The 133,418-nt window shown below is 29.9% G+C and overlaps 5 protein-coding genes and 1 long non-coding RNA gene across 6 annotated transcripts; 4 read left to right on the top strand and 2 right to left on the bottom strand.

Annotated features, from left to right (window-relative positions):
- Positions 1–24,803: 24,803 nt before the first annotated feature.
- LOC149057309 (uncharacterized) lies at positions 24,804–29,702 on the top strand. The gene is made up of 7 exons (XM_089224547.1): positions 24,804–25,111; positions 25,225–25,281; positions 25,358–27,958; positions 28,024–28,346; positions 28,417–28,549; positions 28,641–28,922; positions 28,996–29,702. The coding sequence occupies exons 1-7, from the start codon at positions 24,955–24,957 to the stop codon at positions 29,646–29,648; spliced, it is 4,206 nt and encodes a 1,401-aa protein (XP_089080673.1). The 5' UTR covers positions 24,804–24,954; the 3' UTR covers positions 29,649–29,702.
- A 510-nt stretch (positions 29,703–30,212) lies between these two features.
- On the top strand, positions 30,213–30,768 carry LOC149057308 (uncharacterized). The gene is made up of 3 exons (XM_089223374.1): positions 30,213–30,278; positions 30,341–30,542; positions 30,626–30,768. Exons 1-3 carry the CDS (start codon positions 30,213–30,215, stop codon positions 30,766–30,768), a joined length of 411 nt encoding a protein of 136 aa, XP_089079500.1.
- A 685-nt stretch (positions 30,769–31,453) lies between these two features.
- LOC149057307 (uncharacterized) lies at positions 31,454–33,565 on the bottom strand. Its single transcript, XR_016190989.1, has 4 exons — positions 32,317–33,565; positions 32,090–32,188; positions 31,923–32,001; positions 31,454–31,796 (listed from the first exon to the last, which is right to left on the bottom strand). It is a non-coding gene; the product is annotated as an uncharacterized LOC149057307 (long non-coding RNA).
- Positions 33,566–35,397: 1,832 nt separating this feature from the next.
- On the bottom strand, positions 35,398–36,429 carry LOC149057306 (uncharacterized). The gene is made up of 3 exons (XM_089224341.1): positions 36,377–36,429; positions 36,065–36,308; positions 35,398–35,991 (listed from the first exon to the last, which is right to left on the bottom strand). Exons 1-3 carry the CDS (start codon positions 36,415–36,417, stop codon positions 35,770–35,772), a joined length of 507 nt encoding a protein of 168 aa, XP_089080467.1. The 5' UTR covers positions 36,418–36,429; the 3' UTR covers positions 35,398–35,769.
- A 4,030-nt stretch (positions 36,430–40,459) lies between these two features.
- Positions 40,460–41,164, top strand: LOC149057305 (uncharacterized). Its single transcript, XM_089223373.1, has one exon. The coding sequence runs from the start codon at positions 40,460–40,462 to the stop codon at positions 41,162–41,164; it is 705 nt and encodes a 234-aa protein (XP_089079499.1).
- Positions 41,165–41,183: 19 nt separating this feature from the next.
- On the top strand, positions 41,184–78,876 carry LOC107164934 (uncharacterized). Its single transcript, XM_015512949.2, has 6 exons — positions 41,184–41,286; positions 63,272–63,426; positions 64,158–64,280; positions 64,453–64,577; positions 65,699–65,986; positions 78,690–78,876. The coding sequence occupies exons 1-6, from the start codon at positions 41,184–41,186 to the stop codon at positions 78,874–78,876; spliced, it is 981 nt and encodes a 326-aa protein (XP_015368435.2).
- The last annotated feature ends 54,542 nt before the right edge of the window (positions 78,877–133,418 follow it).

Below are 133,418 nucleotides of genomic sequence, written 5' to 3'. Positions count from 1 at the left end.
AACCAATTTTAGTATTTAATTTTTTTGGAGCTTTTTTATCGAGTAACACAAATTATATATATCATTGTTCAATGTTAATATCATTATATAACTCGATAAAGTTTTATAATAGTAAACTACGGTGAATGGAATGTGCAAATAAAGTTGGTTAAGTATCACGCATTTACTTATCGTATTTTGATTACCTATATTTAAAAATATTTCATTTGTATAGTAGTTTGCATCACTTGATGGCCATAAGGTACGATATAGTAGACAGCTAGTAACAAACGATACGGACGTTGGGTCCGGAAGGTAATGCATAAAAATAACAAGAAATGACGGCGGCCATAGTAGCGGCAATGAGGGAAAGAAAAAGGATCGCCGGTATCCAAATAAGAGTTGTTAAAGGAAATTGTTTACGCCGGAGAAAAATAGAACTTGGGCCGGATCTTCCGCTTGACCCACAACCACCCGACCACCCGAAGAAGTGATGGAGAGCTGAGGGATTGCAGAGAGAGTGAGTTAACTAATGTCCGGAATATACCTACACCTACACACACATAATCTTTCTTTCTCTTTCCGTCCGTTATCATTGGAGGCACTCGCGAGGGCCTTCATTAGCTTTATGGACATTCTGCTCATGCACATCCAGTCCCTCGACTATTTGTTCCGTTCACCTTCAAAACACTAGCGCCGCCACTGACGACCCTTATCAATCATGAAGGTTTTATCGTTCCGTGTATATACTAGTGGTAGTATTTCTGCGCTACGTTTTTTTTCCCTTGACGAGTATCTCTTATTTTTATTTATCTTCGGTTCTCTGAGATTTATTTCTGAAAAAAAAAAAACTCGAAAGCTAAATTAGTCTGATGCCTTTCACCTCATGTAGGTACCATTGACTAGTGAAACGAAAAATTATAAAACAAATCACCTAACCGCAAAGCTTTAATTAAATTCAATGTGCGGAACGCCGAAATTCGGGGTGGCATATTTTCAACACAACATCCAATCCTTTTAATTGAATTAATGTTTATTTTTTTACTTTTAATCTCGTTCATCAGCGCTTTAATAATTTTATCAAAAACCAAAATAGTACCAATATTTTTTAATAATTTCTTATAAGGGAAACCACATAATTTTATGAGTTAAGTGTTAATTGTATACAGTTGTTTAATCATCATGAGTTTATAAATCAATAACTCTAGGTTTTTTTTTGTATTAACCAATCAATAACAATAAGAAAACCTAACCTAACTTTATTAATTTTTTCATATGGTCTCAATGTTGAATATTCGAAATAATAATATAACAATTAATAAAGTTTCTGATAAAAGCCATTCGTTTTGGTATGAACATTATATTATGTATTTTATGTCATAAATAATTTAGTATCATAATCATTAGAAATGTATATAATACTGATAATACTCATAATAGCGCAGGATTCAGTCAAATCAGTCAATGATAAAGAAAAAGCATCGTGTAATGTGCAATGCAGCTGGACGATTTTTTTGACTTGTAAAAGTGATGGATTTTAGTTCTCAGACTATGTGTGTACTGTGTAGGTACCTATGTCCTATACATATTCAATGTACGGCAGTAAAATGTTCATAGATAGAACAATGGGTTTTTAGTCGTAAAGTTTTATCTCCGGCACTATAGGTTGAAAGAATTAAAATACTGTGAGATAAAAGTTTTATAACTTAAATAATAAATATGTATAAAACCATATATTATACATTTGTATAATATATTATAATTATATTTATTTAAAATATGTAGCTCCTAACAAGTGATTACAAATTTACAAATAATAAATAATATATGTTATATATATGATAGATATAAATATGTAGGGCTACCTGCAGTTAGAGAACATTTGCTAATTGTTTAAAAATGCCACCCAGACGATGCCAGTATATATTTGCCAAAGACTAGCTTATACTTTTTATTTTAATATTTTATCCGTTATCCTCTTTATTTGTTCAAATAGTTTATTTTCTTTAAAAAGAACTGTGATGCCCCTTTTTGGATTATTTCTGAACATATAACTGCTTTACAAACACGTTGCGCTTGTGTTTGGTGGTTGTATTAGTTGACATATTGTCTCACTTGTAATTGTGTTTCGAGTGAACTAAAAGTATTTGAAATATCGAGAAATTTCAATCATATATTTATATATTTGTAATCCATATGAGTTTGAGCTAGTTTTAAAAAATATGTTTTACTTTCTTAGAAAATTGTCTATTTTAATACTGTTATTCTTTATTGTGTTTAAATGTATTATCTATCTCTAGGCACTATGTTATTTTTATTTTTATTGACGATAGTTATAGGTATAAGCCTTTAAGATTGGTTAGAAAAGTCGTCCTAAAATCTAGATGTGGAGTCATTTTCAACCGATCCACCAATTCACTATAAATAATTCCTACCGCCTCTATATATATATACCCACTTACACATAGTAGATGTCGATCAAATACAATATTTTTCGATCGCGCTTCGTATTATATTAACTTCTATTATATTTTATAATATTATATACGCAATACACCTAAATATTCTACTACCAGTATCTCATATACTGTACAGTAGATAAGAATAAAAATATCGAGCGTCTTTTTCCCAAGGGGATATGGGTTACTTTCATATACCACTGACTACCATGGTCTTGGCTTTCGAAGAAATCATCAGGGTGAAAAGCAATGGCGGTGGTGTTTTTATGCTTTGAGATGAGCGTATGTCTCTTCGTTTGACTTTACGGCGGCAATCCCTTGGGAATATTTTCACGATAGACTTACCGGGCTGACGGGGACAGTGGATCGTTCAAAATGTTTTTATTATGTGTTTCTTGCCGGAGAGACAGTTTTTTTACTCTCAGAAACGAGTACTTCGAAGATTGTGTGTGAGAGAGAGGAGTTCGTATGAATAGGTTAAAACAACTTTGTCGAAAACAGCTATTATTTTATTGGATTTCGCGTATGCACACACACATCAAGTTTTCGATCAGTTTCTCACTATAAAACGCTTCGGAGACAATAAGGGGACGTATTGATGACTACGCTAAGCCTGGCGATGCTGAAAATTATATAATAGGAAACGAAAAAGAAATTCAAAAATTTTACACGATGGTGTTTTAGTGTAGGTTCTTATATTTTTGATAAAACACAAATTGGAGATACATTTGTTATTTAATGATGTTAATAATAATATTTGGTTATTCATTTTATTGTTTTCCTATTACTTTATTTTACCTGTTGTATGTTTCAGTCTTATTCTATAGTATGTATATTGTTTCGTCGTTAAAAATATTGTATACTTTGCGAAATTATTAACATTTTATATTATGAGGCCCACTTAATTTCTGTTTGGAAATGTTTTAATCATTAAATTCCTGTATGCCTATTGTAATTGTTGAATTAGATTTTTTAATAAGACCTAAAAAAAATGTCTGTATGCATTATAACATTATATATATGCATTATATATATTTCATGTTGTCTTGCTTAATCCTCTTTACAGGTAGATTGATATACATTCGTCAATTTAATACAACTATATTTAAGTATTTAGAGGTAGGGAGGTATATACAAATTATTTTTAATTAAATTTAATAACGTTAAAATATAAACGATGGACAAATCACATTACAGAACTTTATGCTATAAACATTATACATAATATATTATAGCTTAAAAATATGTTTATTTCGTGAACAGTTTCGATTAACAGCCAAAGAAGAAAGTGCCTTAAGAAGTATTTGTATTTTTATTGTACGATAATACATGATAGTATGGTTTAATTCATCATCTTCAATCAAAGGTCCTTTACAAGACTTGGCTTTTATAAAAAATCTTTTACACTATGCCTCTATAGATAAAGATCTATCTCAGAATGCAACTAAAAAGTTTAGTGGTCACTTATGGTATTTGTCTGCGCAATTATGCGCATTGACTTTTTTCGATAAGGCTGTTCCACTGGAGACTAAAAGAAAAATGATTCATGCTCTAAACAACGACGAATGTTTATCAGAATTAAATTCAAATGCACAATGTTTAATTGAATCGGTAAAAAATGCAAACGAGTTATTAGAAAAGGAAATTGACGATTTTATATGAGGTGTCAATACTAAAAAACTATTTAAACGATTTGCCATCAATACCACTTTTTTGAATGAAGACCCTTTATTAGTGTGGGCAAATAATGAAAATTATAATAAAGCTCTGTTAATTAAAAAAAATATTCCAGTTATAAATGATGTTGTAGAAAGAGGAGTAAAACTTATCGAAGATTATAACAACAAAATAACCAAAGATGAATCTCAAAATCAATATCTACCTATTACAAGTTGTTAGTGATTATTGCAAAAAATATCCTGACCACAAAAAAGAAACACTTACACAAGTTACACAGTCATAAATTTAGTTGTATCAATTATATTTAAAATATTTTAAAGATATAAATATTAATTAATTATGTTTTTATGCCTTACACATTGTTTTCACGATTATTTGTATGTTATGCTGATGGAAATATCTCAATTTTCAAGATTTTGTTTTTGAACTTTTTGATTAAAATATTTGAAAAAGTAAATATTTAGAAACTAATCTATATGAAGCAAATTTTAGTAAATTTAGTTTTCTATCATTGTATCTTAACAATTTTTTTTTAATATTTTTATTTCCAGAGTTGTGTTTAAAAATATCAAAAAAAATTAAAAATGTTCTATTTTTGTAATTTTGAAGCTTTTGCGGCACGGGCTCAAATTAATGAATTTGCATGAAACTTTTTTATATGGGTTTTTCAGGTAATTGAACCTTTTTTAGGGGGAGAGGGGTTATCTTCAAAAAATAAAAAATAAAAAATAAAAAATAAGGACCACCATAGTACATATTATAAACTGTAAAGCTATGATAATAAGTTTAAATTTTGAACAGTGTACACATAAAAAATATAAGTTAATATTGTAAATTGATCAACTGTACTTACATTTAATTGTGGCAGTTTAATAGTATTATATCTTGGTACCTATTTCTAATTTATTGATTGAAGCTTATTTAAAAAAACAAATTGTTCAAAGTTTTATCCAGATGCATATCTACATTGATCTTTCATATTATGATTTTTTTTTTTTTGCTTGAATTTTGATCCTATTGCTCTCAATAATAATATAGGTGGCACCTACACCACACTGAATTATGGTGAAACGTTACCATAGGTACGTTATGGTATGGTTTCCAAAGAAAAAATAATATTACCCATTTTTAATATATCTGCTAATAGTCAGACGCATAGAGTTGATTTTAATTGTCACCGTTCGTTTATAGATTGCGCCTGCTTTATACATGCATTCGCCAAACTGACTATTATTATTGACGCCTAACTGTACAAAATTAACTTATTTGTGATCTTTTGAAAATATTTTAATAAAAAGTCTGTTTCATGAAACTGAATAAATAAAGAGAAATAAAACGTCTTTGCGGGAACGACAGCGCGCAGCGGGATAAGGTATGACGAGAGAGAGAAAAAAAAGAAGTTGGATGTTAATGTTATTCAGTTTTATATAAATGGCACTAGCGCTTCGCCACTGCCGCCGCCGGGCGACCGTGTAGTTTCAAATTGAACACGGTGGAAATGAACCGAGAAATCGGCAAATGAGTTTTGTCGCACAAACAGATTTGACGTTATAGCTATATATATTATATTATATAGCTGCAGCATTAGCTGTCCTGCTCTTTTTTCTACACCGCCTTCTGTTTGTCGTCTCCATAGGGTTTTCTCGGAAAAATACATCCGGAAGCGCTGGCGATGGAGGAAAATGTTTTATATTGCATCATTACGGCCGCTCCGAAACTGCAGTAGGCTAGTTGGCTAGTCGGCTGCGAACGAGAGAGAAAAATGTGAAAAATACAATTTTATATAATATTCATGATTATTGAATAGGTAAACATAGATGTTTTATATTATTTTCATCGAAACAATACATTGAAAGAAATATTGTAAACCATCATTGGTGAATGTTTGTGGATACGGATCAACTAATTTAAGGTACCTATTATAAGATTGAAATACATATTATATTTACAGATTTACATAATGGCGGATAAAAAATTATTTTACTAAAATTTTCCATCTAAATAGAAGTTAATCACCTGAATCAGTCTGATTTAGAAATATTGGGATCGAATGAAGAGTAGAGATATTTCAATAATGTATTTTCATATAACAGTTTTGTGGTCAGTTATATTAATATGCGACTGATCAGGATAAAATTGTTAAAAACAATTAAAAACAGCCGAAAATGGTAATATTTGATATGTAACACCAGTTTTCGGCTAAATCAATATTGTTTTTTGGTTGTTATATTTAAAAAAGAATAATCATAGAGACTTTATGTATTCACCACAGACTAATCTTCTGCTATTTATTATACATATTGACTTATAAAAAAATATATAAACACATTATTATAATAATTATCACATAACATATAGGTATTATGTGATTTATTTGATAAGAATTAGTTGATTCTATACATTCGTATCGCACTATTAATAGAAGGCAAATAAATTATAAAATACCCTTAGAAATATAGACCGATATACTATATTATAATATACACAATAATAAAGCATAGCTACTTCTTCTGTTTTTATTTTTTATTTTTTTATTATATAACATAATAAAGTTTTACAAGACTTTCCAACATGTGGTATAAATAAAATGTATCATTGAAACATATTTAAATTAAAATAAAATTGAAACATAGAACATAGAACATTTCAATAATAGTAGTTCATATAATAAATTATAGGCATCATAGTTCAATATTTTTTTCTAAGGTCTAATTAATTGCTTTATTGGTGGCAATATTGTGGTGTGGCATTTATGATGTCGTTCCAATTTTCATCAAACTTCTTCTTGGGTAGGTATCCCATACGTCCAGTATTTTACGGGATTGTCCCGTATTTGAAGGAAGTGTCCCGGTGTCCCGATAAAAGTTCAGAAATAACACTTTTGTCCCGTATTTTGGATAATCCGTCTCGTATGTACCTTATTTTAAAAATGAAATTTTTTTATATCATTTAGCTTTTTAAATTTTAAATTATTGATAAACTATACTATCTAATTCAAATAATAATAAATGAATATGGATTATGAAAAAATTTAAATTCTCTTATGATTTTTTTGTTGGTATTGGTATATTTTTTTATTTTAATTTTATCAGAGGAAAGTCACCTAATATATTATGTTATAAATTAATAATGTATACAGATAAGTAAAACTAAATGTTTCTACATTATTAAAATTTTTATTTAATTTTTTATTATAAATTTATCATAAGAAAGTTACCTTGATATATTTTGTTATAAATTAATAATTAATAATAATAATTTTTGTTTAAGGTTAATTTTTTGTTAAAATTTTACTATAGGAAAGTCACCATAATATATATTTTTAATTTTAATTTTAATTTATATTTGTTTCTACTGTTTAATATTGTGTTTAACTTTATTTTATAGTATATTACTGAGTAAAATTAAATGCTACTTCTAGGCCAAATGGCTCAAATTGAATATGTAAAATATGTTAATTGGTAACATAAGTCCCCTCTCCCCAAATTAACAAGTGCAGCAAATGAAAATTACAAGTATTGAAGTATATAGATATCATCTTAAAAAAATGTCCCGTATTTAAAAAAAATAAATCTGGGATTCCTATTCTTAGGACATACATTGATGATGTGTGACATTGACTAAATTGGATCATCACAGTCACGTGGACTCCCCGTCCACCGTTCTTCATTTATGTAGCATTCTCTTACATCTTGCATGCCCTGTTCTATTCATAATTACTATTTAGTCAGGACCAAAACACTAAACATTTCTAGGGAGTTTTAGACCATATATAGTTACTATTGATTAAATTTGTTATGTATTTATTTATTATTCTTTTTTTGAAGTTTTATATATTTAAAATATTATACATAGTTATAATATTTGGGGTTTTCAGAATTACAGATACAAGATATTTTTAATAATTTATTATTTTTCTTATCTATTTTAATTTAAACTAATATACATCGTAAGAATTATGATAATAAAGGACTCTTTAGTAAAATTTTTAAATCTTTTCACGGTGGAAGTCACCTGCGTCCTCTCATGTCTAATGGGAAATGCATATTACATAATAACATTTGTATAGTTTTACTCTCGAGTTTTTTATTGTACAAAAAATGTTCTATGACAATTGACATTTATAATAAAGACCATGGAAACTTTATTGTCATCACAAACTCAGCAAAGCCCATACATCGAGAATAAAATAAAATAAAAAAAAAATGAAAATGAAAATATACGTCGAAAACGACAGTAAATATTTGTATTAATAAAACGTCAGATGCAGATGGTATTTTATCGTTAAAATGCATAAACTTAAGGTAATGCACGTACGTTTGCGCATATATCTGGTTTATGATTTTGTTGCGTTTATTCTTATACTGCGTCAAGACATAATAAAAGTTGTTGGTTTTAAAACGATTGCATCTGTTGTCCGACAACGACGGAGACGACGGAAATTCGATAAAATTCCCGGTCGTCCCGTTTTCCACTTTATTCTTATGGTGGCGGAAAACCACCTCCACCACCACTACTACCACTACTACCATCATGACCACCATGGCTATCTCTGTTGAAAACAAAATGGCCTTTTGTGAAAAGAGATAGGAAAAAAATATAAACACATTGGTCGAGCGAATAAAACGAATCATCAGTGGATAGCGGTCGGTATGCGCTAGAGAAAATGCATCCTTGGGGACGATTTTCTCGTATGGCCGGCCGGTCACTTTGTCAGCTGTAGTCATAATAATATAGCAAGCATGACATAACGGCTATAGCTTGGCTATTGTAGTAGTTATTGTGTTTTTAAGCATTCAAATTAAATAAACAAATTAAATACAAATAACAGTTGGTGATCAATTCCACTCGTATTTTTCATCGACGTGGATCGCAAAACATGTCAAAAACCACTACTTTACAGTACTTTGATGGGTTGCAATGTACATGCGGTAAGTTGGTATAAAGGATGGTTGCAGATAATATGGCTAAAAATAGTGATAATGACCAAGCGTGGAAATGAAATGTTATATTGTTTCGCAAAGTTCCATAATACTTAAATACATGCGTTGTTCACAGTAATATTGTAAAATATTATCAGCTCAGTACTTTAAAAATTACCACTGCTGTCTAACCATATTTTTTTATATTCAACTTGTTCACAAACCGTTGACGTAAAAAATTAAATTTTACTTTAATTGCATTTTCAATATACATATATAGCGACCAAAATGTGATCATTTAAATACACTATACAAATTAAAATTAATGATTGAGTTGTTATCAATATACGTACGTTACCAGTTAAACGAGGAATTATCGATTGGTCTGAAACTTTTAAAAGGTATGTATAATGCATAATAATTTCTATTGGCTACTGAATCTGCCTGCTTCTGTTTATACTATTTAATGTCTTCTTATCGATCACACCGAGTCTTATATGTATAAAAATGATAGAAATCATCTGTAAATCTTAGAATTTGATAAATACTTACCTACTTATTTTTTAAATTAAAATTATTAATTTATAACACAACTCATAATATATTTCATGTATGTATCTATAATATTATGTGTTACTTTAATGATTTATTATATGATATACGAAAGTATGTTATACAAAAAATTAAGAATATAAATCAATATTATGTTTTAAAAGATTATTATGATATAAGTTGGTATATTATAGAATTAAACAAAAGTATAGGTACCTATTAGACTTTTAAAGTTTTCAATTTTAAATATTGAATTCAAGGCGTGGCTAAATCAATATCGTTTGGAGTCAATACATAAACGAAGTAATCGTTATACGCCCAATCTGCAGAGAACACTGAGAGTAGGTATCTGTAATATTGTGTGTTCCACATAATTTCATTAATTTTTAACTGACTATTTTCATGTATAAATATCGTACATACGTATATCTATACGTCAGGTATGTGATTCGGTTTCAGTAATATAGCCAAATTGTTGGTAATTACTTCTTGAGATACTTTATTTCTCGCTTTCATATAGGTACATAGGTAGTTGATTTAATGATTGGTATTTGATGATTTGATTCACTTTCAGTATTCTCACTTACTTATAGTGCAACTGTCGAATGCATGTACGACCTGGGAATTTCGGTGTAGTGTAACAGTAGATTTTGACTACACTAAACACGCAGCTAGCGATAAAGAATCTTCGCAAAACAAATTGCGTGTGCGTTAAATATAGAATTACTAAAATACTTTCGGACTTTGCAGATCAATCGCCTTTCGTTTATCGAAACACCACTAAATTGGTTTTGAAAATACACAATTACACTTTTTTTGAACCTTGTGACTTGCTTTATGAATGCCCATGTCACATCTATTCAAGGAATGTTTTCGATTTTGAAACAAACAGCAGACATCGACGACGGTGCCAATCGTGTGCCAACTGCCAATCATTAGTGTAGACTTATTATTATAATACCAAAAGAATATTAAAAAAGACGATACCTAATTGTTTCTAATAATAACCATTATAATGTATTTTATTTTATGCTCTCGTATTGCCGTAATGAGATATTTGAAATGTTATTCTTAAAAGTGCGTGTCAACTGCAACGGTCGATATACCGTTACATTGTGACATTTAAAACAGCGGGTATCATTAAAATATTCTTACTTTATTTTGTGAAAAACATTTTAATTTAAATATTAACGTTTCACAATAATTGTTAAAACATATTTATATATCGGTGCATTGTGTAAAAATGTTTCCCTCAAATACTTAGCATAACAATTATAGAATAAAATATAATAGTATGTACTATGTAGGTGTAAAATGTGTACAGAGCCAGCCCAAAACTAAAATAAAAATGTGATTGTTATAATAATCATAATGTTTCATGTAAAAAATCGGTAAGCTGCACGTTACCATGGTCATAAATATAACCATATTAGATACTTGTCATAGGAAGAATAAAAAAAAGTTCAAATCTCCAACCTGGCATAATTTGTTACCTACTAGGAGTTGCCAATGGTACAGGTATTAAAACGGTATACCATGAATATTCGAGTACCTATCTCAAGCATGGGAATAAGTCGAATGTGTATCACATGTTCATGTCACATGGTTGCCGTCCTCTGATTTGACATTTTTCATATAATATCTAAGTCTCGACGTTACAGTGTGTGGGGCAAATTATATGTCGTTTTTCAATCTTTTATGTGTGTTTATATGAGTGTGTGTTCATACTTGGAGGGAGTGGTAAACAATTTTGGTTAAATCGTGTGACATGCAAAAATGGCACAAACCCGTTTTTTCAATAAATATTTTGTTGTGATATCGTGTTGCTATTGTAGTAAGGCATGTCAGACAAATCACCGACGTTTAGTTTTTTCAAACTTCACTGAGTACAAAATAAAATAACAAATTTTGTTCATGTAAAATATCATATCCATTCTAAATCATATTTTACGAACTATTTATTTTTTCATTTTCCCAAACGTAGCATAGTCGTGCAATTTATTAACAACAATGTACAATTTTGACCAATTCATATTCAAGTAGTTTAAAAAAATCTTACATTTGTCTGGCATATTATGTTTTACTTATGTATATATTGTAGAGTTAGAACGAATAACAATCGTTCATTTTATTATATACATAATAATAATAAAGTAGTTCGAAATTTGTTATTATATATTTAAAATTTTGTACAAACCACAAAAATGATTACTTTTTTACCACTCCTGATTTGTCAAAAAGGTAATCTGGTTTTGATTTTGAAAATGCTACGTAAACATAATATATTTTACAGACATTATTGTTCATTGGAATTGGATTGACGTGAACATTTGTAACACTGACTTAAATAAAACTGAAAGATAATATTTCCGTCAAAACCATAATTTTGACCTTTGAAATCACTAACAGTGTAATAAATAATTTAAGTATAAATAACTGAAGGACATGGATTTATGGTGCTAGTTATTTCTGACGTTGCGCTGTTGAAATTATATTGGTCCATATATCTGCAATCTGCATAATAACTGAAATAGGCATTATCAAATAATGTTGATAACATTTTATTGTTTTTGTTTGTTTATGCATATTAAACCTCTCGTACGTATGAAATTAATAATAAAAATATTATTTACATTATACATCATATATAATCGAAAATAAATCGAATTCAATTTTATCGAGATGTTTTGATTCTTGAACTTATTGCTACTTGCTAGTATAGTTTACAATTAAATTTTCGTTACACGTATAATATTATGATGTGGAAATTATTAGTTTATAAAATTCTATCAGAGCAAAAAGGTTACGACTCGATATCTTTTAAACAATTATATTAAACGCGTCTGGACAATGTATTATTGCGTCATATTATTTTGTCTGAAACACGCCATTTGGAAAATACGAAATGGTTATAAGTACTGGCATCGGGCACGGTTCGTATAACAATAATATGACGCGTGGGCGCTAAGGAATGATAATAAAAAAAACCAACGTGGTTTAAATCTAATTTCGACTTTACGTAGAAGCCTTTTATTTTTTTCCCGTTGTGTGTTTTTTCGTTTACCTCACATCTTTATTCCACCACACGCCAAAATTGTTTACTTTTTCTAATAACATTATAACGGCGTTGATGGAGGATCATCGGGTTGTCAGAGAGTTGCAAAAAAAATCAACGGATATCGCCGTGGACAGGTGTAGATTAGAAATACGTGTTCGGGTGGTTTCCTAGCCGAGGCGCGCTCAGCCGGGCCTGTTCCGAATTGACGTTTTGATGGATTAGAGTATGGCGGTCCCGAGACCTCTCCTGAAAGTGAACCAACGGAGGGGGGGGGGGTTAAGTACGAGAGAGGAGGAGTCAGACCGGTCAGCCGGATTTAAACACACACACGAAATATATACAGGGTACAACAATCAATACGCTTGGGCTGATGTATATGTATATAAAATAATATGATGTATTCGTATATATATATATTTATACCAGAGGAGTTAAACCAAACGATCGTTATACGCCATCGCCTCTTGCCTTACCCAGCAACCCTTGTCTCACTACCAACCTATACCCAACACACTACTGCACTATCATTTCTCTCTCTTAAATCGACGTTACAGCGAGCGAGCGGATATAGAGCAGCCCCACGTAGTCAATTTTTCTCCGTTTGATACGGTTGAATTATGTTTCGTACGTGGTGTTCTGCGAACAGGCCGAGACCGGAGCTATAACCACTATAGAACGGCAAAGGCACGGTTCGCATACAATACGCAAGTGTGAGTAGTTCAAAAATATAGTTGTGCGGTTACGATGATCTCTCTCTCTCTCTCTCTCTCTCTCATTCTACACACCCACTTCCACGTACACAATACGTATATATACGTTATATGTATGAGATATAATAACGATTATAATCATATATAGATTTGACCGAACTATCACGTTTTGCTTTCAATTCGTCTGTGCCGCGGTGGATTTTTGGTATCGTTTGACGCGTACAATATGCTGGAAATCTAACGTCAGTTACCGGCAGCGGGCAACCCTATCACACCAGGCCTATTATAAATATTATAATGTATAATATTTAGTCAGCCAGAATTTGACGTCCCTCGAACGAACTTCAGAATAAAAAGGACGAATCCCGTCAAACATGTAAACTTAATGAGTACAAATTGTTTAATTTTCAAAGAGAATTAACCATATTAAATAGACATAAATCATGTATATGATTTATATGCAGATGTGCAGGTCAATACACTTTTTGTTTACATCTATTTAAATTATTTTCATAATTTTTACGCATCTTCCGGTTTTAATCGGTTTGTAATGGTTCGTTATCATATTTTTTTTTATTTGTGAAGAATTCATTTTTGTGTTATATGTTTCTATATGGTTTATAATATATTAATATGATGGTTTGAGCAGTGCTAATAAAAACTAATGATTATTGTTTTTTAATTATTTTTTAGGAAAAAGGATGTAGCTCATTGGTACAGATTACATTTACGGTATTGAAAAAAAATGTGTTATTGTCTTTTCGTAAAATTAATGTACGAATTTAATGAAACATCTTTGAATTAATTCCAGAAAATCGACATTCTACTTTATATTCATTGTTTTTGTTTTTAGTATATTGATGTTGCTTTGAAATGTTAGTTTGATGAAATATTAATAATATACAATAGTTATATGTTAATGGTATGTGAGCTAAGAAAAATGATAAATAAACTATATTATTTTCATTTTTGGTAATTTTTGGTCATTATTTATTAATTTTTAATCTTTGAAATAATGAAATGAACATAAATTGAAAAAAAATTATAAAATGTTACGCAAAGAAGTTATTGTAAATCATATATGGGTAACTGCATAATCGGAGATATTCTATATTTATATAGATTTCTTTAAATTTAGACCATGGTTCGTGATTATACGATAATGTAGTCTGTAATAGTGTAATGCGTATGGTGTTATATAACTATATCAGAATCAGTCGATGATTTTCTGACGTTTTGTTCATAATTTATTTGTAGGTATTTACGTTTAAATTATTTAAATCTATATTTTATTTTTATATTTCCATTTAAAGCTTATTGAGGAATACAATATAATATTAGGTAAAAAGCAATAAGCTAGGTCCATGTAACAAAAATACTAATTAAACAGATAAAGTTATATAGTATAGTGATCATAATTGCATACATACACAAAACTTCAGATGCAATTTTAAAATGTGTACGTATTTGTGCAAGTTTCAAAAAAACAAGTTTTATATATTGACTTTAAACTTCAAAGCTCAAAATTCAAACTATCAGTTTTAATTTTTACCTAGTAGAATAATAATTTAATGTATAATAATAATGTAATTATAGTATATAGCTAAATAGATTTTGTTATATATTTGTTAAATATTTTTTTCATCGTAATTATTATTATAAAATAAGAGCGGTATCATGTTGTGTTTATAGATAGCAAATGTTTGATGTAAATAATAACCCAAAATTGTAACCCAATGGTCTATGTCTCCAAGGGTAAATTTTTGTTAATAATGAAAAAAAAATATCAAATGTATTTATTATTTATAAACAAATTTTTTTTTTTTTTTTTTTGATTTCTTACCAACTAAGTTGGGTAAATAATGATATGGGTTTCTTAATTTTATATATATTTTTAATTTATAGGTACCTAAATGATACATTTTGTCGAAGTTTTTGGGAAAATCACAAAAAAATAATGATTAGAGAAAATATTGTAGAAAAGAAAAATATAAAATGAAATATTTATGAGTAATTAAGATTGAAAAACCAAATTTCCTCGGAATCGTAATTTTTGAATAAAATTATTTATTTTTTTCACGTGCATAAAATATTACTTTCATAATTTTATTATTGCAATAAAATATTTAATATTGGTAAAAACGCTGAAGTTTATCAGTAACAAATGTCTTTATTTTATACAAATATTTTACGTATATATATAAATAACTTTAATAATAAATACAGTTAAATATTAACTATTTTATTTGACATAAAGAATACTTTTCATATTGGATACATATTTTACCTTTAGGTAGGTAATATATTATTATATTTCTGTGTATGATAGATTTTTTTATGATTGTTATATAGTATTATTTTATAGTATTAACTATAAATACATTATTACTCAATAGTTTTTAAAGTCTTGTATTTTTAAAATTAAAATTCAAACAAAACCTAATAATAATTACATGTTTTACAAAAAATTAATTGTCGCTTTACACGTACTTACTGGCTACTATCTACTTAGTAGATTCTACTACATTATAATTATCATATTATTATTTTAAATAAAAGATACTCATATTATACTTTGCACGTATCACGTATGATCATATGATAATATATACACATTGCCTTAGTTAATTAAGGTCTGTAGTTGTCATTATTAGAAGGAAATGATGGATCATATAATAATACAAATTTAAATAGGAATAATATACAAATAAATTAATCAAACAAGTAAACTAGTGTTATTATAATATTACTGTGCATTTTTTTTAAAAAAACACTAATATAGTATTAGTTTTATGATTGTTTGTCCATAATTATGTATATCGGGCATTATTGTTTTAAGTATAAAATAAATAAAAATGTAAATATTCAAAAATATTTCATGTATATTATATTACAATGGTGGAATTGTTGTGACTGACTGATTATAATTTAAATCTAATTTTCAATCTGTAGTAATGCTACGTGTAATAATTTATATCAATAATATTTTATAATGCAGTAAAAAATAACAGTAGATTTTAAATATATTTAATGTATGTATGCATATTTTATCATTATAATATAGTGAAATCAAAACACCTGAAACATTTTTTTCGTTCACTTCAGGATCTAAAAATTTAATATGTGTATGATGTCCATAAATTTTATTGTAATATGATCGCTGGTTGGGGGGGGGGGGGTGGTTAAGAGGGGGTAATTAATTTGGTCACACGTGGTTATTGGTTTCGCTCATATTTCGCTCACTATTCATTATTATGACAATTTTTTTTCTACACACAATACAAATATTGTATATTTATACACATTTGTGTGTAAGATAGTTAAAATAAAAACTGTGCGACTAGCTCTGCTAAAGTTAGTACAACCAGGTTTTGAGTATATCACTACAACGAATATTTTAAATTTTACTTCAATGGTAAATTATTTTTAATATTAAAGTTGAGCGAAGGAGGTGAGTGAATCATTGCCTGCTTATAAGCTTGATTTCTTTAAATTAATTACCATTTTTTTTAAACTATTATACATATTGTTTATATTATTATTATTTTATTGGCTATATAGTAGGTAGGCTAAATTAGTCTGAATACTTTTAAAAAGTTTTTTGTGTAAAGAAAATGTTGTGAAAAGTATTATTCAACTTTCTACGTTTAATATTATTTGAAATGCAAAAAGTAACAAAAACCATTCGATGAAAAGTCGTTATTTTAAGTTTGAATACACGATTGTTTGGAAGGTTATGATTTCAATAATGTTAAATTGCTATTCATACAACTTGTGAAAAACCTTGCATTTCATGTTCTAGCTATTTGACTAGAAAATAAATATTTTATCGACATAAATTGGAAAAAAGTTTGAAATTTATAATGTCTATAAATATTTTAAGAGTTATCTAGAAGATGTTATTATAAATATTTTATGAACATTTTAAGTCAATGTAGTTATTTTTTACTGAATTACAATTCATAAACATTACCATAGCGATAGATATGAATGTTTAGCATTTGACAAATCAAAACTAAAAGTGTAATTGTTATTGTTAAAAAAGTGAGTATTATAATTAATAATATTATGTAGGTACCTACTATAAAACTTATAAACATATTTTATCGCTGCCTTGTGTTAGTTTTTTCAACTATTATAATAAAACTATAATTCCTCCCATTTTGAATCTCAAATGTAGGTATTAACTAATCGTAGATCAAAATTAGAAACAATTCTAAATATTGAATATAGAATCAATTTTCATGCTCTAAAAAGTGTTGTTAGATACATAATACATTTTATTCTAAAACCAATCCATTCTTATTTTTTTAGAAACTAAAAATTATTATTAAGAGTATGTTATTTTTCAATTCTAAGGAAATAACATACAGTAAATAATATAATATACGTTTTAAATCACTTTGTTAAAAGAGCGTTGGTAGACAATAGGTGGCGGCTAAGTGGAATGATATTATTTTTCGCTCTACTATTCAACATAAAACAATAATACGTATTACTATAGAGTATAGATACAAGTGTTTTGCTACCAAACAAATCAAATCGAAAAGTGTGGTTGTTATTGTTAAAAAGTGAATATTAATATGTTACGTATTATACACATTCTATTTAAAAATATGCATTATGTGTCTACATGTGCAAATTATCATGCATATAAAATATTGTTTAGTGGGTAATGGCGTCGCTAAAAGGACGGAAAAATAAAATAAAAGCTGTCGTACAGGATTCGCATGTTTAATGTATCTTAGGGTCATTAGAGACTACGCGTGCCAAACACCAAACATTCCACAACGCACTAAATAAGTGCATATAGTTATACCCATTAAATAGTGAGAGAGTTAATTTCCCTCAGTTTTGATGTGGTTAACTTAACAATTTTTTTTTACAGTGTTCCTTGTATAATAGTAATAATAAAAATTATAAATATAATAATAATAATTATTATTATAAGATGAAAAAGAATAATGTTTATCATAACAATATTTTATAGTACCAATGAAATAATGACATTAACGACCCATAACGAATTATGCAGTACATACTATCTACATACACAAACTGAGTTCAAATTATGAATTCACTTAAAAACTGATCTATATTTCATTATCATTTGAACTTTTTTTCAAAAATAACTTTTTATTTTTAATTATGATTTTAAAAAAGTTCCCATTTATACTCAATAACACCAGACGTGGATCCAGTAGGGGGTGGTCGCCCCTACCACCCCCCCCCCCTCCCGCTAATAGTATCTCAAAATGTATTATTTAACCTTAATATTTTGTGTTATAATATTATGTAAATGTATTGTTATATTATTCAGAAACAAATTGTTATATTTTATTTTAATAACTCACATTTATAAATTGTTGATAACAATATTATGACCGATTGATCTATATTAATTATTGGTTATCTGTCCATTGCTACCCGCATAATAAAAAAAATGTTGTGGTGATTGACGACTGATAGAATAAAAAAGAAACAAGATAATTCTATTAACAGTTCGACACTCGACCACCGTCGATACACACGCTTTCACACGCATTACGCATATACCATTCGCAGTTAAATGTTATGTGATATATTATTTTGTAACATGTTTGATTTACAACTACCAACTACTACATGTTTTGACTTTTAAATATGCATTTCTACAATATTTTATTGTGAAATTTTTAAAAGGTATATGATAATATAAAAGGGTAATTTTAAATTGTAAATAATTCAATGAAGACATTCAATTCAGTTTAAGAAAAAAAGTATAACTCATTATAATCAATAAGCAATCATTTCATATTTATAATATATATACAATGTATACTCGTATTTACCAGTAAGTAAATAATAAATATTTTTAGATATTTATGATCCACACTTACCGTTAATATAGGCTGGACATGAGCCTAAATAATAAGTAGGTAGGTATCTTCAATACTGTTTTTATAGGAGTTAAAATCATTAACAAGATAATATTAAGGACATTGGACGTTATAAAAATAACAATGTTTCGCTCCAGTGTGTTTTAATACCTAGTTATAACAATTATTATTATTGACTATTGTTTATTTTGTTCTCAACCACAGTAATATAGCAATATAGCCTATACTTTACGCCGTTCAACACAATTATGTTCTAAAAAAGGCAGGGCACAATACGATGAGCGGGTATTGGGAATTCGTTTTGCTTCATTCATCTGGCGTAGGATAATGGTGAATTATTAATATAAATTTGAAAGTAATGATAAATCATTGTATTTTAAAACGATTTTGAGCTGAGCACGGTTTACTATAATGTTTTTAGTACGTGATTAAATTGTTAAGTTGTTCATAAAAAGAAAATGAATAAAATGTTTTAATAATTATTTCACGTCTTGTATAATATGTTGGTTCTGATTTTTTGAAGAGGGGTAGGATTTCATTAAAGGTAATGAATATAGGAAATCAAAAATATTGTATTATCAATTATCATAACTGTAAAGAAAATTGCGTAATGCTGTAATGGTAAATCCTAATCTAATATTAATTCGTCTCAAGGGCGAAGATAAAACAATAAGAACCATAACATTCTACGTTTCTTACTGGATGATCTATCTGTGTAACGATAATACCTGTTTATATTTCAGATAAACATGTAATACAGTTATGAATAGTATGATATTATGCAAACGAACAAATATTTAAAATGGTAAAAATAAAAAATCACGAAAATTTTTGGTACTCAACTAGTATAGACATTTTAATTTTGAGGCCAATCTCGGATGCAGCTTATCAAATATCTATACTAGTGCTCGGGATGCGTGGCGACTTAACCTGCTTCATTTAAATAATTAATGTTAACTAATCGATTTAATCGTTATATTAGTGTTGTACATCTGAATATATATCCAGGAACTCGGAAATAACCTGAAATCATGTACATTTCGTTGATATCATTGCAGAATAATAGTGATTCTAAACAGCACATTGTGTATAATGTCGACTAGAAATTTTGTTCACCCTAGATCTGTTGTACGGGTCGTTTCAGTCCATTTATTCCAGCGTATTATTAATATATTTTAACATATACAATGCTTACATAAAGCTGAGAGAAATAGCACGCGTCTTAAAATATTAAACACTTGAATTGTCGCGTATAAAACCGATGCAAATTATATGTATATACGTATATATTATCCTAAGCCATTGAGCTTTCAACGCATTTAATTTCACCGTCAGCATGTGGCAGTGTCCAAAGGCTTTCCGAATGCTGAGCACGTTGGCCGACGAAGCATACACAAAAGCAGTTCTTCATCCATTCCGTCCCGTCCAGCAGACGTTTTCAAAGGATCCTTGGTGCAAATACAGTAATACACAACACTCTCTAACTCACCACCCACATATACCTCGTAATGGCCAAATATATGTGTATAGCATACGCCATAATGTCGAGAAAAGCCGACGACAACGCTTGAGTATTATTATTATTATAATTATTATTTTATAACTAGGAACGCGTTAAAGTCGGTAGCTTACATTTTTTCTGTCTTTTCTGACTCGCATTCCTTTTTATATTTTATCTGTTGTATAAGTATATAATATTTATTATTTGTGTTTCGGTTATTCACTCTCAAACAAAATTCATCTACAGAATAATCTGCGATCAATCTTTCTTTTAGAAAGTAAGGACTACAAACACAATACCCCTTTATTGTTTCGTATAAAAAATTGTAATTAAGTAAAAAAAATAAATATTTTTACTTTCTTTGCAAATTTCGTTGATATTTATAAGTAGATGAACTAGGTACTTAGCGTGATTCGACTAATTCAATAAAAAATTTATTTTTAATTTCCGCAAATTTAATCGTCTGTAAACAATATCAATAAATATTAAGTAATAGCCACCACGTGTTGCTTCTTGAAATTTCATGTTAAGTGTTAAAAACATCGAATTACTTCATCAAGTGTATATTATTAATATTATTATGTATATGTATATTTTAATTCAACAACATTTTGATATTGCAACGTGTTTTGTGGTTATTTATATTGTAGGTATTAGGTATATAATTAGTATATTATAATACAGACTGAATATATTTTTAAAATAAATAATGATATATTATAATACTATATAATAAATTGTTCTGTATTAGAACTGCCTGCCAATATAATACTACCTAGGTACTACGATCCTGATGTCGTAAAAATAAAGAATAACTCTTCAATGATCTAATATTCTAATATAGAGAATAAATTAATAATACACTAATAATAATATAATTGCACTTGAAAAATTATGTTTTCGATGAGTTTGTTATAACATCATCATGCTAGTGCACCACTCGTCGTGCAGACACAACCTAACCGTCTTTTGCGCCTGGATGTTAAAACGTAATTACATTAAAGACGCTATAAACTTTTCTTATTTCCGAGGACATCAGGCGACATTAACTTCTTAGAAAAATTTATTGCGAGTATACGAATGAAAAACAGTTTATTGCGTTTTTTTTTTTTTTTTTTTTTTTTTTAGACAGCTATAAATGGTTTTTATATTCTCTAATTTGGTATTTAATTAAAACGTGATCACTGATCGGTGTAAGTGCATAAGAGTGTAAAAACATCTAGGTTAGGTTATAATGTTATCTACCTTTACGGCTATACGGCGCGAGTGAAAAAATAATTTAATTAGCTTATTTATATAATTTATTGTATATTATGTATGTATACCTTACCTATGTATGTAAATCGCTAACTACAGAAAGTGAATAAGTCTACTTTTTATAATTTTTTAGGAGAAACAAAAAACATAACAATATGACATGACATTTTTCTTTTTTTCAGAAATTATTATTTCTGAGCGCTATTTTCAGATGTTTGGACAGTCAAATTTTTGACTGCAGGTCAAAAATGATTTAAATGATATGAAATACCATTTAAATAAAAATAAAGTCACATAATTTTGATTGTATTCAAAGTAAGCTTGAGATTCAGAACGCTTCAGAAAAAGAGTTTGTGCATTCTGGTGACCCTCGATGTCAAAATGCCTTTTACTCATTGAGGTGGCTAGTGATCGACGCCACTCTTAGGGGCATTCAAACGCCTGAATACTTGGTGGAGATGTTCAGGTCATGGCTCTCTGACAGGGCGCTACTAACCGGAGCGGAGAGGACCTTCAGGTCAGTCACGTGCGGGGTCCCACAGGGATCCGTCATCGGGCCGGCTCTGTGGAATGTCACATATGACGCTCTACTGAAAATGGACGTTCCTCCCAGGGTACACCTCATAGAGTTTGCCGACGATCTGGCCGTCGTAGGAACGGCATATACGGGTCAGTTGCTGGAGGATCTTGTCAACACCACCCTGCAGAGAATTGACGATTGGATGACGAACCGTGGCCTGGAGTTAGCCCACCAAAAAACGGAAGCTGTTATCCTGTCCAGGAGACGCGCATACGTCGCCCCGAGACTATCAAACGGAGGATACCCAATAGTCCTGTTCAAGAGGATCCGATACCTCGGGGTGGATAAGAGGCTCACCTTTGCGGCTCACGTGGACGTCAGTAGGGTAGAAAGGCCGCTCCGAGTGACCCCCCGCTTCACCCCCCCGCCCTCCCGCCCGAGCCACCCTGAGCCACCCTGAGCCACCCTAACCCACCCGAACCATTACCCCTCCCACCTGCCTACCGCCTATGCCGAGGCCTACTACGTCATAACCGAGCCCCTCTCACCCTCCACAGCTATACCGAGCCACCCCCTCCCCCACACCTACCGCCCGTACCACCTACGTCATAGACGCCTGGCCACCGAGCTACCCCCTCCCCCACACCACCGCCTACGCCACCTACGTCATAGACGCCTATACCGACCCACCCTGAGCCACCCGAACCACTACCCCCTCCCCCACACCACCGCCTACGCCACCTACGTCATAGACGCCTATACCGACCCACCCTGAGCCACCCTGAGCCACCCGAACCACCACCCCCTCCCCCACACCTACCGCCCGTACCACCTACGTCATAGACGCCTGGCCACCGAGCTACCCCCTCCCCCACACCACCGCCTACGCCACCTACGTCATAGACGCCTATACCGACCCACCCTGAGCCACCCTGAGCCACCCGAACCACTACCCCCTCCCCCACACCACCCGCCTACGCCACCTACGTCATAGACGCCTATACCGACCCACCCTGAGCCACCCTGAGCCACCCGAACCACTACCCCCTCCCCCACACCACCGCCTACGCCACCTACGTCATAGACGCCTATACCGACCCACCCTGAGCCACCCTGAGCCACCCGAACCACTACCCCCTCCCCCACACCACCGCCTACGCCACCTACGTCATAGACGCCTATACCGACCCACCCTGAGCCACCCTAACCCACCCGAACCACTACCCCCTCCACCTGCTCCCCCGCCTATAACGAGCCCTACTACGTCATAACCGAGCCCCTCTCACCCTCCACGGCTATACCGCGCCACCCCCTCCCCCACACTTCCCGCCTGCTGCACCCACGTCATGGACACCCGGACACCGGGCCACCCCCTCCACCACCTTTCGCCTGTACCACCCACGTCGTGGACACCGGGACACCGGGCCACCCCTCCTTCCGCCTTCCATGTGCACCGCGCGACACCGTGGGCCCGCACCGTGCCGACCCCCGCTTAACCCCCCATCAGAGCCTCGACGCCGCGCTCTGTCGGTGGCGCGGCCTCGCTTATCGGACGCCGCCGTGACATTTCACCACCGCCGGTGGCGCCATCTATCCGCCGATTCTGTAAAGCGGTTTTTCGACGCATACATACACAAAAACATATACATATATTATGCATTAAAACACATACTAACGCAAAAAGCTATACATACATGTGTAAAAACATATACATTATGTACATAATGTACGAAAACATATACATATATGGTCAAAAACCTATACATACATGGGTAAAAACATATACATTATGTAAATAATGTGCGTAAACATATACATACATACTCAAAAACCTATACATACATGTGTAAAAACATATACATAATGTACATAATGTACGAAAACATATACATACATACTCAAAAACCTATACATACATGGGTAAAAACATATACATTATGTATATAATGTACGAAAACATATACATATATGGTCAAAAACCTATACATACATGTGTAAAAACATATACATTATGTACATAATGTACGAAAACATATACATATATGGTCAAAAACCTATACATACATGGATAAAAACATATACATTATGTATATAATGTGCGTAAACATATACATACATACTCAAAAACCTATACATACATGTGTAAAAACATATACATATATGGTCAAAAACCTATACATACATGGGTAAAAACATATACATTATGTACGCATATTTCGTGTATAAATTATATATATATAAACACATACCCCCATATAATGCCGAAGAGCGCTGGTCAATCTTAGTGGCCGATTATTTCTTAAATCGAAATAACAGCGGCCCTGACAGATCAGTCTGTCCGCAGAGTTTAAACACGTTCCACGTCCTTGCGTATATTCATCTTCTCGCCTACATTTTATTATTATTTTAAAACGTTGTTTGTATATCATTCTCGAAAATGTTTAATTGTACAATGTGTGGAAAAGTGTACGCTCATAAGTGCGGTCTGAACAGACACGCTAAAACTCACGATGGATCGATGATTTCGTGTGGGATATGCTTCAAGACGTTCACTCGCCGAGACAAACTCAACATCCACGTTCAAAAACGTCATAGTAAGTACATTCAATATTATCCGATATCGTTCCGTAAAATACACATATGATGTTTTACCAGGCGACAACGTTTTGCTAATTAGGGGTTATTAATTAAATTATTTTTAAAATAGTGATAGCTAAAAACACTCCCGAATTCCACAACGCTGTACGAGTAGGCGGTGCAATGGGTAAATAATTTTTTTTATCTTATTTATAATAATAATAATAACGATGAATATTAATAATATTAATAATATATGTTAGGTCGCGCATCGGTAATACACTGGGCACCCCCCTCTACTACCCCGCACGCTCAGCCAGATGTCCCGACTCCGACGGTCATCTCGACTCGGCACACGAACACACCCACCCCTCCACAGACCGCAACGCCCACCCGCATACCGGACATCTCTACCGAACCCCCCGCACAGGCTATCGCTACCCAACCCGTTGCAAGATCCCCCGCGAACGCCGCACTATCGCTTTCGCTTTCACCACCGCCATCCGGGGAATTTGTGGCTCATACGGAAAATACTCGAAAAAATATCAAAAGGAAGATGGCGCGAATGAATAAAGCTAATAATCGGTCAGGCTTCATCGAGATTGAGTCTTCGCTCAATCGTACGATCGTGTGGTATTTTAGGAAAAACGTCGATAATGTAGTCAGTTACCGTGCGTTCCTAAATTCGATAGAGGCCGAACTAATCACAAAATTACGAGAACACACATGTATTAACACTATAAAATACAACTTGAAACTAGAGGCTACATACGCCATACCCAACTTGCATAATTCAGCTCAAAATCGTGCGTTTAAAACTTCAGCCCGAGAACTCTATGCACACAGCAACGTCGAGGGTTTGGTCGATCGCGATTTCTCTACACTCTTGGCCGAAGAGGATTGTTACGCCGGGAAGTACAGCGGGTTCGCCTTATCGTGTATCGACGGTCTGCTCTTGGGTGTGTACGAGTATACGCCTATGGGGGGTTCGTCGTACTTGTCGTTGCCGGAAAGTATTCTGAATCGGGAGGCCGTTGTCAACCCTCAAAATATCGACCGACAATGTTTCAAGTGGGCGATCCTAGCCAAACACGTACTTCGCGATCGCACGCGAGTAGGCGCGAATTATTCGAGGGAAGAACACCGATACGACTTTTCTGCACTATCAACCCCCACTCCGGTGTCAGAGATAAAGGTATTTGAAAAGTCGAATCCCGGGACGAGCGTCAATGTATACGGTATAAGGAATTGTGAGAAAAATAAAAACAATAAAAAGTCGTCCACACAATCTGTCGCATACCCGCTGCGCATCGCGGACGAAGAAAAAGCGGATCATTTTGATCTGCTACTGATTACCGGAAAGGATGAAGATAATCATTACGCTTTTATTTCTAATTTTTCGCGACTTGCCAGCCCGCAAAAAAATAATCACCAGCATCGCTTATTTTTCTGCAAGCGATGTTTCACCAGTTTCGAGGACCGCCCATTAAAATATAAACTACACGGTGAGCGGGCGTTGGAGAATCACCGATTGTTGTGCGGTACGCACAAACCCATTGTGCCTCTTATGCCGAAAGAAGGGGACACGCTTAAATTCGAGGCGTGGTGTAAGACTGAGCGAGTTCCATTCGTAGTGTATGCCGACTTCGAAGCCTTATTACTGAAAACGGGACGAAAACAAGGCACGAATACCGCGGCGATTCACGAACACCATCCAATGAGCTACGGCTACCATGTTGTCGCGGCGGAGGGTGTCCCGACAGAGTTGTTTGACCAGTTCGACATACCGCGAGCTCCGGTCATTTTTCGAGGTTCGGCGACCGAGGACGATGTCGCCAAACGCTTTGTCCGCGATGTGCTCGGTGTGGCCGATAAAATATCCGGATTATATAAGGAAGTAAATGTACCGATTATTATGAGTGTTGAGGATTGCCGCGTGCATGAAGCCCAGACAATGTGTGACTTGTGCAGCTGTGCGTTTAGCGAACACAACTGTAAAACTGCACACCACGACCACTTGTCGGGCCGGTTTCTTAAAACATTATGTAACACGTGCAACCTTAAGTTGAAAACACCAAAATTCGTACCTTGCTTCCTACATAATCTGTCCAACTACGACGCACATTTTATCGTGACAAATTTAGCGAACGACGACGACAACAATAACCGAATATCGGTAATAGCGAACACCGAGGAAAAGTATATTTCATTTTCGAAATATATAAACAACTCGTTCTCCGTCAGGTTTGTAGACACGTGTCGGTTCATGGCGTCGAGCTTGGCACACTTGGCAGAGAATCTCTCCTCCGCGAACTTTGATAAGTTTCGCGAAGTCGCGAAAGTGTTCGCCCCGTCGGAGATGTCGTTGGTCACGCGGAAAGGCGTTTATCCGTACGAATATACGGATTCGTGGGATAAATTGCAAGTACCATCGTTACCGGATAAGTTTCTATTCTACAGCGCGTTGACGGAGATGCACGTTAGCGACGAAGACTACGATCACGCAATACGAGTTTGGAATCATTTCGGTTGCACGACGCTCGGCGCTTATAGCGATTTATATCTTAGAGTCGACGTGTTGTTAAGCGCTGACGTGTTCGAAAATTTCAGAGATATATGCATGACCACATATCACCTGGACCCCGCGCACTACTACACGTCACCCGGATTCAGTTTTGACTGTATGTTGAAACTTACGAAAGTCGAACTTGAACTTTTGACCGATTTCGAGAAAATCCTATTTTTAGAGTCAGGCACGCGTGGCGGGCTCGTGCAGGCAAGCAAGCGTCACGCGCGTGCCAACAATCCCGAGACGCCCGGATACAATGCCGAAGAACCCAACACGTCGCTCATATACTTAGATGGTGATTATAAAATATGAATTTACATGTACGCGTATATTAATCCATGTTTTACCGTATTTATTTAGCAAACAATTTATACGGGTACGCGATGTGTCAGTATATGCCGATTGGGGATTTCGTATGGTACGCGGGAAATCCAGAGGTCGCGCTGGCTCAGTTAGAGTGGATGCGTGCGACGGACGATGTGGGTAGATTTTACGAGGTGGATATAATATACCCGCAGGATCTGCACGACGCCCACAACGATATGCCGTTCTTGCCTCACGCCAGCATCCCGCACGGGTCGACTGTCCGAAAGTTGATGGTCACATTTCTGCGGAAAGAACGCTACGTGGTTCATTATATGAATTTAAAACAGGCCATGGCTCATGGAGTCGTAGTCGAAAAAGTGATTATTATAATATTATTATTATTACTATGTGTATACGGATCTTATAACTTATTATCATACTTTTCAGACGTACAGAGTGTTGGAGTTCCGACAATCTCCGTGGTTGGCCCCGTACATTAATCTCAACACCGAATTACGCAAACAGGCGAAAAACAAATTCGAAGAAAAGTTTTTCAAGGATTTAAATAATTCAGTGTACGGTATGTTATTGTTATAAATTGTACGAGTTTTTTTTCGAGCTTTAACCCGTTCAAACTTACTTCATGATAACTATATTATGTATGTATGCAGGGAAAACTTTCGAAAATATGCGGTTACGATTTAATTTGGAGCTTGTATCGTGTCCAGTCAGAATGCGGAAGCTGATAAATCGTCCGACGTTCAAGTACTGCACGACATACAATGAAAATCTCTCGGTTGTCACGCAACATACTAAGGAAGTGGATTTCTGTAAGCCCATATACATAGGATTCACCGTACTGGAACTGAGTAAAGTTGTAATGTACGGGTTTCATTACGATGTCATGAAGCGACATTACGGCGATAAGATCGAGCTGCTATACACAGATACCGGTACGTCTATCGTAAATCTCACGTGTAGACTCGTGCGGTTCTTATATATTATTATTATTATAACTTGTTTCAGATTCACTATTCTACCGCGTGACGACGAACGATTTCTTCGTGGACCTGATAAAAAATCCTAATTTGATGCGGTTTATGGACACCTCGAATTTCCCACACGACCACATGTGTTATACGGCTGCTCGGAAGCGTATTCCCGGATGTTTTAAATTCGAGTGTGGTTCCAGGACCGTTTACGAATTCGTTGCTTTGCGCGCCAAGTCTTATGCGTACGACGTGGAAGAGGAGATTACCATTCGCGCGAAGGGTGTTATGGGGCACGTGATCAGAAATCACCTCACTTTCGCCGAACATAAACGGTGCTTATTCGCCGACGCGGACGACGATGCAGAATCCGACGAGTGTGACAATGAGTTCGACGCCAGTATGGGGAAAATGATCGCAGGCGATTCCGCACTGAAAGCTGTCGCGCAAATTCATCGGAACGCCTCAACGTCTGCAACAAATTCACCGTCGACCACACACCCGTCACACTGTTATAGCTATATGCCTTTTACACCGTATAGAGAAAATGTCTCTATACGGTCGTTTAAACACGAATTGCGTACGATTAGGACTATGAAATTAGTTTTAAACAGGGCTGACGATAAGCGTCATGTATTACCCGATAACATTTCCACGTACGCACACGGTCATCACCGCATAAATTACTAAACTATTATTATTATTATTGTTATTATTTTTATTATTATTGTTAAATTATCACATGTATGATTATATTATATAACTCTATAAAATAACTGTATATATATATATTGTATAATCGAGAAATACGCTCGATGTTTATAAAATTATGTGTATGAACGATTGTAAAAAATTATATTAACTACGTTTCGTATATAATACCATGTTTTAAATTGTTATTATTTTAGTATCACTTTTAGAAAGATCACGCCCTGTGTTTCAACGTACACTGCAAAGGGTACAAAATATATATAACCTATGCATTACCCCTCAAAGAAATATTGTATACCGCGCCTATTCTTTTTCAAAAAAAAAAAAAAAAAGACGTTCTTATCTACACAGACTTAACTTACCCGCCATATATCACGGTCTTGGTTATATTATTTAAAAACCCCCGCTCATTCGCTCTGTGATAAGGCGCGGATTGAAGATTTAAATGCCCGCACACGGGTCTCTGCTATGACGGTTGTGTAGTCAGTCAGTGTTTGAAGTTAAACATTTACGAACGTTCAATAACGATATATTAATAATAATATGTTACCTAATAAGTCTGAGGAGTGTTCATTTTTCGACTATGTTCCCTGCAAGGATCGATGCGTGGTAAGTTTTTCAACTATCATTTAGTACCACTCTACTTAAATTAAAATTTATTTTATTTTTAGTCACCTGATTTATTCGCGAGATCATACGATCTCCACGATTACACGTTACAAGTAGCCGCAGTCGAAAAACCCGACGTCAATAATTATCCGCTCGGGTTACATGCAGGACAAAGATTTCCGTGGAAATCACCAGACTCGGGCTCGCCGCCACCTATGCAACACCTGCTATCCGGTCAATTCTCCAACAGCGTAGAAATATTAAGTGAGTCTTAATATATATAAATAAAATTACTACTTATAGTTTTTTAAAAAAAATAAAAACTAAATCGTGTGTCATATTTTCAGACGATGCGCAGTCTTTTCATTCGAGTCACTTACATTGGTGGGATAACAGTCCCCCTAAAGAAACTCTTCATTGGAAAAAAAAATTGTTGTTGAAATTTAACTTGGATATTTATATTTATAATTCTATAATGTTATTTAGATAAAATATTATTATATACTGAAATTTTGTTTCTGGAATTTTTTTTTCCCGTAATCCATATAATTTTTTATTAAACGCTTACTGATATCATTATTAAATAATATAAACCTTATATCATATGAAAAAAAAAAAAAAACCATCTCTGTGAGAATAATTCTATTATACGTCTTCTAAATGCGTATATTGATATTATTATTAAATAATATAAACCTTATATAATATTTAAAAAAAAAAACCATCTCTGTGAGAATAATTATACAACACGCTAAATGTATATAATTATATATGTATATGTATTATATGTATTATATGTATTATATGTATATAATTGTACGTCTCCTGAATGAGTATAAAAATATCGACTATTAAATATCGAAACCTTATATCGAGACCTTTTATAATATTAGAATAATTTAAAAAAAAAATCACATATTATTTCGATGAAAATGATTATATTATTCTACTCGTTAATAATGTATATAAGGATTAACCTTATAATAATTATTAAATAATATATTTTTTTAAAACCGACTCATCTCGGACAGAATAATTATATAACTTGTGAAATGTATATAATTATATTATACGAGGCTTAAAATTATAGGATATAGATGAAATGAGAATAACAACATATTTGTAATTATTTTTATTACAAATAATAATAATAATAATAATGATGAGCATAATAATATATATATATATTGAAGAGCTCTATTAAATAATTCATTCAAAATCTATAATGAAGCTCCTCTTATTTAATCCTCGATATATGAGGCTTACCCCGGGGACACTACCAAGATTATATTCAGAAATTTCCTCGTCTGTCGTTTTGATGGCTTTAGGCAGGAAAATATTTATTGTCTGAGTGTTTGCAACATCTATTAAAACGCATGACACAGAGGTCCCAAACTTAGTGTCCACATTTTTCATCGTGCGGACCGGGTACGAGACGTCCTTGGCGAGTTCACTGATTGAAAGGTTTACACTGTTTACCTGAGTCTTCAGGGACTGGAGGAATGCCATTATAGTACGCTGAGGACAGTAAAAAAAAAAAAAAAAAATTAAAATTAAATTAACTAAACGCAGTGTACACGTGTATACCGCTATGCGTGAATAGATATTTTTATTATTATTTTATTAGAGTAAAAATCGACTCACTTTAAGTTGTCGAGATAAATTCTGCGAAGATTTTTAAGGTGACACGTGGTCTGCGGGTGAACTACGGAGACGAGTTGAACTAAAACAAAAATATTGTCTATTAATATTGAATAAAAATTGAGTTTGACACAATTGTATAATTTTTTAAATTAATTAAATTAACTCACTTTTATTTTTAGTAGATCCTGTAGTTGGGGATGGTTTGACGTAATTGAATATTGTGTTGAATGATGTGAATGAGTTGAATGTGATGAATGAATTCAGAACTGAAAAATATAATTCCTGTTAATTTTGTATAATACATAAACGAATGATATTTTAAAAACTATAGGCATTAGGCTCGAAGTAATAAGACTGCATATAATAATAATTATTATTATTAAATAAAACTCACTTTATTAGAACAGATATGTTGTAAGATTTAGAACTTGTTGATAGACGATATTAGGCGAAGAGGTCTGGTTTGCGATGGTGAAAATATACGTCTGATTTGATATTCAGTGGCCAGCGGTCAAGTGTCCAAAATTATCGTCATCGACGGCCACCCCCACCTATACCGTTCGGCGTGCGCAATATTGAGCGGGTACAACGATTGACCGATTGATATACACACATGTGTAAATTAGAGTGAAAAAGGTCGATAGGTCTATCTTCGAGCGGCTCCTGCGCGATGTATACCGGAATGTGACGTCTCAACCACGTGCATCCGTCGGATTGTCCGACGGTCACTGTCTTGGCCATGTGCGTCCGCCCGACCGTCGAATCGTCTAACCGTAGCTGTCTAGGCCATGAGAACACAGATGACCATGTGAAAAAGGGTGATTCTCGAGCGGCTCCTGCGCGTGGTATACCGGAATGCGTCGTCTTGACCATGTGTGTCCGTCGGGTCACCGACGTAGGCTGGCCTACCCCGTCTATGCCCGTCGCCAGATGTGGCTATTTGTGCGGACTAAACTCGATATTCGTACCCATAATATAAGGGTGAAATATAATAATTCCGTGTATATTATATTATTCTACAAATTATTTTTAAAAGAATTTGTAAGGAATGTGGAGTTGGCCGTGAGACCGTGCGAACGTAGAACCCAGATGTAAATTATATAGGTATACATATACATAAATACACACATACACGCACACACACAAATATTTATATGTTGCAAGATTTAGAACTTGTTGATAGGCGGTTTTATACAGCAGAGAGGACTGTTTTGTGATAGCGAAAAAATACGGCTGATTTAATATTCGATGGCGGATGGTCAGCTGACCAAAATTATTATCAACGTCCGCATCCGTCAACATCGTTCGATGTGTACAATATTTGACGGGTACACCGATTGATGTGAGACACATGTGTAGATTACAGACGAAATAAGGGTTGACGGCTCTTGCGCGTTATATCGAGTTATTTTGACCTAAACACGCGTGTCGGAGGTCCTTACGCACAGGAACCGAATGACTACGTCTTAAACGGTCGGTGGACTATTTTGTGTGTAATACACCGATTGATATGCATATGGACCCTTGATCGACTCCTGTACGTCTTACAGCTAATCGCTATGCATTGTCTTGACAATGTCCGAGCGTCGGACCATCACGACGCATGGTACCAACGTGACTCACATCACTTCTATGTGCAGCCAAATGCGTCTTATTTGTGTGAAAAAACTCTATATTCACACCCATAATATGAATACAGATATTTAGAGAATATAATATTGTATATAACGAGTCGAAATTATATTTACTCTAAAATTATATTTAAAAGGAGGATTATGGCATACACGACCGCCGGCGAGGTCTAGTAGAACCCTTGCAGACAATTAAAATACACAGCCACGAATATTTGTATAATAAAATTCGTTTCAAGATAAAATAATATAATATACACTTATTATAACAACAATTGACCTTTCTAAATAATAATAATAATAATAATAATAATAACATAAGTATTACAATATTGTCAAATGTTATACTTATGTTGTATATTCCATATGGGAGACTTGACATACAGTTTGTACAACTCTGATATATACAAGGTAAAATGAATAGCATATAGTGTGTGTCACGCTAACAGATAGTACATATTAAATACATATTATATTGTAATGCATTACATTTACCATCTATATATCTAGATATCAATATCGATATTCACATATAATATATTATATTATATACATATAACATGTATGTTGTGTATATATTCGGGTCGAAGCGGGTCAACCTTGTTGTATGGCTAGTAGGGGTTTATCACCTCTTGGACATGTTCGACAGGAGGGGGAACAATATTATTTGTAAACCATCTGAGTAATGTAAAAATTCGATTATATGTACATAGTAAGCGATTTAAATAAACGCTCATCCTAAACTCTATCATTCATGTTCATAGTATTAACATTTTTATTCACGGAGAAAAATATTTTTGTTTTCGACAACATAAAATGATTTCGATAATATCATTTATATCTTTATTAATGTTTGTATTACCTACATCGAAGAGCACACGTCGAGTATCCGAACCGTTGCTAAATTTTTAAGTCTGATATTATGACAAGGTTTTATATTTATACTTTGATTAAACTGGGACAAGAAAAAATACATTGGGTTGAGGGTACTGGTTGTATGGAGAATTATACTACCTGGAATGATAGAATTATAAGAAAAATTAAATATAATCCTATTTTAATAGATTTAAGGATATCTAATACAGTTTGCGAATTTGATGTAATAAGAGCCAATTATTTTTGTTATACACATGTCGAGATGGTATACATATTACACTTCAGGTATAATAATATGGCAGACATATTGAATAAAGAGAAAGACTACATTTTCACCAGCTATTTAAATGTAGAATACCTCGTGGCAGGAACCTCGATTAATGACAGTCCTATAGATATATACTTCTGTATTAGTAGTAATTCTCGTTGTAGAACAATTTTCAACCGTGAAAATATAAATAAAATGCAGTTGAGTTCTCGTAATAAAAAGAATAATGTGTTAGTAAAAGATAAAAGAACGTTGTTAGATTTATTAAAAGATTTTAAAACGTGTGAAGTTTGTGGACGTCGTTTACAAATATATGGATAGGAGAACAAGAGCTAGGCAAAATCTATGAGACTATAGGGTCAGATCTCAGTTTATTGGAAGTAAACGATCAAATATTTGATACTATAAATGTTTTCTAGATAAATTGTAAAATATATTGTGAATAAACTGTGTCTCTCAGTTTATTAGAAATAAACGATCAACTATTTGATACTATAAATGTTTTTTGTATGTATGTTCTTCTGAAGTAATATTATTTAACCGTGTTAGAGATAAAAAATGAAGTAAAAATAATAATTATTATAACTTTATTTTTGCTTTTTAAATAAAAATAGAATTATATTATATTTGTCGATAATATTATTCATGAACAATGTACTACGTCATTACAATAATAATGCAAGTATTACGTTATGTCCCAGTATTATACATATTATATTGTATATTGTATATTATATATATTAAGGTTAAAGCGTGTCGGTCTTGTACATCGTATGACTAGTCAAGATGTATTGTATTGACCACGCTCGACCGTGGATCTGAGCGCAACCAAGCGATACCGCAAAATAACTCGCTTATGTACGACCAGATACATCTTATTTTAGTGAAAAACACAATAATCTTACACCATTATAATATTATGACTTAGAGTTTATACTGTAATGTCATGTATACAGAAACGTAAATTATATTATTCTGCGAATTATTTTTTAAAAGGACGGTCACGAATGTAAGGTTCTAGTGATGTGAACGAGTAATAAAACCCGTGACATAATAAAAAAATATATAGGTGTTAAGGGTTAAATAATTTACTAATAACATCATACGATACATTGATGGGCATTCCCCACGCCAAGGTTATCATTTCAATTTTTTTATGAAATTCCGCTATTTCAGTTCCATCTCGTGACAATAAGTCGTATTCGAATTTAAGCTGAAGTAAGACTTCAGCCTGCGAATACGTCGTCACCACGTCTTCGACCTCCCTCAACGTCGATGATGCACCCAAGTACGCCTAAGCATTTATTTATTTATTTATTTATTTATTTTTTAAATAATATAAGAGAAATATCGATTTTAGTACTTACAACATTTTCCGCTTTTAAAATCTGTCCTGTATCACCTTCAATATCACAATCCACGTACTCGATATAATTGGAACCGCGGAACAGTAGCAGTGCTACTGTCTGTTCCAAATTCCAATATTCGAAATGCTTCATTATTTCAACCCATAATTCGGTCACCATAGTATGACGATTTCCCCAATTTATCTGCGAGTAGTAGGCCAAGTCGGCCTCCATCAAATTTAACGTGTCCCATAGTCTGTCTTCACTATTAAAAATAAATAAATAAATAAACATATTTATGAAAACTTATTCTAATATGATAAATATAATTACTCAATTTCTTCTTCTCCGTCGGAATCGTTTCCAATTTCCATACGTTCATTGGGGAAGGGATGGTAGTTGTCTTCATCCTCATCTTCGTGATGAGAATTGCTAGATAATATAATTATAATTAATATAATATAATTTTTTTATGATAATATAATACTAAACATTGTACCTTATTTCCACACGAATGTTCAGTATGCACGTTAAAAATGTGAAAAACATTAATACAAAATCCATTTTATTAAACACTTCGAAATAATCTGTGTAAGACGGAAAGGAGATATATATTGTGTAGTAGATGTCGCGGAACAGACTGAATTAGTTTTAAGGTCCAGTGTGTATGTTGATTGTATACAGCATCCATTCTAGGGGTGTACGAGGGGTTTATACATATATATATATATATTATATATGTATATATTTAGGTCTAGATGGATAGTAGTTTCACAGAATAACGCTGTAAACCGTTAGTATACATTATATTATAATGTGTAGAACGTGCTTCCTCTTAATAGGGCAGCGTGACTTGTCCTGTTCTCATACACCTTTTTCCTACGGTCAGTGAAAAGAATGTCGAGGTTGAACATCTGAACACTGTTATCAGTATTTCTAATACAGCTACATTGAGGGTACATTGAGGGTGTTTAGCTACATCCTCTATTATGCTCGACGATCAATATATGTGGAGTACATTATTTTATATTATATTATAATATTATAATATGGTGTAGTAATATATTTCTTCTCTCTCTCTCTCTCTCTCACTCAACGAACGGAGAATATACAGGGTTGCGTGGTGTAGGTATCACAGGTCTAATAATATCGAGGCATCAACGAGAGGTGAGGTGGTGGGGCGGGGAATTGTGGACGTTCACATACATGTCAATCGAGCTGCATACGGTATGGGGTGGTAGGGCATCGCGGTGTGAGTCCAATGTATCGCGGTACTGGTTAGAGGTCCGGAGGTTCTGGCGGCCGATAACCGTCTTGAAATATATGCAGACAATAATTCCCTCACTAACGGGGCTACCTAATGTCTGGTTATTCACAATCGTGTAAACCAATACATCCCGTTTACCGACGAAGTTAGAAAAGTATAATATTATAACACAGTGGTGGGCAACTGGCGGCCCGCGGACCACATCCAGCCCGCGAGCCTTTTTTATCTGGCCCGCGCTACATTTTAGCACTACATTATGTGCTATACATTGTATACATTGTATACATTTTTTTTTTTGCTTTCTATGCTCTGGCCCACTATATTTTAAATTTCTAAAAATTGGCCCCATAGCAACTTTGAGTTGGCCATCCCTGTTATAACATATAATATTTGCTTAAACTTCATCCGACCCTTGTACGGTATATCTGTCTAGGCATTTTACCATAGGATGTATGCGAAGCTTAATAAGCTATTTTATATATTATATAAAAATAATACATATTATAATATAGAATATTTGTAAGTAGTTATCCTTATTCAAATATTTTATATTATTTTTGTGACTATTATTTCGCGCGCGAACGAATACCATATACGAGTATCAGTCGTCGTCTGCAGTTACTGTGAGACCGTTACACCGCCCGCAAGTGCCTTATACGTGATCAGACAGCTAAAACGAATTATCATCGGTTTATTATTTTTCTACAAAGTATTAAAATGAATTTATTAAAACGTTCGGCCGATTACCGATCACTAGTGCGTTTGGTGCACGAGAACTCGAATCCCGAGTATCCCGAGTATACAACGTTTTTATCGAGACTGAAAACATACGATTCACATCCAACGCGGTCGCGCCAAGATAAATATTCGCTGGCCGAATGCGGCTTCACTTATACCGGTACCGGCGACTTGGTACAATGTCATTACTGCGGGTTATTGTTGGGAAAATGGGAGGAAAATGACGAAGTGTGGCAGCAACACGGCGTGCATAATCCCGAATGCGTATTTGTACTGTTATATAAAGGCGCACAATTTATCGAGAACGTTAAAAATGAATTTAACAATATCAATCGTGACGATCGTTATGATAATAGTCAAGTCCGTATATGTAAATCGGAATCGTATGACGTCGTCATATTCGTCATGTTCATTATTACACTGTATATATCTGTATAATATCTGTATATACATTTTCATTGAATAAAACTATATTTAACAATTTAATCGCGTTAATATCTGACTTGACATCCCGCTAACTATATATGTATATGTTTTTACACATGTGTGTACATAATGTATATGTTTTTGAGTATGTATGTATATGTTTACGCACATTATATACATAATGTATATGTTTTTATCCATGTATGTATAGGTTTTTGACCATATATGTATATGTATTCGTACATTATGTACATAATGTATATGTTTTTACACATGTATGTATAGGTTTCTGACTATGTATGTATATGTTTACGCACATTATATACATAATGTATATGTTTTTACCCATGTATGTATAGGTTTTTGAGTATGTATGTATATGTTTTCGTACATTATGTACATTATGTATATGTTTTTACACATGTATGTATAGGTTTTTGAGTATGTATGTATATGTTTACGCACATTATTTACATAATGTATATGTTTTTACCCATGTATGTATAGGTTTTTGACCATATATGTATATGTTTTCGTACATTATGTACATAATGTATATGTTTTTACACATGTATGTATAGCTTTTTGCGTTAGTATGTGTTTTAATGCATAATATATGTATATGTTTTTGTGTATGTATGCGTCGAAAAACCGCTTTACAGAATCGGCGGATAGATGGCGCCACCGGCGGTGGTGAAATGTCACGGCGGCGTCCGATAAGCGAGGCCGCGCCACCGACAGAGCGCGGCGTCGAGGCTCTGATGGGGGGTTAAGCGGGGGTCGGCACGGTGCGGGCCCACGGTGTCGCGCGGTGCACATGGAAGGCGGAAGGAGGGGTGGCCCGGTGTCCCGGTGTCCACGACGTGGGTGGTACAGGCGAAAGGTGGTGGAGGGGGTGGCCCGGTGTCCGGGTGTCCATGACGTGGGTGCAGCAGGCGGGAAGTGTGGGGGAGGGGGTGGCGCGGTATAGCCGTGGAGGGTGAGAGGGGCTCGGTTATGACGTAGTAGGGCTCGTTATAGGCGGGGGAGCAGGTGGAGGGGGTAGTGGTTCGGGTGGGTTAGGGTGGCTCAGGGTGGGTCGGTATAGGCGTCTATGACGTAGGTGGCGTAGGCGGTGGTGTGGGGGAGGGGGTAGTGGTTCGGGTGGCTCAGGGTGGCTCAGGGTGGGTCGGTATAGGCGTCTATGACGTAGGTGGCGTAGGCGGTGGTGTGGGGGAGGGGGTAGTGGTTCGGGTGGCTCAGGGTGGCTCAGGGTGGGTCGGTATAGGCGTCTATGACGTAGGTGGCGTAGGCGGGTGGTGTGGGGGAGGGGGTAGCTCGGTGGCCAGGCGTCTATGACGTAGGTGGTACGGGCGGTAGGTGTGGGGGAGGGGGTGGTGGTTCGGGTGGCTCAGGGTGGCTCAGGGTGGGTCGGTATAGGCGTCTATGACGTAGGCGGCGTAGGCGGGTGGCGTGGGGGAGGGGGTAGTGGTTCGGGTGGCTCAGGGTGGTTCAGGGTGGGTCGGTATAGGCGTCTATGACGTAGGTGGCGTAGGCGGTGGTGTGGGGGAGGGGGTAGCTCGGTGGCCAGGCGTCTATGACGTAGGTGGTACGGGCGGTAGGTGTGGGGGAGGGGGTGGTGGTTCGGGTGGCTCAGGGTGGCTCAGGGTGGGTCGGTATAGGCGTCTATGACGTAGGTGGCGTAGGCGGTGGTGTGGGGGAGGGGGTAGCTCGGTGGCCAGGCGTCTATGACGTAGGTGGTACGGGCGGTAGGTGTGGGGGAGGGGGTGGCTCGGTATAGCTGTGGAGGGTGAGAGGGGCTCGGTTATGACGTAGTAGGCCTCGGCATAGGCGGTAGGCAGGTGGGAGGGGTAATGGTTCGGGTGGGTTAGGGTGGCTCAGGGTGGCTCAGGGTGGCTCGGGCGGGAGGGCGGGGGGGTGAAGCGGGGGGTCACTCGGAGCGGCCTTTCTACCCTACTGACGTCGTGGCCAAAAAAGCCGCACGCATGGCGGCTGCGCTGGAAAGGCACATGACCAACATAGGTGGTCCCTGGAAAAGAAAGCTGCTCAGCTCCGTGGTCGACAGACAGTTTCTCTATGCCGCCCCTGTCTGGATCAGCAAGGTGGCCTTGGTAGCCAGAACCAAAGCGAACCTGATTCGTCCACAGAGATCGTCGGCGCTGAGAACTATCCGCGCATACAGCACAGTCTCCAACGAGGCCTCCACGGTTCCTGCCGACCTACTCGGCCTGAAACGGGCAAGGATCCGGTCCCGACTCCTTGCTGACATCACACCTGGCGAGAAGTGGCCATCCAAGCAGATCGTGAAAAGAGAGAAAAGATCCCACACCGTCGAGGAGTGGCAACAGAGATGGAAAGCAACCAGGAAAGCGTCCTGGACTCAATCCTGCATCCTATCCATCGCACGTTGGCTGAGAAGAACGGTCCCGCTAATGCCCTTGACGTTCCACATGTCACAGGCGCTAACGGAACATGGCTGTCCGATGTGTCTGCAGTGCAGGTGTGGCGAGGACACGGTGGAGCATACTCTGTTTGAGTGGTACTACTGGAACGCGCTTCGTGACCCTCTGTCCACCCAGCTGGGGCGCAGACCGTGTACAGCCGACATCCAGGATATAATTTGCGGGCCATCATTTTACCAGCTTTCAGGAGACCTGGATGAAAAATCAGATATATTAAAGTACGCGTAGGAGTCATTTTAGCTATTCTATGGAATGGTCGAACGCATCTTCTCACTCAAAGAAGAAGAGGAGCGATTCCACCAGGCTGCGGAGGTGCGGCGGTGAGATCCTGACGCTGAATCCGGACATCAGTATAGTTGATAGGCAATTTACTGTAGCTGAAGTCACCTAGGGAGGCAGAGTTTCCTAGAATTGTACCCACAACTTTAAAAATGTTGTTATAATATTAGTGAATGGGGGATTGTCCCACCGTTAATAATTGTCGATGTTATAATATTGTAATCAATAAACGATGGGATCAGAGGAGAAGTAATGGTAACGCGGTTCCTTCTCTGGCTCTCGATACAAAAGAAAAAAAATAGTATATTATAGTGGATTATCGTAGTTATAGCATTGTTCTTATATTTTATATGAAAAAAACTGAATGACAAACTGAGCGCAAAGGCTGTATAAAGATATAAAATTATCAAAAAAAAAAAAAACATTATCCCTTTTAAAAACTTAAACCTAATCTAAACTATTGTGTGATCATTGTATGAATATATTATAATAACGGGTGAACGGTGCAAGATAATGAAAAATAAGGCATCCTAACTAAACATTTTCATCCCATGAATAAATCCGTAGTAAACTAAATGTCCTCGGTACTCAATTTTATTTTTTTTATATTAATATTCCGTCTATTTTAATTTGTTTTAATTGTTTTAAAAGGTACATATTTAAATTATCTTAATTCTTAACAATATGATATAATTATATAATATTGTGTATAATGTGTTCAACAAATATAATGATTTACGACAAACTAATAGTTTATGAAGTTTATTTATGTGTATCCATAATGATGATCGAAGAGTCTCGTAATATTATACATTAATTTTAAATTATTACCATCGTTAAATTATAGATAAATATATTACCTAGTATATAATATATATACTAGGTTGATACAGTTGGTTCAAACATGTTTAAGTGAGGTAAGTATTTGCCACTAAGATCCCGGGTGGTAACTCATCCGGGAACTAATGCAGGCAGTCAAAATACGTGTGCGATCCAAGGCAGACGTTGAGCAACGCCAAACTACACTAAATATAATAATGTACTAATAATTTAATAATTTAATAATTTTAAATTATTACCATCATTAAATTATAGATAAATATATTACCTAGTATATAATAGTATATATTAGTACATTATTATATTTAGTGTAGTTTGGCGTTGCTCAACGTCTGCCTTGGATCACACACGTATTTTGACTGCCTGCATTAGTTCCCGGATGAGTTACCACCCGGGATCTTAGTGGCAAATACTTACCTCACTTAAACATGGTTGAACCAACTGTATCAACCTCACTAACTGTTCCATGGTACAATATATTATAATATTGCCATTCTGGCTCTAAATTAATAAATATATTTATATGTCATTAGACCATGCAGGTTTTTTTGTCTCCTTAATTTATTGTGTTAAGTTATTTTTTTCCTTGTTGCTAACAATTTCAATGAATATAACATTGAAGAACAAACTTTACTAAACTCTAGCTAGATGTTTATAGTAGCTTTATAATATTATACTTCTTGTATATTATAATAGTATTTAATACAATAGTCAATTATAAATGAATGGTTTATCTACACTGAATAATTTTTACACATTAGGTTAATATTTTCCTTGGTAATAATTTAAATTTAATATAATTATTAACTACAATAATTTAAAAAGAAACAGCGTCCATTAGATAGTAATTATGATGTTATATTATTATAAAAGTTCATATATACGATATACCTAAATTATAAGTACACTATAAATATACATTTTATATTAAGGATAGACAAATAAATAAGAAGCTGGTTCAAGGCTTATTTTAATTAGATTTAACATTAGGTATTTAATATTAAAATAATTACCGGAGCACGCTAACGTGAGGTGAAAATCTATCACATAAGGTGGCTAAATAATGCAGTTTATATTAGTGGTTCTCAAAAAGTTTTAACTGTGGCACCTTTTAGATGTTATTATTAATAATAATAAAAATCACAAAAATATTGTATCTTAAAATTATTATAATCATAGCCTTATTGTTCCCCAAAGGCTACTAGATCGAGAAAAACAAAAACAACATGTAATGCATAAAACTGCAAATCTGAATATTTTTCCAGCGTTAACTTAGTTTGTGTTTTTATATTAAATTGTATGCCTATATAGTTATTTATAATATGTTTAATGAATTTTAGTTTTCTTGAAGTACGTACCTAGTTGTTTATAAATAATTAAACTTCTGCGTTTGGTGAGTACTTATACACCAGACACGAATGAAAAATAGATTGTAGATTGACTTTTTGACAAATCTTTAAATTGATTATAGGTATTATTTTTGAATAATTATTTGAAATTCTTGTAGCTATAGTATAATAAATAATAATGAATGTTTTGATGGCTTCAATATTTAAAATAAATTATTTTCTCGTACACAAATTTGGATGAAAAATGTTTGATCACTTTTTTTACGCCGTAATTGCATATACTTACGCATAAAACATGTGAATAAACCGGTAATCAAACTCTCTATGATCATCTATCACGCTCTTTCTCAAAGGTTAACTAGAATATTATTATAGGTACACGCATCACGCATCACAACATGATACGTATATCTCGTAGATTATAGGATGACAATGATCATGATATGATTAGGTTAGTTGTGCCTTGTGTAATACTATATGTACACAATTATGCATATAATCATGACGTCCAAAATGAAAATACAATGTAATGTTGTATCAGACGAATATATACTCGTAATGTAGAGCGTACAAGGGTAATTTATTGTTATGTATAATAATATAGCATTATGTGTGGCGCATATTTTTTATTATTGTATTATGTGAATACCAAATTACTTTGATTACTTTGTATACGCAATTTGTTGAGCTTACAAGACGATATGAATATACGATATGTATTTGTATAAAAATATAACGAACTGAAGTCTACATATTTCACAAAAAGACTTCAAAGTAAAATCAAAAAAAAAAATAAAATTATAGTCTAGTCGTTATATTTATTATGGTATCTGCAGTCTAAGTTAGTTGAATATTCATTAGAAAATATTGTTTTTTTCGTGTTTTATTGTAACTAAACATTATACCATTATAGGCACGTCATAAATTATTTATTAACTTATAATATCACATCATTATTATGATATAAAAGTAGGCAACATAAATAATTAATAACTAGCTTTTGTGATATTTTAATAAAGTGTATTATGATTTTTAGAGTTAAAAATACATTAAAATATTTAATTATATGATTGTAAGTGGGTATATCAAGGAAAAAATAGCAAACGTCACATTGTGAAATGAAATAATCTCACTATTTGTTTACAATTAATCTCAAAATCAATTTTATGAATAATGAAAGTCATTGTGTGAATTATTGTAAAATATAATTGTCTAAAATAATGACAAATAATAATAATAATTTTACTGTTGAAATCACAATTTAATGTTTAGTATACGATTACCAAATGAACAGCCATGGTTCTATTCTACTCCTCTAGTTATATGTATTCAAGGAAAATAATATAGAAAACCAGGGTTTTAATTAAAGTGAAATAATAACGCCGTTCCAGCATTATTACGCCTTTTCGATGTACGAGTATGAATAATACCAAAACTGGTGCGAAAAATAACTAGCAGACGTATTCGAGAAAGTTCGGGTGGAAAATGAGAGGGTTTGATTTTCTAATGAAGAATATTATAATATTAGGTCATGCGTTAGGAACACGGATTAGCCAAGCCGATGGTGTACCTATAAATAGTTTCTGTGTAGATATATTACAGGAAAAGGAAATATTACCATACAATGATCTGTAAATGTAGTGTTGGTTTGCAAGTTTTTTATATTCTGATAGTTTAATATTTTTTTAAGCGTATTATCGTCATAATAAAAATATTCCGAGTAGGTAGGTTTAAAGTTGTATTATTTTTGTTTGGTTATGAGTACCTATTCAACGGTCTTTGTTTGGACGTGTAATTGTTATTTATTCTTTCTCATATTTGCATAACTGCTCGGCTGTGTTTATATTATTCCTAAGTTTAGTTTCTAACATATTAATATTATTTGTTTAATAAAGAAATTGTACTGTTGACGTTTTCCAAAACGTATAATTGTTATTATTATTTCAAATCGTTATTTATGGATAAAAGCCAAACATTAAAGGTGGAATAAAATCTAAATTAATTAAAGCGCACGAAAATGGGCTAATAAATAAAAATAAGTATAACGCTTGTAAATTAAATTTACGATTTTTCCACTATCGAAATATTGGTCATTGATATACGACTATCCATAACACCATTATACGAGTGCGTAACACACACACCACCCACATACATGCACTCACACTGGTAACACAAACACATATATTATGTAGGTACTTAGTAGTCTATATACCATACATAGATATAATATGTTCAAATTCAAATTCAATTAAATTTCTCCCAAACGTATGCATTATACGCGTTCATCGTTACGTATAATAATACATTATAATATGACTGGCTCTTGTCTGTTGCGTGTCTGCGAGTAGTATTATTATAATATAATATTAAATGGTGCACACATATCAATAATTATACGCACAGTAATTTCGACTGAAAAAAAGCAAAATACATTCCAACGAGACCATAATGATGATGATGATAATAATAATAATAATAATAATAATAATAATAAATAATAATGTGTGTCGCTAGAAGAGCCAAACGAAAAATAACGAATAAATATATTACGTGCACGGAAAAAGCAGCGTCGTTATTATTTGAGACTATCACGATGGGTTCGTGGTTGGGTCAGAAGGGTGAGTTTAGTAGCGCCTCGTGATCTCCAACGTTGGCCACGGAGGACTGCACGACGGTTCTCAGAGATTTAAAATTTAAAATGCAAAGACCGCTTCTGCTCCCGGTTTTTTATTTTTTTAAGGAGCTAGTCGAATATATTATTATATAGAATACAAAAGGTCGTGGGTGAAAAAAAAAACAAAATAAAAGGAGGTATAATAATAAAATACGTTTTTCACCGTCGAGTTACACGCGGCGGGTTCTCCTTCGCCCCGTTGACCCCTTCATTGTCTCACCTATAACATTATACTTTTAGCCCGGCCGCAGCTGTTCCCCCCACTCACCCGTGGACCTAACCACCGGCAACTCTATACTTTTTTTTCAACATGCACTTTGTATAGTTATATATCATATATATATATATATATATACGCGCGAAGGTATATAATATATAGTATACACATTATAATAATATAATAATATACGCACTCGCGTTTTACGCCGATTTATATACATATATATATATAAGTTACCCGCAAGCGCGAAAATCTCTAATTTATTCAAAGCCACCGTCACACCGGATGCGGATCTCCGCGTGGTGGTGAGTACCAGAGTTCGCACGCTACTCGCTGTTGGTGTGATATTATATATATAGGTTTATGGTTTATGACGTGTACAATAGTGGCTAAACGACGCCCTTGTAAACCACGATTAGAATTTCACAAAAATATAAAAGCAGCTCCGTCGTACCACACTGCAAGCACCTGATCGAGAATCCCACAAGCACCACAAAAGTCCCAGAACTCGCGATTTAAAATATAATATTAGAATAATCGCACACGCCGTACATCCCGTGCAATGGACGAGTCGAGAGGATAAAGTTTTTTCGTTAAGATACCATCATAATATTTAAATATGATGTTAACTCCGAACGACACTATCTTCTACAGCTCTGTTATCGTCTCTGTCTCGTTTTATAATGACATACTTTTACCTCGGGTGTGTTAATTTGTCACGATCTAGGTATAATAAATGATAAAGGCATTAGATTTTTTTCGGATTTTTACACAAATACATAGGTAATTAAACTATTTTACATTAAAATAATTAATTAATTTAATCCATTAAATAATCGAAATAAGGTTGTATACCTATCTGAATATATTTTATGATTCTTGATTTTGGACCAATTACTAATAATATCTTGTTTCATGCATAGCATAATCCTTTAATAATAATAATAATAATAAAACATTTTTTTTGAATTGTTCGGGTTACTCCAACTGAACAGAAATTCAAGTTAAAATAGTTGATAGGGGAATATTTTAATTTTAATTTGTCAGTGTTCAAAAAGTTTTTACCATTTAACACGAGTAATACAAACTTGAAAAATTCATTTTTGGTACCTACTTAAAAACACAGTGGTTTTTGGATTAATTCCAGAGGGCATATTTCCAACGTTCTAACCTGTTGAAAAATTAATTTTTCTGTAAACCCGTAACAATCTTTAAAAATACAAACACCTAAAAGATTTTGTTTTTTCAACTCTTCCTACAGAATTCTGAAACATTTTATCATTTTTAATATCAGCAACGATATTCTATTACCTAAATATTTTCTTGTAAGTAAATGTCTAATACCTATTAGCTAGTTTCATTAGTTAATGATTTATTAATTCAATATGACATAACTGTGGTAAATAATATATTATTAAATATTATAGATTTTTTAATAAATTTTTACAAACAAAACTTCGTAGCCTATACTTTACAGTCAATTATAATATGCAAATTTTCTGAAATCACCGACCCTTGTTGTTTTGTTATAATATGTAGGTAAGCTATACTGACATACCTAGTAAAGCCTTAACCATGTATGTATTGATCATGATAAATCTATATAAAATAAATATAATATAATATATTGTATACCAATAGAATAAATATACCTAATTCCTGTAAAATAATAATAATAATGATGATGATGATGATGGTGATGATAATTAATGTAAAATATATAATTTTGATGATGGAAACCTACGGATAAACATCAAAATAGAGTTTAGTTTTAAGTGAAATAATATTCGTTCAACTGTTGTATCTCGGAAGCTCAAAAAATAACACAAGCCACAACCGTAAGTTTGAAAAATAAATATAGATGTTGACGATGTTGTAATATTATATAATATTCACTAGTGTTTCCAGCGCGCTGCACAGAAAATGGACGCGATCGATTGTAAGCGGGCGCGCTAGAAAAAATAAAAAGTATTTTACGCTCTAAAGCTTGAAAACCTTTCGTTCGGTGGTGACGTAACAGATAGCAAAAAATTCCCCACATACACATTATGTTGCGTACGCCGTTTGTTGTTTTTTTATGTACACGAGGATATACTCGCGTTTCGGATGAAAAAATAAAAAGAGAAAAAAACGCTTCCGGAACATCCTGTCCGGAAAACCGTCTACGGCTGCAGTTCTACACACGACTCGTCGTCCCCTTTTCTGTGGGCCCAATCACGACGCGTTTATTGCCCGAAGCGAGTGGTTATATTATTATTGTTATTACTTATTACCGTAAATGTGGTATAGATGTATCATCCGTTCTTGAATCCTATATGATAAGCGGAATAAATTGCTCTGGTAATATGTACTTAGATTATAATTCAGTCTAAGGACCTACCTATTCCCAATAAAATATTCTTAAAAACTTAAATAATATGCAATGGAAAAACCAAACATTTAAGCTATAAAATTTCTGTATATAAAATAAAATCATAAATATAATAGAAAATATATAAAAAAATAATTAAATTTATTTATTTATGAGACGTAAAAATTAATTTTCCTACAACATTTTACGAAAAGATTCACCAACACCGACTGACTTAACTATTCTGTAGGTACATGACAAATAAATAAATAAAGTCTATATGTACAAAATGTGTGTACAATATGGCATTGATGTATATATTATATATATTATATATTTCAAATAAAACGGTATATAATTGATATTAGTTATTGGTGTTGTGGTCTATGGTCTCGTACAATTATACGTATTGGTTGATACATAATATTGCATGGTTATAATAATCGTAACAATTAATTGTTGAATGCTATTTAAAATATTTTTTAATACATATAGGTATATTTTTTATTTATTTTATAAAATCATTCAATGAAAAATGATATCTAAATAAAAAAATGTAAGTAAAATATGCTTTGATATAAAATTAAAACATAAAAAGTATGCAACTAAACGTAAAAAAGTGTTCAAAATGTAAAATATACAAAAACATATTATATTTATACGAACTCCTAGTAGTACAAAAAAAAATCTATTAGCTATAATATAATAAAAAGTTACACTCACGTGTTCCCTCCACCACCGTTCAAAAACCTTCAGTACCAGCCCCACCCCAATGGCCTATGTTGCCACAGGTTAACAAATAAAAAAAAAAAAGATAAAAAATAAAAAAGCTACTAGCAAGGAAGGCTAGTAATATAATAAAAAGCTTTAATATGTCTTAAATAGGTAGTTATTAGAAAACATATATTCCTTTGAGGGTACCTATTAATATCTTTACGTGAATTTGAAAGTCTTCAATGAAATTGTATCAAACCATCATCGAGCGTACGATATAGATAAAAAAACAATATTTGTATTATTAATTATTATTATAAATGGTTATAATAAAATTGTGTTTGGATTTCTAAGAAATATTAAACTTATAATTGAACCAATTTTAAGACAAAATATATTCACGTAAGTAGTTTTGATTATGAATACTGAAGGGTGTTCGATAGAAGAACAATGTTAATATATTTAATATATTATAATATATGAACCAATAAAATATGTTACATTAGTAGATGTATTTACTAATATTATATCGTTTAAGTACAACGTGAAATACATTCTGAGCGTTATATAATATTGTCTGTATTGAATCTAAAAAAATTAAATCTTAGTATGGAGAAAACAGCGAACAGCGAACATCATCAATCCAACATTACAGATATTTAATTAAGGCTGAAAGAATCCAAAATACATTGTCTAATTTTTTTTTTTTGTTTGAGTGAGGTTTAAATTTGTCTATGTTCAAAGAGTACTGATGTAAAGTATGTTATTACTATTTACAGCATTTTGTTTTTGTAAAAAATGTATTAATAAAATAAAATTATTATCCAATATCCATTTTTTATAAGTACCTACATATAATTTATTATAAGGATGTGGATTAGAGTAGAATGGTGATAATTGATTGATCGAAGAAACTGCTTCAACGTAAACTTTTGTTTCAGAAAATTTTAGTTTCTAATAGTTGAATAAAATCGAAAATGATAAGTTATATATTACACATATTGCTAACTGGGGCTCTCAGTATTCTACAATCGTTGAAAATAAATATATTTAATAATCATGATTAGTGGGTTATTTTCATTTTCAAATTTATGATTTTTTATAGGTATTTTTAAAACATTTTCACCTGGAAATTATTTAGACAATGCAGGTGTTACTAGTACCTATTATTGGATAAAGGTTCCGGCATTCAACTGTAATATTTATGAACACTCGATTTTGAATTAAAGCTATATGAATATTCAACTAGTATAACAGACGCAATCGACTTATTATTTATGACTACACACCATTAGGGTGATAGTTATATGAATTATATATAAGAAAATGAATTTTTAATCAACGATCAATAAAATAATTTGGTATTCATCTTTAGTAATTGTTCACGTGTCATATAATAGATATCTTCATTATTACTTATTCGTTTAGTATAAAAAATAATAATAACTCTTACACTGTCGTAGAGACTCACTAACTTCTGTTGGTCCTTGGGTAGTCATTTTTCTTTTTTTTTTAACTTTGAACTTTAAATAATAACTTTAAATTTGTATACATTATAATTAACAAGGTCATCCGGTTTCAGGCACATTCAAAATTGCTTTAGATAAATGCAAGCACACCCCTTGGAATGTTATCTTTCCAAACACAACGCCAGTATACTGAGAGATTTAATCAAAAACTCCCACCCCATCCAACGCTGTACTGCGTTTGACGATTTTGATAACTATCTATATTTATTCATAAAAACTCATTAATAATGTTTTTTACGAGTAATCAACACGGCCTGTGCCGGCGATACATGCCCATTACTATGTATACGTATATGAATATGATGATGTGTGTATATTTTATAAATATATTTATTTTTTCGTTGTATGCATTTACACCAAAAGACAACATTCGCTCGCACTCGATTGGGTTAATTGAATTTGGACCAATCCCGTTTTGCCCACCCGTCACACCGCACAGCATCCAACGCATAGCCACACCTCAACGTCCGTTCTCGTACACAATATATATAGTACACAGACACACTCCATCTAGGACGACACGCGTGGCAATCCATATTCATATACATATACTTACTCCAGTGTGTGTGTGAGTGTTTGTTTATCGCGTGCGCTTTTAATCAATATACGCACCTCTCCGCCACCTTCGTCATCGCCATATAGCCGGCGTTCTATTTTTTTTCATGCTCGTCTTCTGTCTAGTGGTCCGGACATCCGCCCTCTCTCCGACACGTACCCGATAGATCGAACAGTATTCACATCGCGACAGCATACTTAATATAACATCCAAATATAATTATGTCGCATTAAATATTATTGTAATTATTGTACATATTAATATATCATATGGGTTAGGCAGTATTTATTGATGCAATCGTCCGATGAGACCGTGTTTGTGCAAAATGTATCATTATTACGTATACAGGCAATATTGCTATTTATAGGACATAGCGATCGGTATCATCGGCCGAAGGCACGTCGTAACTCTATAGAGAGTTGCTAATCGCATATAATTCAATTAAACTATAATATTCCAAAAGAAATTATTTTGATTTATTGTGAAAATTAGAGTTAATATGAATATTATTATACAATAAAACGTAATAGAACAGGTAAAAGAAAATATAATATTGAATCATATTATTATATTAAGGTAAATAATTAGAATTTATAAATTGTTAGTTTAAACATACGTGCGTATATAGAAGTATATTATATCAATAATAAGTGACTTAAAAGTTACAAATACTATGCAGATAAAAATTAAAATTAAAATTAAATAAGTATGTTTATCATAGTATATTATACCTATTTATGTAAACAACTATTTATACCTAACACTTTTGTAAGTTATCTATCCATAACGTTCATAATAGCTAAAATTATAGATCTACTTACCTGATTATAGTTTATTGCTGAATATTTTTTAAAATTTTAAAATTCCTCAGACTTCAAATGTCCCTTACATTTTTATAGGTACTTTTGTAAATTAAAATCAGTCTTAAAACAGCAACACTGCAGTTCTATAGGTTTTTGAATTTCTGTGTTTCGTTCCTACTGGGAAACATGCAAAAATAGTTTGTTATCATAAATACAGTAATATATATATATAATAGAATAATATTGATTTAAATATTTATCAATAGAATATTAAACTGTTGCAGTATTATAAATTCAAAAATTAAGTAATACATAAGTTAAATAATAGTAAGATAATGTATGATTATTTTTACTTACCTAATCTAGAATTGAATGAACTTTTTCAAGCAGTTAATATCCTATGTTGGTATAATAGTGTAAAGCATTGATAAAATAATAACTCTATTATTTGTAACGAAAAAAAAAAGGATAATCGAAAACATATTATCATGCACTTCGTTAGTCAGTACTATAATAATATGGTATTATATTATGTAGTTGTATACAAATATATGTTTCGAGATAAATTGAATCTTGTCGAAGAAAGCTATATATTGCAATATCGATATAGACTCAGATGATTCTGAGTGAAAATATATACACAAATATATGTTATATAATAGATATACGTATACAATAAGGCAGTAACGGTGATGACTACTGTATTTTTGCACACAAACTCCCTTTTGCTGTTGCACATATTATGTACGAGTATCGTCTTATCGGGTCGTTACAGAATCTCACAAACAACGCACGTCGAGTGAAGGGCAAAAAAAGAGAGAAATTCTACACTTCAAAACTCTCATCATTTTCTACAAATATTTTCTTTTAAAAATAAAGTTACTCGGATAACTTGTAATAATAATAATAATAATATAAAGTGACGCGCCACATAAAGGTTTCTGCATTTGATATATTTGACTCGTTTTGTTTTCAATTGAAGTCGTAGCCACTCCCACACTTCCTATCAAAAAATAATTTTTGATCTTGTCAAATTACTCCTAATTTATTTTATTTTTTATAAATATTATATTATTCTGCTTTTGTCGCCTATATATTGTATTAATTAACCATACTTTATTTTTAGTCAATTTTTATATTATGATTTTTTTGTTATAGTAAGATCATTATTGAACCAAAATGGAGCTATCAGTTAGTTAAGAGCTAGATGTTTATCTTTATCTTATATTATAAGGTCCCATTTGAGTGGATTTTTAACATTTCACATATAACATTAGGGAATTACTTTCAATAAATTGTTACATGTATGTAAAATAATTACTTAAATATATATATGTTTATATAATGACGTGTTAGTGATATAAATTAATGGTTGGTAGTTTAATTACAGAACTATCATAACCATTAAGTATTATGGTATCATCCAAAATAAATAATTTATACTTAAATCTTAAATTTTCTCAAGTTTAAAGTTCAACAATAACACATAAAATAGGAACTTTACATGATTGTTTCTTAAGGTATATTAAAAATGAGTAAATCTTAGTAAAGTAAAAATATAAGATTACATTTTGTTGACTAATATATTATTTTTCGGTATATTACCTATTGCAGTTATTTACGTGGTTAAACATGAGTTTAGAGTAGGTAATTCATTCCTTGAACAACAAAGTAAAGTATATTTTATAAAATCACTGCATTAATTTAAAAAGGTTAATAAAACGTTGCATGTTATGTTTATTAGCTAAAACTACAATTTCTAAACCTTTTTTTTTTTTTTTTTTTTTATTAACATAAAGGCTTCAATTACTAGGATTATTAGCCTATAATTACAAAATGATAGTTATACAATATAAAAGTTGACATTGTCTTTATAGATTATCTTATTATTATTATTATACAATGTAAAATATTCTAATATTTACAGTTTTTTGTCTATATCTATTTGTTTGAAAAATTTAAGAATGTTATCGGAGTTATGTTGATTGAGAGCTTCTTCGATTGACCTTGGATTGTTGAGAATAAAACGTGCGGTTGAAAATGTGGGGCAATCCATAACGATGTGTTCAATTGTAAGGTGGGTGTTGCATGAGTCACACATTGGTTTAGGTTCCTTGGTGATTAAGTAGGAGTGGGTGATATTGGAGTGGCCTATTCTAGCTCTTTTGATAATTATTTGTTCTCTCCTAGATGCATTTTCAGGGTATGGCCATTTTGTAATTGTTTTTTTGATGTTCCTTAGTTTGTTACTGGTTGGGGTGTCGTCCCAGTGGGTTTGCCATGATGCGAGTATACGTTTTTGAGCTTCGTTTATTAGGTCATTGGAGGTGCTTTTGGAAATGGAGGTGGTAGATGCTGAGGTGACCGCTTCATCGGCCATTGTGTCCGCTTTCTCGTTCCCAGGGATACCTACGTGTGATGGGACCCACATGAAATTTCTAAACCTTTTTATTTATTTAACTTTTGCAATTTGTGACTAGATGTAAATTACTTGCATAAATATAAGTACCACCTAGACGTTATATTATACTTTTAAATCAAGCATTAAACTCTTTGCACGTATCTTTTTTAATAATTATATTACATTTTTTCATAGTCATAACTAAATACGAATATATAATTATTCTAAAATTAGCTTTCATGCTTAAATTTTCAAGTTTTTTTTTGTGACCATTCTCAAGTTCTTCTAATTTGAATTTTTGATACTTAAATATGTTCATGCATACCTAAAAAATAATTTATAACAAAACAAAAGCTTTTATAGGATATTGGGAATAGTCTCCAAATGTATGATTTATGTAAGAAGAGATAAAAAAAAAACTGACGATACAATATTAGAAAGTTTGTTTCAAATGTTCCGTTGTAAATCTTTGTCTGTTTGGTGCTAATACGTTTTTGAATCTATTAAATGAAAAATGTCTATTGTAAAAAATTGTATTTAGTTAAATTATTATAAATAAATAATAATAATAGTCACATGTAAAAACTCCATTGTTCCATATGGATATTATATGGATATAATTAAAAACATTTTATTCATAATTGGACCAACAGATTCATTGTGAATTCTGTCAAAGCATTGATAAGTTCTGGGCCATTTTGTTAAAACTACTTTTAAAGGTTCAGGTTAATGCATAATTCAAAGGTCACAACTTTTTGCTATAAATTCAATATCCTTATCAATACTGGGCCAAGTGGGTCAACAGAAATGTGATAGAGCTAGACTTTTCATTTTTACAATATCAAGATGTAGGTATACTAAGTAATTCAGATGATAGGAGTTTAGTACATTTTGTCATTTTGTGGGAATTACTAATCTATATCCCCAAAATAAATACTTTGTCTTCGACATGTAATTTTAACTTACGGTTATGAAATGGTTTTATATCATCAGTTATAACATGAGGCCAATTACCTAAAACATACTTAACAATTTTTTTTAAAACAAATTATTTAGCAGTTTCAGTTCTAATTTAGAGAAAATCAATTAGAAAATGTTTTATTATCCAATTCACTACATCTGAATTTTTATTGTTATGTAAAATATTTTTAGTTTCTGATATTAATCGAGATAAATTTCTGAAACCTGATTATCTATACTTGTCTTTTAATAAATTCAGTAGTATAGGTAGTTGAAACCTGACAAAAAAAAAAAAAATGCTCATCTATGAATGTGACCAACTGTCATCTTTGCAATAGTTTTGTCTTGCCCTAAAGTGCTAACAAAGGTTTGTGGTCTGATTTGATTATAAACTGTTTCCCTAGCAGATGTTGGTAAAATTTAGTAACAGCCCATAATATAGCAAGTACTTCCCTGTGTATAGATGAATAATTTTTTCTGCTGTTGTAAGGGAACGTGACGCATACGAAATAATTTTTCAACATTATTTACAAATCTGTGAGCTAATACTGTACTTATACCAATATTTGATGCGTCAGTAGATAAAACAATTGGAAGCTTTGGGTTAAAGTGAGTTAATACTTGATTTGAACTTGGAATATTTATATTTTATTAAATGCCCCCATGCCTCAATTGTTCTATTTAAAACCAACATCTTTCTTTAAAAGGTTATGCAATGAACCTACTACTATAGTTGATAAATTCTGTATGAAATTACCATAATAGTTACCTAAAGAACGATAGAAAGATTTTAATTCTGTAACATTAGTTGAAATTTTAGTATTTTGAATACATTTTACTTTGTTTTGGTCAGTTTTTAACCCCTATTTACTAATTATGTGTCCTAGATATTTAATTTGTAAAACGAACATTTATTGCGATTTAATCTAAATCTTGCTTTTTTGAAACGTTTTAGTACATTTTTTAAATTATGATAATGTTCACTGAGAATTTTCCCTGTAACAATGATATCATCTAAGAAGTTTGCAGTGTAGCACAATCTTTAAATATTTTTTCAACTTCTCTTTGAAAAATTATAGTTGTTGGTTTTATGCCATACGGCATAAATAACACTTCATAATTCCCTTTGTGTGAGCTCCATGTTAAAAGTTTCTAGTGTTATCATCTAATTTCAATTGATTGTAAGCATTACTAAAATCTAACTTTGAAAATGTCTCACCATACTTTGTATTATAGGAAACAGTTCCTCAATTCTCAGAAAAGGGTAGTGAATATTTTTAATGTATTTATTGATTGTTATTTTGTAATCAGCACACAGCCTAATGCAAAAACTATCTAGTTTTAAAACTGGGACTAAAGGTGTGCTTCAATGTCATTCATCTTAATAACACCTGTGTCCTCAAGTTAATTTTATTAATTCTTTCTCTACTGCCATTTTATATAAAAACTTGATAGTGCGATGCTAACAAAATATAGGTTTAACTTCTTCACTCAGTTCCAAATCCACATTATAACCCTTATATTCTAAGGCTACCATCGAAAAACTCACTGTATTCATTTGATTAATTTGATATATCATAATCACCTTTAACAAAATTTGTTTGTGACCATGTAATGTTGAATGCTTTCATTAAATCTCTTCCAAACAATGGCATAACATTTCTGACACTTTATATAACTAAAAATTCTGTTTCAACATCCTTATAATTGTACTAAACTAATGCTTTAAATTTACCTGTTGGTTCGGATGTCGAACCGTCAAAAAAAATTAAATTAACATTAGACGACTCTAAAGAAAGATACCTTAATTTTTAATAAAAAATTCTTCAGTGAAAAAACAACTAGTTACCTCTGAGTCTAATTTCATTTCAATGTCTAACCATTAATTTTAACTTTTATAATTTCTGGAGGTACAAAACTAATACTACTATAGTACTATTAACATTAAATAAATCAAATTCTTTAAATACATCATCTGACTTAATGTCAATATTCTTAGCCTCAACACTACTTTTACATAATATACATGCTAAATTACCAACCTTGGAACATTTTTTGTATTTGTAGTTTTTATATCTATACTTAGCAAAATCATGATTTTTTTTCTCACAATAGAAACAAGTTAAACTTGAATATTTCTTACCTTGATTTGACATTTTTGATGTACCTGCTTGGCTGTTTAGTGTTTTGCATTATGCCATCACATTTTCCACCTCTAACTTTTGATTTAAAGTTGCTGGTTTTCTTAAATTTTTTCTATCTTATGTTTGTCAGCGGTAATATGTACTGTCTTAACTTTTGATTCTTTTTAACGCAAGTTCAACAATTTCATTTAATTCTTTATCTAAATCTTCTTCACAAAGTCGGTATTTTATAATACCATCATTTAGACCAGTGATATACTTGTCTTTTAGTCCAAAACTTAAATTTGACCAGGATTTGCACTGCGCTGCTTTATTTTTAATTTTAATGTAATAATCATTTACTGAATCATGTGAATCCTTACGTAAAGAATAAAATTCTTTGCATTCACGAAAAAATTAAATTTTGGGTGCAAATTGTATGGTTAATAATGAATGATGAACATAATTGAGCGTATGTAAACTGCACTGGTGGTAGAGGTTCACATAAATCTTTTAAGATAATATATGCCGCCTTTTCTCTCGTGCAAGTAATCAAAAGTGGTACCTTACGTTCTTAGGGAATCATATTTGCTAGAAAATACTGTTCCACGCGTTCTTGATATCATATAGTTCAATCACCGTCTGGTACTCTGGTTTAAATTCTGAAAAACACTAAAAGTACCTACCATACATGTGTACTTCGCTAACGTTACCAATTTCTGATGAACCACCTTGGTTTTTCGCTACGTTTGCATGTGACTTCTTCCCCAGTACTTACTAAACATTGACACCATGTCACTGATTTTAATCCGTTTTGATCCTGGACGTTATTGAATTCGTTAATTTCACTACGCGTGCGTGTGTAATACCAATTCATCTTCGTCGCCACTGTTGTGTATGCGTACAATAAAAGAACAGGTAAAATACTCATAATGAAAAAAAAAACATTAAATTCTTTATTGAATAATTAAACACAAAGAAACTTTTTTTCGACATAATATTACACAACACGCGCTTCTGGCACAATCCACCAGAGCACGTCTTTTACATATACAACACCAGTGATTAAAGAAAATGCCAGGAATTATTTACTTATTTGGGTGGTCCAAAGTATAATGTATCAACAAGATTAATTCTCCCATCAGAAAATATTATAATGAAATAAAATATCAAAGCATTTTAATCACTCCAAATGACAAAAAGTAGTAACAGACACTAAAATATGATTTATAATCAATATTAGGTAATTTGTTCTTTAACTCGTTGTGAACGTAAAATATTTAATAACCAACAAAAAAAACGTTTGCTTGATTTTAGTTATAACTAAATATTTCATTATAATTTGGAATAAACAAAAGCTTCTCGTAAACTTCTAAGCCTGTGAATTTTAAGATACATAAATGTTAAGAGACACTTAAGTAAGATCCTCATAAAGTTTGAATTTATGTATAAGAACTTAAATTGTAACAAAGTTTAACTAAATAGGAACCGATTAATCAAAATTATCTTTTCTATATATGATAAAATTTGTTGAACTGTGCATTTATAACATTATTAATACATTTCATAAACCAATTATGTATCTCTATACTATTATATTTTCACTACATTGAACAATATTTAAAAAGGTTACAATTTCTATTAAAGTATTTAATTTAATTATACACTCATTATATAGGTTGAATAGTATATAATATTATGTGTAGGCATAGGTACGTATTATAATTTATTATTATTTAACTAATTTGTAATATTGATAATATTGAATAACAATGAAAACATGAAACTATGATTGAAAGAAAAATCAGTGTCTTTTAATCTGTATTTATTTGCTTTTTCTCTATAGATTTCTAATACCGTTTAGAAAAAACTTCAGTTCCTTTTTGTGTTTATCTTTATTAATTATATATTATAGCATTAGATATTGATTTTTTTCTCGTTTATTTGAATATAATGTGTATATTTTATCCTAAAACAAAAAAATAAAGGTTTCAGTTCTGAAAACTATAAATACATTCATAGCTAATGTAGGTAGTTCAATTTGGATAAAAACATGCATATCATAACATTCTATTAATTAAAATAAATATTTATACTTGCTTTTTAATAGATATGAAAAAGTGAATAACAATTAAAAGTGAAATTATTATACATTAATTATAAATTAATATTCTTATACAATACAATATTTGAAATTATATATTATGATTAGATTTTAAAAGAAATAAAAATAATATTTATTTTATTAAATTATGAAATGGTATAGAATGAAGAATATTAGAATAATATCTGCCGAATTTTTCCAAGTTACACATTGGTAATTATTAAACTTCAATAAATGTGGACTAATTTATATTTTAGTTAATTTAATAGGAGTTGATATTTGAGACAAATTAGTAAAAAAAAAATGATTGCTTATATTACACTAGGTAGCTAAATTTAAACAGAATTGAATAAATATTTCAAAAGAAAATCATTATTTAAATTAATTAAACATTCAAGTTTAATTTATACACTAAATAGTATAAAGAATACGTTATTTAATAAACTAGAAATAATAGAAATAAGAAGCAGCTTAAAGAGAGACATAAAAAAACAACATATATTAATTGTCCATTAAATGTACACAATTACAATCGATTACAAAAAAAACACATAATCTGCTATTAATATTAATTTAAATGCGTTTTCCTGAATAATTTCTCGAACATTATTATATGAGAAAAATATAGCTTAGTTTTTATTTATAGAACTATAATACGTTTTTTTAACATTTACATATTTGATTGTGAAACATAAACATTTAGTTATAGTATTAATATTCAACAATAATACCTATAATACCTTATTCATGATATTTAGCGTTTCTTGGTTAATATGGTCAAGTTATACAGTCACAAAACTACGTTGAACTGTCGATTATTATAATTATATAGACCATAAAATACGTTATCGAAGTAGGTACCTTACAGATTTTTAAATTTTAATTGTTAGATGGCAATTTATTATTTTTATACTTGTATCAGATTGCTTGATTTATTTTCACGATCCATTTTCAACTACTGGTATGTGTCGGTGAAGTAAAATACCACAATATATATATTTATTTATATTATACTATGTTGGCTGACGTATAAAAACATTAAATTAAAAATCCACCATCGGCACTATCGTTGAATTTAATAAAATATAATGATTCGGATTCCCCAGTATCAAAAAACTTTTTGGGGAGTTTAAAATACTTGAGAGATTATTATACACCATACATGCACACATCCGGATTATTATTATAATAAATATTTTAATATACATGCATTTCATTTGATAGTAAGTTATCAATTCTCCTCGTCTGAAAGAGGGTTATTGCACGTAATCCCTCTGATTCTCATCGTTTCCACGTACATATTTTACAATAAAGATTTATTGAATGCCATTTAATTAATATCGCACATCATTGCGTAACTGTGGCTTAAGATGAAGAATTCGTTTGCGGTAAATGAAAAAAAAAAATGAGTAATATTATGTTAAAGAGAGTTAAAAAAAGAATATAAAAATAAAAATGAAATACCTTGGTGTGGTCGGGATTGGAATTCAGCGCTTATATTAGAGATAGAGAGAGAAAGAAACACCAGCGGTTGCATCGAGTTCATTTTCCTCCTTTAAAAGAAAATGTTTGATGTGCTAGTTCTTTAGAAATCTCGTGTTGATAAGATATTACACTTTACGTACGTACTCGTGTGTGTTTGTGTGTGAGTGTATGATGCGTGTGTTATATGTATAATAACAAGGAATGCTAAAAATCAAGGTTTTAAAAGAAGGAAAAAAGTACCTCACTTTTTTGTTTTAGTTATATACCTGAATATTGCTCATTGTTTGAAGTCAATTATTGCGTGAACGTTAATATACTATCATAATAAAGACTCATTAAATGGGCATACGACACTATATTGTGTGTTATTTTAAGTATATTCACACTTACCATTTACCAATGCTGCAAGTGTTATGTTCTTTAGTAGTTATAAATTTATATTTAAAAAAAAAAATTAAGTCATGACAAAACAAACATTTTGAAGAATAATTATATTAAATTGCAAAAAATAAAAAAATAAATTGTTTTTCAAAAACGTTAATACTTTTACCTTACTTTTACCTCCAACAAAACTTATATATTATATAATAAAAATAACTATATTATAATATTATTATATACAATATATTATATTGGCCTGAATTACCTATGTTTTGTATCTCATGTTAAGGAAGGAGCATTTTTAGGATTTTATCAGGGCCCATGGGTGATATTAAATAATGCGTAAGAGCTTGAAATGTGCAAGAATAAAAAGTTGAGAAAAGTCAATTTTTATTTTATATAATTTTGTAGTTTCTTGTTTATTTCCAACTTCATCAATTTCTTTTCTTTTATGTTGATATTTTTAATGCGCTGTGAATGAACAACATATTGACAGTAAATTTAATCTACATCTTCAATCTACACACAAATGTTCAACAGTATTGAAATGAAGATTACATTTTTATTTATGTTGTTAAAATTATTTATAACTATACTTAGTTGTTCATATCAAGTGGTTCGATGGTGTCCAGACGAGATACTAAGTAATGCAACTACTTTATATATATATATAATATACACATGCATATAGGTAAATTAAGACCTTCTTATGGGAAAATTCTCCCTTTTAGGGGATATGAGACAGAAATCTCCTTACAACGGAAAATAACAATAGTCCCGTTAACTTATATTCCGTGTATTTTAGTCTCCGTATAATTGAAAATTCAGTTTGCCTTGAGTGATTTTTGTTATAGGTGTATTTTAAACCAGGTATAAAAACCAGCCTTCAAAAGTCAGGTGTCATTTTATGAACTACTCAATATTTTTTATAATTTAATTAAAACATTTTTTTTTTTGCATACAAAAAATAGGTTGATTGTAATGCATTTTTAACTGCATGTGATCTCAAAGTTTTTCAAATTCCTGTAAAATTCTTGTAAAATTCCATTAATGTGGTATATTATTTGTGATAACTTGTATTCTGGTATTACAATTTTAATAGGTGTATCTGGTGAGAAATTAAATTAAAAATTATTTAAATATCGACTATGATCTCCAACTACCTATACAAATTTAACATTATCTAATAAAATTTATAGTTTATAAACTAATAGGTATTTCATGTATTCATAAGTAATTATGTTTGAAAAATTAGAATTTTTTTTCATTTGTTTAATAAACCTATATCAAAAATTATATACCCTATATCTGGCCTATTATTAATTAAATACCTACAATATAAACATCAATAACGATATTATTATGATTGGTATGCAAAACAAACAAGAATTAAAACCAAATTTCAGAAACTGAAACTCATATTAAGTATATTATCAGTTGTATATAATACGCCTTGACACTTGATTTTATATATTTGAATTAATTAATACATCATAGAAATAAGTTTAATCAAATCGAAAAAATATTGTATTTATACTTTTTTTCTCCGTGTATTTAACTATAGTTTGTTCATTACTATATTTTTATATATATATATATATATCCATCAAGCATTTTTTTGAGTCATTTCTATCAGATAAAACCAAACTGATCTGCATGATTGAAGCTATTATATTCAATTTACAGGAAAACATGAAGAAATTTGAAGAAATATTGAAGGTACTACACACATACATTTATACATAGTGTAGGTATTTATGATAATTAGTAGCGATGGGTCAAAACTGATTTTTCGGTGTTGAACTGAACTTTATTTAATTAATCAAACCAAACCAAACCAAAGTATTAAAACTTTATCAAATTAAAATTTGAACACAGCATTTATTTTTATTTTATCATATCCAATCGTAATAATATTAAAATAATACTATTATCATGAATTTTTTTTTTATTATAAAATAAATTCGCAATCTGTATACATAATAACATAATACGTAAATGTGATAACATTAGTACTAGATGTAATAGCGTGAGGAAAGAGAGCGTCCTCCAATGACACTACTTCCAATTTATGAACTTAGCGGGAGATAAATTATTATAAATATATTAAGTAGGTACTAAGTATCATTTCATACATTTTAGATATTGTTTGGTTAAGAATATTTTCAAGTTCGATTTTTGAACAGTAAAAGTTACTTGACAGTTTGAATCGTAATTTTTGTATACAAAGTTCAAGCTTCAAACTAAACCAAACATCAACAGTTTTTTTTCGAACTAAGGAGATTTAAATAGTTTAACCCACCACTAATATAATATTAGACTTACATATTAAAAAATCTGTAGTATGTAAATCAATGTGGCGACTTTCATGTAATGATAAATTGTATTTATGTGAGTTACGCACGGTGCGTATTATATTGATATTAGTGGTTTTATTCATGTTTCCTTAGGATACAACGCAGAACGACAATTTTCTATTGGAAAAACAAATAAATACATGTTTTGAGCTGCAGTGCAAAATTGAAGATTATTCAGACAATGTCAAGGAACTAGAATTACCCGACGATTACTTGGTATTGCTATATCATATTATTGTCTATCTATAATTGTATTAGTTGTAGTGTTGAATACAATTTGTATGTGAGAAATACGAAACTTTTGTATTTTGTTTTGAACAATTGGACGTTCATGTAGATATTATGTACCTATGCCTCATATTTTTATGTTTTTTTGTTGCATATAAAGGAGTCGCCAAATACTTTAATTGATTTTATATCAAACATTCCTTACGTCATGAATGACTTGGGACCTGAATCATTGGTTGTGGTTACGTCTGAAAAAGTCGGTATGCAATACATACAATTATTACAGTAAGTACTCATTTATCGATACGAAAAATACTTTGTTCGTATAGTGTATATCTTTAAAGTCTTAAAATGTATTTCAAAATATTTTAGGTCCAATCAAGAACTTGAATTAAAAATTTATTTTTTTGTTAAATTAATTTTGGTATAAGTAGATAAATTTAGTCAAATTTAAATCAAAAATTATTTTAAAAACAATTAAATATCTAGGTAATCAATGGTAATCATCTAAAAAAAACAATGGACGTTAAACTCAAGACCTTTTCAGTTTGTGATTTTTACTTATTATGTTTTGTCCGAGATAAGGATGAATGTATTGAATAACAGTTTATTTCTAATTTAATCCTAGTTTTTGATTTGTGTATTTCTTTACCAAATTTGAATAATAAAAAAAAGAAAAATGGGTGATAAGCTAATAAAAGTACATATTTTGAGCTTCATCGGTGCTAATATTTACTCAGTTAAATAAATTAAGCCAACGAATCTTTTACTGCTTGAAAAAAAGGTAGCACCATTGTGAAACTAAATGGATCTGCATTTAAATTTTTAATTAGTCAGGGAATATCAAAGTGATAGTAAATTAATGTATTATTATTATTGAATAATGGTGTTAATCACTTTAAATCCTTCATCCGTTCTCACCACCACCACCATATAAACGTAACTTGTGAAGGAGTTGGCTAAAGGGCTTGCACAGTGTATGGTATAGTCTACCTATCTAAACTATAAAGTATGCCTCGAGTTTTCAATTCTTATATAGATATGCTCATCTTTTTTTTAACACACTTATTTTAAAAATAGTTATTAATGAATATCATCCAAAGCATCTGCTGAAACAGGTAATTTTAAACGATTTATATATTTTAGTTTTATATTTAAGTCGCAGTATAACATGATCATACTAACATCATACTATTATAATATAGTGGTATTATACTTTTCAATATTCACTATACATGCGAACCTTAGCAGTTTAGCCTACAGATGCAGTAAAGTTTAGTCATATACATTTGCTTCACGATTTTTCATCATACATTTTTTGCCAATATCAACCCGTAAATTAGAGGTTGTCCTTCTCCATCCATCTAAATATTTATACACACTTCACTCTGGATTTCCGCTTTCAGTGGTTTTGCAGTGAATAATGTTATCATCACCACAATTAAGGCGTTAACGGCGGGTGAAGTGGATATGACACTGGGAAACGTGAAGACCGCGCTTCTGGACGGATCTGAATCAGAATACCGGAAGTTCATAGGCAGTGAAACCGTTCGGTTGGTCATAGCAGACCACGTGCCGGCCGACCGGCTGTTCCGCGTGTGGGGCGATGTTCATCGTGACCAGTGTTTCGCTACGATTCGAATGAATCCTATTGAGGGCGATGATGATGTTGGCGAAAATAATAATATAATATCGTAATAGCAAACACCAAAACCATGACGTGTCAGTTGTGGTTGTTGTTTTGTCTACATGAATATTTGTCTACCTATGTCTATAATAATATAATATTGTTATAGAAATTATATTATAGAATAATATTATATCTACTTAAAACTACCAAAAAAAAAAAAAACAAATATTTTTCCGATTAGGATCTATTAGGACTATTATTGTTTAATAATAATCGTACTATGATGTCCATGTAGAGGATAAACATTGTTAATTACAATAAATTGTGGTAGTGTGAAAAGTCTGATGTAAACCTCATGGTATAATAACGTTAAAAACTCATTGAATCGAATTTTGATGTGTATAAAAAACTTATATTCTACTCAAAAATTTAAAAATATGACCTACTAAATTTCAAAAATTGACTGTCCTAATATATTTTTGAGATCCATGTTTACATTTTATATTCCCACCTAAATGCATAACTATTGTTTGTTGGTATTAATAGACATATCAATAATTAATTGAAAAAAAATATGAACGGTACGGAATTTTATTCACACGCTGGACCGTTGACCGCATAACAATAAGCCACTGCGATCTTATCAATTAAAATTCAATATTCTCTCACTTAAGCTGAAATGGCAGCGTGTTCGGTTGATGAAAGTGTAGACGGGTTGTAATCGAACTTGTACTTAAGTACTTGCTTGATGCGAACTGCATAAAATCTGTAGCTCTAAATGTTGTCATAAAACTTTTTGTTTTCTGTTTCTTTCTTTTGTTTTTCCTTATAATCTATTTTATAATATGTCAAAATCATTTTTCAAAAAATAGTATCTACAATATTAATAATATCAATATAATTTTAACGATGAGAATGTCCTGTTTCAACACAAAATGTTTCTATTTATTGTGCTTGACAGTTGAAAATACGTACCTAATTATTTGAAATGTGACTTTCCAATTATATTAATTGTAAAACATCTCAAGTATATCTCTCACGCTATATAAGATTTAATTATTCTTTGACTATAAATTTCCTTTGAATTTTGTTTTATAAAATTAGTAATATGATTGAATATAGGTTTAGCCGGTAGTGCGTAATAGTGGTACAAACTATTAATATTTAATATTGATCAATAATTTTAATTAGTTTTCAAGTTTTATTTTTCTCTATAGAACCTAAATACGGGAGAGTTTTACATGTACGTTACTTGAAGGGCTTTGGAAATTGTCAATTATACACGTATTATACTTAATCACTACATTATCAGCTCAATAGACTTTCAACATTAATTATTATAAATAAAAATCAGTTGTTTTAATATACTACAACTCAGCATTTATTTCATTTATAGGTATAATGTAAATACGTGATATAAAGAGGCTAGTTGCTGCATATAGACGTATAGAATTTTATGGGAAACCTACACTCAACCATAGAAAATCCCATGACATTTAAATCCAGTTTTATAACTTGTACGAAACTATCTTCATCCATAGACTATAGTGCAGCGTCCCCGGTATATTTCTCCCTCCTCGCAATTAACTATACGTCTATCAATTCTATACCTACCATAATCGGCATAATCAAACTGTAGGTGTATGATATCTATACAATACCTACTCACATAAATTTGGGTTGAGTGTATGACGTTTATATAAGTATAAACATACATATTGAATACGCGTGTGTTTATTATACTGTCCTATTGAAATTGATCACACACAACAATTTTACCTTAAACACATACGTTTATGTGTTTTTTTGTATCAATAGATTTTCCTAACCTCGGGATACTCACCTTCTTGCCTCGTCGATTTAAGTACAATTTGGAAAAAAATATACGTAACGGGACTGTCAAATTTTAATGGCAAAAATAACCTGACGTCAGTTTCCGGGGTTTGGCAAAGTATGCAGTTTTTCATACTGCTTTGTATCTCTCGCGAGAAAACGAGGATCAACCCTATAACAATGTAATATATTAGATACTCTTTTATAGAAACGCACATCCCACCAGCATAACAAATTAAAGTTCAAACGTCATTAATCTTAGCATAATACCGCGGCAGTAGTAGCTAGGTTAGGGTGTATTGTCTCAGCTTGGCCACACGTTTATTTATAATCAGAAAATATTATGATATATACCTATTCACGCACATGATGATAATAATAATCAGTGCTTGAATTGGAAAAAAGATAAGAAGGGGTTAAAAAAGTACGTTCCAAAATGTCTTATTGATTAAAATAAAATTATTAGATGGGAAAAGTTAAAACGTTTTTAAAAATGAAGAGGTACTTCCTTTGAGTTCCTCATAACTCAAGCATTGCAAAATTAACTATAGTATAATATAACATGTATTCGTTATTTTTTAAAACGCGATTTTACAGGCATATACGTAAGTGAACTATTTAAACATATTTTATTTATAAGGTGTGACAAAATATTTATTAGTAGGGTTTTTTATTTATTCATATTTAGTTTCATTTGGCAATAGCGTATATATAAATAATGAATAATGATAAATTGATAATAATAATGATCTTATGCATATATTATTAAATAAATCACATTATGAATGGTCTCAGCTGATTTTAATTTTGGTCATTCATCAAATGCGGTGGTAATGAATTGTCAATTATTTGTTTTGAATAGTTAGTAGGTATCATATTATTTATAACTTACAGGTTATAGATTAAATTTTGTTTATGAATATTTTCAATAATAATAATTTTTGCAAACATCTTTTAAAATTAAATTATTATAATGTCTCTTCCATTACAATAATCGCCTTTAAAAATATGAATTTTGAAATATTTTGAAATCAAGATTATGACGTATTTTAAGCCATGTATTTATTATGATGGTTTTAATTACATGTTACTATAGTTGATAAGGAATTTACATCAGAACCATTGGAGAGAGAAGCCTAACATTTAATTTGATTCAGCTTGATGAAAGAGCAGTACAATTAATAAGCAAATGAGAGAAGTCACCAGCTTCTTATTTATAGTTTGGTAGAAAACATGAAAGTCTTTGGTTTAACCCTAAATTTAAGGGGTGTTTGGTTTGTCACTTGTGTATTTTGCAGTGAACGAGATTTTCTGAACAATACTTACTTTGGAATCCGTAATTGTTACCTAACTGTTAAAACACCAACTGTTTTAAGATGAATATTACGAAACCACAATTAAAATAACAATAGAACGTAATATTAATTGTTTTTTCTTTTGCAAAAGAAACGTTGTAATATTATATTATGTGCTTCAAATATAGTTTATAAAATCTTTGTCACAATATACAGGAATATTACCTATACCTATGTATTTTCTTTACGAAGTTCTAACTTTGAACTGTTAAATACTCTACCTATTTCAAGATATAATAATATATATTAACATGTGAAATAATTTAAATATTAAATGAATCGTAGAAATAGATATTTATTTAATAATGTAAAATATTTCTATTTAAAGAATGATTGAACATGAAAGTGATATGTACAATCTATATATTATTTAATTTAAAAATAAAATTTATCTTTGAAATAAAATCAACCATATGGTATATTCCTTATAATGTTGAGATATGATTAAACAGTTAAAAATATAATTTTTATAAATACAAATAATTTGAAACAAACGAATTAGGTACGTATAATCATTACACTTTTTAAAAGTAAAATTATGAATTTTTACAACTCCTATTGCTAATTATCAGCAACGGTTGATGAATCTATTTGGTACTTACCTATTTTAATTTTAAGAAATATTTCCTAATATTTTTAATAAATTTATTTGTGAATGTCAGCTATCGCTGAACCATTCAGATGCGGCTGATTCATATATTATTGTGGATGAAAATAATATTTGAAAAAAATTAAAATAGGCAATTACATTGAACATTAGCCAATTGCCAGATGTTCAATGAATTTATACATGTGGCATGTAAACATAATATAGGTTACAAAAATAAAATGTATATAGGCTAAAATATTTTCATGGTTTATTCAATATTTTCATAAGTTAAAATATAAAGCTTGGACTTTATTTATTAATTAACAAGACTACCGACGTTGTATTCGTCTACCAAACATAATATAATAAATCAAATTTGTGATCAGCAGAACTAATTTTTGAGTTGTCAGCTTTAATATAAGAGTGTACGTATTATCCTTTTTGATAAATAAACCTTAAAGGTACGAACTAAGAACATTATCGGCGTGTATTTGTTAGTTTTTACAAAATTTTAGTTTTTAGGCGATACCTATACCTAGATATTGAAATATCGAAATTAAGAAAAATGTTCAAAACTTATACAAATGGTTATAATATCTTAAAAACTAAAAGCTAGATATAATTTTCCTAATTTTATGATTGATCATAGTATTAGTCTGAAATTTAGAATAATGAATTACACTACATAAAACAAAACATTGGTTCTGATAAACAAAAATAAATACAACACCTTATAGGTATGCGTATTATACACATACAATATAAAGCTATATTTTGGAAAAAGTATTTTTTCACTATACATGTTGAACGTGGGTTAAAACTTACTTGTTAGATTATGGAAATCTTCAGAAGGAATCGTAAATGTACAATAAACTAAATTATGAGTAGTTTTAGGAACATAATATTACATAATATAACATAAAACAATTCATAACTAGACTGGAAAATAATTGTAAACAAAATATTATATTATAATTATATATATTATATATGCTGTGTTCTCGCGTTATTTTACTTAAAATTTATTATAAATTATAACACTTATTCGCTTAATATTTCTCATGACAGAAATAAGGTTTCTTTCAAATAATATATAACAAAACTTATCATAACTATAAAAGTAGTTTAATATATTATATTAGCATGCAATATTTATTAATGTAACATATATTTCATTCACAGCTATTTGTATATACGTTATGAACTTGTGCGGAATATTTCCAGTATCCAATAAATTCTAACGTGAACACAAATAAAGGAAAAAAACACTAATCAATGTCATTGAATATAAACTTCATAAGTTATAACTTTATTTTAATGATGTTATTTTTTTATGATGAACAGGATTCACCTTTTAATTAATAAAAAGGAAAGGAATATATTTATGCATAAACTTCTTACAACATTATTATAACGTTTTTCTTTTTGAAACTCTTACCTCATAGGTTATGTATTCTATTACTTTGTAATTTTTCTCAATCAAAATAATTTAGATTTTATATCCTTTGTTATTTGCTACGTACTAAGATTATGGAATTTCAAATTTACCTAAATAATTTACAGTTTAAAACAAATAACATCTAGTTTATACAAATAATTGAACCAATAACTTAACATATCACGTAGTTATCATTGTGGATCAAAATTTCTAAACTATAATAAAATTGGAATAACTGTCTTGTAAAATACTTTTTGATAATAAATATGGTTTTACGGCGTTTTAGATAGGCAATTGTACTACAAATCAATTATTTTTTACAGTATTATTGGAACATGATAATTGGTTAGTAAACCGTTATACATTCTTCCATTTTTAATTTCAATCAGTTTGCTATCTTTAAAAAAAAAAAAAAAATTATAAAGCTAAAACCACATAAACGGATAATTTATCAAAATTTCAATGACATAATAGTGTAATAGATATTATTATTTTCTTTATTGGTTACAAGTTATTGGTCATTATTCAAAGTAGATAAAAAAGTGTGTGATGTGATTTTTGTAATTAAGAAGAAGATTACAAATGATTTCCACAATAATATATAATATAGCCAATTTTATTTGGTTGGGGGGGGGGGGGTGAGATGATTATATGTTTTTAACCTACCCTAACCTACCTAACCTACCAAATATAAAATGTTATCAGTAAAATAAAAGTTTTGGGGGATCTATCCCCTTCATCCATCCCTTCATCCCTTCATTCCTAAATAACTCCTCTATTCTGTATTATATACAATATACAATACAGAAATATTATGTAAAATATTACCTTAGTATGATGCGATATCGTCCATTGGCTCTAATTCAAATATACAAACTCACGTTTTTTCATTGATTAAAAAAAAAAATCAGTTTCATTTATCATACTATTATTAATAGGGATGGTATTTTGATGCGAAGGAAAATTTTTTCCGGTGTTTCGAAACGTTGATACGAAAATATAAAATTGTTTTAGATTATACTGACCTTAGTGTTGCCAGTGGGTGGCTTCTTACTCAATTTTTCATGTCATGTATTCTCTTAACACATAAGCTTATTGTACATTTCTTGTATAGATTGTTTATTTTTCTAATAAATATTAAAAAAAAAAGATTATACTGAATATTTAGATTATTTTAAAGTATTAAATTAAAGCATTTTTTTTTTTTTTTATGTAAACAATTTATTAGTATTTAGTTAACTTTTTTTCCCAACTATTCAGCGGTTCCCAACTTGTGTATCGCGTCACAACAAGCTCATTTAAGGGGCACTAAGTCTCATCTGAAAATGAAATAAATTATTAAATTATATAGGTATTAAAAATTAAAAAATTTTAGTAGTTCAAAAGGCAAAAAAAAATGTTACGTACAAAATTACTTAGCATACTATCTGTGTATCCAATATTAAAAAATATAGTATTTCTAATATGTGTCCAATAATTCAATAATAGATAAAAACAGATAAAATTATTGCCAAACTTTCCTAAAATAAGCAGCCTCAAATATCTCATTAATTACTAGTTTTTCACTATTAAAGCAGAATTTTTCTTTTTACTTTCAACTATAAAATTATAATTTGCTAATAATATGTATAATAAAATTATTTAAATCAGTTATGAATGAAAACTATAGTGTTTATTTTTACCACGCTCCTCGTGATGTTCACAGAAGAGCACCTAACAAAATTTTTACAAACAAAAGGGCACCGCCGTCCAAAAAGATTGGGAACCGCTGGACTTTAATTATATACAATAGAAGCGATGTGGGTGTGTGTGTGTATGTACATTGAGGTAGGTATATATTTGTTTTAACGTCAATGGTCTCAAATCAGTGAGCCATTAAGGGTTTTACCTGGGCGTTAAATACGCTTGATAGCTAGTAAAACGTTAGAGGGTGTATCGAAAAAAAATTGTTTTTATTCACGCCCCATAGATGACGCGACGGGGTATCATCAAAACGATGTACGCGCCTCAAACATACCTTTATGTATCATTATATGTTATCCAGTGTCGCGTGTATGTATAAACGTAATTGCGTGCACGTGGACTGGCCTTAATAATAACTGTGTGAGCGAGTGGACTTTTATGCCGAGGCAGTTTAGACGTTGTTTTACAGCCGTTCTGTTCCTTGCACCCCTCCGACTCAGTGACAAGTCTCCGTCGAGTTACGTCATTCTCGGGGTGAAATGATTTTATTCTTTGTACATATATTATATATATATATCATTTCCATAGCTATGCCGACACACGTACCCTGCACATTGTCAGAATAAAAGGGGTGGCGACGCGTGAAGAACCGAGGGTTTCATTAGACGACAACAACAGGATTTGACGGCCAACAATAACGTCGTAAAAATGTTGTTTGGCAGAGCTTAATGAAATTTCGCTGCCGCCGCCGTCAACGAAAATGTTTCATTTTTACGCAGATCCACCCTTCTCCGTTGTGCTTGTGCATACATGTTTATATAGCGGGCCAACGGAGTATATATAGGTACACCTAATAATATGGCATAGCTGCAGCGAAACACACATTGACGTTAATTTCATACTATATACACGGTGCATTTGAGAAGGAGGGGTAAGAATACAGGAAAGAAAAACGAAACATGTCACCAAAGAATTACTTTTGAATTATCATGTAAATCTGTCGCGTCGTACTGGTGTAATATAAAATCATCAAGTAACGTGACCATGTCACTATTATATATATTATGATATATACATAATTAAGCATATTAATTATAGTTCTAGCCCATAAATAAGATATATTGGTATAGAAATGAGTAACTTATCAAGAGCCACAAACGTATGTACAAGAAACAAGTTAAGGAAGGAGGGTCGTGATGGGCACGAGCTTACAGCGCCATTTGTATAAAATAGTATGAACTAAGATACTAAATTTGACGCAAAATAATGTCATTGGTAGTGATGAAAACATTCAATAACCAGTGCGAGAAATATTTTGGTGTCCGTTTTCTGACCCCATCGACCTTGTCGTTTTCAGTAAATTATATACTTAGTCCGCAGTTTTAGCTAATATTTTTATTGGCTTAGTAGAATCTAGAAAAAAATTAAAACTAAAGCATTTAAGACTTATTGAATAGTGAAATGTATATAAATTAGGATTACATTATTATATATTTTTCTAATTATATCTGATTTCTTAATTATATTATTTATTGAGCTAACCAAATATCAGTGTCACAAATTCATCCAGCATAACATTATGTACAATACAAAAATATAATATTACAATATTGTAAAAACTGACTCAGTCCCTTTATCACCAAAACCGTCTTATTATTCAAGTAATATTTATTTTATTAATAAGCAACCACGCCAAGAGAAATTTCAATTAGGTAAACACTGACTATAGGTATGGTTAAATAATATTATACCACCATTTCTTCCATTTAGTATCGTGACCACCAAACTACAATATTTTATTTACTCTATATAATATTCAAATTTATAAAATTTGTCATATAATAATTAAACTCGCATGAAAATTATTTTCTTAATGACTTAATAATAATTTATAGAAACATTCAAAATGGGTAAAATACATAATATAATATAAATATAAAACAATAGATAATGTAACTCGACATTCGATGTATATCTTATTGATATTATTTATCAATAATATTTATTACATATTTATTGATAATATTATAGTTATATATTTCTTATGACTCTACTATATTATATACACGTTTTTGTCATAACTCTTTTGGTGGGAGTCACTTTGCGTGATGCGATTATTGTTTGAAACAGGGAATACTGTCAGATTTTTTTGTCTGTAAACGTCGTAGGATATTTTGTCCAGAAAACATAATTTTTTATACAAACTAAAATCTCATTGAAACTTATTTATATCGTACACGATCGTTTGATAAGACCTTACACAGTAATTTACGACTTTTTAACTTACCGATCCTATCTGCGTTATTGATGCATATGATGTTGTTATATTACAAGTCAAGGGTAAAGTGTAAACAAAAATCGAGAACATTACGTAATTGAACACGTGTCGATCGAAAAATAAAAAATATAAGAAACGATTTGCTTGTGAAAAATGTTACAAATAATAATGTTCATCATAATAAACGATTGAGTGCATATTTATCATCGTGCATACCATACGGATCACCGAATGGTGTGTGAGCTTATAATTTATTATTTAATAACGTGCATGTATTATAATAAAAATATAAATAAATTATAGTAATAGTATTTCAAAATAACATAATATCAAACTCAAACAAATTATTCTATATAATTCACCTATCGTTGTCGAATGATGACCAGGCGTGACACTGTAGTTCACTTATGTATAACAATACATAATATTATAATTTATAGATAATGACTACGTAAAATAATAATAATTTTAAAACGAGTATAATAGAAATAACCGTATTGTAGATACCTAATATGTTTGTAACCCTAACCTAATAACTCAATATTGTATTTTCCCATCAGCTGCACTTTTGCCTAGCCGATTAATATTTGTCCGAAAAACGTGCGACGGTATTATTATAATATTACCGTAAAATAATCCGTTGCCGTCCGTCCGACAGCCCGTCGTTAATCGTAATAGTAGTTGTGGTCCGTGCTATAGATATAGCGACGTGTATCGAAAGCGGGTATGAGTGGGTGCGGGTGATGGGTGTTTGGCCGGCCGTTGCTAAGGGAGTTGTGGTGTAAAAAATAAACCAGGCTCTGTATGATTGACGGCTTCATAAAATATTCATCGTCGCAATTTGGGAAATAATGATAAATAAAAAAAATAAACCCAACCGGGTGAATTGAATTCGAACGTATAATGAAAATCGATGCCCGTAACAAGCGGTTTCCAAAGCAAACTATAATATATACATTTAAAATACACTGTCGACCGTCTATATAATACTGATTCGATTTTTGTTTGTTTTCGTTATTTATGGGAACAATAATAGACTCGAGTATAAACATACACAAAAAATATAATAATAATAAACGCCACCTCTGCCGAGTGCTGTTACGCGAAATGTTTTGTTTGAATAATATTCGACTAAATAAGGATTGTTCGTTATTTGAATGTTTTAATGTTATTTATGTTATAGGTAATTCGTTTAAGACGGCTAGTGCTTATTCTTTAATATTAGAAGAGCGATCAAGATAGTCGGACGAAGCGAAGTTCACATCGAATTAAGAATTTAATAAAAAAAATAAAAAATACCTAAAATTAAATTTAATTAATAGATTTCCATAATTATAATATAAATAATAAATATATTATAATAAGTGTGCAGTACATTTTCAAAAATTATAAGGAATGGTTTTTTTCCTTTTTGTACATTACTCGTTTTTTTTTCGCGTTCATATAATTATTTTGTAAACAAAACACTGTAAGAGAAATAATTCTAAAAATGCAAGAGTGAGTGACGCTATTGTTATTAATTATTACTGAACAATGAACCATATTTAACATGGAAGACAGTTTAAATTTGTTTACTTAATATTATATTTCAATAAACCATTATATTATGGTTAAATGGGCATTAATTCATTATGCTGTTCCAAGTGCTCCAATAAACTATGATATTATGACCAAGTTTTCTGTTTTCCTGTAGGATATATACTAACAATAATATTACAGACAAGCTCCAAGTACGACTTTGTATAACCTCTTAACAAGTTTAAAAGTAATGTCCAAAATGTATTTTTACCATTACTTCAAATTTAATTATAGCTTGTTTTGAAATGCTCTATCTTACTGATTAAATTTTTGTAAGTTTTACGAGTTGTTTTTTATAATACCAAAATTACTTAGAACGGTTTATTTCATTATAATTATAATTCTGTTTTTCTTTTATTTAATAAAATAATATTAAATATTAAAAAAATAATTTTGTGTATCATCTAACTATTTCAGCATCTTAATTTACATATTTATGTTTTATAATTCGATTTTGAACAAAACTGTGGTACTTTTAGAGAGGTACCTAGTTCTTAAATAATTTTAGTTAAAATTCGTATATAATAAAATATTATCATAAAAGTAAGAGAAATAAACTTTTAACAGATGGCATTGATTATAATATAATATTATGTTTTAGTATATATATACATACATAATATTTATAATATAAATGAATATATTATATTTCAAACTATATTATTAATAATAACCAATGGGATGTACAATTATTTAGGAACACAATATATAATAAATATACGAGTGTATAAATTATACGCAACTAATATATGTCCTATATATAATTGGTATTGAGATACTTTTTAGCCAACTAACCACACCATCTATACAATGTAGTTTATATAATAAATAATAGTATCTATGTAAATAGTTAAATATTTTAATAAAATATAAATCATCATTAGTTTTGAAATATGAATAGATTTTATTTTTTGATTCTCATAATTTAATTTAATTTAATATGATCCTTGCGGTATGAACAATGAACATACTTGGATTTAGTTTGCTCATTTCGGTGTTCTTTTATGAGAACGTTACATTTTGATTATATCTGAAATTATGTAGGTAATTGAAATATTTCAATAGAGATTTCATATGAATTTTCAGTATAATGATATGTAATAGGTAATAAAATAACGTACTCTAATACACCTACAGGCTGCAATTAGGAAAATAATTTAGCATGTTTTGTATAACCTAATATTTTTATGCATATTATATTTTGATGACTTCATATAACGAAACAAAAATATGAAAACAATAAAATAAAAAATACTTGTTGACTTTATATTTTTATGTTGTCATTTTTCAATTGTATGTTCAAAAAGTAGTTGAAAAAATTATAAATTAATTTTATATTTTGAATTAAAATTAAAATAATTAAATGAAATCAATAATTTTTACTTATTGTTTTAAATAATAAATTATACATAGTACATTTTGACTTAGTGTTAAATTGATAAGCTATTATATCCTAAGAAAATAACTTCCATGTATTAAATCATTACATTTCACTTTGTAATTACCTTAAATGGTTAGAACAGTGTTTGTTAAAAAAAAATACTCAACTTAAAAACACAAATAATATTTTTTTATAAAAACTATACATGTAAAAAAATTTTAAAAATATGAACATTGGTCTTTTGATGCATGGAATTAATAGATTTATGCATAGTTTATCGTTCGAACATCAAACGGTTCTCAAATGAATCTAACGATTAATTAACTCCTCCTAAGCAGCTGGACCAACTTGAATGAATTGTTTTGTATGCGTTTGGGTAACATCCCGGATGGTTTAGATTCGCAAATCAATTCATCTCCCTAACCCCGTGAGATGCTTAAACAGACATTTTGAGATTTACGAAGGAAATTTTTGTTTATAGGTTGTTTCTGTTAGTGATACTTACCATTAGTGTGAAAGAAATTATTTTCCTTAAATGTTTTATTATTTTTTCCATGGCACGAGCGTCTATGGTATTACAAGATATTTTGTATTTTTGTTGTTATAACAACGCCATTTCTATGCAATTGCAGTTATGCCTCCCGAAAAAAAGATCTATTAGTAGTTCTACGCCTCAAGCACGAAATAAAATGGCAATATGAGCTTCAGGCACAATCTAGCAAAGACATGCAAGATTGGGAACCTCCAGGGACCGTCAAGCATAATTCCATTTATCTGAAACAACTGAGCAACGAGATGCAAGATTGGAAACCGATATGAAATATACGAGTGTACATCTACAAAATGATGCATCAGCTGATTTCGAAAAACAATTGCTGTAAATGGGGAATGGTAAGCTAGCTATCGATGAATCAACACAATGCATCACATTTCCAATTAATTTCTGTAAAAAAACAGCAATAACCAATCAGTTAATTGACAAAGTTTTCCCAAATCTAACACAAAATTATGGAAATCGTCAGTGATTCATTGCACGAGCTATATAGGTGTAAATACCTACAATCGATAACACCATGCCAAACGAAATTAAAGGCGAAACGATAACGTACCAGTCCATAGATACCGTAATAAATCAAGACGAAGTTGTCGATTAACCAACTAAATTATTATCTTCACTTGATTCGTCAGACACTTTCTAACATTGAAAATTTTCGAGCCCATCATTCTTCTATGAAACATCAATTTAGCAAGATTATGCCACAGTATGAGGCTTTCAGTGAAAAAGTAGATGAACAACATTATCGAAGCTACAATTTTAAACAGAAGTTTAAAGACGAAGATATACTGTTGTCACGCATCCCAATGATTTCAACAAATATGCTTTTTGAATTCAAACGTTTGCAGTTTCCGGTGCGACTCACCTTTGCAATGATCATTAAAAAATCACAATGATAATCGTTACAAGTGTTATGGACTAAATTTGGAAAATGCAAATGTTTCTCACGCGTCCAAAAATCTTCTGATTTATTTGTGTATGCACCAGAAGGAAGAACAAAAAATATTGTGTGTCCAAATACATTTCAATAAATATCATTCAACTGGATACTTGAATTTCAGACTTTTCTCGATAAAACGAATAAAATTACATAACAATAAACTAGATTGATTATCAGTTTAAGATAATTACTTGGTATATTTTAACCATTATGTATAAAAAAAATACTACAAGCATAATCACAAGTAATGAATTCAACACACAGCTTGAGACATTTAAAAGGTAGGCTTTTAACGGGCTACAAAGTGTACGGGTTCAGCTAGTTTATTTATAAAATAAAAAATAAATTGATAAATTGATTTTAAGAACGTAGCCTTTACAACTAACTTTTTAAGTCGAACAAATATAAACAATATAGGTTTTGGTACATTTTTTTGTAATTCATTATTTGGTAGCTTATAAATAAAAATATATTTATCAAATGTTCATAATATATCTGTTATATATATATAATATATTATGCTTAAATTTTAAATAAATATTAATGAAATATGAGTACATTTTGAAGTACCTACCAATTAAATAGATTACTATAAAACGAATAATAACTGTGCAAATAATGTATAATAGATAAAACATGAACATGCAATATATACATTTTTCTATAATGAATATGGTATTTATATAAGATATACGAGTATTAGATTTTATCTAATTACAACAATTCTAGAATGTTAGAAAATCGTTTGATTCAATTGTACAATTATTAAGTATACCTATTAATAAATAAAAGTAAAACTTGTTAGACTGACTCATAGATATTTTGAATCAAATCGCTGGACTCTGTTAGAAACCAATCAACAATTTATTTTAAAAGCTTTGAAGGAAAACAATCATGACCACTTAATAATGCTTGAATCAGGCCTAATATGATATCAGTGATATCTCATTAAAATACTATTCTTTGTATTTGCAACACTCAAAGAACTTTTTTCAATTACTCAACAAAGTTACTTACGTCTTATAACTGTAAAAAATAACTCATTTAAAATCGTTTCTCCCCAACTGAATTTGTCGATAAACTCGGGAATATGAGTATCTTGAAAGGCACATTAACTCATACAACACAATATACTATAATATATAATATACAATATATATACGAGAACCTTGGTACAAGACACGATATAGGTACCTACTCACTCTAAAAAGGTTGTATTTTGTAACTTTTTAAATTAATCTTGTCGAGCGGAAAACTTTTTTCTGTCATATATAGCAGTACTATGGTGTTGTAGTTATTGTATCATCTTCTATATAGCTGTACTCGTATATGCTATTATACATAAAATGGTACGCGTATATCTTTGTCCATACGTTGTCTCAAATGAATGAAGAAAGGTATTTTTCCAGTAACTTGTATAACTTCCACCTACTGTCATGCAATATTCATTTATATAAACATACTGATATAGTTTATTATAGTATTATGTGTGCTTCTTTCACATTGTGTGCTGATGGTACTGTCGTATATTTATCGTTATTATATTTTTCTCTATTATTATACCTACTAAAATATTTAAAAAAAATTCCTAAATTTCAACCATCATACATTAGAGTTTTTTAGATTCTGAACGAAGTGATGAATGTATTGATTTTACAATGATGTGTGTTTTTTTTTTTTTTTTTTTTTTGTGTCTTTGTACAGCATAACTAGTCGAAATAATGCTTCGATTTCAAACTTTGGGGGTGGTTTCCGATGTAAAATTGAAGATCCTTGGTTCATTATAGAGGTCAAAAGTAAACATTTTCCAACAGTTTTCAAAAAAATCGAGAAAAACAAAAAAAAAAAATGACAGAAAAACGGGAATTTTTACGCAAAATCAGTTTTCGACCAAATCGATTTTTTTATATGGTTGTAATTCAAAAAATAATCACTTTAAATACTTGAAATTTTCACCAAATGTTTATGTTAGTGTTCTCCATATACAGTTTAATTTTCAAAAATTTTTGACTTTTTTTGAGTTATTTATAGACCACTGAAATTTACACTTTTTTTGAGAATTTTTTTTTGAAGTGTCGGTAAAAAAATGATGGACGACCAAAAAAACTTGAACATTTAATACAAGGTTCCTTATGAGTTTTTCTTATTGTAGCTAAAAAAAATTAAAAATCGTAAGTCACAATTTTTTTTAATAAGCTTTTATAGTTCAAAATTTTACGAAATCTGTCGAAAACGCGAAAATTTGCAAGTAATTTTGAAGTTGAAAAATCATAAAATTTTTTGCGTTTATAACTAAGGATTAAAAATACAACACTAAGTTCTCCATAAGTTTTCCTTCAAGCAGCTATAGAGGAAACTCGAAGTATCATTATAGAAAAAATTTTAAGTGCGTTTGAATTTTAAATTTTTACGAAATAGCGTAACGATAACGATTTATCCTGAAACGATTTTAAATATTTGTTATTATTCAAAAAGTATAAGTCCTAGATACTTGAAAATTTTACCAGTTATTAGGATTGGTATTTTCTTTACATGATTAAATTTTCAAAATATTTTGACTTTTTTTGAGATATTTATAGACGACTGAAATTTTCAATTTGTCTGAAAATTATTTTTTGAAGTGTCGATAAAATTTGTTTGGCCCTATCAAAATACTTGAAAATTTAATACAAAGTTCCCCATAAGTTATTCTTAAAGTGATTAAAAAATTATAAGAATACATAGGCACAATTTTTTTTTATAAGCGTTTATAGTTCAAATTTTTACGAAATCTGTCGAAAATGTGAAAATTTGCAAGTAATTTTGAAGCTGAAAAATCATAAAATTTTTTGTGTTTATAACTAAAGATTAAGAATACATCACTAAGTTTTCCATAAGTTTTACTTCAAGTAGCTATAGAGAAAACTCGAAGCGTCATTATAGGAAAAATTTTAATTGCGTTTGAATTTTAAATTTTTACGAAATAGCATAACGATAACGATTTATCCTGAAACGATTTTAAATATTTGTTATTATTCAAAAAGTATGAGTCCTAGATACTTGAAAATTTTACCAGTTATTAAGATTGGCATTTTCTTTACATGATTCTTACCGGTTCTTTTGGTTATAACAGTAATAAATAAAAATAAGTATTAACTTATAGGACTATATATGCGTATATGCCACCAGTCCCTAAAGTATTCAAATTTTCGTACTACACACATAGTTCCAAATCAGTCAAATCTAAATGTATATAGTACGTATCAAAATAATAATATGTATTAACAAAAAATTTTTTTAATATAAAACTCATTTTAAGGCTTCTAACACATTTTTACAATAGCAGGTGAAAAATAAAATTAAAATATAGTCACAATTTTTATTTACGAGCTTTCAAATTTTGAATTTTGACAACATATGTAAAAATCATGAAAATTCGTAAATTATTTTATGCTAGAAATTCATGAAAAAATTTCCTTTTATATCTAAGATTTGAAAATTTAATATAAGGCTCCTAACATATTTTTACAATAGCAGGTGAAAAATAAAAGAAATATATTGGCACAATTTTTTTTTACAAGCGTTCAAAGTTTGAATTTTGACAACATAAGTAAAAATCACGAAAATTCACAAATTATTTTAAACTAGATATTCATAAAAATTTTTCTTTTTATATCTAAGATTTGAAAATTTTTAATAATCTATAATATATCCTAGACAGATAAACTGTCATCGTTCAGAATCGTTTTTCGTATACAATGATATAATAATATCATTGGATTCAAATTTAATTCCATCCATTACAGTAACCCACTTGTAACCTAGCTACTATACAGCAGAGCGACATCCACGACTTACCCGCTTTTTTTTTATATAATCATAATAATAATTAAAATAATTACTTAAATATATATTGTACAAGAACATGTTTGAAGTTGTACGTCCAATAGATAAGCCCCTTTCATTAAACTAAGTCGTATGGCTTTAGACATTTGAGGCGTCTAATGTCTTACGAGTTTTCTAGAAGTTATTTAGAAGTTGCATTGGGATGCAGCTCAAGTTGTTTGTTGTCAAACTTTTTGATTTTGTCCTGGATGGATAATACCTATACCTGTTCAAATCTTAATAATATATTATTTCATTCCTGTCGAACCGATATGCTACAACATCTGGTATGAAGTGTCTTTCATACATTATAGTGTACAAATATTGTTATCGACTAAAATTATTAGTGGTGAGTCTAAGGTGCAAAATTATACAATGTTAAAACCTATATCTCTTACATAAATAAATTAAAACGAATTTTCTTGTATGAAAATCATCAGTTGATATAGGCAATAAATATAGAATAATTTGGTGCAAAGAGAAGAAAAATATTTTATTTTTTTTTAATTGAGTCTATAAAGAGCTTTCAAGACTGTAAACAAACTATGGAAGTCACAAGGTTCACGACCTCAAGACAGTATATAAGAGACTAATTGAACCTTAAGCTTAAAGAGAGTTCTGATAGAAAATTATGGCCAATTTGCAGCCTTGAGAACAATATAACTTGTATATCTAAATCTTAAACATTGTTAAATATGTTATATCTTTAATAGTCTACGGACTATTATCATTATCATAACCGTAGGTATTATTAATAATAATAATAATTAGTCAAAATCCATGGTTGAAATTATAATAAGAGGTATAGTCCCAGCAATTTTTATTTAAAGATAATTTCTAATGGAAGACAATGTTATGCTATGAGCTTTTAAATTAAATTAAGGATAAATCTTGATAGTTATTTGCAATTTTAAATTCATCGTTTAAGAACAAATTAGTTTTATTAAATGTATTGTAAAATTAATTATCTAGGTTTATCCATCCAATCTACGAATGTGTTGGCAATAATAAGTATCAAACGAGTAGCACATGAACACAGTTGAAAAATAATGATCTGACATTTTTTTTTTCTTGACTTTCATTTTAATTAGATAACTATATTATACATTTTTTAGGAAAGACGCAGATACCTAAATATTTTAAGGAAAAAATATATAAAATCTGTTTTTTTTGTTACATGTATACTTATTAGGTCATATTATTCTTAATTTTTTACTAAAAGTTATTTTCATTTAAACAAAATTTTTTTCCTTGTCTATCTTTTGTTATGCTTTTAAATTTTTTTTAGTTATTATAAAAAAAAACTAGAAACACATTGTTTTTATACAGGTATAAAGTATATTAATTATAAAATATTGTAGTAGTTGATTATAGGTAGTCATTTTCCGACTTAACCCCTGACTAGTTTTTTTGTGGCAAATCATGTATAGTGTTTATGTTATAATTAATAATAGCTGTAACTTAGTTTAAACGAAAATCAGTTCTAGAACAAACTTAGCATCAGTGTACTACGCTTTGTGAAATAATTTATATGGGCAAACTCAAGTCATAGACTGGACTTGGTATATTTTTTTAAAGTATTATTTAAGTTGTATCGTTATTTTAATTTTTTAGTTATGACTTCAAGCTCGGAGATTTTCGTCAAGATCAATCGAATACAGGAACGCAGCTTATCTCGATTAGCCACTCCTCTTGTTGTTCGTATATACACTTTACTTGTATTATATATATATATATATATATATATATATATATATATATATATATATATATATATTCAGAGTGACCGCAACCCCCCCCCCCCCACCCCCTTTACGAAAACGGATGCACGAAACTTATTTTCGACACTCGAAATGTTTCAATGTGTATATACAACCGCCATCGCCATCGCTTGCAGCATAGTTCGGGTGCGGTACTTGTTAAAAAAAAAAAATTACAACGTGAACAAAAAGATCTCCTTTCCGGTCGGATATTTATTAAGTTTTTTCTGCTCTTCCTTTTATTATTTTTTTTTTTTTTTGTATATACTAGTGTATAATGTATATAGTATATACGAAATCTCATGAATAGGACTCGTGATTGCGAGAGCGCATTGTTAAATAGCAGCGCCGTACCACCGTCATCAACCACTACCACCGCCGCCGACAACGCAAAGTAACTAGAGAGCCTCTTTTCATTGTTCTCCCCATCTACGTGAACCTACCCTGAACGCCCCCGCACTTCATCGTGTCACCGAGTCGTCTTTCTTTATAATTCCCGTCACCGTTCTTGTTCTCCTCTTGAACGTTGCCACGAACCGTCGAAAACTTTAACGTTTTTCTTTAAAAAATTCTATTTTTATTTTTCACCACCGTCTAAACGACGAGAACTCAACATGTCAATTGTCATTTTCAGGGGCGGTAAACGACGATACTATAATGCCACGTTTGTCACCAAACTTCAAAGCTAATTCGAATTGCCACATTTTGTGAATAACGATATACACTGCAGACTATTGATTCACGCGTAGGTATACCTCTATAATATATTGTTATTATAATGAGGAATAAATGTTCAACGAGAATCGAAAACCAAACACGTTTCACTATAGGACAAACATAACAGTATAAGTAATACAACATTGTTTTAAACTATTTTCATTTACATAACAGATTTTTGTGAGAGATTTTGGCTTATTGGCTTACCATGTATTCATCATTTTGTTATTTTATTGTTATTATTATTATTACTATTTTTTTTTTTGGGGGGGGGGGGACAGGCTTTAAAAATGTAAACCTAGGAAAACATACTATATAAACTTGATTCTAAACGTGCAACAACGATGCAAATAATAAGTAAAAGTACTACGGATATAATAAAATTGTATTCATCATAACAAAACATGTTAATAAAATATAAAGAGACATTCTATGCTCAACGACGAACGAAGAATTTTAAATATTCCAGTTTTTGAAATTTAGTTTAGATATAACTCAAAAATTGTGTATGTGTAAGTATTTTATAATTCAAACTAATATTGTTTTTCCACTCATTTTAAATTCTATATTTTTTAGAATTACCCAAGTATAAATATTAAAAAAATATATTAACACATGCAAGACTTTTGAGGTATGAACTAAAATTTCCAAAATTGAAATGTTTAGAATCACTTCGTTCATTGTTGAACATAGAAAATGATATTATCATGGTTTTTTTATGATGAATATAGTTTTATTCAACCCGTAGTCTTTTTTCTTTTTATTTGCATAGAGGTTCACGTTTTGAATCGAGTTTGAACATTAAAAAAAAAGTCTAAAAACACGTTGACGTTTCTCAAAGAGTGTATAATTTACCGTACACGATTAATTTATCCGTAAGTTCGTTCAAGTAATTTACGTCGACCATAAATCACGGAGAATTCGTTTTTGAGCAAGCGATCTCTTCTGTCTAGTTAAGACAACATAAATATCCTTGAAAATATTTACCTCCAACAAAGGGTGATAGTGATTTTTGGATTGATATCGTAAAGAGTGGAGGGAAGTCGATTGGAGTCGAAAACAATAGTTTTTTACGTCAGATTCGATTTTAGCAGATATGAAGACAGACGATGAAGGTCACGGGGTTACGGATTTGTTAATTTATATTTTTTTGACATAGGTTCTCTGTTAAAATAACGTTCTACACCGAAATCGAATTTTCTGGTCCCTTCAAGTACTCGTCAACATCGCTCTCGTCAATAAACGAGTAAGTATATTATAATAGTACTAGGTAGTAAATTCATGCGTTTGACAATTTATAGAGGAAGTTCCGGATTTGTATGCATATACATTATACATATATTATGCCAGCTGTGTCCGATGTTAATATTTCGTTTTACAGTCGTAATTATAGACATTTCGTCTGTAAATATTGTTTGCTTCAAATTCTAGTAGAAACTATGTATTTTATATGTTTTATACAATTTGTTACTTCACAAAATATGAAATTAATCAAGTGCGCACAATAATAGGGCCAAGTCATTTTTCTCACTATTGTAAAGGTCTTTAATATAACTATTGCATAATACGAGCTTATTGACATTTAATCAATTAAATTGAACAAAATATATTAGCCTACAAGGTTAACTATTTTGGAAGCACAAAATGTCAATTTTGACAGTATTGAACGCAATAAACATAAAAGTACCTACTATCTATATTATTACTATATTTTCTTATTAAACTCATAAATTATGTATAAGAACTACAAACTTTTGGCGTTCTTCATTGCTTTTACTTATTTCATTCCTAGAAAGAAATGTATTTCATATTATTTATTAAGTACAAGACGTAGGCATAATATTATTATTATTTTCAGCTAATTCGTAATGGAATTACAACGTGTTCATATGTTAATCATAATATTTAAGATTTTAATAACAGAGATAAGGATGCTGACCTTAATAATTACTGCAATAAAGACAATAATAATTATGATCATGGAGTTTTGAACCAAAAACGAATCAAGCGTTATTTTTTTATTGTGTTCATAGCGGTACTCGTAAAATTAACTATTCAACGAACCTAGACGGCATTCGTATCTGTTACAGGGCAGTTAAATTACGAGTTTTTTTTTTTAAATTAAAAACCCGTTTCAAACAAATGCTTTACTGAATTTTTTTATTCTCTCGTACGTTTACGAAAATAATAAATTACTGATAAACGTGACTGATGTAGAAAACGTAAATGAACGTAAATGATTTACTTCGCAAAATACACCCACAAATCACCTACTGTATATATTAGTGAAAAACATCATGTATATCGTTGCAGAATGTTTTTAAATTTTTAAGTTTTTAAACACTCTGTACATATAGTTTTAAAAAAGAAGTTTATTAAACTCTAAAATTTACTACACGTCGAAATAGTTGGTATAATTGTAGTATAAGGGTTATTGTGACCCTTTTGAAACGGGCATTGGAAGTGATTAGATAGGGATCTCTATATTTATTTTGTAGATATTTGTAAGATGTCAACAACTCTTGTTTATTGATGTTGGTAATCATTATTGTTTTCAATCAAATGTTTCAACGAAAAACTCTAGTAGAAATCTTTTGTTTAAAAACAAAAAAATAACAATGGGATATAGTCACAATATAATATATATTTATGTATCATGTTAGAGCAAATAATTTTTAATCAAAGCCGATAGCCTTTGGATAAATCTTTAATACATTATTATCAATCCTAATCGTGATTTCCGGTGCTTGATAGCTTTCCCGCAATACTATAATATATTATCATATATAGTATTATACCACACAAAATGTGGTATACGGTTCAGAGGAATTTAAATATATATTTGTGGTTCAATATTATTAGATATATTTATTTATTCTTATGCAAGTATTTTTTTCAAGTATTTAGTATACACAAATATTTCAAATATAGTATTGTAATGATTATAATAATTATTTATTAGTGCTCATTTGTTTCACAGTGATGTTGAAGCTTTTTAGCTTCGATTTTTGAAAATATGTATTGCTAGAATAAGATGAAATAAAGTGGAAGCAAGGTTTTGCAATTTTTAATTGAGAATCTAATCGTTTTTTTCGTTTACTCATATTCGTATTTTATGCAATATAATACTTTACCTTTTACGTTTTGCACATTACACTATTTTATTGTGTTATAATATTATCATATTATTGTAATTATAATTTAAATGCGTATACGACTGAGAACACACTTAAAATATAATAATAATAAAGTGAGTGCCCGGCATTTGTCTGTTCAGCTTTGTAAAGTCTCACTTGGGTTTCGCTGACTCCCCCTCATCGCGTTTTGAATTGATCATCACTGCATAGTATTCAGTAGGTTAGTTCCACCATCGTGCTATTATTATTATTAATTATTATATTTTAATATATGCATACAATAGTACCCGCAGTATTTGTAGGGGGCACAGGACTCAAACCACTCCCAAAATTATATAATATAATATTTCGTTGTTCTTAGATGCCGCGAATAATGCTCATAGTAATAATAATAATAATAATAAATGTATTGGTTGTAGATGGTGCTTGTCACGTTATTTAATGGGCCAAGAGGTGTCACCATTATTATTTCACAACAGTCCCACATCGTTGACCACATGACCATTTTATTAGGTATCATCATACACCACTATACACAATGATCGTAAAGACAAAAATACCTACTGGTTCTCAGTGACTCAAAATTTCTGATTTTATTTTACATTAATTTTTGCGTGCTTTAATATGAAATTATGCACATTGTGATTTAAATATATTCAAATTGCAAACAGCTGATTGAAATGAATAGGAAATTAATTTATGCAAAATATAAACTGATTAGTTTCAAAAAAAATATTTGGCGACTAAAAAATACAATAGACATTAAATACAATAATATGCATTATATAAAAAAAAAAAAATAAGATAAGTCTCGAAGATTAAAAAAAAATTAATAGACTATTGCTATGAAACTTTATAGATTACATTGTTAAAATCTCATCGATAGTAATTCCGGTTTTTGATAAATTTTGATAGAGTAAAATTTCAGATAGAAGGCAGGTTGCATGTTCTGAACAATATCGTGAAACTGACAGTAACATAAAAATCAATTTATTAATCAAAATAAGTAAATATAGTGACAATTTCGATTCTGCGCATCTCCACATGGTGTCACCCTGCCATGTCATTGAAATTGGATTTACTATGTCATATAGCTAGTGTCTCATGGGGATGTGCAGAATAAGGTTTTCACCGGCTACGGCGTGTTTTCTCGCTGGCCTGGTCAGAGTATTTATATTTGTTGAACTGTTGAAAGTTAATTTAAAATTTCAAACTATATGTAGTTGGTTTTTATACAACAACTTGTTGATATCTGGACCAACTTAAAGGACATAATCATATTATAAGCAATTATATAATGTTTTTATTTTCTTATAAGAGTAATTTTGCTATATTAATAATTATTTCGGTCTTATTTAGCTTGCTCCATAATCCCAATTTTCATAGCATCTACAGTTATTTATATGCTATATTATTTTGTACTTTTAATCAACCCTGGTGTAACCGTATTATTCGTTTTTAATTTATATTTCAATAATATCATTTCTTTTCTTTTTTTTATTATAAAGTGTTTTGACAAACGAGGTCATCATACTTATTGATAACATAATAGAAATTTAACATTTAGAATTGGTAAGTGTAATTAATTACAATATTTCAATGATATATAGATGATATTATTACCAAATAAAGCTCGCTGAACAGCTGAACGTGAGATAGAACGGCGTTTCTCAAGCTGTGTTACGCGAATAAATTCTCGCTTATAATAGCTTATAAACAATTTAAATGGATTACTATTCACATTAAATATTATTTTTTGTATTTGATATTTATAATTATACAAATAATAACTGTACATATTTCACTTTTTATTGTACATTACTAAAATGTTTACATTTTCATAATTTTCAAACTGTATGGTTATTTCGCACATATAATAAGATTGAGATCCATTGGCATATAGAAACATAAAAATATCCTTTTAGAAAATATTGTTTAAACATCACCTTTAAGATTGATAATTATCTCTGAGTCAATTTTAGAAAAGTTGAGAAAGAAATATATTTTTTTTTATATATATTTTGTGAGAATTTTAAACTGCTAACAAAATAGTAATAATTTCATTGTAGAATATGACACATTAACAAGTTATGTGATTTTTTTTTTTAATTTCACCTTTTTTAATTGCCTCAATACTATATGTAGTTGTGAAGTTGAAAGTAGGGAATTAATGGGAAATCTCGTTAATTTTCAGGACAGAGATTTATGCTAAAATTTAAAACTTGTAAACCTTTCTATAATCCAAACATAATTTGATCTATAAAAACATAATTAGAACTTATCTTTTGAATTATTTTACAAAAATTATTTATTATGTGTATATGTCACCTATGGGATTCTACCTGTCATTTGGAATGATTAAAAAATTATTATATTTATATTTCTACCTAGTTTGTATATTTAATCTATGTAACTTGTAAACAGTTACTAGTTGTACTCCAAAGTTTTTTAAATGCAAATAGTCAAAATTTTAAACGTTGTAATATATTGATTTAACTTAAGTTTATCAAAACAACATAAAAACCAATTAAAAATATTTAAAATACGTGTTCTGACCATACATAAGTCATTTTATCGTGATGCCTTAATAATTTATGCTAGTGACCAAATTTTCATTTTCATAAAAATCTTATTTGTGACAATATAGCTAATTATTAGGTATTTATTAAAATATATTTTCAGTGACGTAAATATTCAACTACTTATCTAATTAATGAGTAATTAGCTAACATATTTATAATTGAATGTTTATTTGTAGAAGTAAACAAAATAGTGGCTGAATAATTATTTTACAATTATTGTGAATTCTAAATTTTATGAACAAAACTTGACACAAATGTAGATGATAATCTACGCCAATTTCCGTCCTGGAATGAGTATAGTATATTGCGCACAACGTATAATATTATTATTTCCGCAGAAATATAATATGACTATGACATATATTGATATATTATATATTACAATAATTAATAACTCATATTTTACTATCTAGAATATTGACTATTCCACGAACGTCAAAATCAAAAATGCAACATATATCATTATGAAATACAATCATACATCATAATTAATAAAAAAATATTCGTTATAATACCATTGCCTGTGTAGTATGTGGTTAGGATAGTAAATTTAGTTTAAAAACTATGAAAATTCGTAAAATGTTTGCTGAAAAATCTATGTTTTATACTTCTTTTTATTAAAATAAAAGTTTAAATCCATTTAAATATCTATTCTATTATTCTTATAACTTCAGTTTTTAAGATGGTACATAATGATAAGCGATATTAGTTTCTTGTAAATGTTTTTTTTTTTATCGCAAGTGTCCTTGTTACACACATCTTGTATTCTATAATGTTATCGTGTATACTGTTTATAGGTATTGAAATCATACTATGTGACTTATAATATGCACACATCACGCTTATTCAGTGGTATTCAAGATTTTAATAAAATATAATAAAAATACAGTTTTATGTAATACATTTAATTTATGCTTACACGATTGCTAGGTAGTTAATAGTATAAATATTATTGATAAGGTTTCGAAATATTTGCAACAGCATTTGAAAAAAAAAACATTGTGCTTTAGAAAATGAAATCTAAAATGTAGCATAATTATATTATATTATTCTAAACAAAAACCCAAGCACTTACAGTGTCGATTAGTTTATTGTGTTAACAGAATTCGTACTGAATATATTCACCCACATCTTTGGATCAACTAAGTTTAGACTGACGTGAAAAATCACTTACTCTCGGAAATTTATTGTTTACTTGCATAGACTGGTGGACCTATCGCCATGTTAATAACACATAACTCAACTAGCCAACGAGCACTCAACAATAATAATACATTATACAATCGTACGAAACGTGTTGGTGACACATGTCCAACGCATAATATGATCATGTCTTTTACAGAGAGAGAGAGAGAGAGAGAGAGAGAGAGAGAGAGAAGAGAGAAAAAAGAAAAATAAGAAATAAGTAATGTTTTTTATAAATAAAACCTGAGCCCGCAGACTCCAAGTGACATGTATAGAGTATACACACTGTCCATCCTTGAATACATAACATGATATTGTAGTCTTGAATTTCATGCTATTTTCTCAGTCACTCAGATCAGGTTCAAATACTTATAATGCTATGCATTTTACTGTTATTCTAAGTAGTTTAATAATATTGAATTAATATAAAGTAAATAGGAATTTTTTTGATGAAAAATGTTATTCTAACTATAAACATTCATATTTTAATACAGTTAGTTTTTCGCTAAACTAGTAACCCCCAGCAATCTTAAGAATTGGAAGCTTTAAGAAACGATAAGAGTATAAATTGTAATATTCTAAAAAATCAAGTCATTTTGCTTTAGAGACTGTCAATATAAATATTATACATTATTTTATTGCAATAATTTATGTTGTATAGTCATTGTGTTTTTATGCATAAGCTCAAAATAAATTCCTAGATATGAAGTATTTTATCGAATTTACTTTTATTCTTAATCATATTAAGTGATTATATAATATGTCGGGACTCACATTGATTATAAGTTATCACCTATCAGTCATTACCTAGTTATGATTTATTACCATATATAAACATGTTTTTTTTATAAGTATTTTTTAGATTACACTATTATTTATTAAAAAACTTTGTTTATTTATGAATAAATATGAATATCAACTAACCCAAGTGTAATCTTTATTTATGATTGATAATATAATACATTTTAAGTTATCTTCTAAAAAAAAAAAAAAATGATTGAATCGTAAAAGTAAATAGTTGTTTTACCTATACAATATTATAATGACATAAGTTTCTATCAGTCTTATTATAACACTAGCTACTAACAAGTGCCAATTACGTCTGTCATATGCTCATAATATATGCAATGGGTTTATCTTATACCCTATAGGTATACGCAATAATATTTCTATATTAATATGTTGGTACCTATAATATGGCAGAATAATAATATAGTATTACCTACACTATGACACTTTTGCGCGTAATTTTCCGACATCATTTATGCGTACCATACGTCTTCACACGTGATATTTATAAACTGCTTATTCGATATAATATATTTATTATTTATAGGTATATTATATTATGTTTGAGAGTGTGTATTTGAAATTGAAAACGTCCCACGGGAGTAATAATTCGACGCACGCTCGTGAGCAGATGTACACTCGCTAGTGCCACATATTTATACACGCTCTCTCTAAATTGAATTTTATGACGTTTTATTGTTTAAATTGATATTTATATACGGTTTCAATATATTTCCATATTTCGTAGATTTGACAATAAACAAACTGTATGTAATGCTGCCACAGCGTATTTCGATATTCAAATAAAAAACCCTCGCACGACTGTTGAAAAAGCTGATATAATATTATATAGGTATAGGTACATCTGATACTGGATACATAGTAATATTAAAGTATTATGCATAAATTATTATCATAATAATCATAGCTTATAATATTATGTATATGTAATATTAAACCAAAATTGTTTAATCATACTAGTGTGTTCGTTATTGAATAAAACTGTCTTAGATTTCTATGGAAAAATAAAAAAAAACTAATGATAATCAATAACCGATAAAAAATATAACAAATGAATAGGTAGCTGAATTATTTGGTCAAATGGTATATCAATTTCATTTAAGTAGAAAAAAATCTTGAAGATTACGTAAACGATAGATGAATAAGTATTTGCAGGAAATTGTTCTCATTTATTCCGTATACTACCGTATATCTCCTTATTATATGTTAATGTATTATTGTTACTTAAGTATATATTATTTAAACAGCAAGTTATAGCGCATGTGTGCATATCCGGCATCCGTATCAACTTACTGTACTGTGGGATTACATGATTTTTCTGAGTCTTATTTCCATTGTAATAATATTGTAACAATATAATAAATAATACCAAGACGTGCATAACAATAACTAAATAGTAAAATACTGCAACGTCAACTTATTTTAGTTTTCAAATTTTCCAATACCAAGTATTAGAGATACGGGGAGAAAAAAATTCAGATTCGGTTAATGAACAAATCAGCTGATTACAAATAAATAAATAATTGTTTATCCCTCTATACGATTACGACCGATCTGTTTGTCTTATAAAACCAAATCACGATACGATACTTAAATGTAATTAATATGTACAGTCAAGACTATTAACCCTATATAATTTGTGGTTTTAAAATATTAAGTTGAAAATTAGTGTACATGCTTCTAGATATTTTAAATATATAGATACCTGATTTATTTTATTTTTTTAATTTAACAATCTTTAAAATAAAATTATTTTTAAAAAGTGATTCAGAAAACGAAATTTTTTTTACCATTTCTATAGTATGTATATAAATTGATAACCTCAAAATATTTATACAAAAGCCTTAATGCATGTCTGCAGTAATTTTTTATAAAGCGTTACGGATTTTCGAGACTAAAACACCTATGAATTGTGCTGTACAAATCGAAACATATTTACGCCAGTATCTATCAAGTCATAGAACTATACAAGTCAATTATACAAACAGTGTAATTTGTTTTTCTTTCGCTACACACATGTCAAATACTCATATGTACATCATATTACATTAGGTAGTATAACAAAATATTTAAAAAATTCGCATGCCAAAATGTCCGGTAACATTAAATCCGGATTTGTATCGTCGAGGGACTGCGCTGCCGAATCAGACTCACTGTAAAATGCGTTTTTGATATTAAGACGTGTGTGTGTGGGGGGGGGGGTGGTACAGCAGTTTCTTTTGGTCCACATGTGCAAAATCACGAACACAAAAATACCCGCACGCTCGCACACCCGCCCGTACACACACATACACACAGGTACACGGTTATACGAATAAATGTATATATGTAGAGGCAGTTCTATTCGGCGTGTAAGCGGATTGACACACAGAGCAAGAGAGAGGGAGAAACGACGGCAAATCTTTTATTCGTGCGCGCCGGAAACGGTTAAGCTCTCGGGGCTTAGTCGTCCCGCCTAGTTAGATCCACGAGATCTTTTGATTGCTTTTCGTCTTGAACACAGTTCGCTCCCCTCTTCCTGACCGTACACCCGCGCCGAGGCGTACTCTTTTTTTCTCTCTCCTTTTCCTCTTTTTTTTTTTTTTGGCACATTTGTTTCATCGAATTTCGTCGAATCTGGGTTATACGCCCGCAATGAGTTCGATAACCCTCATGCGCCGGCCAGTAAAATACTCGTATTTTCCATCAATATCTACCCTCCCACGCGTTTAGTATCTACAGGTATTATATAATATAATATAATATATTTATACAGTGTAACATTGGGATCGAATCAATCTCGAAGTATAATACAATATGTTCCAATAAGTAAAAGCTGCTCTTTTTCAATATTATCTGGATAAATCTTTTAAATACATATTTTATAGTTTATTCCACCACCACGCGTTTCAATATCGAATTCTATACGTTTTTCATTGAAAACGAAGCATTGCAAACTTTAAACAGTAATGAGTTTATTATATTGTTACGAACAAGTAACGCATATTCAATCCCATTATGTTATACGAAGTAGTATCAGCAATTTACTAACAAAAAAAATCCTAGTTAATGATTGGAACACTTGCTTTTAAGCCTGTGTTGTATTTTGAAATAATAACATTGATTTTCTGGTAATCATTTTATCTGTTTATTTTATGGAAATTGTTATTTATACACAACGGGTAGTGATTACACTAGCACGACAGCAAAGCCAGAAGGCGAGCTGCCGCGTTCGGCGTAACTCCATTATGGGTCAAGTGCACCGTCCTATTTACAACATAAGGTATACTATAATTCGTAGGACTATACAATTTAGGGAACGGAGTCGACCAAAAGCAGTGTCTAGCTGTCAATAGCGACTGCTGCCGTGAATCGGGCCCGGGAATGGTCGGTTCTCAAAAGCGACCGTGGGAGGGTAAGAGGGTTCGGTTGGTCGAGAGTCTGGACTTCGGTGATCTGTCAGGTTTTGCGGTGTGGTTAGGTTATGGTTGTCAGGTCACTTGTTGTATAAACGGAATGGGTTCTGGGGCTTCCTGGTCCGTGCAAACGGTTTGTAATTATTCTAACAGACTGTTCACGTATTGGAACGGGTAGTAGTAGTTAGTTACCAGCAGTGTTAGGACTTATCTAGATAAATTATCCAGATAATAATTATTTTATCTTTTATCTTATCTAGATAAATAAATATAAGTTATCTAAGTATTTATTTTAGATAAATATTTGACTTATCTAGATAAATTTAAAAGATAAATTTTTTAGTGAAAATTAGATAGATCTGTACCAAAAATATTATTAACTACGTGAATTTTGTTTTTGGTCCACTCGACAACTTCTTCAGCAGGGTGACTTCCCAAATTTTTATTTATATTTGTTACCTCCCTAGAGTCCCTTGAATCTTATTGGTTCCTTATATAATTATATGTGTTGAAGTTAATGTTTGGTGATACACATCATGATATAATAAGTTAAGTCGAAAATAAACATATTATATAGGCATGTACTTACATGACATTATATATGTTTTTTTAAATTAGTTGTTTTAATTTTAATTTCTATAATTATCTGTTATTTATCTGGATAAAATATTTTTATCTTTTATCTTTTTGTTAGATGAATTAAATTTGTTTATCTTTTATCTGTATCTTAGATAAAATGTAGTGTTGCTATCTTTATCTTTATCCAGATGATTTTTTTGTTATCTGTTCCTAACACTGGTTACCAGGAGATGTTTGCCAAGTGGTGAAATCGGACTTCTTGATTGGTCATCACAGGTGGCTTGGTTTTGGTTCACTTCTAAACTAGTAGTAAGCGCGATTCGTACAAATTATGTGTGTGGCGATTCCCAGACGGGTTGATCACGGGTTTGTACGAGGAGACTTGTTGTATTGTTGCCCGTAAGGTTAGGTTAGGTCGATACTGCCGAATGTTACTCGAAGAACAGTTGGCGCTTTAATGAGCTGCCCGTCGGTGTTTGGTCACTCCATTCCCTTCTCTTCTTCTTTTCTTCGAGCGTCGTTTAGTTAGGATCGAAGATGTATTGAGAAGAATGTTGGAGTAGAAATGTTTGCTCTCCACGTATGAGCCGGTATATATACCGGTTGGGTGATAGAAACCGATGCTGACTGTTCGAAACCTCCTTGGCATGACGAGGGATGTTAGTATAATTAATTTAAAATTCTTCTAAAGATCAACTAGTTGATTGTAATCCCTATTTTAATAAAATGATCTAATTAGTATTATGTGCATATTTATCCGATTTAAACTATATTTAAGGACAAGTTATTATTTCCTTCCATGAATATTTTAGCAATGAAAAAATTTGAATTTCCTGTGTTTTATCATATTATATTCACCTATATTTGCCAGTGGTTATTTAAGAGAATTAAGAAGAAACAGAAAAGGAGGAAAAGGTGCTCTATTATTGCATCCTATAGATACTAAATTGGTAACGGACCGATGCACTTCAACGAGATAGGACGTCGGTCGGCCGATGCTGTTGCGTAAATATATTATGTTTCAAAGAACACGATACTGTGTGTGTGTTAGTGTGTGCACGTACGACAACTACGACGACGTATATAAGTGAACGGTTTCCGTTTTGTCCATTCAAGTGCGATAACGCACGCCGACCCTTTTCCGCCAATTGCCTCGCCGCCACCGTATCCTTTATGATACAAGGATACTGTATATATATAATTATAAGTTGACACACACACAAACACATACACACGCCCGCGCGCGCGTGCATACACACTAGTCGAATGTGCCCGCACGGTCGATCAGACCCTCGTTCGACGGTCCAGCGATTTGTAGTTAAGTCGATTTTCAGAAGAGGAGAGGAACTCTATTCGCCCGTGAACTACGCGATGTCAGTCGCATTTACAAATGTAACGTTTTCCATTTTATCCCATTTAACTCAGGAAATTACGCACGAAATACATATTAGATATATTGTATAAATATTATTTTTCTGACTTTCTCGTGGCTATTCGTTGTTAATCACAAAATTATTTTTCTATCTATATAACTAAACGTGGTATCGTAATATTAAAATCTATAGAACGCTAAACAGATTTAATAACCTTACCGATTACAAAAAAAGGATTTACTTTTCAAATTATTATATTGTTTTTTTTTTTTTTTTTTTTTTTTTATTGAACTTAAAAATATCAATAGCAAAGGTTATTAGTTTTTTTTTTTTAAAATACATAATGAGTGATTTCTAGAACTAAAACAATAAAATTAATATGGTGTTAATTTTGTGGGATTTCCACTAACATTAATATTGTGGTTATTGTTAAAAGCAGATGGTTTAAATTGTATTGTATAGGTCGGTTTTTTTTAGAAAAGCTAACATATTTGCGATGTTTTCGATACCTGGTCTTAATGCTTCATTCATTAAATTATTATTATTTTACCGTCTATGCCATGATTAGGATATCTAGAAATACCCTCTATAATAATATAATACAGTGTTAATTGTTTTTAATTAATTTTTTATAATTTGAGGATATTTTACTGTAGGAATTCATATTTTGTACTAATTACTGCAGTTGAAGTTCATAAAGCGTTAAGAATATAATATAATATAATTATTCGATGATATCATATTATATTATAATATTCTTACAGTATGAATAATATATAATATATTGTTTAATTCAAAGCTATACATATAATAAATAATTTAACTGCTATTAAAAAAAAAAAAAAAAAATACCTAAGTAACAAATAAAATTGGTTGAATATTCAGAAATTGAATTTTTTGATAGGTTGGAAAACATCCACAGAAGATGTATCCGTATAGTGGTAGCGACTCTTTGGATACATTTTACTATGAAATCAATTGATAAATTAGCATCTCATTTAAATCTGGTTTCACTTAACATACACATATCTATATCAAGTATAGGCAATGTTTCTTCGTGTTCCATCCTTCAAGACTTAAGTCTGGTGGTAGATCATGATAGCTTAGCCGATTTTACGGTTGTATGTATACATTTTCCTTATATTATAAAATACATACATACATATATATATATATATATATGTTAGCTATGAAATATTGAAAATGTTGCTTTCACATGTTTGTTTTATCTCATTAAATAAATAAACAAAGAAGCAAACAAAAACAAATATTTAGATAATAAAATAATATAATATGTATTATTTATTTTGTAATGAAAACTAAGGTTAGCGCCTGTAAAGTGTATTATTTTTCTTATGAATTTAAACTGTTAGAAGGATTTACGTTTCTTTCAACTGTGTACCATTAGATGTTTAATACATTATACACCAATATATTCTAGTCAGTCAACCTGCTGATATCTTGTAAACAAATTCAACATACATAATATTAATTTAAGTCGTCAACAAAATTAAATTTCCTATTTTTTATGAATACTATTTACGAGTAAAAATTAATTGGATGTCATAATTCGTATGTTTTTAGTTATAACGTTAATCGATCACACAAAATGATTCCATTTGTATGAATCAAAGGCATTTCAATAACCAATAATATCATAATACTGATGTTGTTGGTGACAAGGCACTTTGTCCATTGTAATTTTGTTTTATAAAATAACCAGTTTGTTTTTATTTACTAGCTGTTGCAGTCTAATAACTTTTAATTTAAATTAGAGCCGTTTTGTTTTACATGATATATCAAGTAAATTTCACTATTTGTGCTGCGTTGTATCTTGTATGCATATTATGATAATATTGTAGTCATGCATATTGTCCTGGAAACGTTAAACGTAAAGAAGATTTGTAAGTAATGCGGCCCTTACGTATTGACGTGCGTGTCATACCACATTATATTACATTTATAATATTATGTGACATATGTGAACCATATTGTTTAATATAATAACGCGAAGAGCTTGTCCATTTTCTGATATTATTATTTACCTCCAGCAGGACACGTGCAACTATTTATTTTTTTCTATGCCAAACTGCATACTGTGTTTAATATTACGTAAGCGATGTTGTAAGTATAATGTTATAATAATTCTAATATAACTACATTTGTTTTGGGAAATGAAAATGGTTTTGGATTTTTTTTTTTAACGATGACATTGTCACCATAGCTAAAATATTGAAGTAAGTTGTAATGATAATATTATAGGTTGTATTATTATTGTGATACTATTATATTATATGCTCAGCTTTGGTCCTCAAGACCGAAGGAATTAAAATGATAATTTGCAGCCGCACTGCACTGCAACTGCTGTAGATGACAACCGCGACTGTGGTCTGTATACGTACGCCGGAGACGACGCTCGTTAAAACCGGAAACCGGAAAGCCTATAAGCGATGGGAATTTAGTCGTGTATATATTATTATTGCAGTTCGATGGAAATCCTATAACGAACCGCACAGTATACATAGAAGCCACAACAACCGCTATACCATTCGCTCATTATCCTTCGGCAAATAACCATTGTGCTGGCAGACCAACGGCAACGACATACGCACAGTATATAAAATATGATGTTTGTGTATATAATATATAATATATATGTATATCATATTTTAAAATTTATTATTCTTGGAGCCAGTGTGGTATAGTGGTTAATTCCAATTACTAACATGTTCTGAGGTCAAGCGTCGGCCAGCATCAATTAGTGTCTAAATCACGGATGGGTGACCACCAAGATTTTAGTGATAAATATACATGCTATATACTTGTCCAATATACACGTGTTTCGAAAAGCCATACCTCCCAAAAAAAAAAAGAAACTGGTAATCATGCTGTTTGGCGCATTAATATACATATGTACTCGTATAATTGAATAGGCATATTAAAGAGAAATTCGTCACGCTCTGCACTTGAACTGACTCTTTATTACCACCTTATCTACCACTTTATCCGTCATTGGTATAACGTCTTAAATATAAAGCACCATGAGATATGTCCCAAATATATATTTCCCTGGCATGGCGTCAGTGATGAGAAGGCAAATGGGTATTTTCGATATTATGGAACTTTTCATTGGTAAACGTAACGAAAATCAATAGTGACGAACGCAAATATTTCTATTAGACAAACATTTAACCTAAACTGTTATTCAACTTCTATACTAAAATACGGGAACCATACGACGGTTTAATACTTATTATGTCATAGCTAGTACATGTACGAAACGAAACCACAGAAAACGAATTATGTCTTAAGATCCCTTTTTCATACGAATTTCGTTCTTATTTAAAGTGTTTCAGAACTACACAATATTATTGCGTCTGATTAAATTTAAATTACTATACTAATAATTCTATCCTATGTAAGTAAATTATTATCCTTCCCATTTGATATGCAAAGTGAAATTGTCAATATCACAGTATATAATATTATACTGCTGAAGGTATGTATTGTTTTTGATCGCTTCATTATTATATATTAAAATTAAAATATTTCTTATGGCTTTAAATAGGTAGCTCAAATTAAAAAAAAAAAAAAAACATTATACGGGTTTAATGTATAAAAAAAGGAACGCAACCTTGTGGTATAACGACATAATACTTTGAGATGTAATCACGTGTCATTAGTAGAATGTCTTAAATAAAATCATTATAGTCATTAGCTACATAAATTGAGGTAGAAATTGAATATTTCGTTAAAATTTTTACTGAGTTGTATCTAAATAATAGATAAAACGTATTATATGACAAACCTATATATTATAGTCAGACGTTGCCGTTGGTTCGTACATCATGGAGCTTAATAAATTTATCGGTAATTTTATTGGTATAATATTGATCTTTCAACTTCGCTATAGATATATATTTTCGTTAAAAATCTGTAAATAAGCCACTATTAAGTTGGGTTGAAACTGTACTGCGTATAAAACATTAGTCCCCTATCTCATACGCGGTCGAGAAATAAGTGGCCTGGACCAAATTTGGGGGTATTATAGTGCTTATGTGTGCTTACACACACGTACGCGCATGCGTATATATATATATATATGTATATAAATTAAATCGGATATGTTGCCTTTTATTCTTTTTTATCTATTTGGTTAGTTTTTGTGAAAGTTAAATCGAGCCAGCAGGCAAAGAAGGATTATAAGCCATATGTGAAGTGATGACTACCGCGCGGGTTTAGTCTGGTTTGGGATATATTATATAGTTTTAAAGTATATATTCACAACTTTTCTCTAAAAGTTTACAAAAGAATAAAGTTGGACTCGATTCCTTAACATTTTAGAAACTGCACAGGCCATATACCGCCAACATACACACGGCATATCTACTACAATAATACACCCGCTTAAATTGTACCATTGTGATACGTAGATAATAAAATAAATTATTCAATAGGTGCTGTTGTATTCATCGTTTCTGTTCTTATATTTATAATTTATTATCATTGCATAACCCGTCCTGTGGTATTTATGAATCACATTTGTTTTTAAATTAAATAATATACCTATTATTTTGTGCAGATATTCGATATATATTTTAGAGTAGGTACACGTATTATAATATGTGTTTTGGGTTTAACATTCTAAATATTTCAACATGATATTTTTATTAATTAAATTAAATTATGTTTTCGTTACAATCTTGCTAAATAATGAGAGAAATAGAAGATTATTTACTTTATTGATACTTTTTCATTATTATGAAAAACATTTGTTTTTAAATTTAAACTGTCAGTAATCAATAATAAGTTTACAGTATTAATATGGTAGTAAAGTTATAATTTTTGTTAGGAAAAAGGCAAACACAATATTTTGATCATTTAAGTTAATGCAACGAATCAGTAGTGTAATTGTTTTCTTTTTTTATTGCCGGGGATGATCAAAGATAGCATTTCCCCCTATATGTGCTAATAGTTGAAACCCTTAACATTTCTTAAACAATGCAAGATTATAATGCATTTAACATTTATAAGATAACAATATGTTTTTCTTCAAATTATTGCAAATAAGTAGATTTATTTTACGACTTTCTTATTTTATACAAATTATTATTATTCAAACAAGTTATTATATCATATTTTTTTAATGAAATCTTGTGTTTCATATATTATTTAACGATATTGGTACCTATGATTTGTTTTTAAGTCATAAAATGAGTTTTAAGAATTTTCCAAAAACAAACAATTAAGTTATGGTGTATATTTTAGTGAATAAATTATTTCCCTGTACCCTACATTTTTACCTAATTACCTACGTCACTACAGTGATCAAAAAAGCTCGTAAAATTTTTTAACGACTTGACTCACTCTTTTATGCTTATACATTTTTAATCATTAAAGTCATTAATTTACTAACCATAGCTCTGAGCTAAGTAAATAGCTCAATTACGGTATCTGTTGGAAACAATGCGGTTTGGCCGAATTCTAAAGTGTTTAGAAATAGTATACGGAATACATATACGGAATTTTTGTTCATCGACAGATTGTGATTTTCAGGACCTTAAAATAATAATAATTTATTTAACGAAGATAAAAACATACATCAATAAAACAAAATTGTATTTTCAAATGGAGAAAATACATTTGTTACACTCTAAAAATATTATATTTCTACAAATTTATTTTTCACACAATAAGTTTTATTTAAAATATTGTTTTAATATATTTTCGATAATTGGTGCTTGGTGTGATGCCTTGGTTGGCCGAAATCATTAAAGTGTTGCTGCAGTCAAGCCATGCCTGGCGTCACGAGCTATTAGATGGGTAGTCACTATATATATATAGTGATATGTATATATATATATAGTCACTATATCATCTACCCGGGTTATTACTTATTAGTGATGAATCTTCACCTTAGTTATGTATGTTACTCAACTAACCGAATCCCTTATACGAAATGTTAATGATCATGATAATCATCATTGTCGATACTCAAGAATTATGGATTTATTATTTAATAAATAGACGTCTTATTTAATTCGGTTTTCAGCTTCTATCACCACGAATACAACTTGCAGTGTTTGCGTGTATTTGTCGTGATAAGCACAATAATAATACAAAATATTATATGTAAATAACTAAATTACTATTCAATTCAATTGCCACGGACTTTACAATCTGCTATGGCTCTGCCTATAAACACCTGCGTGGTGTATTATTGTGTATAATATTGTCATATTATATTATATTATTGTTGGTATATATTGTTAACGGGGGGAAAGGCTGTAGAGGATGCTATCGTAATTAAATTCACTTGATAAATGAAATGTAGAAAGTCTTTACGACAGTAATAATGTATTATGTGTGTTATATTATCATAGCGATTCACCGAGCAGAGATTTTCTCAAAATACGTACAGTACTATATGAGACTATATACTATGTTATTATTATTATTATTATGGCTTGTAAAATCATATCAGATTCTAAGTCAGCATTACAGTCATCCTCCACGGTACAAACCCTGCTCTTAATCCAAATACTGCTATAATGTAATAGTAGGATTTGATGAGCTTCATTATTGTTGTATAAACATAATAATCTTATACAGGTTCATGTATTACTCGGAATATCATGTGAGACCGGATCGTCTTAGTAGCGATTGTACCCTTATATTAAAGAAGCTACTAGTTTATAGTACCTAGCAATAGCAACTTAAATATTTAAAAATTGATATATTATATATTATATTATTAGTTATTACTTAACATATAAATACACAATATTTGATAATATTTTATATAATAATACTTTGTATACTCTGTAGTTATTTGTAATATTAATTAATCGTTAGTTATTTAAAGAATATATTTAGCAATATAAATAAGTATTTAATTAATGCAACGCTGTACGTATACCTAATTATTTGATTTAAAATAAGGAAGCTACTAACCAGAATGCAGACAACATTACTATGTATTATCATAATCGAATGCTGAAATTTTAGAATAGTAATTAAATTTTCTAAGCGCTCATCATCGATAACATAATTTTGAACTTTCAATTCTAATATTTAGTATAGAAAATATGAATATTCATTGTACCGAAATGAGTTTTATAAATTTCAGTTATTTATCACTACTTTTAGCTCTTTATCAATGTTTGCACATGAACCTGTCCAATACAATACGCAATAAAATATAATATTATCGAATACCTACCTACTTTGCAGTGATAATATTTAAATAATATATTATCTTGTGAGATCTAATTAATTATGTAAATAGTGATTATCATTATTAGTTTTATACGAGATTTCAGATTTGTGGATAATATAAAATAAACATTTATTGTTGTGAGACAGACGCCCTAGCCGTTATCGTCGAAAAATACCCAAACTAGATGATATCCACTGTAAATCATACAAATGAAACAAATTAATCCACGGCACTAATTTCGTAGCTCTACAGGAATTTGGCTTGCGGTTAACAAACTCGACTCAAAAATACCGTTCGACCATTAAGTGCTGGGTGAGCCAAGGCTAGTGCGAATTGTTTCAACCTATACGATATTGTTATGTACCTATTGCACAGGAATACAAGATTAGTGCGATAAGGTATTGTAACGTCTCCCTTCCACACATAGCTTCGCGCCCTCCTTAGATGTCGTTATGTTTATATTTACGAGGTCTCAGAAACTCGAGCTCGGTGTGTGATATTATTATTGAGAATCGAGGTTACCCTGGTATACATAATATATATATATATATATTATTAATTTTTATTTTAACTACAATATCAAACTTATAATATATCGAACATCAAATATTAGTGTACTTAAAAATTATAATTGAGGGTTACCGATGGTGTGTAGTGGATGCCAATATCCAGTATGAGTTAAGCCGATCGTCCGTGGGTTCTCTTCAGGTTGTTGTCAGCCCTTGACACCTTCACCATCAACTCTTGACAACTGTCCATTTCTACCGCTAGGAGTTACGGTCAGCCATTAACTCGAGGCGTGCTAAACTCTAGTGAGCATAATATTATATTGCGCATTTCCGCGGCTATATTTGCCATTACTAACACTCAACAATTCAACATATTAGCCCAACGTAGGGAGTAATATACGATGTAGGTGATGGCAATTGTTACAGTATAAACGTAAATTAATTAATTATCTGACGAACAGTTAGAGTAATCTGCCATGATTTTATTTTTTAGCAAAAAATCGATTGAAAGCATTCGTCGAAGACAAATATTTTTAATGTGATAAATTTTGCCAGTAACACGTATCGTTGTAATTTCTTTGTTTGGCGTAATTTGCATTTCTTCGTAATACAACGAACGCGCCAAATTGATTTTCTGAAATTGGTTTCGGCCGTATTATGATTTCGGTTGAACGAAAACAACGGCTGCTATAATATCTAGTATGCCAGTTCCATCAACAACAGAAGAATCGTGTCGATTTGCCATAGAATTATATTACTCATAATACATAATGTATTACACTGCATCCTGCAATAACACATCATCCGTACAATTCACATGTGATGTCGTTCTCTAACAGGTGCGACCTATTTCTGTATTTACGTACCTAATGATTTTTTTTTTATATATAAATATAAAAGTATTTCTGAATTTTTGACACATGAGTTCAACCGGGATTATATTATTCTTGTCATTGACTTCAATGCCAAGTTATAAGCTTCAAAAATCAATGTAGTAGATATAGTAGTAGTAGTAGTAGTAATAGTACATAGTCATATTTATTATGTTGAATATTTTTATTATTATATTAACAAGTTATAGTTTTAGTTTAAGAAAATATTGGAAATTCAGTGAACATGCATAAATACGCATAAATTTTAGCGAGTGTAAAAACATCCATATAAAATGTATCTATTAAGAATTTTTATTAAACCATTATTTCAAAAATTAAATTAAAACTTTGTACTCTAATGAAAAAAAAATAGTATTGTTATAAAGGTAGTTCTAGATATTTTCTTCAAATTTCAGATATTTTACTGTTAACGAAGAAGTTATTTTGGAGTTAGTACAATGTTTAAATATTTATTTTTTAAATTTGGTATTGAACATCTTATATCAACAACATGATATTTTCACAAAAATGAATGTTACACACTTCTCATAAAGGCAAAAAATATTAAAAAACATTAAAAATTTTCATTAATAAATGCATTGTGTGGTATTTTGTTATATGTTTGTTTCGAAGCACCTGTCAAACTGAACAATTTATCATTGATAATCCTTTGAAAGCATATTTTAAGTTATATGCTTACAGATACAACATAGCAATAATTATTAAAAATTTTTTCATGATGTTTGTTTAATTTGTTTACACATTTCCTCTCTTTTGTTACAAAAGTAGTTTCTTATTTGTGCACACGAGCGCGTTGTATTATATAATAGTATGTAGGTTTCAATCATATAATATGATAATATTATTTACCTCACCATGGCCAGTACCGCAGATGTGTTATAATATTATTATTGTGATGTAGTTATATACTAATAAAGTATCTTTAATCATAAATTCATAACTAAAATCGACATACCATATTGATATTGGCATCACACGCAATGTAAAAGCTTCAATATAAAAAAAATAAGTTTTTTCTCACCTAGAGCATCCACACTCTAACAAATTATTTGGGTTCGAATATTTTTGTACGTGGGTACTAGTTGGATACATTAATCATAGTATAGCAGTATAGATACCAGCACGTCATCCATTTGGATAATGTCATATATTATTGACATCTATATATTGTTATTATGGTTAGTTTCGGTGAACCAAAGCCATATGCACCGAAGTCGAGCATTTTAATACATGTCAGACAGTCTAAAGTCCTCCTCACATGGCTATTGGGCTGCCGTTGTCAGTCCGAATATTCGGCTTTTTTTCGGTACTTGATTTTTAATCAAAAACGCTAAATTGATTTTGGGTGATATTTACTCAACAGGTAAGTATCTACATCTGTATATCCACAACATTTTCAACAGACGAGGTTTCTGTGTTTACAAAACCATCAAGAACTATTTGACGAGTAATCGATGTTGCCCAGCGAACCGTCTAAAAGTTTATTCATGACTTTGAAGAGAAGATGGACACCACCAGTAATTAAATTTGGTTTGCGATCGATTTTTACTTTGTATGTCTCAAATATAATAAAACTGCAGTGATAAAAATAATAATAAAAACGTTATTTATAATATACTAACTCTTGTGTTTTTGAATTGGAAATGCCAATTTTTACACACAAAATGTCACAATTATACATGTAGTTAATTGATCTTAAATTACTTATATGTAATAAGTAAATTGCTAATTTTAGTAAATTAATTTAATTTGTAAAGGTTTAACAGTGTTACTATAATTATAATACCTACGTTCTGCATATTATACTATGATTATTTCAAAAATAAATCATTTAAAAAAAGTTTGATTTCTAATATAAAAAATATAATTATGTAAGTAGTGTTAAAAATAAATAATTAGAATATAGTAGCTATACATGAATAAATATTATTTAATGTTATATTTTTAAGATGTGTCAACATTTAATTTACAAATCATGCTCATCTCTATTTATTTATTTGATTAAATCATATTTATTTATTTAAAATTTTAATGGATCGTAAAATTCAAAAACAGTTTATAATATATAATAGTTAACATTTATAAAACATAGCAATACGAACTTATTATTTTTTAAAGATGATAATCCACCTTTTTTTACTGTTATTGGTTTGACAGACATATTTTTTTGAAAATGTTATTTTAATATATTATCTAAATGAAAATTTTAAAGAGTATTTATTTAATTATTAAAGTGAATACCTGTTATAAGGATGTTAATTATTATAGTACCTAAAAATGGTCGAACAAAAATCGAATTAGGTAACACGTATTGAATAATAGATGTATTATTCATATTATACTTGAATAAAATGTCAATAAATTTATATAGATAAAAATAGATTAATATGATTGGGTAGACCAAATCAAAAATATGAAAAAAAAAATTTTAAATAAGTTTTTCATTTAAATTATATAGCATAGTCAGTGTATTATCCCGTTAGTATTAGGTCAGGCCATTTCCAGACTGACCAGACCCATAGTTTTACATATGTTGATAACCAAAATGATTAAATCATTATCTAAATGGATCAAATTCTAAAAGTTGATTTAACACGATTGCAAAAAACAAATTACGATTGCTTCCCGTAAAATAAAAAAGTTGTACTTTTATACTTTTAACAATTTTACAATACACTATTTAAAAATATAGACTTGGTTAACTCTACGTAGACATTATAGATTCTACTTGTAAAAGTTGAAGTTAACTGAATTTTACTCTATTTATACGCACGGCATTATTAATATTATATTTGGACAAATATAATTACAAAAAAAAAAAAATGTAACTTGTAGTATTTAATGCCGTGTATCAATAGTTTTAATTAGTACCTATATTGTGGTTACTAATGTCTGAATATGAAATATTTTAATTTTGTTGAGAGTCCTATTATACTCATATATCTATAAAATGTTGAAATAAAACTTTTAAAATAACAACCCTTATATTTTGTGGAGCTTTATAAATTTAAAGTGTGAAACAGTCATAACTGTGGTAATTTTTAGAGCTCAATCATGTTGCAGTTATTCTTTGTATTGAAATTACATAACTCAAAAATATTCATTTGTATTACAATTTTAATATTTTATACAATTTTAAAAAATGCTATCTACAATAATTTGCAGTAAAAGGTTGGTTTGAAAAAAATATGCTTGCATCACCAGATAAACATGACACTTCTAAGATGATGTAAAAATCTAAATAATTAAAATCATGATTCTCAAATGCATATACAAATTCCGAAAATCAGAATTTAAACACAGTTATATTATTAAAGAAAAACAATGGTAAGGGATGAGCATGCTTGATTAAAATCACTCTATTGTCTGTATATAATACTTAATATAATGTTACTACAAGTTCGATATTCATCTGGTACATGCTTAGTATAAAATTTACTATATAAAATTGTGAATGGAAGCAAATATAATATTATAGATAAACTACAAACAGAAATAAATTGGGTAATAATTTCAAACGTATCTATGTAGTGTAAGCGTATTCAAAAAATAAAACCAAAGAAAATGTCTCTTTTTAATTAAAAATAAAATGTGTACGTATACACACAGATAAATCAAATTCTAAAAAAAACTAGGCTAAATCGAGTAACCCAAAATATAATCAAATTTGTTTTAATTAAAACCAAAGTTCCTATATTTTAGAAAACACATTATTAGGAATTTTCATTATTGGACTTGTTTGATTAATATAATATCCATGTATAGTTTTGTGGAACTCTATACACTTCGAAGAATACTATCATATTGTAGAATATTATTTTATTGATAACGATACCTTTTATTTTTATTTTTCGGAGGATTTTTACCTATATAATATTATATTATCTATTGCAGTAAATCACTACCAACGCACTACCATTGTTTACGAGCTGTACCTATTATATAATTAAAACTTTATACCGTGTGTTCAATTTTAAAGGTAACAGGAAATATTTTGAACGCATGACCTTGAATTTTATTCTAGTTTTTTTTACAGGATACACGACATATAAATACATATTTTTTTGATAAATTTAAATTTTTAACTTTTTTTTATTTGCGCATGCGCAGATAAAATAAAAATTTCTTAAATAGGAACCATTATTTTTGATACAGGATTTGGATTGCTCTATTTTTTTTGAGCAACTTTGATCACTTTTTACAGTTTGTAGATATCTTCAAAATTGCCATTTTTATGACTGTCGAAAGTTTTAAATCAGTTAATTCGTAAATATCGTATTTTTCAACGAATAAATTATAATGATATTTTTTTATAAATTTGATGTAATAATAAATACACATTTTAGTTTTAATAAAAATAAATTGTTATAACAATACCTATTAATGTGTAAATAGAGCGTTGAAAAATGTGATATTTACGAATTAACTGATTTAAAACTTTCAACCGTCATAAAAATGGCAATTTTGAAGATATCAACAAACTGTAAAGATCAAAGTTGCTCAAAAAAAAAATAGAGCAATCCAAATCCAGTGTCAAAAATAATGGTTCCTAATTAAGAAATGTTTATGTTAAAAAAAAGTTAAAAATTTAAATTTATCAAAAAACCCCGAATTAAATTCAAGGTCATGCGTTCGAAATATTTCCTGTTACCTTTAAAATTGAACACACGGTACCTATAATAAAGTTAGCTACCACTATATTATAGGTATATTGCAATACAAATGTGAATTCATGTGGAATTTTTGAAAGTCTTATGTATTCTTGTTCTTATGTCTTATGATACCAGTACCCTTCCAAGCCATCATGTTGAACACTTAATGGATACTACTGAAAAGTTCGTAAAACAAAAGTAAAATTTGTGCCTACAGCAATTTGACACACTGTAATAATGACCTGGCAATCATTACTTATACAAACAAAATATATCGTTGATTGATATTTTTTTTATTTAAAGATGATGTATGATAATATTGTACTTTTGTAGTACTTTTAGGAGTATTTTGACATTTTTGGTAAAATCTTACCAATATTTCACTAGTAGGTTTTATTATTATAACTCATAAATATTAGTTGACATATTTGTAATAGAACCATATTATATGACTTAAGAAGTAAGAAATCTAATCAAAAATTAAAAAATTTAATATTGAAAATACGAGTTAACTACCATCCAAAGTATATTATTTAATTATTTAATAATAGTTCTATTTTTATTATTTTTTGCAAGATTAAAAAAAAATATATATTTTTTATATTTCATAATATAGCATGAATATTTTCTAAACTATAAAATTACTATATATTACAATATTGACTATAGTATTTACATTTTAGAATAAAAGCTAATAATTTCAGAGACTAAAACATTCAGTTCAAAAGTATTTAAATTACGTGTCTCTGAGTTTTATGGATAAAAAAATTTTAATTTTGTATAAAAAAAATACTTGTGTTTATACACTACATAACGCTGACGTGTCCGGTACAGGTAAAGCCACTTAATGTCATACTGTTTTTGACTTACACGGTGTATTTTGTATGCAACATTGGTTCATCGTTGTTTGAGCACTATTTAAATTAATATGACTGTTGTGAAATATTTATTATTTAATAGACATCTTTTAAATGGACAATATATTACAGAATATGATTTTAAAAAAATCTATTTTTCAGTTTAAATAGTACACGATAAACGATAAACGTAATAATACTAATAATTATTATTAAACTCACAGTTTTATTACAGTTCCCAATATTTTTAAAGTAATATTATAATGATATAATTATACGTTAACTATACATAATAGTATATTTAATATTAAGAATTTATTTATCACAATATAATTAGTTTTTATTTCGATGTGCACCTATTATATAATATTAACGTAATGATAATTGCGCGATATTAATTTTACAAGTCAATCTAAAATCTAAATATACATTTATATAATTATTTTTCTGTAACAAGCATCTCAACTAGAAGATGTAAAATGTGATTTCCGAGGTAGTAGGAAAATGATCTTTTTTTATCATCGAAAATGCCAGTCATGTTTACTATAATTTTACTGTGTTATATATTGTTTGTGTGACTATGAGACATGTTTTTTTTTTTGTTATTATTTTCAACAAAGTAGTTATGATGTTATTTTAATGCGAATAGTAATATCGTTCTTTCTACAATGGTTTGCTTATCTAGCCATTATTTTTTCTTCAAAGAATCTTGACGTCATTGACAAAGAGTGGCAAACAGCAATAATGTTACAGAGAGATTGCATTTCTATAACACCATCAGAATAATAATATTCATTTTAATTATCTTCATAATCTTAATTAATTTAACAGTTATCAATTACCAATGACATGTGTTTGCATATATAGCCACCTCAAAATGGATTTAAAAAGTTTCCAATAGGATTGTAAGCACCTATACTGGTGTGAATTACAACTGGAAAAATAGTATTTAAATACAATACGTAAATGTATTCAATATTACAGCTTGTAAACCGCAAAGTTTTTAGAACATAATAATATAAAAAAGGTGACAAAGCTGAAACTTTGTACAAAAATGATAAGAAAATTCGATTATTTTAAGTGACATAAGAATTTAAAATATTCCACAGTCCAAAAGTCTATTACATCAGAATAATGTACATACTCAATAATAACAAGTTTTATACTATATATATATAACACGTTCCTGTATAATATATACGTATATGTAAGGTACGTATTTACGTAAAAGCTTAAAATATTCTATTTCGACCCAAAACTTAATATTTGGTGGAATTGAAAGTTTTATAAGATAATATTAGTTGGCATCTCGACACGACTACCTACTACCATATACCAATAACTTAAAAAACAAAAAATAATACAATTTTTATATCAATATACGGTTTCTTAAATAACGTGTTTCTTTTAAAGAATTATTAATCTATTCCGGTTGAATTATATTATTTTTATTTATACCTATACGAGTCTGTCGTGTATACCTACTTACCATCACACCGAAGTTTTTTTCTACTTCAATAATAATATAATATCTTGCCTCTTGAATGAAATCAATCGTTTCAACGGGAACGTTTAAAACACCAAAAGCACCTACGCAGTGATTTTATGACTTTTATTTATAATTTATTTTTTTCGAGTTCGCGCAAAAGGCTAATTTCCATAGTTCCTGTTACCAGACATTATCAAAACACTGCATCAATGAGTTGCATATTATATGAACAGATTACAAGGTGTTTTGAAGTTTTTTCATGCAACCTTTGAGAATGATTTCATGTATGTGTATGTAAATAAAAATCTCTTTCTTTATTCATGAATTTGGGATTTTTGGAGAGTTCACATGACTTACATTAGATATTTAAGTGTTTAATTTAATTTTCTATTATAATATTATAAATATATCATAACAATTGTTGAACTTTTTGAGTATTCCAACCTGGCTTAAACCCGTGTTAAGAAAACCTTAAACATCTACTGTAAGTGCAGAATTTCCCTTAAAATACTTAAACGAAAAATAAGTATTCTGATTATACTCACTAATATTAGATTTGTTTAACGTTTGTGTGAAGAGCCCACTTACACCCTGTATAATTCTGGACGTATTAGTTGAACACAATATTATTATTTACTATTTAGTCATGTTTAATAAGTTGTGTACCGCATAATATTATAGTACCTAGGTACTGACAAAATTGACCGACACGTTTATGCGTCGTTTGTTTGGTCAATGGATTATCATTATATTTACTTGAAAAACCATAATAAATTGTTAATAATTATTTTATCTTGACAAAGGAAATATACCTCTTTGTGTATACTCATTTTCAAGAGAAATTAAAATATAAAATAGTAAAAAAAAAATTGATTTTGAAGCAAAACAAAAAGGATGTGGCACAAATGTCACAATTTTTTGAACATGTTATTTTTTTTTACAACTGAAATTTCTAAATAATATACCTACTTCTACGATGTAACAGAATGTTTTATATTTTATACCATTTCAACTTTTTTTTTTAAAGAGCTAGTAAATAAGAGTTTAATCATTTCATAAAACAGAGTTCAGATCCAAATAAATCACGCTAGAACTGCTAGAAGTATGTATAGTATTTACAGATAATGTAATTTCAGCACAAAATAAAGGTTCATATTTTAGATTCTGAGCGGATCGAGGTATATGTATTGGTTTTACAATGATGTTAATATCGAAAAAAAATTATTTGTTGGGTAGAAAAGCTTGAAAATTTAATACAAGGTTCCTAACATATTTTTACAATAGCATTTGAAAAATGAAATAAATTCATAGTCACAATTTTTTTTACCAGCATTCAAAGTTTGAATTTTGACAAAATATTAAAAATCATAAAATTCGCAAATTATTTTAATTTAGAAATTCAAAAAAAAATTTCTTTTTAAATCTAAGGTTTGAAAATTTAATAAGGCTTCCAACATATTGTTACAATAGCAGTTGAAAAATATTAAAAATACATAGGCATGATTTTTTTTATACGCATTTAAAGTTCAAATTTATACTAAATACTTAAAAATTACGACAATGTTCAAATTATCTTAGACAGAAATTCATAATAATTTTTATTTTTAAATTTAAGACTTTTAAATTTAATTAAGATTCCTTATGTTCGTCTACCTTTATCAAAAAAAAAAAATTCGACTGGAATGTCAAATATTTTAATAAGTATTAATAATAAGTAATTATAATCTATAATATATCCTATAGACAGATAAACCGTCTCCGCTCAGAATCGATTTTCGTATACAATGATATAATATCATTGGATTCAAATTTAATTCTATCGATTACAGTAACCCACTTGTCACCTACTGTATAGTAGAGTGATATCCACTTTCTCGCTTTTTTTTTTTTAAACCAATGATTTCACAGAAACATTACATTTTATAAAATTACAAGATACTTGACTAAAAAGTAATAACGAATTGAATTTAGTCATGGTTTTAAAATATAATATAACCAAGTATGGTTTTTATTTATCTATAAAATGATGAATTGTTAAATGTAACTGTTAATTTTTTACTGTACAGTATTTTTTATACCTAAAGAATAAAAATTTTAAGAAAAATTATGTATATATATTATACAAAAATCCTACAGCATAAAAATAAATTGTAGTTTAAAGGGTTGTGTTGATAACATTTTATTTTTATATTTAACATACAATAATTAAATAATAATATTTTAGCTTAGTAAAACAACTTAAAATAATAACCAATTTAAAAATTATATTATATAAGAATATCGTATAATTATCGTATAAATAATAATATTTGAATTAAATCTGATTAAAATCAAATCGAAATAAACGGATCTCGTGAATTTAAATTACCGTTTAAGGCATACTTTTTCACAGATAATGAGATAAATAGTTAAATTGATTATTATATGAAATCATATATGATAATATAATATCTATAAGTTATTTTCCTATACTTACTACATGCTCCTTCATCGTAAATATATACGCTAAACGTTATTTTTCGTAAAGCAAAGCACTTAGAATTCAGAAAACTCAAAATTGAATTACTATTTAATGCCATCGTCGCCGACTGTCGATCCTGTAAGAAAATATATAAACATATCAAAATGTTCGTATTTTAAGTATCGCCAGACTTACTAAACCGTTATAACTTAACGACATTCTGTCTGCACCACCAATCGCGGTGCCACGTCCGCTTTAGTGTTACTTCTCCCTCACCAAACATCGCACGTCAGTCCACATCCGAGATCAACACAGCATTCCTTGAAACAGAAATTTGCATAGAAATATTATTATATCTGTATAGGGCGCTGACACAGCTGCGCCTGGTTCGTGTGGGATAACTTTTTGTTGTAGAGAAAATTCAAAGCGTATATTATGTAAAATGAAAATTCCGTCTATACAGGAGTGTATAATATTATACTTTCTCGGATTACCTGAAAACTTCCGGTCAAGTTTTTGCCAGTGCCTCACCAAGTGACGGCTTTTAGTATGAATCGTATCGTATTATATTAATAATATTATACGTATAGTTACACCAGCAGATATAGGTGCAATGTGAGAAAATCATCAAATAGTCGCATTGATTTACAAATAACATTAGAATGAAAGAACTGTGACCTATGCTAATATGTATTAAAAATGTTATCACGTAATTATGTTTCATTTTAAAGGTAAATTCTTGTTATAGAAAAATGTATTTACTTAAATTATCCATTATTGGATTCGAATTTATTATCATGCTGAAGCGGAATATCGCTGTTAAATAAAATTAAACAAAACATTATCCATTGACGTTTGGAATTCAAACTTCTGTCGCAGTATGATATTATAATTGTTTTTATGGTATATGTGAGTTGTATCATGACGACAGAAATAATACGCAAGTATGCCACACGCTGGTTGGAAAAGATAACACTATTATACTGACCGAACGAAAAGGGTCTCCTAATCCAACATAATGCGTGACACTGGAAGTCCTCTGGGTTTGCCTTTAGTTATGCAATGTTACAGCGTTGATAGTATTCGTCATATTATACAGATTCAAGTGATGGTCGGTCATTGTTATATAATATTGTTTGTGTCACAAGCTCCAAATAACAAATGAAATAATAATTAAAAATTTTTCTAATTTAAACCTTTTCATAAGAATCGATTATGAAATTTCAATAGGTACAATGAAGTTTTCATTTTAAAGGTTTATGGAGTATATTGTTATGTTATACCTTATACGACTTTCATGGACTGGAGACTTTTCATCCGTTTTGATGTGCTACAGAAGTAAAGAGTATTTTACAGTTTTTACATAATTAATTGTGATATAAGTTGTAAATTGAAGCGTATTTTACAGAGAGGTCAATAAATAAATAACCTAACTGCTGTCCCAACATTCAAATACTTTCTTATATTTCACATACTATTAAACATAAATTTAAGTACCATAATATTAACATAGTTTTTGATAAAACAAAACAATGATAATGACGAACTCTATGCCATTAGGTGTTTTCATATATTTGATTTAAAATAAATGCGCTGATGTGTTACAATTTATATTTATATTATTTTTTAATATAAAATTAATTGAGTGAATATTTACTATACTCAAGCGTAAATCCAGAATCTGGGTGCGGATGATGCATTTAAATTGGAAACAATTTTATGATCTTGATTTTTAATAATAATTAATAAAAAATTATATAATATTTATTTTCTTATGAACAGGGTTGAGACACTTGCCAACTGTGCTCTCCCTGGAATCTATCCTGGACTAAACTCCTAGAAAAGAATAGAAGGAAAGAATAAAAATAAAATATCTACATTAGATCCTTCTGAATTGCATACCAAAAAAAAGTACAATAGTTTTAATAATCATTAACATAATATTGTTTTGTATAGTAGAACAAACCAAATTCTGAGTAGAGAAGAAAATACTGTCTATCAGAAGTGTTACCTTAGTAATTATTTTTATTTTATAACTACAGAAGTTTGAACTACTTAAAAAAAAAAACAAATCACAAATATTATATAAAATTATTGACTTTCTAAAGACGTATTGTCCTGACGTATCATAGAACTATGTGAGTTGGTTCATTGTATAAACAGGTTATAATTATGAATATTTGTTTAATTCCTTCAAAATAATAAAAAATAAATAATTTTTTTCATAAATATGTAATTAGTTACATTAAAATTGTATTTCAAAATACTCAATTAAATTTATGTGTACACTTTTTTTAATATAATTTAATAATAATTCATTAGGAACGTTGTATTAAAAGTATACAATAATTTTAAAATAATTTATTTAGTCTCTTATAAAAAAAGACATGGATTTTTTATATTTTTAACGGAATATACCAGTTGTCATATTATTATATACACGATTAAAATATAATTTTGTAAAATAGGAGAGATAAATATGTAAAATAATTATAATATATATAATAAAAGTATAGTAAAAGAATAAACACAATAATTACAATTATAAGTGGCATATAATGTAATTTGTCTAAAAAGTAAAATTTCATATATTAATATTATACTATTATATTATATTACTAATAATAGTATTTATTAATTAAATATTTACCTCCCCTTTTTTATGGATTTAACTGAAAATAATAACTGATGATGATGAACGCTGTATCAGATATGTAGAAATTCTCAATGGCCAAAAAGCCGAGGATTTGAGTATGAGAAGTAAGAATATCATTAAAATAACTAGTGATTTTATTGAAATATACTTAACGATGAAAAATAAAAATTATAATAATATCTAAGATTAGAAGAAAGAGGACAAAAGTAATATCTTTTATGGCTGCGTGTATTTGACGTAAATAAAAAAAAATATTCGGTTGTAAACGTGAAATGAATTCATGATTAGATATTGTACTCAAAGGAAATTATACATATTTTAACATTACAATTCACAATATTAAATTATATAGTACAATTATTCACGTTGAACATTTTCATAAAATTTGATACCTATTATTTAAACTAAAGTGGTTATGAATTAATCATTATTATTTTATAGCATTATTATATTATATAATGATATCGGCATGTGACACATAGTATTTAGAACTATAACATTGTAGGATCGATATCGTTGAAAACTCCAATTTTTATTCGTGTATTGCTGATTTAATGATTCTTCACAATATGGCTGCTAAATATACATATATTTTGAGCTATTCTACTTATTATTATAGTGTGAGAGTTTCAAAGAAAATGAACAAAATTTTCATATTTTAAAACAAAATAAATTAACTTAGAGCTGTACCTTGAAAACCAAGAATAATTTAATTCATGTTTTTATGAAGTACAATATATTATATGGTATATTTCATATCTTAAAACTTAGAACTACACTTCATAAATTATCACATTAGTGGTGAATATTGTACAAATGCGTTTGAAAAGTGGTCCACAGACCTCAGTTATACAATGGTGCATATTTTAATGGGAGTGCACCAGTTCCCTGAGAAGTACACTTTTTTATAGCAATTCCTTTCTCCCAAAAAATCTAGAGAACAGTTCACAGGTTGTCCTCAATCAAATGTACTAGTCGCCCTCAACGGAATGTACCAGTTGTCCTCACATATTATTATATACACGATTAAAATATAATTTTGTAAAATAGGAGAGATAAATATTAAATATGTAAAATAATTATAATATGTATAATAAAAGTATAGTAAAAGAATAAATACAATAATTACAACTACAAGTGGCATACAATGTAATTTGTCTAAAAAGAAAAAATTTCATGTATTAATATTATACTATTATATTATATTACTATTAAATTATAATCGTAATGAATATTCTAATTATAAATAAATTTATAATATGAGATGTAACATACCAAAAATTTATATCTACAAATAATTCATCATTAAACCATTCAATATCTTAATTATGTTATTTATTAAATAGGTCTCATCAGGCATTTTGTAGTTCATCATCACAAATACAATTCAAACAAAATTAAATTATGAAGTGTATGTAACATAGATAATCAATTTAGTAACAGGTCACAGACATGCTTATTATGCATCAAAGAAACTGACGAACATTTTAATTCAAAGAGAGTTATAAAAATAAACTCTTCTCTGTCCAGCAAATACAATTAAGATTAATTTAATAAACCAAAATTTAATTTCAGCCTATTGATGTATGTAACGTGGTCAGAGAGTACATTCCTAAAGTAAAAATAGGTAATAGAGGTCAAGTTTTTTGTCTATGATTTATACTGAAGATAATTATTGCATAGTGTACAGACATTTCGATTTCATTTATAGGTAGACAATATAATAGTACGTTATTTGATGTGCTAGTGCTTAGTATGTAAGCGTGTGTATTTAACCCGTATCATATAAATACAATGTTTATTGTTTTGACTTGTTGACATGTACTCAATTCTCTCTATTCCAGAAAGCGATTATTATTGATACAATTATATTTGTATTGTTTGTCTGATAAGTAACGTATAAACAAAATCAAATAGGCGTATTATTGAATAATTATGAGATTTAATTTATACATAAATTGTATATGGGTTCTATTTTGCAGTACTTAATCAGGATGGTTTTTAAATTAAGTACATACTTAATCCCAAATTTTGATAACAAAACTCGTAAGTTTATTTTATAATATTATTTTTGTTTTTCATATTTTATTAAAATCCATAAAAGTTGAGAAAACGTTTCAAAAGAGTTAGGTTTTTTTTATGAATGAGTAAAATGTAACCGTTTTCGAAATTTACAATACAAATGTGATAACTTTAGTGGCTGCAGATGTAAGGTGTTATTTTTTTGTTTTAATTCAAATACCTATATTGTTTTCATCAACAACAAATCTTTATTTCCATGTGACGATGAAACACATCAAAAAAACCCTTTTCCTTACAACAACATCACCGTCACTGACAAAAAATGTGGTGGGATAATTAATAAAACTTTAGAGTTTAGGGTAAAATGGATTTTTTCCACGAAAAGTCTTTCACTCTCTCCCACCCCCCTCTCTCATTCTTCCTCTTTATGTTGGTGCCCCTTCGTTTGAAAGTAATTGTTATAAACTTATAAACAAAGAAGTATTTCTGAGACGATCTTTATATTTGTAGGGTGTAGCTGCACTGTAAAGAATAAAATTATCGGACAAATAGAGTGGCATGCAGTGGTGGCGCAATGAAAGAAACTAAATGACATTTTCACCCCATAGATGAGGGACAGAATTAACCGATGAAAAGGTGGTGGATAAAAATGAGGATGAGGAATGTAGTGGGATACGTGGATATGGGAACTACAGAGGTGGTGCCGAGAGAGAACTTTTTGACGGATTTTCCGTTGATTAAAAAACAACAGAACGAATACTACTCGGGCGGGTAGAGGCAGGAAATAAATCGTTTAATTGGTTTTCAACGCCCTTTAAATTCGCCATTGAAACGTTCCTCCACCCCGTCAACACTATTGCATCATGGTTTTCATGCACCCACCCTTCGGCAGACATAGCGTCTGTTGAAACAAAAAACTGACAAACGGGAGACTCGCGGCCAAATCAACCGAATCTCGTATTACGGACTACAGTGCTTCTGCCGTGAGTAATATGATAGTAAAAATCGATTGAGAACTGATGTTACATGGTCACAGTGTTCTTACAAATCAAAAGAAATAGTTTTTCTCGCCGTTTCACCTCTTTTAAAATGTACTACAACAGGTCATATGTATTATATAAAACTCTACATTAATTATTTTAATTTATTCACACAAATTTAAAGTTTCGTACAATACACTTCATTAATAAGTAGGTCGATAATTAAATGTCCTAATTTGTAATTCTCTAAGTACTCGTTGTGACGCTCATTAGTTATCAGTACATAAATACGATTGTTGATACATATGATTGATATTTGATATATTACTTTTTAAATGAATAACATTGAATTATAGTTTATTTCGTATTGGTAATAACTTATGTTCAGAAACCAATTTAACACTTGTGAGCGACAATTGAACTTTCCTGAATTGTTTATTGATCAACCTTGTTTAAAATTGCGCATCAAAATATGTAATGAATTAATCTTGAAAATTGTTCATATTAATATCTCTATCTTATATGTTTATCATACCTAATATGCTATAAAGTATTTTGGTTTTCAATTCGACGGTTAGAAGTTTGATCGATTACAATAATATTTTAATTTAAAATAAAAAACTGTAAAATAGATAACTTGGTTTTTAGATTCTGAATGAAGTGATGAATGTATTGATTTTACAATGATGTGTGTTTTTTTTTGTGTGTCTGTGTACAGCATAACTAGTTGAAATAATGCTTCAATTTCAAACTTTGGGGGTGGTTTCTGATGTAAAAGTGAATATCCTTGGTGCATTATAGAGGTCAAAAGTAAACATTTTCCAACAGTTTAAAAAAAAAAAAACGATTTTTTTATATGGTTGTAATTCAAAAAATAATCACTGTAAATATTTGAAATTTTCTTCAAATATTTATGTTAGTGTTATCTATGTATACAGTTTAATTTTCAGCAAAACAGTTGCGGTAAAAAAATTATGGTTGGCCAAAAAAACTTGAAAATTTAATACAAGGTTCCTTATAAGTTTTTCTTATTGTAGCTAAAAAAAATTAAAAATCGTTAGTCACAATTTTTTTTTATAAGCGTTTATAGTTTAAATTTTTACGAAATCTGTCGAAAACGCAAAAATTTGCAAGTAATTTTGAAGTTTAAAAATCTTAAATTTTTTGTGTTTATAACTAAAGATTAAAAATACAAGCATCATTATAGGAAAAAATTTAAGTTCGTTTGAATTTAAAATTTTTTTTTTATTAGCATTTGAAGTTCAAATATTGACCAAATTTTGTCAAAACCATGAAAATTTTCAAATTATTTTGTAGTTCAAAATTCATAAAAATTGTTTGTATTTATATCTAAGGTTAAAAAATTCAACACTAAGTTTTCCATAAGTTTTGCTTCAAATAGCTATAGAGAAAATTTGAAGTGATGACGCTATAGGAAAAATGTTTAGAGCGTTTGAGTTTTAAATTTTTATGAATTCGCGTAATGATAACCATCCTCAAACCAGGTATATGTATATCTATGAGGTATTATGAATTAATATAGAATATATGACAATATTTAAATATAATATATCCTAGACTGAAAAATCCTCTCCGTTCACTATCGTTTTTCGTATACAATGATACCTATCATTGCATTCAAATTTAACCTACTCTAGTCAGAGGTCCACCCCACCCCCTAATATACAGCAGAGCGACATCCACTTACCCGCTTTTTTTTTTTCTAAAATGTTCCTAAAAAGTAATTATACTCTACTATATTCTATAGATACAAATATATATATATATATATATATTACTCTAAGAATTTATAAAAATATTAATCATTTATATTGTATGATGTCATAAGTCATACACGTGTTAAGCGCAATTACTCCAGTTAGAGAATATTTAAATATATAAAAATATAGCAGATGCCTGAAAATGGTAATCAATGAAATAAAATAATTTAAAGCTGTATAAATCACACGATAAATTAAATTTTAAACCTTGGTTTTAATATTCATAGTGAAAATAGTTTTTATATTAAACAACAACAACATTTGACAGATAAACGTTCAACATTTTTTATTTATTTATTATAATAATTATGAATAAATATTGTTGTATAAATACGAACTAAAGTGTTTGAGATAAATAATGATTAAAATATTTCATTTTTAACATGTGGTAGGGTTTATTTTTATAAAAACGAAAATGTATACAAAAAAATCTCTGGTATGCCTGATCTCGATACAATAACAACTTGCCGGTGGTATGATTGAAAAGCATTACACACAATATGGATATGATTATTTAAAATTTTGTGCAAAAAAAAGCTTAAACGCATGTGGGAGAACGTTTTAAAATCAATCCATAAGCATGCAGTAACTATAAATAAATAAATATATAGGTATATATATTATATGTGAGTGTTGTGCCTTTTGTTGTATAGGAAGCTTTTAAATTTGAATGCGAACAACGACAATAACAACAGTTACAAAAAAACTATCCTCGGGGATTAGGATTTAGTTTCTATTGACAATACATACTAGGTAGGTATGTTCCGAAATATTTTATACACACAAAAAATGGGATGAGGCGTATTATATTGTTGGCTACAAGTAGAATTATCTAAGATTAGTCGTAGGTAGCAGTGTCATTGGTTTTTCGATGGTATGCATAAATTAAAAATCAATTTAACGGTTAAGAACGTTTATGAATATTGCTGCAGTTGAATTAGCTGCAGTTTTTCATAATATTATAGTCTATCTCACGCATCAACTGCACGAAATATTAAACGTGTAATTATTAACCACCATAGATATTCTTTATAAACGTAATTACTGGAAAACGCATAACCACCATGCATAAACTCAACTGACAATAATATTTAATATAACTATGAAAATGATATGTATATAAATGCATTTAGTTTACATGGTGGCTTAGAGTAACGTATCGTTTGATAATATCAAAACCATAAATGTAAGTAATGGATTATTATAATAAATTGTTATCATTTTAATCTTACACAACTAGCTGATATAAGTATGTGTGGTATATTGCTATATTATAACCATGTATAATATAATAAGATGTCTCGCTAATATTTTTTGAGTTTTTCACGAGTCATGACTCACGTATATCAGCTGGTTGAAGTCCTTTTAAACTCTTTTGACGAAAAATCCAACAGAGAATTATTTAAAAACATTGTTGTTTTTCCTTTTATTTTTACCTCCACCTCGAACGTTTACCGTGCACACGTATAAAATATGTTGCAATATTTCGTTCCCAGTTTGAAAGAACAAACAACCGTGGTAATGCAGCAATACGTATTACGCCTGCTGAGAAACATAATATACGGAAACAAACGACGGAGTATTCAAGAACACACATAGACACGTGCCTGTGCTCAGTATAAATCTACAGGTCGTACGGTATAGGACGTGACGTATACACGTATGATGTTATCATTATGATGTAGGCGACGGTGTCGTACGGAACTGTCGTATGCGAAACGATGAGGGATTGTCGTTGTCAAACCGACCAGAGAAGCTGCACGTTGCAATTTATATTATATGTACGTTATATACACACGGATACACACATTATATATATATATATATTCACACGTAGAAGAGGCAGTAGGAAAACGGGAGAATAATATTGAAAAACTTTGAAATATCATGAGAGATTAAACGGTAGGTAGGTAGGTAGTATAACGTAGGTGTTCTATAATAATGACAATAATAATAATATGCATGTTCGAATGTGTCATAGTATGTGTAATATGTATAAATTCTTGTTTATGTGTGTGTATAGAACGTACAACTGATTGACGTTTGTATTTTTAGGAATTTGTAAGTATTTGAAGTTTTTGAGTTAAGACAATATAACATATAGCCACCGGAAATTCAAAATGCTGTTGCCCGTTTACAACTCCTCATGACCTCATATCTAAATCATAATTTAAACAATTATAAATTATATACAACACTTGGTAGAATCATTAACTTTTAATATTTGTTTTTGAATATCAACATAATACAAAATATAGGTTTCGAATTAAAAATAATCAGTCATGTCAGTCGGTCATTAAGTAACTCCATTAAGTGAAAACAAAGGATACAAATTGTGTTTTTAAAATATAAAACACGTGAAAGATTAATAATAAAATTTGTTTTGACAAATAAATTGCTTTTGCACAACAGAAACCTTTAAATAAATCATTACAATAATCTTATATCATATACACGCCAACTGAAGTACAGAATACATTTTTATTAAGTAAACGATTTACTGAAAATGTCTTAAATTATGACATCTATTTTACAGACTACAACTGATACATTTTTATGAATTTAATAATACGTTTTCTATTTGTGTACAACATAAATTATTCTCATCCTTCTATCTCCAACCACAAAAAAGGTAGGTTAACTTTTAAACCTTTTTAAATAGTTTATATGGTTTTTGAACTAATCTCAAAGATATTTTATAGGTACTACAGTGAGATATGTAACGGAAAGTTTAAATATAAAATCTATTCGCAAAGTTAAAATTAATGCATTATGCGAATTCAAAATAATCATTCACGTACCTATGTGCAGATTACGAAAGGTTAAAAATCTATTTTTGTGATAACTGAAGAACTTATAGATTAAATGCTTGTTAGTTTTTATAAAAGTAAGGTTACTAAGGTTACTAAAAATGAAAATTCCTTTTTTTCAATCAAACATTTATTTGTTAAATTTAAAAAAAAAACGTATTACTCTTAAAATTCTATTTTTAAATATTAATTTTATTTTAGAAATAATTATTGAAGTAAGCAAAACATGTAACTCGCTATAGTATAACTAAATGCTTAATGCATATTAGCTTATTATTATAATTCAGCTATTTCACAGAACAATAAGCTTGATGGGCACCAGGATCTGTTTCGTATGGGTCTGTGTGTGTGTTCGAGCTTCGAGCCGATACCAAGATGACATCATATACGCTCACACAATAATCATTTCGATTGTGTTATTAAAACACAACTCGATTTATTTACGAGGGCAGGTCCCGTCATTAAATCACGATCACGACAATTACAAACTCATGTACACTATAATATAGACTTGAGGCGACCAGATTATATGAAGTATATAATATTGTATGGGATTACTATATGTATACGGATGCATCTCAAGAATACAACACACACACACACACACATGTATACAACATAATATATAATTGGTCGTGGCTTCGTGTGTGTGCAGAACGGTCGCGAGAAAGTTACCAAACTGTGCTAAATGAACTCCGGGGCGAGATTAAAAGTTAATTTAACCCACGGAAAATTAAATTTAAAGCGCTTTGTAATTTAAAACGAGAATGCATTATTACAGCTCCAGAATAAGAGGAAAATATACATCTGGAGTGCAGCGCATGTATATTATAATAATTATATAATAATGCCTGTATATATATATGATATTATGCTTATGCATTGTGTAGGTACCAGACTTCGTGTGCTATATATAGTAACGGTCACCGCTTAAAAGACATTAATAACCGTATGGATAATAATGACATACAGAGTTGGTATATTTTGTTTCAATAAGAAATTTCTTAATATATAATAATATTATGAGGTTTTTGTGAAAGTGGTTGTTTGGTCACGTGACTTTTTAGAATAATATAATATCGTATATGTTTAAGTCATGTTCACAGAGCCCAATTAACATATATAAGAGGATACGATGTGATTTAAGTTAGGTATATCAATCATGCCTTAAGTATAACCATCAAGTATAACTTCATCCTATTATCACAAAAATATTATACATATAATGTAGTAAGTATAGTGGTGGTACTCATAGTACTCATAGTCGGCCAAAAATGTAGTAATAATAGCTTCAAGAAAGTCAGCAATTCACATTTTACATGCGCCGTAAATATAATAAACGTTTTCTCATTTTACAGCGAGAAATGAGAAAAATTGCGTTCGGAAACGTAGATCTGTGGATGAAGGGCAATTAGGATTTTTCTTCCACGAACAATTAATATGGAGATTTTTATTAGTCTTGATGATTTAAATATGTGGTTAACTTACTTATATTCATATATTTTTTTGATTGTTCAATTCACTCGATTTCATTGAAACCCAGATATTATTATTATTTTTATATTTTTTCCACGAGGTTTAAGAAATGATTATATCTAGTGTAAATTAACCAAGTTCTTTGTGTGTTTCTATGATTATAATAAATATTATAAAATATTTAATTACTAATAACCAGAGCTTGTATAGCTGCTATTTTTTTTGCTAAGTTGCATAATATAATTTCTATTACTTATTTTCATGAATCTGGTTTATTTTTTGTGGTTTGAAAAATAAAAAGAGTATCATAATATATTTTAATTATATTTTGAATTTTATTCGAATCCACGAGAAAAATAATAAAAATACCACATTTTTGTTCACATTAAAATCTATTTCGGTTCGGCGAATTGTCCTGGCGAACAGTAAACAATTTAGATAACTCATTTAGGTTATAAGGCTCGTATTAGTATTTATATATTTTTTCTAGAACATTTTGTCGTACTTTTTACTTTTTTTTTAAAAATAATTGTCTTTTTTTTTAATTGTTTTCATGTGTTTAGGGCGTTTTACAGTGCAAATTACAGTTATATTTAGTGCTTTTAAAAGCCAAACCCTATTAATAACACATGTGTTAAATAAATAAATACTTAGCAAAGAATGTTAAACATTTTATTTTAAATTAATACAAATTAAATATAATGAATACATACATTTTTTATGACGATTGTATAAATCAAAAAATTCCCATTTAAAGATATGTACAATCAATATCACATGTAATTATACTTAAAATGTTTGCCTTATTTCATCAAGAGAATGTCGTATCAGCATATTGTGTAATTTATGTTTTACAAATGTACAACATATCAAATTTTCATTCACTAGTTACAATATTGTGCTGTTTATTATGATATATGAGCGAATTGAGTTATTATTGAACTCTTAGGTAAGAAAATTATCTAGTTTCTGTCGTTGATTTTTTACAATATATTAATTTTTAAATGAGTTACGGAAATCATATGTAATTTTCAAATATTTTAATTACATAATCATAACTCATTTAAATATAACAATTTTGTAAAAAAAAACAACGAGAGTACACAGATAGTGTTCTTACCTAAAAGTTCAACAATGGATCAATTTGCTCTAATATCAAAATTAGGTACAGCACACAATTGAAACTAGTAAACGAAAATTTGATATCTAGTAGATGTGGAAGACGGTGTCAACACATGTGGATGAGACGTCCTCTTAAAACTTTGACATACTATAAAAAACGTCGTAGGACGTAGACATAAATAAATTGAGATTACAAAAATGAAATATTAAGTTTATGGTATTAAATACCTACATTTCACGAACAATAGACCTTAGATTATGGGGTAGTTCAAAAAAATAGTAAAACGTTATGTTTTTATGTAATGAAACAATAGTTAGTCGCAGTTTTAATGTAATAAGACATTTTTAAACGATTAATACGGAAATATTTTCTTTAGCAACTGAAGAAAAGTTGGAATTAACTTGGCGATAATCGAAAGCTTTAAATATCAATCAAGTAATTTCAAAGCTGCGTATAAACCAAATAAGAATTTAACAGCTGCTAGTTTTTTTGTTCCCACTGTATTGCTCAGCATGGAAAACCGGTTTCCCATAGAGAATTCATAAAATAAATTTTTTTAATGTCATCAAATACTTTATTTCATGATTTTGCAAATAAAAATGAAATAATAAAACGTATTCAAAATTTACCTATTAGTAGAAATACTGTTAAAGAACGAACTTTATGTATGAGTGCTGATATATCAAATCAGCTTCAAACTGATTTAGCTTCAGCAGATATTGTTTTCGAATTGTCTTGTTTTAAGTACAGATGTAACTTCTGAGGATCATTTAGCAGTTTTAGTTCGATTTATTAGTGTTAATATTATGAAAGGAGAATTAATGAAATTAATAACAATTTCACTAAAACAACTGGTCGTGATATTATGGATGAAGTACATAAACAGTTTATAAATTGAATAATCAATATTCAAAATATTGTTTCAATAGACAATAACTACTGACGGCGCTCTAAATATGGTTGGTAAACACAATGGATTTGTTAAACTTTTTTCCAATGAAATTTCACATCCTATCATCAACTTTCATTGTCTTATACACCAATAAGGTCCAAGAAGTGTTGTGTGCAAAAGATAGTATGAAATCGCTTCAAAACGTAAAGAAAATGTTACAAATATTGTCAATTTCATAACATTTTGACCTCTAAACCAACTGACAGTTTGCTAAATTATTATAAGAGGTTCAATCACAATACTCTGGTCTTCTTATATATAATAGTGATCGATGGTTTAGATTCGGACAAGTTATCTTCATCAATTCGTTTAATTACCGGAGGAAGTTATTTTTGTCAGACAAATCTCAAGATTATCCAGAGCTTACTGAATTAAATTAATTGAATAATTTGTTTTTTTTTTTTCACAGATTTTGCTGCAATTTATAATGATGTAAATAAAAAACTCCAAGGCCGAGATCAAACAGTTTTGACTAATATGTTTTATTATATTACAATTTTTGAAAAAAAGTTGAAGTTTTATGTGTACAAAATGAAAACTTGAAATATGTTCCTTATTTGAAAAAGCAATTAATAACATTCAACTTAAGAATTTTTAATAAATCATATAATAGTAAATTTGACGAACTTGAACTTAGTTTTTTTGAATGATTAAGTATCAAAAATTTAGAAATGGAATTAATAGAATTTCAGATAGTAGGTAATATTTGGAGAAATAAATTTATTAATTTGAATAATGGGCTGGAAAATAATCAAAGTGAAATAGGTAGTGTTAAATCGGAAATTTTAATTCTTAATGAGTGGAAAAGTCTTCCAAATTCATTTGCATTTATGAAAAAACTAGTTCTTTCTTTATCGACAATGTTTGGATCTACTAATGCGAGTAAGCAGCTTTTTTTCATTGAATTTTACTAAGTCAATTGTAAAGAATCGTCTTGGAACAGATTTAAGTGAAGTATGCGTTCAACTAAAATCAATCAATTACAGTCCAAGTAGTGATTCATTAGCCAATAAAATGCAGCAAACAATTACTCAAAAATGCATGACGTATAACAATTTTATATTTTAACATTTCAGTATTTCTTATTACTTATAAATTAAATTTTTTTACATACTCACGTAGGTTAGGTTACTTTTAGGTTACTTATACTTTTGGTATCTAATGTATTTAAATTAATTTATGATGTAATATTTGACTTGTTTTTATCATTCAAACTATGGATGTAGGAATATTGAAGTATGAAAAAAGGTTATCAAACTAGTTAACTCGTAGGGAAAACAAAACCCAATCAAAATTTTTATTTGACTTACTGGTACAAAAAGGTTTGCCATCCCTGGCATATAATAAACACGTGGAAGAATATACACGTACTAATAACATAGGTACGGAGTAATACCAATAATAAATAATAATATTAATAGGTAAACCAACTCCATCAAATTCTATGGACACATCTCCGCACCTCCAAACTATATAACTGTATATATATGTTAATATAATCTATACCCGTCGCACCCACACACACACATACACACTATGGCGCTGATTTGTTTTTTTAATTCTCATCGTCGCAAAGAAAATAATTTTAATACCATCTCAAATGCCGTAAATCCGTTCGCACATTCAAACGGTGAGGTATATACATAATTATTTATGTACCATTCGAGTGATGCTCCGTATGTGCCCATCCGAATATAATATTATAATGTTATAGATATTGTGTAAATGATGTGTACCTTATGTGCGACTGCCGCGTTATCAGCTTCAGACATAATATTATATTGTTCTAATATATACGAGAAATATAATATACGTACTTATTACTCTTTACTCCCTTTAATAAAACTCAAAGGTCTCAGCGAGCCTTCTCACGATAATCCCCTTCGCCACGCCTCACTAATTATATCCATGTTGCACTTCACATCATTAATTTGAAGGTGGTTACGAACGCCAAAAATATTATATTGCACACACTGTGATACTAAAATGTATATCATCAATCATATTTTGCCAATTAAATTAAATAGTTTTAGAAATTTAAGCGTTTTTTTTTATTCTGATCTGGGTGTGGGCCGAGAGTTTCATTAAGGGTTGAGGTCAAGTTGAGAAGTTGAGGTCCATTCGCTCATGATCATAAATATGGCATTCAATTAGGATATGTTTGACGGCGAGGCGTTGACTACAGGCTTCACAGCTGGGGGGTTCGTCATTTGCCATGAGATATCCGTGGGTAAATCTATTGTGTCCGTTTCTTAAACGATTTAAAGAAGTTTTGTCTTTTCTGTTGAGGTTGGGATTATTCCATCTGAAGGTTAGTGACTTGATCTGGATTAATTTTGTGGTCTGGCTATTCCAACCTATATGCCAATTTTTTCTTATATATGTTTTCAGTGTGTTTTTAAAGTCATCGTAACTCGCAAGTAAGGAAGTCTAGTAATGGAGTGCCCTTGTCAGTTGTCGGAGATGGACATTTTCGCGTAAGTATTTATCGTTCGCAATATATTTTTAAATCCTACACTTTAAATTTTAACTTTATTAAATAATTTTAAATAATATTGTATTCAATTTTAAAATAAATCCGTG

Source organism: Diuraphis noxia, unplaced genomic scaffold, assembly GCF_037042655.1.
Source record: "Diuraphis noxia isolate RWA-SAM2 unplaced genomic scaffold, SU_Dnox_SAM2 contig0003, whole genome shotgun sequence".
NCBI classification, from domain to species: domain Eukaryota; kingdom Metazoa; phylum Arthropoda; class Insecta; order Hemiptera; family Aphididae; genus Diuraphis; species Diuraphis noxia.
This window is presented reverse-complemented; position numbering and strand designations above follow the sequence as displayed.

What these genes read in the sequence shown, in the direction of transcription:
- LOC149057309 (XM_089224547.1), top strand. Translation starts at nt 24,955, where the DNA reads ATGTTTAATTGTACAATGTGTGGAAAAGTGTACGCTCATAAGTGCGGT. An exon ending in ATGGAGTCGTAGTCGAAAAA is followed by an intron (nt 28,347 to 28,416) that starts GTGATTATTATA and finishes CATACTTTTCAG; the next exon opens with ACGTACAGAGTGTTGGAGTT. An exon ending in GCTGCTATACACAGATACCG is followed by an intron (nt 28,923 to 28,995) that starts GTACGTCTATCG and finishes AACTTGTTTCAG; the next exon opens with ATTCACTATTCTACCGCGTG.
- LOC149057308 (XM_089223374.1), top strand. Translation starts at nt 30,213, where the DNA reads ATGTTACCTAATAAGTCTGAGGAGTGTTCATTTTTCGACTATGTTCCC. An exon ending in CCTGCAAGGATCGATGCGTG is followed by an intron (nt 30,279 to 30,340) that starts GTAAGTTTTTCA and finishes TTTTATTTTTAG; the next exon opens with TCACCTGATTTATTCGCGAG. An exon ending in CAACAGCGTAGAAATATTAA is followed by an intron (nt 30,543 to 30,625) that starts GTGAGTCTTAAT and finishes TCATATTTTCAG; the next exon opens with ACGATGCGCAGTCTTTTCAT.
- LOC149057306 (XM_089224341.1), bottom strand. Translation starts at nt 36,417, where the DNA reads ATGGAAATTGGAAACGATTCCGACGGAGAAGAAGAAATTGA. An exon ending in GACGGAGAAGAAGAAATTGA is followed by an intron (nt 36,309 to 36,376) that starts GTAATTATATTT and finishes TATTTTTAATAG; the next exon opens with TGAAGACAGACTATGGGACA. An exon ending in TTTTAAAAGCGGAAAATGTT is followed by an intron (nt 35,992 to 36,064) that starts GTAAGTACTAAA and finishes ATAAATGCTTAG; the next exon opens with GCGTACTTGGGTGCATCATC.
- LOC149057305 (XM_089223373.1), top strand. Translation starts at nt 40,460, where the DNA reads ATGGCGGCTGCGCTGGAAAGGCACATGACCAACATAGGTGGTCCCTGG.
- LOC107164934 (XM_015512949.2), top strand. Translation starts at nt 41,184, where the DNA reads ATGGAATGGTCGAACGCATCTTCTCACTCAAAGAAGAAGAGGAGCGAT. An exon ending in GACGCTGAATCCGGACATCA is followed by an intron (nt 41,287 to 63,271) that starts GTATAGTTGATA and finishes ATTTAACTATAG; the next exon opens with TTTGTTCATTACTATATTTT. An exon ending in AATTACCCGACGATTACTTG is followed by an intron (nt 64,281 to 64,452) that starts GTATTGCTATAT and finishes TTGCATATAAAG; the next exon opens with GAGTCGCCAAATACTTTAAT.